Genomic DNA, 144,179 nt, shown 5'->3' on the forward strand with positions numbered 1-144,179 from the left:
AAACATTTTTTCATCTCGGCTTCTTCGGTCCGATCATTTTGCCCTAAACACCGTACATGTAATGATTCCATTCTCAACAGCCGAGTACCGGTCATTATTAAGGCGTCTTCTGTCCCGGTGTACAATAACCTCACTGCTTTATCGATGGCAACGGACGTCAAACATGGACAAGTGAGCCTAATCATCAAGGTTACGGCGGACTATAGGTGGTATCACCACTTTCTAACGGAGTTGAATGCTACTTGTAATGATGTTAAGATTGGTGTTACGGCTGGGGTTATGTTGGGTGATTCTAGGCCTTGCCATGTCTTTTGGAGCATCATATACCTTAAAAAGGATTTGTTGTATTTTTTGTTTCCAATTTTGGTTCTTAATGCATTGATAGTCTTGTATTGGTGGCTAGGTTAAATTATTGTTACAACTATAGTGGTGCTAATGCACGGTATATGTTATTTATGAAAGAAAACAACACAAATTGAAATGTCGGTAGTTATTGAATTCTCTTGAGAAAATCTTATATATAATTTAAGAGTTCTTTTGCAATATTTAACCAGAACACTCCAAAAAAAAAAAAAAAAAAAAAAAAAAAAAAAATTCTCAATTCTTTTTTTATTTTTTGAAACCAAACAACTCTCAATTCTCATGCATTATTTATTTAATTTTTTTATTTATTATTTATTTTTTTTTTGGAAAATAACTTCCAAATAATTCCTACAAGGACTACAACTACAAAGAATTAACTAAACAAATAAACATATCTTCCTTTAAAAAAATAAATCTATAACTTCCATTTATACTAATTTTTTTCGTAAACAGAAAAAAATTAGGAGTTTAGTGGATAGGTAGTTACTAGTAACTAAAAAAAATGTATTTGTTGTGTTTTTTTTTTGTCCCATTTTTGGTTTTTATTTAATGCATTGATATACTCTTGTGTTGGTGGCTAGGTTGGATTATTATTATAAATATAGTGTACTCATGCTAATGTACGGGATATGTTATTTATAGTAAATAAAATCAAACAAAGTGAAATGTTGTTAGGTATTGGAATCTCTTAAAAGATAAAGAAATTAGTGGGATAAGTGGTTATTGTTATTGGTTAGAAAAAATACTCTTCCTATTGTCATATGATTTATAGATGAAATCTCTTGGACATAAGTAGACTCTCGGTCTCTTTATCACGGGCACATCTCAAGCCTGTATTTAACATGGTATTAGAGTCATCAGGTCCACCGTTAGGGACCTTAAATGGCTTGAGTAATGAGTACATGGTCCAACTTATCCTATTATTTCAAAGGGAAAGCTAGTGAAAAAATGCAGGCTAAGGAGCCTACTTCTCTTATTGTATGTCATATGATTATAAGATGAAATCCCCATAAACTTGTAAGGTGAATTTTCTCTCTCTCTTGATGAAAAATGCAACTTAGGCTTATAGTTAACACATCATCTCTTAAGATTTTAAGATAAAGGGAATATATTAATAACTTGAATGGCTTACAGAAGTATTTCTAAACATTCCAATTGTGAAAAAGAATACTATTTTATTCTTTAATTCATATCGCTACATTTACTTTATCATATTCTTATTTATGTTGCTTGAACATTACTTTTGATTGTAAGTGTAAAACAATATTGTCAAGATGAAGCTGCTAGCAGTATTAAAAGAAAACCAGTCCAAGGCAAAGATTTACACATAAAACTTACTTCATATTTTTCATTCAAAGTTTATATTATTTATTTCACTTTCTTCGGGGGGTACCTTGCAAGGCGTGGTGTACGTCGTGCTCAATCCAATTGTTGCAACTTCTTTGCGGTTTACCGTAAGTCCCTACATTTGTTTTTCATATAGCTTAGATATGGAGTATTTTAATATGTTGTCTTCCTTTTTATTAAGAAATTAATATGAACGTAAGATAAGCTTTCAATTTCATATGCTTTAATTTACTTTTTAGTTTGTCATATTTAGTTTTTTTCCCCATAATATACTCCCTATAATTGAAAGAGCTGAGAATCCCTCTAATATCTCCCTTATATTGGTCCTGTTTTCTTTATCAGGTATTAATTTAACTTAATTACTAAAATTATTTTAGTTGAACTGTTGAAATTATAAATAGATGAGAGGGGAGATTATAATACTACCTTTACATTAATTTGTATTTAATTCATTGCAAAACATATAATCGTACTATATATCCAATATAGGCATATAGCAAGTTAGCAACATATGTGTATATAGAGCAAAACTAAGCAAAAAGTTAGGAACATATAGGCATGATCCCATGATCATTAATCCAGTACTACTTTTTGACTGTACTTATACAAACTTATAACTTAGGATATATAACATATTCCTTTATATTAGGAGTTAACTAACCACTAATAATTTAAAGAAAATATTCCAACACATAGTACCCTTAATAATTTAAGGCATGCTCTCAATGAAGTTAAATTATTTTCATCGATTAAAAATTATTGTCATCAATTCATTATTATTTAGTTTATTATTGTTCTTTAAAGTATTTATTTTACTAAATTGAAATTTTTTTAAAAAATAAATCTAACTTTTTTTTGTTGAAGTAACTATTTTACTAATTTAATTATATTTTTATTTTTATTAAATACTCTCCATGTTTCATAATTTTCTTGTTTTGATTGTGTACATTATCAATGCAATACTTTATTAATTAGTTGCATATTAGTAAAAAATATATGACAATTAAATATTGATAAGCTATTAATTTAAACGAATTAAGTAAAACCCAATATGGTTACATTATGCTCTTATATTGAGAGCAATATAAAAGACTTTCTCATCTTATTATAAAATAATAAGCTTTTAAATGGAAAGCAAAAGACGAAAGTCGGACTATAATTTTTTATTTGGGAAAAAATATGGCCTTAGTCCCACCAATTTATTTATTTTAAAAAAAAAAAAATTAACCCCCAAACTTAAAACTAGGGCTTGTTTGTAATTTTTTTTTTCAGTAACCAATTTTTATTTTTAAAATAAAAAATCAAAAATAGAAAACAAGAAAGAGGTTTTTTTTTTCACTTTTCTATTGTCAGTTTTAAAAATTATCATAAATTTTATAATTTTGACTTATTTTTTATTCATTAGATGACATATATTATATGATTTTAAAAAAAAAATGTCAAACAAACCCTAAAGTTTTTTTTAATGCCAAAAAAAAAAAAAAAAAAAAAACCCTAAAGTTATTAATTTCTAGTTGAGGTAAATTGAATTTGATGAAAGATTGAAAAGTATAAGAACTATAAGGTGAAGCATGTGTTATCATAGCTATGCTTCGTATGTTGGGGATTGGAAAAATCTACTCCATGTATTGATTACGTTCAATACTTATTGATAAGTATATATATATAGTGCTATGGAATAAATTATTTAAATAAAGTAGACATATACTTACATTATATAATTTATACAGATGGAAAACAACACTCTACAAATTGAAATAACAGAGCAGGATGAAAAGAATGAGGTGCTAATTTCAATGCATAAGGAGCTGGACTCCTTGAATATTTCCTTAAACGAGAATTGGTGCATTTATAAAGTTCCTGAAATTATGTTGAAGGGGCATGATTATTTTTATCAGCCTGTAAGGATGTCAATTGGTCCCGTATTCTATAAAGATCCAAAACTGGAAACCATGCAAAAGGTTAAATGGATTTACTTGAATAGCTTCCTTCAACATCCCAACAATAAAGCTCGTCAAAGCTTGAATCCTTACATTGAATATGTAAGGGGTAAGGAAGAGGAAATCCGCAAATGTTATGAGCAAGAGTTTAAGCTCTGTAGCGACGAGTTTGTTAAAATGATAGTGCTTGATGCTGCATTCCTGGTCTACTTTTTCATGGGCGGGTGTAATCCCTTGTTTGGGGATAATTTAAACGCACAACTGTGTTATGTGGTTCAGGATTTATTACGGTTGGAGAACCAAATTCCATATTTTGTTATCAAGGGAATCTATGATATAGCATTTGATAACATCTACGAACCTACTACTCTTATGAATGCTACTCTTACATTCATTTACGATAGTAATTGTATCCCCGGAAGTAAGGCTATTGACAGTATTGTTAAGGGTAATAAAATCACAAATGAAATAAGCATTAAACATTTGGTGGATCTCCAGTGGATGTGTTGTAAATTTTCTTTGAGAACACCATTGCGCAACCAACCAAGGACAAATCCGACAGCTGATTCAGATTCAAACATACACTGCCGATTTGGATGTGCTGTGGTGTCATCATTTTGTAATAAGTTGTGTCAGCGTCATCGCAAGGTGAAAACTAATGACGGTGTTTATTATATTCGTCATCTTTGTTACACTGCCAAGCAACTAATAGAAGCAGGAGTTACGTTTGTGGAAGGTGAACCTGAGAATCCATTTGATGTAACATTTGATAACGGGAAACTCACGATTTCAAACTTAGCACTACATGATAATGCAGAAACTTACCTGCGGAACTTGGTTTATTTTGAACAGTGCCATTATTACCAAGATTCTTACTTATTTGATTATATTGTCTTCATGGATGAATTGATAGACACCGTGGAAGACGTGCAAGTATTAGTTAAAAGCAAGATTTTGAGTAATGGTCTAGGAAGTGATCCAGATGTCGTAAATCTATTCAACAATCTTGGAAAATACTTAGCTTATTTCCCAAGCGAGTATAATTACGCCATAGTTAGCAGAGAAGTGAATCACTATGCTTCAACCCGTAGGCATCGATGGATGGCTATATTGAGGAGAAATTACTTGAATCATCCATGGGTAATTCTATCTGTGATTGCTGCATTCATACTTTTTGTGCTTACTTTATTACAGACTACTGCAGCTTTCATCTACAAGTAGTCCTAGTGCCAATGCTGAATGTTTTGAATATTCTTGCCGATGTTGCCCTGTCAGCTACTGCAACGAAATCAGAGACTTGAATCATATTCACGGTGTTGAGGGTTTTTTTTTCTTTTCTTTTTTTTTTTTTTTTTGTGTGTGTGTTTTTTTTTTATTTCTTTTGAAGATGCAACCTAACTACTTTATGTTAATTTGATATTATATCGTAATTGTAACTTAATGTTGTATTTTGTTGTTGGTAATAATCCATTAATGCAATGTTATAGGCCTTCAATTCCGAGATTAGTGACATAAGATATGTTTACTTAATTTTATTATACTAACATTTTTAGACATATTGAGAGTGAAGGATAGCTCAAGTGGTTAGAGCTCCCTTCCCGATTCCAGGAGATTTGGGATCGATTCTCACCCCTGCCCTTGTGGCTCTCTAAACACCAAAAAAAACAAACATTTTTAGACATATCAAGTTTGATCATTAATACATTATTGGGATTTTTTTAGCAATAACAATCTACCTCCGTACAAACTATCACCTACAGCGTTTTTTTTTTTAATACTTGTAGATAATATCTATAGTTTTCAAAAACATTAAGGGCGTGTTCGGCGCTAGCTTTTGAGTAGCTTTTAGGTAGCTTTTAGTGGTTTGACCAAGTCAAACCACTACTCAACAAAAAATGTGAGTGTTTGGCAAAGTAATGGTTCAAGTAGCTTTTAGTGGTGGAGGTAGCTTTTATTAAAAGCTAGGATTATTAGCTTTTGAAGTTAGAGGTAGCTTTTGAAGTAGCTTTTGAAAATTTAATGTATAGTTTTAAAAATAAAATATTGATTTTTAAATGTAACAGCTAGTCAACCACTACTTTACCGAACAATCATACCTAAATTATTTTTTTTCACAGCGAACAACTTGTTGACAGCTAACAGCTATCTCCACAGCTCACAACTATCTCCATAGCTACAGTTACCTTCACAGCTACATTTTGCCGAACATGCCCTTATTTTTTCCACCAAATTTCCCATGCCGCTCCTATATGACATCATTGTGGACCCTACTAACAATTTGTATCGAGAAGTTTGTACATGTAGTAAATCATCACATTTGCACATTATCAAAACAAATAGTTTAGGGTTCGTTTGACATCACTATGGTATTCTCTTTTTTGGTTTTTTGTTTGTTAAAATCATATGATGATATGTCATATAATGAATCAAAAATGAGTCAAACTTATTAAAATCATGATAATTTTGAAAGCAGATAACAGAAAAGTGAAAATATCTTTTTCTTGTGATCTGTTTTTGGTTTTTTGTTTTATATATATATATATATAAATTGAAAACTAAAAATACAATACAATGCCAGACAAGCCCTTAAGGATTTGTACTATTTTGTACTTGTGTTGTAAATGACTTATTTATTAAAATTAAACTTTAATTATAAAATAAATTTTTTGTGAAAAACTACCTTATATACATCAAATTTTGTGAAAAACTACCTTATAAAAACAATTGTTTTAAGAACTAAACTGCCTTTTTTTTTTGAGGTATTGTAAGAAACTACCTTATAAAAACTAAATGTTTTAAGTAAGTAGGAATAAATGTTTGTTAACGTCTTCCAAGGAAATGTCACAATACTTGCAACGCACTATAAAAGGAAAGTTACTTTAGGAAAAAACTATACTATTTCCCTTATTTAAAGCACATGACCCACTAAATTACACTCCTAACAACCACTCATCCTATTTTAAAGTTTATTATATCATGTAAACCCCACCTTTCTTAATTACTGCGCTAAAGGGTGTGTTGCATCTAAAAGAAAACAGAGGAAGTACTAAAATAAAGCATGTTGACATCATTAGAGGACACATGTCAATTTTTTATTAAAAATTTTCCCGCCTATACTATTTCTGGCATCTTTTTTTTTTCCTCACCTATTCCAAACTAAATAAAAACAATACTTCTTTCAAAATAATTAATGAATTATGATTACACTTTTTTCAATATAAAATTGACAACTATTTAAATAAATAATAGCTACCTAACTCGGACAACGTATGGGGACTAAACTAGTATCTAAATATGACATAAAACTTTTATAGATATCATAAAAATTTACTCATACATGCGGCCATGCCAATTTGATTGGGATTGGGCTACTTCAAAATTTGAAACCCAAAAGGCCCACGTCACCAAAGCATAGCAAGTCCAATTTGTAGTAAGCAGTGAGCACATGCAGCCATGCAGGTGCTTATAAGAGTTTTCAGAAACTACATAGCTCAAGTTTTCCTCCAAAAATCTCTAATATGCTTCGCGTCAAAATCATACTCAACGTGATCTTCAATTCTTCTTTCACATTCATTTATTAGTTCATCACAATTGTCACCTTCCATTATAAGGTCTGGCAAATGAGTCAATTGGACCGAATTGGGTTAATTTGGGTATATGTCATACTTTCATGTAAGTTTGAATCATTCAGGCTTGGTTAAATCAGATTCGGGTTCAAATGGAGTCGATTTTAATTTGGTTAGTTTCATATTCGATCAAATTTTAGGTTGGGGCATTTCTTTTATAGGATTTATTATTTTAGTTGGGTCAATTTGATCTAATAAATGTTTAGATCTTTGGTTTATAATAAGATTGAGCCATGTTAATGAATGAAAAAAACGCACGTTTTCCTAAAACATGACTAAGATGAATGACTACTTATATAAGCTTGGCCAGAATATTTACCATTTTAGGTTTAAGATAATGACATTTGGTTAGGCTTATATGTGTCAACCTCTTCTTCACTAAGGGTTTAATGGTTTATAGATAGACTTTGAAAATTTATCATAGTATACTATTGTTACTATCGAATACCCATCCGTCCTTATTTCAATTTTGGTCAATCTGATTTAACATAACATTACATGCAATAGATATTAATATACCATTACAACAGATAATAAGCAACACATAGAATTGTAAACTTCAGCTAGATTGCTTGATTGTACGTGCCAACAAAATCAAAGTAAGTTTTTCTCCCCTATGTTGCTATGCAAGTCTATCGAAATACATACATTTTTTAACTACTCCGTATTATCAAGTGTTCTAACATGCTTTCTTCTAAATATAATGTTAAAGGATCAGCTCAAAAAAAAAAATAATAAAAAAAAAACGTCAAATTGGTAACAATTTTTTTTTTTTTTCAATTTAATACCAATAAGAATCGAACGATATCACCTATTTGACAGCTCTAGTATATGCAAAAACTAAAGTGAACTTAGAAAGAAGTAATAATTGGCTTTTGAGAAAGCTCAAAAGCAAAAGCCCTCAAGTAAGCAAAGCATTAACTCATTAAGCATATGGCATTGCTAGCAACAACAAACAACGCATAAATGCATAATATTATCATAAAATTGGGTCAAATAGGGACCAGAACAGCCCAAATTCAGTCGACGCAAAATATCTTCTCATAATTGAAATTTCAATAATTTGTGACATTCCTCTAATCCATAGGTTTTTGTTGGCCCACATAGGCCACATTAGTACCCTTAACTCACATACATCACGCAAATCTTATCCCTTCTTCACTCTCAACTTACAAAGTTTCACATTTTTTTTAGCAACTTACTCATTTAAAAATTAATCATCTCTCCTCTCTTAGAGGCTTAGAGCATGTTCCGATTTAATGAAAACAATTGAACTGAACTGAACTAAACTGGTCTGAATTGATTGGGGCTAAATTAAACTAAACTGATTGGGGCTAAACTAAACTGAGTTGAACTGAATAGAGCTTATATTAATTGTTTATGAGAGGAGTAAAGTAGCAACTGAACAAAATTGATTGTAGATGAACTGAATTGAACTAAATTGATTAGAGATGAACTTAACTGAACTGAAATGAAATTAAGATTAACATAACAGGCCATATAGTCCCTTATTTAAATTTACTACTCCCGCTGTCCTTATATTATATCTCTTTATTTCTTTTTGGGGTCATCAAAATTAAGTGTATCTCTATTTACAGATTGTACTTTTTGACAATATGATTCTCTTTTTGATGATTTGTCATCCTTTGCCTTTTTTCTTTTGTACTTTTGATATCAATTTTTAATACTTTTTCTCTTCCTTTCATTAATAATTCCCAACCACTTTTTCTTTCTTTCTATCTCTCCTTAACCCCACATGCATATTTGTACTCTTATTTATTAATTTTAAGAAATCTTCCCATACCTTAACAGGATTAATTTCCGTGAAAAATGAAAAATAGGCATATGATAAAAAGACCAAAGGAGTATTATTTTTATTTATTTATTTCCCTTTTAGGCTCGCATATTTCTTACTTTGCAATATAAAATATTAAAATCATTATCTTTTATAATAATTTTTTTTAAAAATACTCTATTGTTTTAATTAAAGTCTATTAATTTTTCAAAAATTATACACCGATCAAAGTGTAATGTTTAATCTAAGGGTGAGCATGGGACGGGAACCCGTACGTTAGTACTAACGGTTCGGATACTCGATATCCAATATCACTAGAAATGATATTCATAAACCGAACCGATAAGTTCGGATATCCGGATTTCGAGTACCTGTATTTTTGGATCGGTTATTGGAACCGACCCAATAAGGTATATATCCAAGCAATAGTGATAATTAAACTTAATAAATTAGTTATATTATGATATTTTTTAGAGTTAAGTATAAAACAGGGGACTTAATTGTTGCAAAATATGGGGAAAGGGGACTCAATTTATTTTAGGAAATTTTGTCAAAAACTACCTATTATACTCAAGAGTTTGCGAGAAACTACCTATTAAAAAAAATGTTGTAATTTACTACCTAAAATTTGAAAAATGTTGTAATTTACTACCTGTTGCCGGATTTTGTAGTTTGACCATTTTACTTCGGCGTTGACTTAGTCACGTGCTACTCACGTGAGACTTAATGAATCTTTCTTTCCCAAAGTTTCCCCAAATTGCTTCCCACTAATCCTAATTCCACGACTTTTTCCCAGAAAGCCCCAATTTCAGTTTGAAGGCGATTTTTTTTGAGCCAATCTCCTCCTCTGTTGTGCGCGATTGACGTAATTGTTGTTTAATTTAGTTTTGTTTAATGGATTTCGATTGAAACCCTCTATTAATTGTTGGTTTTGTTCTCAAAGATTCGTTCCCATGAATTTAGGGTTTATTTAAAACGAAAATTGTGAATTGCAGGTGTGCGAATGTCTTCTTCGTCCAAAGCCAAGTGCAAGAGTGGAATTCCCATTGCTAGGGTGACGTCGTGGACTCATGAAAACCCAAGGAGGAAGTTTAATTGGATTAGAAGAAGAAAGGAAATTTTGTCAGCAGATGAAGAAGATGAACAGTGCGAATTTCAAATTTTGGGGGAAATTTGGGAAAAAAAATGAACATTACAAGCATAATAGGTAGTTTGGGGGAAATTTGGGAAAAAAATGAACATTAAGTCTCACGTGAGTAGCAAGTGCCTAAGTCAACGCCGGAGAAATATGGTCAAACTTCAAAATCCGGCAACAGGTAGTAAATTACAACATTTTTCAAAAAATAGGTAGTAAATTACAACATTTTTTTTTAATAGGTAGTTTCTCGCAAATTCTTGAGTATAATAGGTAGTTTTTGACAAAATTTCCTTTATTTTATAGAGGAAAAGAGGACTCCTTGAATGTTTCTTTTAACAGCGCAAGATGAAAACAAAGGGGTGCTAACTTCAATGCATAAACTTCAATGCATAACAAGCTGTACTCCTTGAATGTTTCTTTTAACAAGAATTGGTGCATTTATAAAGTTCCTGAATATATGTTAAAAGGGCATGAATACTTTTATCAGCCTTTAGTGATGTCAATTGGTCCCGTATTCTATAAAGATCCAAAACTAGAACCCATGCAACAGGTTAAATGGATTTACTTGAAAAGCTTCCTTCAACATCCCAACAATAATAATGCTCGTCAAAGCTTGAATCCTTATATTGAATATGTAAGGGGTAAGGAAGAGGAAATCCGCAAATGTTATCAGCAAGTATTTAAGCTCTCTAACGACTGACGAGTTTGTTGAAATGGTAGTGCTTGATGCTGCATTCCTGGTCTACTTATTCTTGAGAAAAACTTTTCCCAATGAGTTTGATGAACCTTTAGTTGGGAATAATTTAAAAGCAAAAATGATTTATGTGAATCATGATTTATTTCGGTTGGAAAACCAAATTCCATATTTTGTTCTCAAGGAATTCTTTGATATAGCATTTGGTAACACCTGCACACCTAATCGTCTTATTATTGTTACTATTGTATTCATATTTAGTGTTGGTATTAAAATCCCTGGAGAAAAGGCCATTATTAGTATTATTGAAGATGATAAAATTACAAAATTACAGATGAAACAAGCGTTGAACATTTGTTAGATCTCCGAAGGATGTGTTGTTGCCTTTCTTTGAGCATACCATTGCGCAACAAACTAAATACAAATCCAACAACCGATTCAGATTCATTATATAGTAGGCTGCGTAAGCGTCATCTCAAGACGGAAACTGTTGATTATCATTCTATTGGTCGTCTTTGTTACACTGCCAAGCAACTATATGACGCAGGAGTCACATTTGTGGCAGGTGAAACTGACAATCCACTTGATGTTTCATTTGCTAACGGGATACTCACGATTTCGAAATTAATTATATATGATTTCACAGAATCTCACCTGCGGAACTTGGTTTATTTTGAACAATGCCGTTATTTAAAAGATACTTACTTCATTGATTATATTATCTTCCTTGATGACTTGATAGACACCGTGGAAGACGTGCAAGTGTTTGTGTTTGTGCTTGAAATCTCAAAGCTCTACCCACATTAAATAGGTAAATTAGCTTGAAATCTCAAAGCTCTACCCACATTAAGAATGTGTTTGTGCTTTCTCTCAACCCTCCCATTTTGTTGTGGAGTTCCGACACAACACTAGTAGAAAATTAAATAGCAATAGGCAGCCCCCATATGGCACCGGTTCAGGCCAAACCGGTGGCCAAAACCGGTCTAGAAATGGGCGGGATTTTAGAACATGAGAAAAGGCACCGGTTTGGCCTAAACCGGTGCCAAAAATAAAAAAGGCACCGATTTGAACCGGTGCCCTTGTTAGATTTAAAAAAAAAAACCGGTCAAGCTTCTTTATATTCCTAACCCTAAATGAGAACTTAACTTCATTCTCCTTATTATTAGCTGCCTCTCTCTTCTCTCTCCTCTCTTCTCTATCATCCTTCCTTCTCGATCTCTCCGACCACAACAAAACCTCAGATCTCTTCTCTATTGTCCTCCTTCTCTGTTCGATCTCGCTCTCCTCTTCTTTCCCCCCTCTTCTCCGACCTTTCTTCTCCCTTCTGTCTTTTGCCCACCACCGCTACTAACCACCGCCGCCACCTACATGTTTCTGGGTTTATTATTCGAGGTAAGGGTTTACTAACCACCGCCGCCACCTGCATGTTTCTGGGTTTAATATTCGAGGTAAGGGTTTCTGGGTTTGATTATTTTTGGTAAATGTCTTGATTTTTTTTGGTTTGATTGTTGTAATATTGTTCGAAATTGATGGGTTTAATTGATTTTTGAATTTTCTGGGATGATTTTGAATTTTTTTTGCGTTTAATTGATTTTCGAAATTGATTTTTCTGGGTTCTGAGTTTAATTGATTTCGAAAATTTTGGGAATAATTTTAATTGATTTTTCTGGGTTCTGAGTTTAATTGATTTCGAAAATTTTGTGAATAATTTTAATTGATTTTTCTGGGTTCTGAGTTTAATTGATTTCGAAAATTTTGGGAATAATTTTAATTGATTTTTCTGGGTTCTGAGTTTAATTGATTTCGAAATTGATTTTGAATTATTTTTGCGTTTAATTGATTTTCGAAATTGATTTTCTGGGTTCTGAGTTTAATTGATTTCGAAAATTTTGCATTTAATTGATTTTTCTGGGTTCTGAGTTTAATTGATTTCAAAAATTTTGGGAATAATTGATTTCGAAATTTTTAGGGTTAATTGATCTTCGAAAATCTTGGGGTTTAATTGCTTTTTGAAATTTTGGGGTTAATTGATCTTCGAAAATTTTGGGATCTAAAACACTTTCAAAAATTTTGTGGTTAATTGTGTTTCGATTTTTTTGGGTTTTTTTTGGTTATTTATTTATTAAATTATTTTGATTTTTGAGTTCGTACATGATTCATGAGTTTTCTGGGTTTTTTTTTTGCATTTTTTTTTGTGAGTTTTATTGATTTCTGGGTTTTAATTGATGCAGGTGTTAATTGATGCACAAGGATTCAAGACTTTGATTTTGGAATATTGTTTTTGATGTTGTAATTTTTATTTGTATTTTTCAATATCAATTTAACGTTGAATTTTATTGTATGATTATAATTCATTGTATTTTTTTTTTGTATTGTACAATAACAGTTTAATATATTGATATATTTCATTGTCTTTTGCACTTGTTCTAATTTATATTTTGATGTTCTAATTTATTTTAGTTGATTTAAAGGCAAAAACATATATATATATATATATATATATATATATATATATATATATATATATATATTGGGCAGTTTTGGCACCGGTTAACCGGTGCCAAAACCAATGAAATAAATATTTTGCTTCATTTTTGGCACCGGTTAACCGGTGCCTAATTGGATATATGGCACCGATTTTGAACCGGTGCTAAAAAGGGGGTATTTGGCACCCCCCACATAGGCAGCGGTTCAAACCGGTGCCTTAGACCGGGTTTGAACCGCTGCCAAAGCACTTTTTTCACCTAGTGCAAAAGGTTTGAAATATAATACCAGAAGCAACAAAATAGTCATGCAAGCAATTAAACTCAGTACCATTATCACTTTGCACAATTTTTATGGTTTGTGAAAATTGTCGATCAACCATTGCAACAAAGGCCAAAAACATTCTAAAAACCTCGGTTTTATCAACCAATAAATAAATCCAAACTGCTCTCGAATAATCATCAACAATAGTAAAAAAAATTACGAGCTCCACACGACGAAATGTGTCGATATGGACCCCATAAATCACAATGTATTTTCTCAAAAACTCTAGACGCTCTACTTTCACTTAAAGGAAACTTGTCTATAGGATGTTTAGCACGCATACATACTTCACACCCCTTGTCTAGACAATCTTTATTACTACTAACATGAGGAAGCAACTTAACTACTTTTTCGGAAGGATGCCCCATTCGACGATGCCACAACTCCAAATTTGAGGTCGCTTCACCGATGCCGACATGATGCACCGAATCCGAATTGCTAAAATAATATAATCCGTCTCTCCTAGCTCCTGTTCCAATCGGCTCCTTCGTTTGGTCCTGTATAACACACATATAAGGGTTAAATTGGACGATGTAATTAAGCTCATCAATAAGTTGAGACACAGAAATCAAATTACAACTCAATTGAGGAACAAAAAGAACCCCTGTAAGAGTGATTTTGTTCAACAATCGAACCGAACCAACCAAAGAAGTTACCACAGTTTGAACATTAGGCAAACCTATGGGACATTCAAAACTCTTAGTATCAAATAACCAAGATTTTTCACCGGTGACATGATGCGTTGCTCCTGTGTCTATTATCCATGAGGTAGTATCAAACTTACCATTCAATCGGGTTTCGGAAATCTTTGCATTACCGAACAATCCCATAATAGATTTCCATTGTTCGCTAGAAAATACTTGACCAGGAGAAGAAGAGCCTTCATTAGATGTAACAGCATTGGCACGCACTATGCCTTGACCACGGCCAGCCGAGGATTTCCCCCCTGACTGCCATCCCTCGGAGGTGGTCTCCCATGAAGGTCAATACATTTAGCCTCAACGTGACCTTTCTTTTTGCAATAATTGCAAGTTTTATCCGACCAACAATTCGAGGTTTCATGACCCAGCTTTTTGCACTTAGCACGGATAGTTCCATACCCCTCACGACCACGATCAGTCCCCTCATACCCACGTGATATGTCTAGTTTATATAGTGTTTTATCCCCGTCCCTTGGTCGTTATTAGTAGTATTTTTGGCTCTTTCGGGCCACTTTTATTACTAATTTGTGTGTTCTAGTGTTTTCGTAGTTTTAGTTGTATTTTACAGGAAATTGCACTCTTGGAGCATTTTCCCGGGCCTTATTAGATCGACTACGGAAGCTAGAAGGACACGACCACTTTTGGAGCCCAGGATCGGTGAGAGCCGGTGATTAAGGGCTCGGTAATTGGGATCACGAGGCATTTGGACCAAGTATTCGAGACCCGAGAGGAAATCCGGATTGGGCCGAGAAATCTAGCCCAATCGAAGTTCAAGCCTCGAAGAAGAAGACCGGGCCCGATCGGGCAAGCATACGCCCGATCGGGCGGCTGCGCGCATAAGGACCCTCAAGGAAGAGGCGTGCCCGATCGGGTGCGGCACATCAGTAAAGGGCGTTGTAAAAAAGGCGGGCCCGATCGGGCGGTGCCTCGCCCGATCGGGCTCGTGTTTTCTTAGTAGACGATTAACGTAGTTTTAATTTGTTTTAGTTTAGGACTTTTGTACGGAGTATAAATACTCCTCCGTAATACGTTTTTATCACCTCTCATCTATCTCTACTTCTTCTCTTAGATCTTCTCTTTCCTTTAGACTTTCTCTCTCTACTTAGTTCTCTCTCTCTTAATCTCTCTCTAAAATTTTGTTCTTAATTCTTTCATTAATTCCAGATTTATTTTTGTAACGATTTCTCTTCCCTTAATCTTAGTTATTTATTTTATTCCTTTCATCATGATTTATTTTATTACTTTGATTAGTTTAATTCTTAATATGTGTGAGTAGTTTAATTTCTAGGGTTTATGGGGATCTAATAAATAATATGAAGGGGTAATTTATTGTTGTTGATTATCAATGCTAGATTAATTTCCTATTGATTGGATTAATGCTCTGTGACTAGATTAGGCCTATCTTTTATGCATGAGTTTGACAATATTGATTCAAGAATCGAGAGATGAGAATTAATGTTTAGGTCTAGTTTCAATAGGCAAGTTAATTTATAAATGGTTAAGTCAAGATTCGAGAGATGAGATTTAATATCGGTAAATTAATTGTGTGATTGTAATAAATAGCGAGAGCCCTTTACAATCTGGTTAATTGATGCACTGATGATTGACTATTATTGATTATTGGTATTGCATGATAATTTCTTATTGGATTGTTTTAATGTTTTACAATTGCGGCTTGTAAAAGTATAGCAATATTAAATTGATGAATCGAGCAGATGTTAATTTGATATTAAAGGCTATTTTCAATAAGAACTTAGATCTAATAAATTGCGAGAGCCTGTTAGATCTATGTTGATTAATAAATTGCGAGAGCCTGTTAATCATGTTATTTATGCAATGTCAATGATTGATTACTATGTTTTACCCTAGAGTATTATTTATTGGTGAACCTATGCCCTAGATCCTTTTATATATTGTTTTCTTCCTATTCTCAACCTTAGTAGTTTAGTTTCTTACTCATTCATAAATATTGGCTACTTAAATAATTTAGAGTATAATAATTAATTAGGAATAAAAAGACTAGTTTCCCTGTGGAGATCGACCCTACTTCCCTATCTACCTTAGTTAGTGATTTAGGTAATTATTTTTGATTAGGGGATACGACTTTACCCTGTCACCATGCCCTGCTGTTGTTCGGACAGCAAACCCAAGAGCCTCAGCAGGCTTTGAGTCGGCTTCCTGCTTTGCCGTACGGACCCTTTTGTCTTGCACTACCAATTGATAGGCACGGTCTAGGTTGGGAGGAGGATCTTGAGACAAAATATTAGTGCGTAACGAGGCATAGAAATCAGAATATAAGCCCATCAAAAAATCATGCAATTTGGATTGTTCTCGCCTAGCTTCATGCAATTGACCCGCAATACACTTCGAACAACAAGAACAAGAAATAAGAGGCTCATGGTGATCTAATTCTTGCCACAAAGCATGTAATTTCCCATAATAAACCGAGACAGACATAGAGCGAGTTTGTTCACACTTAGCAATAGAAGATTTTAATTGTTGAATTCTAGGACCATTAGTTTGTGCAAACCTCTGTTTTAGATGCTGCCATAAGGGCCTAGCTTCACGAAATTTAGAAAGGGACGACCTTACCTCTGGATCAACGGTGTTGGTAATCCACGAGATCAACATTGCGTCGATGGCTGTCCAGTCGAAAGAAGTACAGGGAAGAATAGGAGCCGTGATTGAATCATCCAAGAATCCAAATTTACGCCTCGCCTCCAATGCAGTCTGCATATCCGAGGCCCAATCATCGTAGTTGTCAGATTTTAGTCGTGTAGGTGTTATGAAATCCCTAGGTCTGTCTTGCGACCCAAGGTAAAAAGGGGGAATTGGGTTTAATTTCAGTCGGCGGGGGTGGCGGAGGAATATCATCTCCGGCCATATTTGAGGAATTGAAAAAAACGAAAGAAATTCAACCTGCTCTTGATACCATTCTAAATTGAATTAAACATCAAAGCTTGAATTTCATTGATTACTCCCATGACAAATATATAATAATACAAGCAATCCCTAATTTGATAGAATTAGGAAACTGCCTAAAAGATATTCATGAGATATTCTAGGCATCAAATAGGTAGCAAAATATATCCTAAAATATGGCAAAATATTCCCACAATAAAGTGTTAGTTAAAAACAAAATTTTTAGTAACCATCTAGGAAGTGATGATGATGTCGTAAAGCTTTTCAACAATATTGGAAAAAATGTGCTTGCATCATACGAGGTTTACTCCAATGTCAACAATGCTCTGAATCGCTACGCTTCAAAACGTCGGAATCAATGGATGGCTATTTTGAGGAGCAAATACTTTAATCATCCATGGACAATTTTGTCAGTGATTTCTGCAAACACACTTTTTGTGCTTACTCTTTTACAGACTATTGTAGCTTTCATCTACAAGTAGTCCGAGTGCCAATGCTGAATGTTTTGAAGATTCTTGCTGATGTTGCCATGTCAGCTACTGCTATGAAATCAGACACATGAATCATATTCACGGTGTTGAGGTTTTTCTTTTTTTTTTTTTTCAAGATGCAACCTAGCTACTTTATGTAAATTTGATATTATATCGTAATTGTAACTTAATGTTGTATTTTGTTGTTGGTAATAATCCATTAATGCAATGTTAAATGCCTTCAATTCAGAGATTAGTGACATATGATATTGTTTACGTAATTTTATTATATTAACACGTTTCGAGTCTTTAAACATATAAATGTTGACCTTAAGTTTTGATGATGACTCAAGGAACCTAAGCAAACCCATAGGTGTTTTAACCTTTGTCTATTAGCTTTGACTTATTGACAGGTTTATGTATTCAACGAAGTTCTAGAGTCAGAATGGAGCATGGAACAAGGTCTAAGGATGAGCCATGGATGAGCATAGAAGACAATCAGAAGCCAAGTTCCTTGAGTGAGGAACTAAAGCTTTAGAGTCGAAGCTTCACAGTGTGTCAAGGAGTCTAATGTATCTTTATCTTTATTTTAGGCTTCTTGTATCTATGTTAAGTACATTGTTAATTGATAGGGTTTAAGTGGATTTAATTTAATTTGATAAAGATTTTATTTTCCATATTTTAACTTGGTTTAATCTTATTTCGAAAAATATCTTTTAGTTAAAATATCTTGATGGTTAAAAGATTTTCTGTTTTGATTATATCCTATTATTTTGGAAAAACTGACTTTGAAAATATTCTTTTGAAAACGGTTCTTTTACCTGGTCAAGGAAGTTGAGAGAATAAAGGAAGCAGCAAACCACTTCCTTGTAATGTGCTTCAGCTTGCTGCCCAAGCATCCACGAACTACACTTCCTAATTTCATGGAAGTTGTGGCTTAGTGGGAGTTAAGGCAAACGGAAATATTTCAACTTCTTTCCTCTAGTATAAATAGGATTGGTTTTCTGTTTTGAACGAAACACTTGAGCATTACAGTCTTTTAGCTTTTAAAAAGAGTCATGATCCACTTAAGTCCTTGAGTGTCTTTGTACTTAGCAATTTAGAGTTTAATCTTTGAGTTGTATAGGGATAGAGTTTGGGGAAACTCTAAGAGTGTTTTTATTGCTTTGAGTGAAGCAAGGAGAAAGAGAGAGTGTTTGAGAGTTCGACTGATTGAGGGATCAGTTGAAGGGAGCTTAAGTTCATAGAGGAACTTGAATTTAGAGTCTTAATTTGTAATAGGTTGTTTTCCCTATTATTATTAAGAATTGAGTTTAAAATCCCTTGTGGTCGTGGTTTTTCTTCTTGATTAGGGCCAAGAAGTTTTCCACGTAAAATCTCTCTTTGCACTTTTAGTTTTTATTCGAGTTTCTTTATAAATTCCGCAAAAATTACCCTAGTTCCTCTACAATACAATTCACCCCCCTCTTGTATTGTTCATTCGAGTCAACAATCAGGTTGCAATCTTTCTATCTTGAAACACAATATCTAAAGAAGTTCTACTTGAAGTTTTACATGATTTTTCTTTTCTTGCACTGGATCTAAAAACCTTACTTTTAGTTAGGGTGCAATTTGTTGCTGTTTGAAAGAATTATGAAACTTAATTTTGTGATTTGAGATCCACATCAAACCAAATCGAACCAGAAACAGCCGAAATTTCAGTCTACACAAAATGTATATCTTCCCATGATTGAAATTGTTATAAACCACGAGTGACTTTCTTTTCATTCTCCGTGCTTGGAGAGTTTTTGGAACCTTGTAAGGCCTCCCATTTGTTTGATTCAAATTAATTTGATGCGACATTCCTCCAATCCGTAAGTTTTTATTAGCCCACATTTGTATTCTCAACTCACAACCACCTTTGTAAGGACTCCAATTTAATTATTTGATTCAAATTAATTTGATATGACATTCCTTGTTAAATCAGAGGAAATTATGTAAATATACTCTGTATTCTTCTCATTCATATTCACGGCCAATACAAATATATATACTACTAGGGTAACAAACCCAATATTCTACCATATCTTTTGCATAAGATATGTTTCCTAAATTATATCACAATAATATCCTAGAATATCTAGAATATCTCTAATACCCCCCCTCAAGTTGGAGCATACGGGTCATAGATGCCCAACTTGCGGAGTAAAAAATCAAACTTGACCTTTCCTAAGGCCTTTGTGAAAATGTCTGCCAACTGAAGCGTAGTAGGAACATAGGACGGAGTTATGAGACCCTCCGTAATTGCATCCCGTACAAAATGACAATCTGCTTCGGAATGTTTCGTTCGCTCATGAAACACCGGATTCTTCGCAATGTATAACGCCGACTGACTGTCACAATAGAGGTGCATGCCACTCTCATGTCGCACACCTAAATCTTGCAGAATCCGCTTTAGCCACTTCAATTCACGAGTGCAAGCGGACATAGACCTGTACTCTGCTTCGGCAGAGCTCATAGCTACCGTAGGTTGTTTCTTGGTTTTCCAAGATACGGGAGATAAACCGAGAAACACAAACCAACCTGTCAACGAGCGCCTGGGAAATGGACAACTGGCCCAATCCGAATCACACCATCCTTCCAACTGTAAAGCACTATCAGACCTCAGCAGAATTCCTTGACCTGGACTCTTCTTCAGATATCTCACAACTCGCAGGGAAGCCTCCCAGTGCTCTACCCTCGGGCTCTGCATAAATTGAGATAAGATATGCACAGAATAAGCCAAGTCAGGTCTATTGACAGCTAAATAAATCAAACGCCCTATAAGACGTCGATATCGCTCCACATCACCAAAAAATTCCCCATCTGCTAGAGCTAGCCTGTGGTTTTGTTCCATGGGAAAATCTGCAGGCTTCGCATCAAGTAACCCTGCTTCAGTAATGATATCCATTGCATACTTTCTCTGACACATGAAAATCCCCTGTTTGCTTCGGGCTATCTCTAGCCCCAAAAAATATTTCAGAACTCCCAAGTCCTTCATTTTGAAACAATTCCCTAAATATGATTTAAATTGCAACAATGCAGACATATCATTTCCTGCATCTATTAAATCATCAACATACACAAGTACATTCAGCTGCATTTTTCCTCTCGTTAGAGTAAAAAGGGAATAATCATAATATGACTGTTTAAAGCCATAATTTTTCAAAGCCGTTGTTAATTTTGCAAACCAACAACGAGGAGCCTGCTTCAACCCATATAATGACTTCTTCATCCTGCACACTTTACCAGAATTATTTTTGTCAAAACCAGGGGGAATTTTCATGTATACCTCTTCCTACAAGTCACCATGTAAGAAGGCGTTGTGAACGTCCATCTGATGTACTTCCCAATTCTTCACTGCCGCAACTGCAAGAAAAGTACGGACCGTCACCATCTTTGCCACCGGAGCAAATGTCTCATTATAATCTAGACCTTCAACTTGATGATTGCCGAAAATTACTAGTCTAGCCTTCAATCATTGAAGAGTCCCATGCTCATCGTATTTTTCTTTATAAACCCATTTGCTCCCAAGTGCCTTCTTACCTCGAGGTAGGTCTACTAGCTCCCATGTGCCTTGTTCCTCTAGAGCGTGAATCTCATCGGCCATGGCTTTCGGCCATTCCTCATGCCGCATAGCCTCTTTGAAATTTTTTGGCTCATTTCCACCTGTAATTGCTGCAATATAGATTCTATGTTTTGTAGAAAAGCGATGAAAATCAACAAAATGTGTTATTGGATAAACAGTACCTGAGGAAGTTGTCGCAGATGAACGATTTGATGTGAGTGGACTATTATTCCGAATGGTATGAGTCACAAAATCCTTGAACTTGACCGAAGGAAACTTCACTCGTTTGCCTTTTCCCATTTCTGAAGAAACTTCCCTTTGCTCAAAATTATCAACGTGGGGCTGAGCATGGTGCTGCTGCTCGGAGTGTGAGGGGGCGGAGCTACTGTCTTCGTGTTGTGGCTGATCGAGAGCTAGCTGCTCCCCCCTGCCAGCGCGCACAGATGACCCAGCACACTCTGCAGCGCTGCTGGCAGTCCCTGCCGCAGCTTGGTTGTGGCTGGGAGGGTCATGCTGCGGCATACCCGCGGAGTATTCTGCCTCGGTGTGAATTGCAGCACCCTCATCAATAAATGCAATGTCATCATCAATAATCTCACGGCCCCCAGCTCCCTCATCACCCCACTACCCATGTCATCATCACTTACACACATATCATCACAATGCACACTTGGAACACTTCGAATTCCATCAATAGAGGACATAATAAACGGAAATTCATGTTCGAAAAATTGTACATCTCGGGAAATAAAAATCTCTTTCGTCTCCAAGTCAAACAATCTCCACCCCTTTTTACCAAAAGGATACCCCAAAAACACACATTTGCGACTCCTACTAGCAAACTTGTCTCCTTTGCTACATTGATTATGAGCATAACACAAACACCCAAAAACTTTAATACACTCATACAATGGTTGTTTATCAAACAAAATCTCATACGGAGTCTTAAAATCAAGTAGTCTAGATGGAGTACGGTTTATCAAGTGACAGTCCGCTTGCACACACTCCCCCCAAAACCGTATAGGTAAATTTGCTTGAAATCTCAAAGCCCGAGCCCCATTAAGAATATGTTGATGTTTACGCTCAACCCGACCATTTTGTTGAGGCGTCCCCACACAAGAAGTTTCAAATATGATCCCATTAGCCATAAAATAAGGTTTTAAGGAATTAAATTCCGTTCCATTATCACTACGAACAATGTTAATATCAAGTTGAAATGGACGTCTAATCAAAGCAACGAAATTCAGAAACATCAATTCAACCTCAGTTTTATTACGTAATAAATACGTCCACACTCCTCTTGAAAAATCATCAACAATTGTTAAAAAATAATGTGAACCACAAGATGATGGAGTCTTGTATGGTCCCCATAAATCAACATGAACAAGTTCAAAGGAGCGACTTGCTCTATTTATGCTAACAGGAAAACTACTTCTATGTTATGTTTCCCTAGGGCATACATCACATGATTTATTCTTAAGACTCTTAGAACTACTCATAAAAGGGAGATGTTGTAGAACCTTTCCCGAAGGATGCCCCAAACGTTGATGCCACAGCTCTGTCGTTCGACCATTGTCTAGCTTCAAAGCCTTCACTTTTGGAACACCTCGGAAATAATATAGTCCATCCACTCGTTCACCCTCTCCAATCACCTTCCTTGTCGTTAGGTCCTGTATAACACAAAGTTTGTTAGTAAATTGCAGAGTGCAATTAGATTCATCACATAATTGTGTTGCAGAAATTAAGTTGCAATTTAATTGAGGCACATAAAGAACATTATTGATCTTCAAACCCCCTTGCAAAATCACGGAGCCAATTTTAGATGCATTAGCACTTTTCCCATCCGGCAATCCTACCGGACAATGTTGTACATTACAAACATTCTTCAAAAGGGACAAATCACAAGTCACATGATTGGATGCGCCGGTGTCAACAATCCAACCTATTTGATCCTTACCATGAAGCTTAGGTTTTATAGAGGAAAGATGATCTAAGAGTTGCTGTAATTGAGTCGGTGTGACCCCCGCAAGCGCAGCCCCATCAGCTGCCGTAGCACCACTCGGCTGCACGGTGGATTGTGTTGCTGCTTTGTTAGCACGCACAGGGGCAGCAGGCCCACTGCCACGCTCACCCCCGCGTCCACCACTATTGCTCCCTCCGGAATCTCCACGACCCCTTCCTCGACCTCCACGCCCACAATTGCCCCACCATGAGGGATAACCATGAATTTGAAAGCATCCTGTCTCATCATGCCCAACCCGATTACAGTGATTGCAAAATTTCTCCGAATTATCACTTGATCGTTGCGGCTTGGAGGCAGGTTCATGTTGCAACTTGAAGGCCATTGGGTTCTCACGAGCCACTGCCGAATCACCACTGCCACCACGGAGGCGTTCTGCCTGGACTAGTTGCTGGTATGCTTTATCCACCGAAGGCAGGGGATCTTGGGCTAGAAGTTGGCCCCTAAGAGAAGCATATGCATCGTCGAGACCAATCAAGAAGTGGTGAATTAAATCCTCCTGACGCAACCGTTCGACCTGTGCCACGATATTACATGTACACGCACCACAAGAACAATGAGGCACGGTAATGTAAGTATGCAATTCATCAAAAATCTTTGTAATTCTGCCAAAATATGCCGCAATACTCTCGGATGCAGTTTGTTTGCACTCACCCAGAGACAATTTGAGTTGGCATATGCGAGTCCCACTAACAACGCAGAAACGATTTTTAAGGTTCGTCCACAACAATTGCGCATCATCATACTCACCAATCGTAGCTCTCACCGATGAGTCCAAGGTATTTGTAATCCAAGCCACCAACATCGCATGAACAGCCACCCAATCATCCAGTTTGTCAGCAGTCGTCGGTTTCTTGACGGATCCATCAATAAATCCGTACTTGCGTTTGGCCTTCAACGAGGTTCTAATTGCCCTCGCCCACTCATCATAATTCTCACCCCGAAGTTGAACCAGAGTAATTATGTTTCCAGGTCCATCGCTTAAACCTATGTAATAAGTCATGTCCACATTAGCTTTGCCTCCATCACCACTTTTGCCTCCATCGCCACCTGAGCCTTCACCACCAGACATCGCTCACAACTTCTTAACAACGCAATGGAGAAAAAAAAATAATTTGGCAAAGCAACAGATGCACACAACCAGAAACAATCGTGTGTCAATTATGAAAATTGAACACAATTAAAAAAAAATTAGACCTTTACAAGGCTCTTGATACCATGTTAAATCAGAGGAAATTATGTAAATATACTCTGTATTCTTCTCATTCATATTCACGGCCAATACAAATATATATACTACTAGGGTAACAAACCCAATATTCTACCATATCTTTTGCATAAGATATGTTTCCTAAATTATATCACAATAATATCCTAGAATATCTAGAATATCTCTAATATTCCTCCAATTCAAAACTACCCACAATAACTGTATTTTCATAATTACCCACAATAATAATAATTAATTTTACCAAAACTTACCTCAACATACAAATAACACTTTAAAAATTTACTGTTCTCTCTGATCTAGTAAAATTAAAAAGAAAAGATAGAATTTTTTTTTAAAAAAACAAATAAGGTAATTTTTTTTTTGGAAAGCTAAACGACATCCTCATTTCACCGGATAACGCCCACATTTAAACATGAATGGATAAACATATCATCGCATATATACCATGTTTTTCTTCTCTCTAACTCAATATTGTAACATTCTATGATCCTAATTTAACAAACCACCTACAACCATCATTGACCGAGGGCGAGGTTATCGTCGGAGTTTAAGTCGTGTTTTTTTTTTATTAAAAAAATTTTTGAATGGAATTCAATCACCTAGTTTTTTAAAAAAATCCTAGGAGAAAACGCCTAGAATTTTTGAAATTTCTAGGGAGAAACTAAAATTCTAGGTGTTTCTCCCCATGGAATTTTGAAAATTTTAGGCGTTTTTCCTAGTTTTTTTTTTGTGATGTTTGTTTTTATCATAACTTTTGATTTCAAAGTCGAATTAAGAGAAATAATATATTGTTGGAAAACTCTGGATGTCTACTTTCTAACACAATTAGAATCAAGTTAATATCATCTTTAGATTCTAAGATATGGCTAAAGTACTAAACTCGATCCAAAACCGATACCTTGCACTATTTCGGAAATATCTTAAGATATAAAAATGATACTGACATAATTTTAAATGGGTTGGAAAGTAGACATCCAGAGCTTTCCAACAGTATATTATTTGTCTTTATACGAGTTCAGAATCAAAAGTTGTGATAAAAACAAAAACCACACAAAAACTGGAAAAAAAACACCTTAAATTTTAAAACTCCACGGGAAGAAACGCGTAGAATTTTATTTTCTTCCTAGGACTTTTGAAAATTCTAGGCGTTTTCTCCTAGGATTTTTGAAAAAACTAGGTGTTTGGCCTACACCCAAAAATTAAAAAAATAAAATAAAAATAAGACACGGCATAAATTTTTGACGATGACCTTAGCTCGCCCTTAGTCGGTGGTGGCCTGGTTTGTTAGGACGAGAGAATGTTTCATTGAGTTAGAGAGAAGAAAAACATGGAATATTGGTGAGGGTACGTTCGTCCATTATAAAATGAGGACGTCGTTTGTTTTTTTTAATAAAAAAAAGAATAATAAGGGTATTTTTTAAAAAAAATAAAATTTATCAACCAAAACCACCTCACACTTTATATATAGAGGAAAAATTACAAACCAAAAACAAAGTTTACAAACCGCATCACAGTAATCCGTACTTGACGGTGCAGTTTGTAATAATTACGAGGAAATTTTGACAATTACCACCTTCGTTCTGTTATGTCCATTTTAGCAATTACCACCTTCTATTTTTTTTTTTTTTTGAAAATTACCACCTTCTATTTTCAAAAACATCAAAAGTTACCACCTTCTTGCCCCCCAACTACCACGTGACGACATTTTGGGCCCATTCTTTCCCTTCTCTCCCTATTTCCCTCACATTTCTCATTCCTATGTGGATTCTCATCTCCCCTTTCACTTTTTTTCCCCCAAACCACCAATAATTGTTCGTCAATTTTGATTTGGAGGAGTGAATTGAAGTGTTTTTGATTGTTTGGGGGAAAAAAAAGTGAAAGGGGGGATAATAATCGAGTTAGGAATGAGAAATGTGAGGGAAATAGGGAGGAAAGGGAAAGAATGAGCCCAAAATGACGTCATGTGGTAGTTGGGAGGCAAGAAGGTAATAACTTTTGATGTTTTTGAAAATAGAAGGTGGTGATTTTCAAAAAAAAATAGAAGGTGGTAATTGCTAAAATGGACATAACAGAAGGTGGTAATTGTCAAAATTTCCTAATTACGAACCTTGATTTTGTGATTTGAGGTCCAAATCAAACCAAATCCGACAATGAACAGTTCAAATTTCAGTCTATATATGCAAAATATCTTCCCAGTCCATGCAAAATATCTTTCCCATAATTGAACTTGCTACAATAATGCTTCTTTATAAACCACGACTGACTTTGTTCTTCATTCTCCGTACTTGAAGACATTTTGGACCTTGCAAGTTGCAACTTTGGAAGGCCTCCAATTTATTTGATTCAAATTAATTTAATGTGACATTCAATTCCTCAGATTCATAGGTTTTTGTTGGCCCGCATTAGTACTCTCAACTCACAACCATCACTCAAACCTTATTCCTTCTTCACTCACAACTTACAAAGTTACAAATCTACATTATTATTGTTTCATCTGTTTTGGTACTACTCTCTCCTCAGTCACTTTTCTACATTTACGGCATGCTCGGATGAAGAGTAATGTGTATGTGTATCTAGAGTAATAAATGTTAAACTAAATAAAATAAATATAAGGGAGGAGGAGATAGTGATGGAGTAATTGTAAGGAGTTTTATGTAATGGTGATATGGTGAACCGGTAAATCGGTAATAGGTGAAGATAGGGGAACTATTATTATTTATTAGGTATATTACCCTCATTGTGGGGGTAATGGTTACACTAGGAGATGGCGGATAACTATTATCTTATTTATGAAAATAATGATTCTTCCACCCCTCTCTTTTCCTCATGTCATAAATACCTTATTTCATTTACTATACAAACACCTTATCTACAACATCACCTATATTCTTTGATGTTACAACATCACCTATATTCACTTGTGTTTTTGCTACCATGACTTTTATTACCCTCCTTTATTTATTACTCCAACCCTAATACCCATAACTTTTTACTCCGTTGTTGAGAAAAATTCTTTGGAAGAATTTATTTCTTGAGAGTGGTAAATATTTTTGCTAATGGAAATATTTTCTTTGAGTAGTAAATAAAAAAAGTTGCTTTGGAAATATATAATTACTTTCTTACATGGGAATAGTCATATTGGAGCCAAATAGTATGATAATAAGCCCTCTTCATTCCACCTTATTTTTGCTGGACAAGAATTATTTTTATTCAACTGATATTCCGTATTATTTTTATTGAAATTAAATTATTTTTACTGAACAGAAATTATAATTGTTGTTTCTCTATTATATTTATTCTTAAAATTTACTAATTTTTACTAAACTAGAATTATTTATACTGAATTGAATTTATTTTTACTAAACTAAAATTATTTTTACTGAACTAAAATTATTTTTACTTAATATTATTTTTTTAAGGTGAAGTGAACAGGGTTTAAGTATATTATGATTGTGAAAATATGGAGGAAATATGTAAAATTATTATTCTATTTTTAAAAAGTTTAGAAATTTAATCACGTAAAATAAACGCCAAAAATAGAATACTTAGCTTTAATTTATTAAAGTAGTATTTTTTTTTAATTTTTTATTGAGGAAAAGAATACTAATTAAGGTCTTGTTCACTTCACATTAAAAAATAATATTTAGTACAAATATTTTTATTTCAGTAAAAATTAGTAACTTGATAGAAGAAATTAATACAAAATCTGTAAAAATAAATTCAGTTCACTAAAATTGTTTTCATTTCAGTAAAGTAATTTCAGTTCACTAAAATTATTTTCATTTCAGTAAAATTATTTAAGTTTGGAAAAAATACCAGCTTAGGCCCTGTTCTATTCACCTTAAAAAAATAATATTAAGTAAAAATAATTTCAACTCAATAAAAATAAGTTCAGTTCAGTAAAATTAATTTCAGTTCAGTAAAAATAATTTCAGTCAGTAAAAATAATTTTAGTTCAGTAAAATTCATTTTTCTTAAAGAAGAATTATAATAGAAAATCAGTAAAAAATAATTTCAGTTCAGCAAAAATAATTTCAGTTTAGTAAGATTAATTTAAGTTCAGTAAAAATAATTTAAGTTCAGCAAAAATAATTTTAGTTCAGTAAAAATAATTTCAATTCAGCAAAATTAAGGTGAAGAGAACGGGGCCTTAAGTAAAAATATTTTCAAATCGGCAAAAAATAAGGTGAAGTGAACAAGGCATCACGTATTTTTTTCATTATTAATATTGTCGCATTTACTTTGTAATTCTTATTTTCTTTGTTAAAGAACATTACTCATTTCGTAATTTTAAATTTTTTTTTTGTTACTCCCTCTATTCCTAGATAATTGGCACAATCGAAATTTACACACATGTCAATGTACTAGTTTGACCTTAGATTAGTAATTCATGTGTGTAGCCACACGTAATTATTATGTATTTGAATGAGTAACCTCATTTATTCATAAGAATAACTCTATTTGTTTATAAAAGTAATTCAAATATTTTATACGAGTAATAAGTACCCGTAAAAAAAAAAAGTAACCCTATTTATTCTTTCGAGTAACCCCTATTCTTTCAAAAAAAAATTTGTTATGACTAATAAAAGTGAATCAACTTTTTTGTTTATGAGAGTAACCCTATTTTCCTATTGAAGTAATCTCTTATACATTAAGGTAACCTCGCTTACTCATTATTAAATTGTTTTTTTTTTTTTTTTTTTTTTTTATGCAAACTCATCATTAAAAAGTAACCCTGTGTAATTAATTACCTTATACGTGAAGTGGCCACATCATGTGATTAGCCACATATAAAATATAAGAGTTTATGTTCAATAAAATATTAACCTCGTTGTCTATTATAATATTTTTTTTTTTTTTTGTCAAATTCTTATGTATGGTTGGCCACGCCGTGTGGCTAGCCATTATAGGGGTTACTTTTTTTAGTGTTATAGGGTTACTTTGCTAATGTTATAGGGTTACGCGGTTATAGTGTTATAGGGTTACTTTGCTAATGTTATAGGGTTACGCGGTTAGTGTTATTAGGGTTACTCGTTTAGTGTTATAAGGTTACTTAGTTAGTGTTATAGGGGTTACTTGGAAAGTGTAATAGGGGTTATTTTGTTCTTTTATAAATGGCCACACGGTGTGGCCAGCCACACACAAAACGGACATTTTTTTTTTTTTTACGTATTCAATTCTTTATATTATTTTAGGTTAAAGCCCATTAATTTTCCAAAAAATATATAGCGATCAAAGTGTAACACTTAAATAATAAAGGGAGTACTTTTGATTATAGGTGTAAAACAATAATGTCAAGCAGAAGTTGAAAAGCTGTATAAAACGTAAACCAGTCCAAGGCAAAGAATTACACATACATTTTACTAATAGTTTTAAAACTTACAAAATATTTTTCATTCACAGTTTATTTTTATTTCACTCTCTTGGGGTACCTTGCGAGGCGCAGTGTACGTGTTGAATCAAATTGTTGCTACAGCTTTGCAATTAGCCGTAAGTCCCCGCAATTGTTTTTCATATAATTTAAATATTAAGTATTTTAATATGTTGTCTTACATTTTATTAAGAAATTATTATGAATAACAAGCTTTCAAATTTATTTCTTTATTTTGCTTTTTTAGTTTGTCTCATTTAGTTTTCCCCATATAATATACTCCTTATAATTGAAGGAGAATCGCTCTGATATCCCTTACATTGGTCCCATTTTCTAAACCTGGTATAGTGGTATTTATTTAACTTTCTTAAAATATATTCGTTAAGCTTAAATTACTATTGAACTTTATTACGAAGTATATGAGTTTTTTTTTTAAAGTCATTGTTTTTTAAAGTTATTGACTTTACAAAATCTATTTGTTTCGCTAAATATAATTTATTTTTGCTGAAGTAACCATTTTACGATAATTTTTTTAGCAGCTACTCCCCTGTTTCATAATGTTATTTGCATTTTGATTATGTACTTTTGTCAATGTATGTATTATTTTTATCATAATTAACTTAATTAATTGAATTTTAATATAGAAATTAGTGTTTTTTTTGTTTTTTTTTTTTTTGAAAAGATATATGGAGTAGAAAAAAAAAAGTTAATGGCTTCTTTATGTGTTTACATATTGAGAGTATATTGAAGATTGACTACAAAAGATATGCACAATATTTATCATATATTTAACAAAGATTTTCTCATCTTATAGATATGACAATAATTTAAATAAATGAAAACAAAAAACGAAAGGAATATTAATTTTTAGTGGGAGAATTAAATGGCCTTGATCCTACCAAATTTTTTTTACATCAACCATCAAACATAAAATTAAAATTATAGTTCCAGTTGGTGGTGAATTGAACTTGCTGAAAGGTATAAAGTTGAAGCATTGATAGGAATTTGAAAAGTGTACTCTATCTATTGATTACATTCTATACTTACTGTCTCATTAATATATTAAGAAAATTATTTGAATAAATCAAACATATACTTACATTCTACGATTAATACAGATGGAAAACAACACTCTACAAATTGAAATAACAGAGCAAGATGAAAAGAATGAGGTGCTAACTTCAATGCATAAGGAGCTGGACTCCTTGAATATTTCCTTTAACGAGAATTGGTGCATTTATAAAGTTCCTGAATATATGTTGAAGGGGCATGATTATTTTTATCAGCCTTTATTGATGTCAATTGGTCCCGTATTCTATAAAGATCCAAAACTGGAAACCATGCAAAAGGTTAAATGGATTTACTTGAATTGCTTCCTTCAACATCCTGATAATGCTCGTCAAAGCTTGAATACTTACATTGAATATGTAAGGGGTAAGGAAGAGGAAATCCGCAAATGTTATGAGCAAGAGTTTAAGCTATCTAGCGATGAGTTTGTTAAAATGATAGTGCTTGATGCTTCATTCCTGATCTACCGTTTCATGAGCAAAACTTTTTCCGAGTTTGATGTACCTTTAGTTGGGAATAATTTAAGAGCAAAAACCAAATTCCTTATTTTGTTCTCAGAGGTATCTATGATTTAGCATTTGGTGATATCATCTACACACCTAATACTCTTATTAAGGCTACTCTTAGATTAATTGATATCCCTGGAAGCAAGGCTATCAAGAGTATTATTGATGGTAATAAAATCATAGATGAAACAAGCATTCAACACTTGGTGGATCTCCAATGGATGTGTTGTAAATTTTCTTTGAGCACATCATTCTGCAACCAACAAAATACAAATCCAATAACAGCTGGTTCAGTGTCATACATACATAAGGTGGTGTCTTTGATCTGCCCGTCATCATTCTGTAATAGGCTGTGTAAGCGTCATCTCAAGACGAAAACTAATGATTATCATTCTACTGGTCGTCTTTGTTACACTGCCAAACAACTATTTGACGCAGGAGTCACATTTGTGGCAGGTGAAACTGACAATCCACTTGATGTTTCATTTGCTAACGGGATACTCACCATTTCGAAATTAATTATATATGATTCCACAGAAATTATCCTGCGGAACTTGGTTTATTTTGAACAGTGCCATTATTTGCAAGATACTTACTTCACTGATTATATTCTCTTCCTTGATCATTTGATAGACACCGTGGAAGACGTGCAAGTGTTAGTTAAAAACAAAATTTTTAGTAACAGTCTAGGAAGTGCTGATGATGTCGTAAAGCTTTTCAACAATATTGGAAAAAATGTGCTTGAATCATACAAGGTTTACTCCAATGTCAGCAATGCTCTGAATCGCTACGCTTCAAAACGTCGGAATCGATGGGTGGCTATTTTAAAGAGCAAATACTTCAATCATCCATGGACAATTTTGTCAGTGATCGCTGCAATCATACTTTTTGTGCTTACTCTTTTACAGACTATTGCAGTTTTCACCTACAAGTAGTCCAACTGCCATTGCCAATGCTCAACAATTTGAAGATTCTTGCCGATGCGGCGGCCATGTCAGCTACTGCAATGAAATCAGAGACTTGAATCATATTCATGGTGTTGAGGTTTTTTTTTGTTCTTTTTTTTTTTTTTTGTGTGTGTGTTTTTTTTTACTTCTTTTCAAGATGCAACCTAGCTAGCTATTTTATGTAAATTTGATATTAGATCGTAATTGTAATAATTTAATGTTGTATAAGGTAATATAATAATACATTAGTGCAATGTTATATGCCTTCAATTCCGAGATTAGTAACATAAGATATCATTTACGTAATTTTATTATACTAACATGTTTAGACATGCCAAGTTTGATTATTAATACATTATTGGGATATTTTTAGCATTAACAATCTACTATTGTTGTCGTTTAAGAAACTATCACCAACAACTTTTTTTTATCTTGTATATATTATTATCTATAGTTTCAAAAAACATTACGGAGTAAATTTTTCCACCAAATTGCCCATGCCCCTCCTATCTGACATCATTGTGGACCCTACTAACGATTTGTATCGAGAAGTTTGTTCATGTGTCATGCACATGCAGTATATCATCACATTTTCACATTATTAAAACAAAGTTGAGCTGTCAAAAACTGACCTGACCGAGATTTGAACCCAACCTGTACCCGGACAATGGGGTGAAACTAGTGACCTGTAACCCGTCCTGAACCTGACTATATGTTAAGCGACAACAAATTTGATCCAATATTTTTTGACTTGAACCCGAACCTGCTCCCGACCTGACAGTACCCGTCAACCGATTTAATCCGACCCAAAAGCAATCTGTACCCGAACTAGTACCCGACCCAATTAGAATTGTACCCGAGTATTACTGGAGGTTTATTAAAATTTATATGCCTTTTGTTCAACTTATATACTAGTACAAATCTGTAAACCCACAATCCGATTAAGCTTGTATACATTTTGTTCTCTATTACTTATATATAGGTTTAATAAAATTTGGATAAAACTGAACAAATTATGGAAGGCGTAATTATATAGGTTCAACTTACACTACTAAAATTCGACCAAATTGCGACCACCTCAAACGGTCGCAGAAAATAGCAAAAACGGTCGCAAAACATAACTGCGACCGTCAACGGTCGTAACATGGCGGTCGTTATTCTCTTGGTCGCAAAAAAAACAAAAAAAACAAAAAAGAAAAGAAAACCCATCACCCACCCACCCTTGACCCAGATCCATCGAAACTAGATCCCACCCAAACCACCACCACTGCCCACCCTAAACAACCACTAGCCGCCGCCCTCTACACACCATCACCTTTGCCCACCTTCAACCACCAATACCCACCACCACCCACCAACCCTTAACCCAGAAAAACATAAATTTATCAAAAAAAATTATCCCAGAAATTTAACCAACAAAAACATTCGATTTAACAAAAAAAAAACCATATAATTTTGAACAAATTTACAAAAATCAAACAAAAAATCGAAAAAAAAGCAACATAAATTAATCAAAAGAATTTAAAACACAAATAAAATGCACAAAAATTAAATAAAAAAAAATATGAACACAAATCAAACCCACAAACACTAAGCGAATTTTGAACAAAAATTCAACTCACAAAAACCCACAAAAATTCGAACAACAATCACACAATTTCGACAAAAATCGAACCACTATTCGAACAAAATCAACAAAAATTCGAACCAACTCAAACAAAAACACACAAAAATCGAACCAAAACTCAAACAAAAACACAAACAAAAATCCAAAAAAAATTGAACAATCATAGAAATTAGAGAACAAAATAAATCAACAAAAAGTGAAAATAAACAAAAATATAATAAAAATTCAGAGAAGAACACACATACCTTTCACAAAAATTCTTCCTCTTTAGGTTTATATGGTCAAATTCGACCATAAAAACTCCAGATCTGGAATTTTTATGGTCGAATTTGACCATTAATACCAAACTTTGACGAAAATACAACACCACAATTCCTAAGAAAAAAATAAAATGAAGAAGAAACAAAGAAACGGAAATGGAGCGAAAATCCTAAGGAATAAGAACGAGAAGGAGAAGAGGAAAGAGTACGGGAGGGAGAGTAGGAGGAAATTTAGAGAAAGAGAATTCAGAAAATAGGAGATGAGAGTGAAAGAGGAGAATGAATTAGAGAGAGGATCAATGTGAGAAGGAAGGGGGAAGGAAAGAGAGGAGATAAGGAAAATGAAGGAAGAGTAGCGGCTGTGTAAAAAAAATAGGGTTAGTGTAAGTTGGAATCCGTTTTATACCCTATTTTAAAAATTAAAAAAAAATTGCGACTGCTAAAATGGTCGCAAAATTAGAAATCTGCGACTGTTTTAGAGGCGGTCGCAGATTATGACATTTACGACCATCAAAGACGGTCGCAGATTATGATATTTACGACCGTCTTTTTTACGGTCGCAGATTATGTTTCACGGTCGCGGATTATGACATTTACGACCGTTTATGACGGTCGCAAACGATTTAATTTAATTTAGAATTATTTTTAATTGTTCTAACATCCTAGCGACCGTCTAAAAGGCTAAACACGGTCGCAAAACGGTCGCAAATTTGCGACCGTTGTCAAAGCAGTCGTAATATTGCGACCACATAAAAAGCGATCGCAAATTTTATAATTTGTGACCGTTTTCCAGACGGTCGTAGAAAAACGGTCGCAATTTAGCCGGATTTTAGTAGTGTTAATTGAGCACATTGATATTTATTGGAAATGAACTTGAACCCAAACCCAACTCAACACTAACTCGAACCCGAATGTACCATCTATTAACCCACGTCACTCAAACCTGACTCACACACAACCCGAACCTGAAATTGGATCCGATCTGAATTTGGATCGAATTGAACCCCAAATAAATCTGAAAAGGTGAACGACCCAGAATAAACTAAACTGAAATTGACCCGACCCGAACTTGAACCTGATATGAGGCTAGATTGACCCGACATAACCAGATCCTAATTAAACCCAAGACATGATTTGACCCAACCCAAATCCGACTTGAACACCCGAATCGACAACTCTACTATAATAGACGAAATCAAAGCGATTTAGGAGGTGTCAGGAGCTGGTGTTGGAATTTCACGGAACACAACGAGATGAATCCTGGGATCATATAATATTGTGTGGACCCATATATGACCATTATCCGACAACGTAAAGGCCCCGTGAGAGCTTATAACCCATACAAGAGGCGTGTATATGAAAACGGGTAAAATGACCATTTAAAAGAGAATTGAATGGAATCATCCAATATGCCCTTAAACGATCATTTTACCCATTCACCACTTGCATTGATTTCGTAAACTCAAGCCTACCACGGACGTTTATGACAATATATAATGATCATATATGGTTTCAAACGGCATTATATGACCCCGAGATGTATCCCTTAATATTTCAAGGCTTCTCGCCACCGGGCCCCGAAACCTCAAAATTCTTCAAAAAAATGTGGATTATAGCCTTCAATTTTGTAATTTTTTGTCCTTTTCGCCCGGAAATAAAAATTCCGAGATGTTTACCATGGTCCAATACCCTCCAAGAGTCCAATTGGGTCGGTGAAACCATCCAATATGCCATTAAACGGTCATTTTACCCGTTCACAACTTGAAGGGATTTCGTAAAATCAAACCTACCACGGACGTTTATGACAACATATAATGATCATATGTGGTTTCAAATAGAATTATATGACCCCGAGATGTATCCCTTAGGGTCTCAAGACTTTTTTCCATCAAGCCCCAAAACCTCAAAATTTCCTCAAAAAGCGTGGATTATAGCCTTCCATTTTGTAATTTTTTTACCTTCTTTCGCCCGGAGCTAAAAATTTCCATGATGTTAACCAGGGTCCCTAATACTCTCCGGGAGTAAAATTGGGTCGGTGCAACCATCCAATATGCCCTTAAACGATCATTTTACCCATTCACCACTTGCATTGATTTCGTAAACTCAAGCCTACCACGGACGTTTATGACAATATATAATGATCATATATGGTTTTCAACGGTATTATATGACCCCGTGATGTATCCCTTAAGAATTAAAGGCTTCTCGCCACCGGGCCCCGAAACCTCAAAATTGTTCAAAAAACGTGGATTATAGCCTTCAATTTTGTAATTTTTTAACCTTTTTTCGCCCAGAAATAAAAATTCCAAGATGTTTACCATGGTCCCTAATACCCTTCAAGAGTCCAATTGGGTCGGTGGAACCATCCAATATGCCATTAAACGGTCATTTTACCCGTTCACAACTTGAAGGGATTTCGTAAAATAAAGCCTACCACGGACGTTTATGACAACATATAATGATCATATGTGGTTTCAAACGGAATTATATGACCCCGAAATGTATCCCTCAAGGTCTCAAGACTTTTCGCCACCGTGCCCCGAAACCTTAAAATTTCCTCAAAAAGCATGAATTATAGCCTTCAATTTTATAAGTTTTTTTACCTTTTTTAGCCCGAAAATAAAAATAGACGAGATGTTTACCATGGTCCCTAATATCCTGTGGGAGTCAAATTGAGTCGGTGGAACCATCCAATATGCCCTGAAACGATCATTTTACCCATTCACAACTTGAAGTGATTTTGTAAACTCAAGCTTACCACGTACGTTTATGACAACATATAATGATCATATATGGTTTCAAATGGCATTATATAACCCCAAGATGTATCCCTTAGGGTTTAAAGGCTTTTTGCCACCGTGCCCCGAGACCTCAAAATTTCTCAAAAAGCGTGCATTATAGCCTTCAATTTGTAAATTTTTTACCTTTTTTCGCTCTTAAAGAAAAATTGACGAGATGTTTACCATGGTCCCTTATATCCCTCGGGAGTCAAATTAGGTCAGTGGAACCATCCAATATGCCCTTAAACGGTCATTTTACCCGTTCACAACTTGCAGTGATTTCGTAAACACAAGCCTACCACGGACGTTTATGACAACATATAATGATCATATATGGTTTCAAACGGCATTATATAACCCCGAGATGTATCCCTTAGGGTATCAAGGCTTTTCGCCACTGGCACCCGAAACCTCAAAATTCTTCAAAAAACGTGGTTATAACCTTCAATTTCGTAATTTTTTGACCTTTTTTTCGCTCGAAAATAAAAATTGGCAAGATGTTTACCATGGTCCCTAATATCCTCCGGGAGTAAAATTGGGTCGGTGGAATGAACCATCCAATATGCCCTTACACAATCATTTTACCCGTTCACCACTTGGAGTGATTTCGTAAACTAAAGTCTACCACGGACGTTTATGACAACATATAATGATCATATATGGTATCAGACGGCATTATATGACACCGAGATGTATCTATTAGGTTTTCAAGGCTTTTCTCCAGTGCCCTGAAACCTCATAATTTCCTCAAAAAGCGTGGATTATAGCCTTCAATTATGTAATTTTTTGAACTTTTTTAGCCCGGAAATAAAAATTGCCGAGATGTTAACCATGGTCCCTTATATCCTCCGGGAGTCAAATTGGATCGGTGAAACCATCCAATATGCCCTTAAACGATCAACCCGATCACAACTTAAAGTGATTTCGTAAACTCAATCTTACCACGTACGTTTATGACAACATATGATGATCATATATGGTTTCAAATGGCAATATATAACCCAAAGATGTATCCCTTAGGGTTTAAAGGCTTTTCGCCACCGTGCCCTGAAACCTCAAAATTTCTCAAAAAGCGTGGATTGTAGCCTTCTATTTTGTAAATTTTTGACCTTTTTTCACCCGGAAAAAAAATTGACGAGATGTTTACCATGGTCGCTAATATCGTCCAGGAGTCAAATTGGGTCGGTGGAAACATCAAATATGCCCTTAAAAGATCATTTTACCCGTTCACACACTAGTAGAAAAATAGTCATTGGCACCGATCAATGGCCACCGGTTTTTTAAAACCGGTGGGAAAAAAAGGAGAAAATTATGCGGGATTTTGAGGGAAGATTATTGCCCCCAACCGAACCGGTGGGGAAAATGTTAATCCCACTGGTTCAAAACCGGTGGCAATAGTAAAAAATAAAAACAAAAAACACCCCTCTATTTTCTCTCTCTTTCTGCATTATCTTTCTCTTTCCTCGACCCTCGATTCTCTCTCTTCTTTCTCCTCTCTCCTCAACTAGATCTCCCTCTTCTCTCTCTCTTTCCTCTCCGGCCGTGCCGCCGTCCAATCCACCTCGCCGGCGCACTCTCCTCTCAGCTCTCTGTCTATCTATCCATCCCACCTTGCATTCACTCTCCTCTCAGCTCTTTATTTCTCTCTTTCATTTACCCTCGCACAACCACCAACGCCGCCGCCAATTAGAACCATGCAAGCATCAATTGGCCACAACCACCATCGATGTCGTCTTCAATTTGAACCAAATACAAAAACAACAAACTTGAATCAATTATCGATTCAAAAATCAGAAATTTGATGTTAGGGTTTCCGGGTTCTTTGGCTTTGCGTTTTGGTCCAATTATTCAGGTTAAATGCCTTGATTTTTTTGCGTTTTGGGTTTAATTTATTTGGTAGAATAATTGATTGAATTCAGGAAAGAAATATTCTTGATTGTGTATGAAGTATGAAATTATCTGTTTTCTGAATGATAATTAAGATAAATGAGGAGTTGTTCCATTGTTCTGTATGAATTTAGTTGGTTAAGGTGGGTTCAGGTTAGGGTTAGGGTGGGTTGAGGTGGTGGATCAGGTGGGTTAGGGTGGTCAGTCTGGTGTGTGGGTTTGGGTTAGGGACTTAGGGTGGGTTATGGTGGTCGGTCTGGTGTGTGGGTTCGGATAGGGGTGGGTTGAGGTTGTGTGTTTGGGTTTAGGTGGTGCATGTGGTGGGTTATGTGGTTGGTTAGGCGTGGTGGCTGTGGGGGCTGCCAGCGGTCAACTTTATATTGACTGTAATTTGTTTGGACGATTAGGTTATTTACTTGTTGAAATTGGCTTCGTAAACATTGATTGATTAAGCTATATGAATGTGTTAAATTGACTGTGGGTATATTAATTAATGTCTTCATTTGGTTGATTTTTTTTTTATCTATTTTTCCTGTTAATCAAAATCTCCATTCCTTGCCCTGTTCTGCCGCGACCTTGAATATCTAAATCGTGGTATGAATCACATAATTTAGTTTTTTTAGGGATTTGGATAATCAGATTAATTGTATTAATGGGAGAGCATTTGTTTAGTTTTTGTTTCAGAGGTATTGTCACACTGTCCTTGAAAAGGGTCCAGAAGTTGAGTTTTTTGAAGAGCTGGGTCCTAAAGCAATGGTTGCTTCTGGTAATTATCCGAGTTTAGCTCTATCTTTCAGCATTTGAATTTATGTACTCCGTATATGTTTATTTCTCAAGCTTCATAGATGCATCATTTTTGCTCAAATTATAGGCTATTTCACATCTTAGTTATATGTACTCCGTATATGTTTCCCCATTTTCCTAACGTCTCTAGCACGTGTTTTCTTAATTATACATATATGTAGCCTGTGATTTGGTGTTTCTTCTTGTAATGGTTTTGTGAGTATAGTAGTATCTAATGTGATTTTGTTAATAATTTTGGATATAAATTCATATGATTACGGGGGCTACAACGCACTTACATGTGAATTGTTTTTTGCACTCCAAGATTTGGGTTTTAACGTTTTAAGTATGGCAGTGAGCCTGTACTATTTGTTTCAATTCTGTCCCCATGCATGCTCCGTGTGAGTATTGCTTTTTGCACTCCAAAATTTTGGTTTGTATGCCTTTGGAGAGAGCCAATTTATCAAGTCGTGCCTAGATTTTCATTTTTATAAATTAAAATTATAATCCAACAATTCATTTTATCTCTCTTTTTTCATTTATTCTCTCTAGAATCTTCTCCTGCTGATTATTATTGATGAGAATATCATAAATGGGTGAAATAATGGATATTGAAGAATCAGAAATTGAAAAGCTTCCAACTGATCTTTTGTCTCATATATTCCTCCTTTTCTCTTCTTTCACTAATTTAGCTCAGTAAGTATTTTTTATTTTTATTGTCACGTCAATTGTGTAATTTAAATTTAAGATACGCACTAGTAACTGTTGGAAATAGAAGTGGAAGTAGTACGTGATGGGTTGCAAGGATGAGAGTATTATTGCATGAAGTGAATTACATTACATTGCATGGCTACTCCTACTCCTACTCTTATTTATAGTAGGTGTAAGTCGGTTCTTTCCACCGACATACTACTATACCTTTACTCTAGATCTTTCTAGGTGACTTAACATTATCTAGGACTTCCCTCTAGGCTAGATTTTTTCTTAGATTTTTCCTAGATATTTTCTTAAGCCTATTCTAGAATATTGTAAAATAGCTTTAACTAGAAATTACAAGATTTTTCTAGATTAGCTATTAGCTTATTTTTAACACTCCCCCTTAATCTGAAAAAATCTTGTACACCAAACTGTATGTCGTCTTCTCAAAATATTCTTTCGATTGTTTGTTGATGCTATTGTCACCAACGGCCTCTGATATTGTTTCTTTTTTCCTTGTCACCGACAAGTTCTTATCTTGACTTTTCTTCATGTCTTTGTGTTGGTACTCATGTTACCAACCTTAATTTTGTTGTTGAATTTTGGTACTCGTGTTACCATCTTTCTAACTAATCTGATGCTCGTGTCACCATATCTCCCAAATTCTCCTTTCAAATATATCTCCTTTATTTTTCCTTTTAATTTTGGTGCTCATGTCACCAAATATTTCTGCTTTTCATTATCAACCTCCTTATTTTCAAAACAAGCTTTCTTCATTATCTTCCTTGCCAAAATTAGCAATTTTCACATCAGCTTCTTGAACCTGCAATTCTTTCCAACATGGCCAACTTTTTGCATGTCCAACATTGTGCTTTCCCTTTAAAGTAGCAATCTGCACTATCATGGTTAGTTCTCTTACAAATTTTACAAAATAATTTATTCTCCATACCTTTGTATTTTGGTGAATCTTCTTCATCTTCACCCTCGGCCTTCTTCATGGACCCATTTCTCTTGATTTCTCCTGGTTTAAGGGAAAATTTTGCTGCAAGCGCGGTCTCCATCATGTCTTCATCAATACTTTGACGATTTTTTCTTTGTTCATGGGACTCCAGAGATCCCATAAGTTGTTCAACAGTTATGTTGGATAAATCTTTTGTTTCTTCAATTATTGTAACTATATTATCAAATTTGTCATTTAATGATACTAGAATTTTCTTTACAATTTTTTCATCCGAAATTTCTTTTCCATATGATTTCATTTGATTAACAATCTCAATAATTTTTGAAAAATAATCTTTAACCAACTCATTATTATTCATCCTTAAATTTTCAAAATCTCTTCTTAAAGATTGAAGTTTAATACTTCTCACCTTGCTATCTCCCTGGAACTCTTGTTGTAGAATCTCCCATGACTCCTTTGCTGTATTAGCCCTCATAATTCTTGGAAAAATGGTATCTTTCACCGCGTTTTGTATGAGATATAATGCCTTTGCATCTTTCATCCTTTCCTCCTAAAGTCTCTTCCTTTGAGCATCACTTAGGCTGCTTTCATCTTCAGGTTCATTATAACCTTTGTCGGCATAGCTCCATAGTCCATATGACCTTAGCATCGTCTTCACTTTAATTTTCCAAAAATCATAACTTTCTCCCCCAAAAGTTGGAATGGGAAAACTCACATTGTTATTGGCCATTATATATTATGTTGTGTTTGGGATAATATGTGTATGATATTATAGGAAGGCTATGGGTATTTGTGGCTCTTGATACCAAATGTTGGAAATAGAAGTGAAAGTAGTACGTGATGGGTTGCAAGGATGAGAGTATTATTGCATGAAGTGAATTACATTACATTGCATGGCTACTCCTACTCCTACTCTTATTTATAGTAGGTGTAAGTCGGTTCTTTCCACTGACATACTACTATACCTTTACTCTAGATCTTTCTAGGAGACTTAACATTATCTAGGACTTCCCTCTGGGCTAGATTTTTTATAAGTTTTTTCTAGATATTTTCTTAAGCCTATTCTAGAATATTGTAAAATAGCTTTAACTAGAAATTACAAGATTTTTCTAGATTAGCTATTAGCTTATTTTTAACAGTAACTAGTAACTTGACAATTAAATCCTGGTTGTTGTCGGCAGAGGAATTAATTTCCACTTACGACTTTTGAATATTTTTTATTTTCTAACATGTTTATGTATGTAAATGAAGGGCAAGTTGTGTGTGTAAGAAATGGAGGGAAGGGGTGAAGCAATCAATGAGAAGGAGGCGAAGTTTGAGCTTTTCTGGATGTAAAATGGATGATGCCTCTATTTCTTGCCTTGTTCATCTTGCCTTCTCTCTCAAGGAACTTGACATGTATGACCAGTTTTTAATTTCTTTATTATTTCATGCTTAAAATTCGTATTATTTTATTTATCTAATCCTTTGTTTTGGACAATAATTGAATCTTTCAAACAGAGTTTGATTTTTTTTCTTCTTTAAATATACTTGTATGTTTTTGTGTTGTTGGGTTTACTCTAAACTCATATGATTGGATGGAGTAACAAAATAAATCTGATTATTTTACTGTTAAAATTGCATGATCCTTCTTGACTGAGCTTAATATAAAGTTTAGTTTATATAAAGCTAAACTCAATGAATACTGAAAGAAGGCTCTGATCTGCAACAGTGTACTTAGTTTGCTTGAACAATGTTCTAACAGTGTACTTAGTTTGTATAAAGCCAAACCCAATGAATGCATTTGGTTACAGGTCTCAAGAGCTACTTCTTTGCAGCACCTCAACATTGGCGGAACATTTATCACCGATGAATCTCTATTTGCCATTGGAAACAATTGTCTACATTTGAAGGTTTTTTGTAATATAAACTGGGTTATTGTAAGTATTAAAGTAGTTAATTAAGGATAGTTTTTTGGTAGTATGTTGGTCTGATAAATTTGCATTTGTTCATATCATGCAGACTATAGTGTTATTTTAATTTTTTAGACAAAAATTGTAATATCACAGCATTTTTTGTGAAAATATGTAAGTTTATACATATGTTAGTGTTTATTTATCAATTTAAGTGAAAAAAATGCAAAAAAAAAAAAAAAAAAAAAAATTATTTTTTTTGGCCATTATTGGCACCGGTTTTGAACAAGAACCGGTGCCAATAACCCTTTTAAAAAAAGCGGGAAAGTTATATTGCCACCGGTTACTTGTTTTTGCCACCGGTTTTGAACCGGTGGCTTTGTATCTGACTATTGCCACCCCCCAAATGACCACCGGTTCAAAACCGGTGGCACAAGGGGGTTTTGAACCGGTGCCCAAATGGTTTTTTCGCCTAGTGACAACTTGCAGTGATTTCGTAAACTAAAGTCTACCACGGACGTTTATGACAACATATAATGATCATATATGTTTCTAAAGGCATTATATGACCCTGTGATGTATCCCTTAATTAGGGTCTCTAGGCTTTTCTCCACAGTCCCCTAAATCTCAAAATTTCCTTAAAAAGCGCGGATTATAGCCTTCAATTCTGTATTTTTTTTACCTTTTATTCCCGAAAATAAAAATTACCAAGATGTTTACCATGGTCCCTAATATCCTTTAGGAGTCCAATTGGGTCGGTGGAACCATCCAATCTGCCTTTCAACGGTCATTTTACCCGTTCACAACTTGTAGTGATTTCGTATACTCAAGCCTACCACATACGTTTATCACAACATATAATTATCATATATGGTGTCAAAAGACATTATATAACCCCGAGATGTATCCCTTAGGGTATCAAGACTTTTCGCCACCGGGACCCGAAACCTCAAAATTCTTCAAAAAACATGGTTATAGCCTTCAATTTCGTAATTTTTTTGACCATTTTTCGCTCAGAAATAAAAATTTCCAAGATGTTTACCATGATCCCTAATATCCTCCGGGAGTAAAATTGGGTCGGTGGAATGAACCATCCAATATGCCCTTACACGATCATTTTACCCGTTCACCACTTAGAGTGATTTCGTAAACTAAAGCATACCACGGATGTTTATGATAACATATAATGATCATATATGGTATCAAACGACATTATATGTGACAGGGTAAAGTCGTATTCCCTAATAAAAAATAATTACCTAATTCGCTAACTAAAGTAGATAGGGAAGTAGGGTCGATCTCCACAGGGAAACAAGTCTTTTTACTCCTAATTAAATATTATACTCTAAATTATTTAAGTAACCAATATCAAAAGTTGAATATGAAACTAAACTAAAAAGAGTAGGAAAAGGGAGAAAATAATATATAAAAGGATCTAGGGCATAGGTTCACCAATAAATAATATTCCGAGGTAAAAGAGGGTAATCAATCATTGACATTGCATAAATAACATGATTAACAGGCTCTCGCAATTTATTAACCAACATAGACCTAACAGGCTCTCGCAATTTACTAGATCTAAGTTCTTATCGAAAATAGCCTTTAATATCAAATTAACATCTGCTCGATTCATCAATTTAATATTGCTATACTTTTACAAGCCGCAATTGTAAAACATTAAAACAATCCAATAAGAAATCATCATGCAAAACCAACAATCAATAATAGTCAATCATCAATGCATCAATTAACCAGATTGTAAAGGGCTCGCGCTACTTATTACAATCACACAATTAATTTACCGGCATTAAATCTCATCTCTCGAATCTTGACTTAACCATTTATAAATTAACTTGCCTATTGAAACTAGACCTAAACATTAATTCTCATCTCTCGATTCTTGAATCAATATTGTTAAACTCATGCATAAAAGATAGGCCTAATCTAGTCACAGAGCATTAAATCAATCAATAGGAAATTAATCTAGCATTGATAATCAACAACAATAATTTACCCCTTCATATTTTATTAGATCCCCATAAACCCTAGAAATTAAACTACTCACGCATAATTAAATATAAACTAAGCAAAGCAATAAAATAAATCATGATCAAAGGAAAAAAATAAATAACTAAGATTAAGGGAAGAGAAATCGTCACCAAAACAAATATGGAATTAATCAAAGAAATAATAACAAAGGTTTAGAGAGAGAGTTTAGAGAGAGAAAACTAAGTAGAGAGAGAAAGTCTAAGAGAAAGGATTAAGAGAAGAAGAAGAGGTTCCTAAAATCGTATTACGGAGGAGTATTTATACTCCGTACAAAAATCCTAAACTAAAACAAATTAAAACGACTCTAATTGTCTCCTAAATAAACACGCGCCCGATCGGGCGAGGCACCGCCCGATCGGGCGCGCCTTTTTATCTCTAATAGCTAATCTCGCGCCCGGCCGGGCGCGTCACCGGGCGCTTCTCCCGCCCGGCCGGGCGCGCCTCCGGGCGCCAGCCTTTTTGGCCGGGCGGATCAATTGGGCCAATATTTGGACTTCGATTGGGCTCCAATTCTTCGGGCCAATCTGGGTTTCCTCTTTGGGTCTTGAATACTCGGTCCAAACGCCCCGGTATCACATCTACCGAGCCCTTAATCACCGGTTCGATGTCTCTAATCGGCCCTGGGCTATAAACTCTGGTCGTGCTTTTCCAATGCTCGCGATTGCTCCTAAATATCCCGGGAAAATACTCCAAAAGCATAAATCCCTACAAAAGTCAACCAAATCTACGAAAACACTAGAAAACACCAATTAGTAATAAAAGTGGCTCTAAAGAGCCAAAAACACTACTAATTATGACCAAGGGACGGGGGTAAAATACTATATAAAATGGATACATCAAACTCCCCCAAGCCAAACCTTTGCTTGTCCCTAAGCAAAGATCTCATCAATGAATCAATAAATATGCTTCACCCCAATAAGTAAAAATCAAGCACAAACGATCCAGGGTAAATCAAATAAACACGCTTCAGAGTCAACCAATCAAATCCATCCAATTACCTTTCTTCCCTAACAATTGTCAAACAGAGCAAACCACAAGAGCATATAGAATTCAAGACTAGTGCTCACACACTCGACTCTCATTTATGTGGCGAGTAAAAGATGTACTCGATCGCTCTCCAACCACCCCTTTAATGTGAACAATGCCCTCCCAACTCACACTCTCGTGTGTATAAAAACAATGAACACTCAATCCTACTAGTCGACTCGAAATATGCCAAATCATAACTTGCATTGATAAGCAACACTTTCACATTCATACAATTCTATGCACAAAGGTCGGAAGGTCTTTAAAGCTGGTAATGTAAGGCTAGGGTAAAGGGTAGGATAAATTTGGAAATACGTGAGAGAAAAGCTATGCTTAAAGGAGCCAATCCTAATAAAACCCATGATCAAAAATAAATAATGATCAACATCTCCTACATAACCAACTCTAACATCAACCAAATAAACTCCAATCATAATAAATAATCCCAACACTTACAATTTCACTCATAAGATATAATAATAGAGTAATAGAGTGAATAAACAAACTTTATTTTCCAAACTTGAAATTTTTCCATTGAGGCTCAAAATTATTCTTTACAAACCTCCAACTAAAACATTTGAACATTTTTTTTCTTTTTTTTTTCTTTTGAAGTTCGCTTATTTTTTCACATTTTTTTTTCTTTGAACTTCTCTTTTTTTTTTTCATAATATCATGCTTTATTTTTTTCAAGAAAATATAACTCTCAAACTCATCAAAAATAAACATGAACAATCAACAAAACTACTTCTCAAAATCCCACCCAAATTATGCAAATAAATAGCACACTACAAACTCCCTCACCTCACTCATTAATAGCTTCCCCAAGCCAAGCTTGGGACTAGTAACCAATGGGGCAAAATAGGCTTGTAATATGGCTAATAAACAACAAAAAGTCAAGGCAACAACATGGGTAGCAAGAAGGGAACAAATGTATCTACAATATCTGGAGGCTACCTAAAAGAACAAATGCCTTCGTCCTCCACAATGTGCATAATAATGAATCATATAAACATTACTTATAGTTGCAAACCAATACTCAAATTCATTGACATACCAGGAAAAATGGAACTATCACACATTCCTTACCAAATCAACTAGTCAAGCACTATATTCACAAGTAGTTGGACAAAATTGACGCATGTAAAGGTTTCAAGGCAATCAAACATCATATCATGATCAACTAATCCACAATGCCTATCATCAATTACCAAGGATCAAAACAAATTTCTAAAGTAAGGGGCACAGGGAAGCATAATTTATAATTCATTGGAACGTATTTTTGGATTTTTTTTATTTTTCAAATTTTTTTGTATTTTTATATATAAATAAAGCAATAAAGCTAACCTAGAAAGCGAAAAATCTAACCTAAGAAAACAAACCAAAAATAAAAGAAAAGAGAAAAGAGAAAAATACCAAACCAAAATCTCCCCCAAGCCAGAATCAGACAATGTCCTCATTGGCTCGGAAACTAGCCCAGCATAGCTAGTCCTCATCATCCTCGTCCATCGAGCCGAAGCCCGCACCTCCTGCACCACCTGCACCAGAAGAGCTACCAACAAAATAGTCAGCGTGAAAACTCCCCCCCCCCGCCGGTCCTCCGAAAGGAATGTCCTGCCCGTACCCGAAAAAGGAAGAATAGTCAGAGTAAATACCACGGGCAGTGGGATCCCTACCGTATCCCTGGGGTGGAGGCTGAAACCAGTCAGGGTGGATAGCGTCGTCGGGAATGTTGCCCCGACGAGCATAATCATCGTACATAGGGTAGAGAGCTCTACCCTGGTTCCTCTCTAAGTACCCTAACCTGTGGTCAATAGAGCCCACCATCCTCCTAAGGTCAGTCTGTGCATGCTCAATACGTCCTAGGGCCTGACCTATACTCTGAAAATCCCAAACTGGGTCAGAGTCAACATGAGGGACGGAATGAGACATACGAGGTGGAGAGAAGGCCATCTCGGGCTGGGGCTGAGGTGGTGGAACTGGTGGTGGTGGTGCCTGTCCCCTAGCGTTGGCAACTAAAGCATCATAGGTGTAAGAAAGTTTCCCTGGGGGAAAGGCGGTCAAGTCTGGACTGGGAAGAGGAAAAATGGGCAAAGGTTGCTCGTTCCCAGTCCGAATACACCAAAAGGGTGTCTGCTCACTATCCGGCCTAACCCACCCCACATCCTCAAAATACCTAGCAGTCATGTAGGTATCTGGTCCACAGTTAGTCAGCTGGTGGGGTCCGTCTACTACAAAACCGGCCTTTTTCACCGCTAATCGAGTGATAAGGCCACCTAAACGGATAGGGGACTTGGAAGTGGTGCTGGCTGTGGCATGCCGACTCAGGTGATGAACTATGAACCTGCCTATGTTCAATTTCCCGAACCCGTATACATAATGTCCTATTATAGCTAGTTCGTTGGTTTGAGCGTTATGAGGCTCGGCCCTACCCAAGAAACACAATCCCGCAAACCTTTGCCAGATTTTCGGGACAGAGTGGTGAATGGGTTTGGTACTAGCATGTTGGGGGTCGGGGGCAGGTAAACCAGTCAAAGAAAAATATAAATCACCCATTTTATAATCTTCATGCCACTGGTGAGATAATTCAGAATTTAATTCAAAAATTTTACAAAATTCAACAAAAGTTAAACTAATATTTCTATTGTTTAACCTGAAAAATAAATTAGGTCCATTCCTACTACTAACAACATGAAAAGTGGACAAAAATTCACATGTAAGTTCTCGGTATGTAGGATAATGCATGTCAACGAATTTTCTCATGCCAATATCATTCAAAAATCGTTTAACATAATCAAACAAACCATATGATTCTAAGGTAGGGCGGTGTAACCACCGAGAAGGGATTACCTCACGACCGACCAAATGCTCCAATCGTTCTTTCTGTTCCCGACTCACGATCCGGATCGTCGGCCAATACGGGAGTTGTAAGTCTGGTTTGTACTCCTCCCTCGAGCTGGAGCTCCTACCAAAAATTGATCTTGCCCTCTTTGAAGCCATGTAGAGAAATGGGTCGAAAATATTTTGAATTAAAATTGAAAAATTTTTGTATGAGAGTGAAGAGGATGAAGAGAGGATTACAAATATATAAAAAGTTTTGAATTTGGATTGGTAATGGAGGAGAAATCTTAGAGAGAAGTTAGGGAAAATTTGAGTTTTAGAGAGAGAAAGTAATGGAGGAAAGAAGAAATGAAGAAAGAAAGAAGAAGAGACGCGGAAGCTCGCGCCCGGTTGGGCGGTGGGTCGCCCGATCGGGCGATCTGGCCAAAATTTTCCATCTTGTTCTCGCGCCCGGTCGGGCGCCATTCGCCCGATCGGGCGAAATTTTGCCCAGAAATTCTTCACTTCTCGCGCCCGATCGGGCGAGGCTTGCCCGATCGGGCGGACAAATTAGTCCGTAAAAGTCAAAATTCGCGCCCGGTCGGGCGCCTCTCGCCCGGTCGGGCGAAATTTCCTATTTTTGAAAACTGCTCTCGCGCCCGATCAGGCGAGCTTCGCCCGGTCGGGCCCGAGACTAATTCGAGGAGAGCTAATTTCCTTCTGTTCTCAAAAAGATGTCTAACTCTTTTCCTTCAAACCTGTACAAATACTAAAAAAAACTCATTAAATTCCCTCATCTCTCCTCACCTAAGAAAACTAAAAGAAAAACTGGTCTAAAAAACATTAAAAATACGGGTTGCCTCCCGCAAAGCGCTGGTTTATCTAGGTCCCGCACGACCTTCTTACCAAGTATAATTCCTAAGACCCTTGGCCTAACGCTTGATCGGGTGGTTTCTCACCCGGTCTAGCGATGTTTAGGCTGCGATGCGGCTTCCTGACATAACCTGTGGGACGCCAAGTCGCCTTATCTGGTGGATCCTCCATGACTTGGACTGGGGGATCTTCAATGCTACGCACTAAAAACCCTTCTTCGATCGAATGTTGCTTCAAATTGTCATTGTGTTCAACACTTGCAACTCGATCTGGCGGAACACTTACCGTAGGCTCGATTCGCACAACTTGCTCTATCGGTTCCACTTGTTCATCCTCGAAACTAAGACCAACATTGTAGAATGCTCTTTCTATTGCATCGACTTCCTTCTGCCATTTGTCTATCTCATCTGAAAGGGATGCAACACAAGATACCGCCTCCAAGGGATCTTTTTCAAGAGCTTGGGGCTTATTAGAATACTTTACAACCACATTAACACTGAAACATTTCTCCTCAGTCATGGAGCTTTTGAGGGTATTATTCAGATTAAAAACCACTTTATCGTCCCCTACAGATAGTGTTAGCTTACCACTTCTAACATCTATGACTGCTCCTGCAGTGTTAAGGAATGGTCTACCCAAAATAATTGGGGTTTTCATATCCTCAGCCATATCAAGAACAAAAAAGTCTACAGGTATATAAAATTTACCTACTCTAACGGGGACGTCCTCTAAAACACCGAGGGGGTATTTGAAAGAACGGTCGGCCATTTGCAGAGTTATATTGGTAGCTTTTAATTTACCCATATTCAACTTAGAACACATAGATAATGGCATGACGCTAACACTAGCACCCAAATCACATAATGCATTATCAATCAGTATATTACCAATATGACAAGGGATAGAAAAACTACCCGGATCTTTCAATTTAGGTGGAGACTTATTTTGAAGTACGGCACTACACTCTGCAGTGAAAGCTACTGTCTCTACCTCACTAATAGACCTTTTTCTCGTCAAAATTTCTTTCATAAATTTTGCATATGAGGGGATTTGTGTGATCAATTCAGTAAAGGGAACTGTTACCTTCAAATCTTTAACCACCTCCGGGAACTTACCAAACTGCTTATCCAAATTTGTCTTCAATTGACGATTGGGGAAAGGAAGTTTGATAATTGGCTTTTGAGCATTCTTCTCTTTGTCTGGAGTAGCCACCTTCTCCCGAGTTTTACCCTGCAATGTAGAATTAGATGTGTTAGTATTATCCTCTAGCCCTGTAGGGCTAGCAACTACATTGTTTGGTTTAATGGAATCAAGATTAGCATTATTTAATAAAATAGGTTCATCAACTCTGGGCATAGAGGGCCCTTCATAGTTTGAACCACTCCTTAGAGTAATTGCAAATGCTTGATCCGTAGGCCTAGTCGGCTGTGCCGGCAAGGCTCCCTGTTGGCGTGCTTGTAGAGTAGCGGAGAGTTGCGCAATTTGATTATCTACAATTTTGTTATGCGCTAGAATTTGATCAATTGTCGCATCTCTGCTCTCCATGTGCTTTTGCATATTGACCAACATTACTCTAATTTCCCCCAAAGAAGGGTCTGAAGATGAGGGGGGTTGTTGTGGTTGATTCTTTTGGCCAGCATTGGGATGATAGTATTTCTGCTGCTGTTGCTGTGGCACCTGTGGTTCTTGTGGTGGTGGATTTTGAACTTTAGTGCTCCGGTAGGAAAGGTATGGATGATTCCGATACCCAGGATTGTAAGTGTTGGAGTATGGGTTATTCTGCCTATAAGCTTGGAAGGCATTAACTTGCTCCACGGAACTCCTGCAATCCTGCTCCCAATGACCTATAATACCACAATTTTCACAGAAAGCCTCATTAGAATTATTATTAATCGTAGAAACATTAGCTACATTAGCAGTGCTCAGATTATCTAATTTTTGACAAATAGAGGTCAGTTGAGCTTGCAAAAAGGATACAGAGTCGACGCTATGTTTCCCCTTGTTAGCAAATCCTCTGGGATTCCCATATTGGGAATTATGTATCGCCATATCTTCAATAACCTGACCTGCATCATCAACATTAAGATTCATAAATCTCCCACTAGCTGCAGAGTCTAAAATTATTCTAGAAGAATTTCCAATGCCGTTATAAAAGGCTTGGATTAACTGCCATTGTGCTAAATTGTGGTGAGGGCATTCTCTTTGTAGGTCCTTGAACCTCTCCCAAGCCTCATATAAAGACTCATCGGCTTCTTGGGCGAAGTTCTGAATCGCACTCCGTAGTACTGCTGTTCTCTCTACAGGATAATATTTGTTATAAAAATTCAAAACAAGAGTTTCCCAGTCAGTTATACCAAGTGTAGTCCTATTTAAACCATTAAACCACAATTTAGCTTTTCCAGTTAAAGAAAAGGGAAAGAGAATCTCCCTGATTTGGTCTTGAGTGACCCCGGCTTGCCTTATGGTGTTGCAATATTGACAATAGTCGGCAATGTGAAGATTCGGGTCTTCACCCTTGGCTCCACTGAATTGCTTCCTCTCTATCATCGTTATAAATTGAGGCTTGATTTCAAATTGAACCCCATCAAGAGCCGGAGTAGGGGTGAGATGTGGAAAATCTGTAAGCTTTGGTTGTGAATAATCACTAAGCTTCTTTGGAACCGCCATCTCTGATTCTGTGTCTGATGATGCCTCTGAATTGCTAGAACCAGTTGGAGAATCTCGGTGATTATTGTTATTATCACTAGAATCCGCCAGGATTTGCTTGTAGAAGTTTTTCTGTCTATGGAAGGAACGTTCGATCTCAGGATCGAATGGGATGTAACCTGATCTGGAACACCTGGGCATAAACAAAAACTAGAAGCAAATATGAGATTTGTCTCAGAGAACTAACGCTCTCTGAGACAAAAGGAAAATAATCTAGACTACAAAAATAATCAGAAATAAAAATAAAATCGTTTCCCCGGCAACGGCGCCAAATTTTGACAGGGTAAAGTCGTATTCCCTAATCAAAAATAATTACCTAATTCACTAACTAAAGTAGATAGGGAAGTAGGGTCGATCTCCACAGGGAAACAAGTCTTTTTACTCCTAATTAAATATTATACTCTAAATTATTTAAGTAACCAATATCAAAAGTTGAATATGAAACTAAACTAAAAAGAGTAGGAAAAGGGAGAAAATAATATATAAAAGGATCTAGGGCATAGGTTCACCAATAAATAATATTCCGGGGTAAAATAGGGTAATAAATCATTGACATTGCATAAATAACATGATTAACAGGCTCTCGCAATTTATTAACCAACATAGACCTAACAGGCTCTCGCAATTTACTAGATCTAAGTTCTTATCGAAAATAGCCTTTAATATCAAATTAACATCTGCTCGATTCATCAATTTAATATTGTTATACTTTTACAAGCCGCAATTGTAAAACATTAAAACAATCCAATAAGAAATCATCATGCAATACCAACAATCAATAATAGTCAATCATCAATGCATCAATTAACCAGATTGTAAAGGGCTCGCGCTACTTATTACAATCACACAATTAATTTACCGGTATTAAATCTCATCTCTCGAATCTTGACTTAACCATTTATAAATTAACTTGCCTATTGAAACTAGACCTAAACATTAATTCTCATCTCTCGATTCTTGAATCAATATTGTTAAACTCATGCATAAAAGATAGGCCTAATCTAGTCACAGAGCATTAAATCAATCAATAGGAAATTAATCTAGCATTGATAATCAACAACAATAATTTACCCCTTCATATTTTATTAGATCCCCATAAACCCTAGAAATTAAACTACTCACGCATAATTAAATATAAACTAAGCAAAGCAATAAAATAAATCATGATCAAAGGAATAAAATAAATAACTAAGATTAAGGGAAGAGAAATCGTCACCAAAATAAATCTGGAATTAATCAAAGAAATAATAACAAAGGTTTAGAGAGAGAGTTTAGAGAGAGAAAACTAAGTAGAGAGAGAAAGTCTAAGAGAAAGGATTAAGAGAAGAAGAAGAGGTTCCTAAAATCGTATTACGGAGGAGTATTTATACTCCGTACAAAAATCCTAAACTAAAACAAATTAAAACGACTCTAATTGTCTCCTAAATAAACACGCGCCCGATCGGGCGAGGCACCGCCCGATCGGGCGCGCCTTTTTATCTCTAATAGCTAATCTCGCGCCCGGCCGGGCGCGTCACCGGGCGCTTCTCCCGCCCGGCCGGGCGCGCCTCCGGGCGCCAGCCTTTTTGGCCGGGCGGATCATTTGGGCCAATATTTGGACTTCGATTGGGCTCCAATTCTTCGGGCCAATCTGGGTTTCCTCTTTGGGTCTTGAATACTCGGTCCAAACGCCCCGGTATCACATCTACCGAGCCCTTAATCACCGGTTCGATGTCTCTAATCGGCCCTGGGCTATAAACTCTGGTCGTGCTTTTCCAATGCTCGCGATTGCTCCTAAATATCCCGGGAAAATACTCCAAAAGCATAAATCCCTGCAAAAGTCAACCAAATCTACGAAAACACTAGAAAACACCAATTAGTAATAAAAGTGGCTCTAAAGAGCCAAAAACACTACTAATTATGACCAAGGGACGGGGGTAAAATACTATATAAAATGGATACATCAATATGACCCCGAGATGTATCTCTTAGGTTTTCAAGGCTTTTCTCCACCATGCCCCAAAACCTCAAAATTTCCTCAAAAAGCGTGGATTATAGCCTTCAATTATGTAATTTTTTTAACTTTTTAGCGCGGAAATAAAAATTGCCGAGATGTTAACCATGGTCTCTTATATCTTCCGGGATTCAAATTGGATCAGTGGAACTAAATATCCAATATGCCCTTAAACGATCATTTTACCCGATCACAACTTGAAGTGATTTCGTAATCTCAAGCTTACCACGTACGTTTATGACAACATATGATGATCAAATATGGTTTCAAATGGCAATATATAACCCCGAGATGTATCCCTTAGGATTTAAAGGTTTTTCACCACCGTGCCCTGAAACCTCAAAATTTCTCAAAAAGCGTGGATTATAGCCTTCTATTTTGTAAATTTTTGACCTTTTTTCACCCGGAAAAAAAATTGACGAGATGTTTACCATGATCCCTAATATCCTTCGGGAGTCAAATTGGGTCGGTGGAACCATCCAATATGCTCTTAAAAGATCATTTTACCCGTTCACAACTTGCAGTGATTTCGTAAACTAAAGCCTACCACGGACGTTTATGACAACATATAATGATCATATATGGTTTCCAACGGCATTATATGATCCCGTGATGTATCCCTTAGGGTCTCAAGGCTTTTCTCCACAGTCCCCTAAATCTCAAAATTTCCTTAAAAAGCGCGGATTATAGCCTTCATTTTTGTAATTTTTTTACCTTTTATTCCCGAAAATAAAAATTACCAAGATGTTTACCATGGTCCCTAATATCTTCCGGGAGTCCAGTTGGTCGGTGGAACCATCCAGTCTGCCCTTCAACGGTCATTTTACCCGTTCACAACTTGTAGTGATTTCGTATACTCAAGCCTACCACATACGTTTATGACAACATATAATGATCGTATATAGTTTTAAATGACATTATATCACCCCGAGATGTATCCCTTAGGGTTTCAAGGCTTTTCGCCACCATGCCCCGAGACATCAAAATTTCCTCAAAAGGCATGGATTATTATAGCCTTCAATTTTGTTATTATTTTTGACCAATTTTCGTCCAGAAATAAAAATTGTCGAGATGTTTTCCATGGTCTTTAATACCCTCCAAGAGTCCAATTGGGTCGGTGGAACCGTCCAATATGCGCTTAAACGGTCATTTTACCCGTTCACAACTTGAAGTGATTTCGTAAACTCAAGCCTACCACGGACGTTTATGACAACATATGATGATCATATATGGTTTCAAACGACATTATATGACCCCGATATGTACCCTTAGGGACTCAAGGCTTTTCACCACCGGGCCCCGAAACTTCAAAATTTCATCAAAAAGCGTTGATTATAGCCTTCATTTTTGTGATTTATTGACCTTTTTTCACCCGAAAATAAAAATTGCCGAGATGTTTACCATGATCCCTAATATCCTCCAGGTGTCCAATTGGGTCAGTGGAACCATCCAATATGCCCTTAAACGACGGTCATTTTACCCGTTCACAACTTGCATTGATTTCGTAAACTCAAGCCTACCACGTACGTTTATGACAACATATAATGATCATATATATGGTTTCAAATGGCATTATATGACCCCCGAGATATATCCCCTAGGGTCTCAATACTTTTTGCCACCGGGCCCCGAAACCTCAAAATTTTCTCAAAAAGTGTGGATTATAGCTAGAGCTGTCAAAAAGTGACCCGACCTTAACCGACAAAGATCTGAACCCAGCCTGTACTCGAACAATGGGGTGAAACTAGTGACTTGTAACCTGACTTGAACCTTACCTGATCTTAACCGAAAACTCATTTATTTGATCCAATACTTTATGACCTGAACCCGAACCTGCCCCGACCTAATAGTAACCGTCAACTGATTTAATCTAACCCGAAAACAATCCGAACCTGAACTAGTATCCAAATCAACTAAAACATGAACCCGTGTCATGGAAGGTTTAATAAATTTTATATACATTTTATTCAGCTTATATATTGGTATAATTCTGTAAACCTTCAATCCGATTTAATAAATTCTTTTGTTCAGTTTATATAACTTTTGTTCTCTATTACGCGTATATATGTTTAACTTGGCCACATCGATATTTATTAGAATTGAACTTGAACCAGAACCCGACTCAACACTAACCCAAACCCGAATGTACCATGCATCTTGTTAACCCATTCAAACCCGACTCAACACAACACAACCCGAACCTGAAATTGAACCCGATTTGATTTTAACTCGAATTGAACCCGACCTATATTCGAAAAGGTGAACGAACCGTTATAACTTGAACTGAAATTGACCCGACCTGAATCTGAACCTGAACCTGAACCTGATTTGAAGCTAGATTGACCCGACATAACCCGATCCTGATTTTACCCGAGACCTAATTTAACTCGACCCAAACCCGACTTGAATACCCGAATTGACAGCTCTAAAACAAAGAGTTTAAGGTTTTGTAATTGTGCTATAAACGACTTATTTATGAAACTTTAATTACAAAATTTATTACAGTGGGTGTAGGACTACAGGATGCACGTACTGCATAAATTTTTATTAAATTATTAGAGTTAATTAATTGATAAGTAGTACATAACTATAAGATTTTAAACATTATTTACAAGTGATATGATTCACCCATCCCATAGACCATAACAAAAATGTATTTCATTTTGTTAACTCATTCAACTTTACATATGTTGAAGCATAATGGTTTTGATGATGAGGAACTTGAACTAAAATCAAACTCAACTAATAAAGATTCTCTAGTGTGTGATTAGTCAAGGTGCAGATTGATCTTGGTGATTGAAGAACCATCTGAAACTAAGAAGACTTGAAGAAGATCTTTATTGAAGAAGTTAAACAAATCAGAGGAAGAGTTCTCTAACAAGAACTAAGTTCTCTAACAGGAACTTGAAGACAAGCAGTTTAAGTTCTTTGGTGGAACTTGATATGCTTGGAGCTCAAGTAATTTACCTGATCAAAAGTGCGGCGCAGCAATAATAGTTAAGGTTTTATCTTAGAAATTATTGTTAATATGGTAAGTAGGTTAGTGCACGAAATTTATTAGAAACGTGATAAGTTTACTTGGTAAATAAAGTAAATATGGAAAATAATAAAAGATAGATTTTAGGAAAAGATTTTCTAAAAAGATTATTTTCTCTAAATTTGATTTGTTAAATAAGTCTTCTTAATAAAAATATTTTTAAACTTATTTTCGGAAAAGATTTTATTCCACTTGGTTTGCTAAAACCGTGTTTAAAAGATAAGTTAAGTTAACATATTTATCTTTTTAGAAAACCTACTTTCTATACGAGTGTTACTTGTATAAATAGTAGAGAGCAAAATGATTTAGGTTCTTCTGAGTTTATGCGTGGAGAAATCACAGTGCTTTAATTGAGTAAGTTTACCAAGCTTCTAATTTGTCATATTAGTTTCGGATTTCGTGCATTGCTTACCTATCATACTAGGTGTCTTATATTTGTATTGGTTGGGTTATTTGGGTGAATTTATAATTTGTGTTACATACAGTTTTGTGTTAGCTTCTAGGTGAGGCTGTGAGTTTTGTACTGGGGTGGTACAAGTAGTTGTGCTTTGGTAGTACGTGTAGTACTTTGGTGGTACGAGTGAATCTAAGTGTGGTGCTTAGATTGGGTAGGATAGGGTCCTATCAAGTAGCAAGTCCAGTGAGGAACTTGTGAAATAAAGGTCCGTGTCTAATAGGTTGTAACTTGGTGTTTGCCCTATTATAGTGAAGTGTTATGTGTTTGAAATCCCTAAGGTAGAGTCGAGGTTTTACTTCCAGTTGGGCCCTGGAAGGTTTCCTCGTAAAATCTGTGTGTTTTATTAAGTTCCTATACGCATTGTTTATTTATCCGCAAAAAGTAGTCATTAGGAACTCTATACAATTCACCCCCCTCTTGTATTAATCGTCTCAACTAACAACATACTTATACTCTTATACGTGTATTCCCTGTGTTTTAATATTTTGTATATTTATAATATACTCTCTCCTTTTCAAAGTAATGTTTCTGTTAGAATTTTTCAATGTCAAAAATTAAATATTTGACAAAAAAAGTTGGGAATATCCAAATATGACATAAAACTTTTATAGATCTCATAAAAATTTCGTGCGGCCATGCCCATTTGATTAGGATTGGGCTGCTTCAAATTTTGAAACCCAAAAGGCCCACGTCACCAAAGCATAGCAAGCCCAATTTGTAGCCATGCACGTGCTTATAAGAGTTTTCAGAAACTACATAGCTCAAAATTTCCTCCAAAAATCTCTAATATGCTTCGCGTCAAAATCATACTCAATGTGATCTTCAATTCTTCGCATTCATTTCTTAGTTTATCACGACTGTCACCTTCCATTATATTATGTATCAAACAAGGTATGACAAATGAGTCATTTGGATCAGATTGGATCGATTAATTTGGATATATGTCATACGTACTTTTATGTAAGTTTTAATCATTCATATTTAGTTAGGTCGGAATCGGGTTCAAATGGAGTCGATTTTAGTTTGGTTAGTTTCATATTGGATCAAATTTTAGGTTAGGGCATTTCTTTTATAGGATTTATTTTTTTAGTTGGGTCAATTTTGATCTAATAAATGTTTAGATATTTGGTTTATATGATTGAGCCAACATGTTAATGAACGAAAAAAAATGAAAGTTTTTCTAAAACATGACTAAGAAGAATGGCTACGTATATAAGCTTGGCAAGAATATTTACCATTTTAGGTTTAAGATAATGACGTTAGGCTTATATGTGTCAACCTCTTCTTCACTAAGGGTTTATACATAGAATTTGAAAATTTATCATAGTGTACTATTGTTACAATCGAATACCCATCCGTCCTTATAGTTCATGTTCCATTTTGGTCAATCTGATTTAACATACCATTACATGCAACAGATATTAATTAAGCAATACAGAATTTTAAATGTCAACCAGATTGCTTGATTGTATGTATCAACTTAAGTTTTTCAAGAGCTAATTAAAGTGAGCTCAGACCGCTAGCCCAGCCCGGCCCGACCTGATTTTGGGTAGATTTTCCTGGACCATAACTAGGCCCATTCCGTTTTTAAATTTCTTGGGTGGACTTGAAAATGCGATTTTATGCAATTTTAGTTTATTTTTTTATCTGGTTCAAAAAGCTCGCCTGACCCAGCTAATTTGGACGGGTTTGGGCACGTAATTTATGGCCTGAATATTGGCCCGACTTGAGACATGGGCTGAAATAGAAAATTTGGGTGAAAAGGTGATTTTTGGGGGAATTAGTGAGGATTAATGGGGAAAAAATAAATAAATAAAAATTTAACCAACTTAAGAAAAAAGGAAAATGAAATTCGTGAGTGTTACCAACACAAAATAAGTCTTTCTAGTGATGAATTCATTGAAATGATATTGCTCGATGCTGCATTCATTATTTACTCTTTCACGGAGTGTTATTATCATTATAACATAACACCTCCTCTCGAGCAATGGCAAAAGTTTCTACGTGTTTTGTCGACCAGGGATTCTGGGGATCCCCCTTTATTTCTCATGGAAAATCAGCTTCCGTTTTTCATACTCGAAGATCTGTATCTAAAAGCATTTGGAACGAATAATGTTTCCTTTCGGGATGTTACTCATAAATACATGGCCAATTTTGATATGATCTTTGGAGACGGCATTGTCAATACTAGGGAAGTTGTTGACAGAATGAAAAAAAAAAACAGTTCGTTATTCATCAACAATCTTATTAACTTCGTACTGATCTGTTACTCGCCTTCAGATGAACTTAGCAAAAATAAGTGGGGTAATTTTCATTCTAATTTGCCAAAATCTACGATTACAGTCGAGGACTTGCACGCAGCAGGGGTCAAATTTGTGGCAAGTGATGATCATGAGAGTAAGAATCCACTGGAAATCAAATTTAACAAGAATAATGGGGTGTTACTATTTCCCAAAATTGAGTTCAATAATTACACAGAATCTTTCCTTCGTCACGTCTTATATTATGACCAATGTCACAATAAGGGTTATGATGACTTCAATGATTATATCTACTTCCTTAAAACATTGATATACACCGTAGAAGACGCTGAAATATTAGTGCAAAGTGGTGTTATCATTGATAAGGAACTCAATAATAAAAGTGTGGTTGATGTCCTCAACAAAATCGACCCAACTTACTACAGCACGAAATTTAATTACGGGGCTATACAAAGAGATTTGGTTGAATATGCTAACATACCCAGGAATCGATGGAAGGCGATTTTGAAGAGGGATTATTTCCAACATCCATGGGCTATAATATCTGTTATTTTTGCAGGCATAATGTTTATTCTTACTGTGTTACAGACTATTTCTGGTTTCATCAACTAGTTGCACGTACTTGTAATATTATTCAACTTCACATATATAGACACATACTCTTAAACGATTAAGACAATACTTTTCAATTTTTTTTTTTTTTTTTTTCCTTAAGGCATCCATTTATTTGACTTTTCATATGCTAGCTTTGACTTTTTTTTCTAAAATATGAAAATATAAATGTATTCATGTTGTATGGTTCGTTTTTTTTACACGTATGTTATATGTTATTTATTTCATTAATCGAGAGGCAAGTTTTTATAATATAAGCTTTTGTATTTTGTTTACTAATACACTTTACCCACACCGAAATTATGTTTCTATTTTAACTTATCATCATTGTCGAAAACAAAAATAATTACTCATCAAATTAATATACTTCGTATATTGGACAAAAGTATTGGGGAAATCGGAACATGACATAAAGCTCTATAAATCTCATAAAAGTTTAGCCATACATTCGGGCCATTCCCATTATGATTTGATTAATTGGGATTGCAAGTTTGCAACAATTTAACTTTTACACTATAATATATACAATTGCTTTAGCTACACTAACATTAATAATAAGTCTTAATTTGTACTGTACACATTTTAAGTGCAAATTTACTCTCATTTACTTACAGATTTAGAGGTTTAAAGTGCATATTTACATTAATTATTTGTTTAGGTTATGCTATACTACTCTCCGTTTTTTTGTGTTTTGATGAATTTCAGGTAATAAGTTAGATGCAAATTGATTATGGTTGGCTAATCTTGAGATAATAATTGATAAGTGTTTTATTTGTCCACTTATCATGGCTTTTTAAAACACAATTTTGTACTCTTTCCCCTACTTCAATCCCTTTTTCTAACTCTTTCTGTGCATACTTGCATCTTTTGGGTTTCCCGTTTCTTTTTATGTGTGTGCTCGTGTTTGTAGGTTCAATGAGATTATGGTTAAGTAGCGTGAGCATGAAGACTTTCTCGAGGGAGCAATATCAGGCAGGAGCGGGCGTGCACCCTTAGAGGAGCGGCCGCTCCTCATCCCAGCACCACATTCTGCCTCCCCCTGCACATATAGGAGCGGGCGTGCAGCCTCCAAGGAGCGGGCGCTCCTCCCCGATCCTCTACAAACTGCCTCAAACTGGTGCAAGAGGAGAGGGCGTGCAGAGAGCCCAGGAGCGGGCGCTCCACACCCAGGAGCGGGCGCTCCTACTTACTGGAGCGGGCGCTCCTCCTGTTCTGAAGACTAATTTTGACGGATTTTACGATGTAATTTCTGGGCATATAAATAGGACGACTTAGCTTCAGTTTTGCATCTTCTTCCTTGGAGAAGATCACCTTCTTCCCTTTAGTCTTCTTAGGCCCTTAACTCTCTAAACTCTTATTAATTAGCTTAGTTTCTCTCAAACTCTATCATTGAAGTAGATTAATTGAAGTTTGTATTCTTCCTTTCAACATTTTCTCAACCTTGAAGTTTATTAAGTAATCTCTTTCCTCTATCTCTTGCTCTTAATTTTTAATTTTAATTGCTTTGAGTTGATAATTTCTCCCTTAATCTTGTTTATTTGTTCTTGCATGTTTAATCCATCCTTGTTTCATCTCTTTCCTAGCTTATTTGAATTCATGAAAACCCTAGATTTAATTGTTAGAGTAATTTCCACCATGTTTAGTGAGTAGTCTATTAGTTAGGGGTTGGGTGAAGACCCAACCAAGCTATGGTTAATTGACTTGGAATTATTCATGTGCTACCTTGGATTGATAGTTGCTTATGCTTGAATTGATAATTGCATGTGTATTTTGTTGGCCACATTATGCCCATGTGTTCATCCCTTTTCTCACATCGAAAGATGGGGCTTCGGAGTGAGTCTTTTCTTGTGTAATTAGATTATGCTACTTTCATGATTTTGGATGGAATTTGAACCCCAAAAGGTAGTAATTGATCCCATATTGTTCCCAAAAGTGAGGTTGTAATATTTTCAAGCCTACTACATTTTGAATGAGTGGCAAGGAATAATTCCAAGGTAGCACATGAATAATTCCAAGGTAGCACATGGTTTCATTGACTAGGTTGCTTTAGTATGGTAATTAGGTGAGAAATCCCAATTATCCGAGCTTCATGCTAGTTCGGAGCGATCGAGAGACAAACTCGAGCTAGAAACCCACTTCCTATCCTTGAGACTTAATCCTTATCGTGTTAGTGCAATAAAAGGGATTACTTATGAAGTCACATTGCCTTCTTTCGAAGTCACAACATAAGTACTCCCTAGATTAAGCACTAACACGATAAGGATTAAGTCTCAAGGATAGGAAGTGGGTTTCTAGCTCGAGTTTGTCTCTCGATCGCTCCGAACTAGCATGAAGCTCGGATAATTGGGATTTCTCACCTAATTACCATACTAAAGCAACCTAGTCAATGAAACCATGTGCTACCTTGGAATTATTCATGTGCTACCTTGGAATTATTCCTTGCCACTCATTCAAAATGTAGTAGGCTTGAAAATATTACAACCTCACTTTTGGGAACAATATGGGATCAATTACTACCTTTTGGGGTTCAAATTCCTTTGATATGGGCGACAACCTTCTTACCACAATCCTAGACTTTAGGTCTCGTACATTCGGTAAGGTTATTGTCACACTAGCCTAAACTAGCCAATTCTATGTTCAACCAAGGGCATCTAAACCATGCTCGAAATTTTAATACCAAAAGAAAGCAAATATCCATCACATGCAATCCAATATCCTCATTGAGGACTATTCTAAAAGCAAATTTTTTTTTCAACGCCATTCCCCGGCAACGGCGCCATTTTGGTAGAGGGATATTCGGTCGTTGGACGATCACCCTCAAGCCAAACACTATTTCTACCTAAACTAACCTAAGACAAGTCTAGGGCAAGTAGAGGATCGTATCCACAGGGAATGGGTATGAGTACACCGAGAGTATGAAACGGTTGCAATCTAGTTCGGTCACAAATTGGAGGTTTGATTAAATAACTACTATGGAGACAAACACTAGGGGGGAATAGGGATCGACTCCAACCAAACCAACGGATCAAATCAATAGGCAAGCACGAACACAAATTGGGTGATAGAGGGGGCACTCAATTTTACCTTCTTTCGAAGCCACAACACTAAGCATTCCTAAGCCAAACTCAACTAACAAGATAGGCCAACCAAGTCTTAACAATGAGAAGTAGACTACTAACTCGGGTTTGTCTTTCGATCGGTCCAAGAAAGCATTAAAGCACAAGCAATTGAGATTTCTCACCTAATTGTTGCAACTAAGACTACTACATCATTCAAACAAGGAACCATAATCAAGAGGAGATTAGCATAACCATAATAAGAAAAGGCTCACAACTAGACTTCATCTCTCAATGCAAGCATAGAAGTGAATACATGAGCAATAAGTGGCCATCCAATTACACATGCAATTAACCATCTCTTTAACAATCAATCATCAATCCAAAATGAACATGCAAGCACAAACATCAATCAACCCATGGCTTGGTTGGGTCTTCACCCAACCCCTAGCTAATTAACTACTCACTAAACATGGTGAGGGACATCAAAACAACAAGTTCTAATCCAAGCATTAAGTTAACAAGTTGAGAGGAGTAGTAGGAATAAGGTAGATCGGACATGCAACAACAATTAAGCAAGATCAAGAGAGAAATTAACAATTCAAAGTAAATAAAAACTGAAATTAAAGAGTAAGGGATAGAGGAAAGAGATTACTAATGAAGCTTCAAGGTTGAGAAAATGTTGAAAGGAAGAATACAAACTTCAATTAATCTACTTCAATGATAGAGTTTGAGAGAAACTAAGCTAATTAATAAGAGTTTAGAGAGTTAAGGGCCTAAGAAGACTAAAGGGAAGAAGGTGATCTTCTCCAAGGAAGAAGATGCAGAAAACTGAAGCCAAGGGTCGTATTTATACACCCCGAAATAACATTGTAAAATCCGCCCAAAAAGTCGGGTCTGCATGTAGGAGCGCCCGCTCCTACATAGAGGAGCGCCCGCTCCTCAGGCTGGAGCGCCCTCTCCTGGATCTTGCGCGCCCTCTCCTCCTGCAGCAATTTGAGGCAGTTTGTAGGAAAACAGGGAGGAGCGCCCGCTCCTATATAGGTGCACGCCCGCTCCTAAAAGTGCAGGGGAGGCAGAATGTGGCAGTTCAGGCAGGAGCGCCCGCTCCTAACAGGCTGCACGCCCTCTCCTCTTGTGCTTTGCTTCCAATATAGTTCTTCATGTTCATGCTATGTGACCAATTTCTCCTTGCATCTACAAACACGAACACACACATAAAAAGGAACGGGGAAGCCAAAAGTTGTAATCATACACAAAAAGGAGTCGGAAAGGGGGATAAAGAGGGGAAAATGACAACAAAATTGTGCTAAAAATACCATGATAAGTGGACAAATAAAACACTTATCACTATGTTTGAATGATGTAGTAGTCTTAGTTGCAACAATTAGGTGAGAAATCTCAATTGCTTGTGCTTTAATGCTTTCTTGGACCGATCGAAAGACAAACCCGAGTTAGTAGTCTACTTCTCATTGTTAAGACTTGGTTGGCCTATCTTGTTAGTTGAGTTTGGCTTAGGAATGCTTAGTGTTGTGGCTTCGAAAGAAGGTAACATTGAGTGCCCCCTCTATCACCCAATTTGTGTTCGTGCTTGCCTATTGATTTGATCCGTTGGTTTGGTTGGAGTCGATCCCTATTCCCCCCTAGTGTTTGTCTCCATAGTAGTTATTTAATCAAACCTCCAATTTGTGACCGAACTAGATTGCAACCGTTTCATACTCTCGGTGTACTCATACCCATTCCCTGTGGATACGATCCTCTACTTGCCCTAGACTTGTCTTAGGTTAGTTTAGGTAGAAATAGTGTTTGGCTTGAGGGTGATCGTCCAACGACCGATTATTCCCTCTACCAAAATGGCGCCGTTGCCATTTTGGTAGAGGGATATTCGGTCGTTGGACGATCACCCTCAAGCCAAACACTATTTCTACCTAAACTAACCTAAGACAAGTCTAGGGCAAGTAGAGGATCGTATCCACAGGGAATGGGTATGAGTACACCGAGAGTATGAAACGGTTGCAATCTAGTTCGGTCACAAATTGGAGGTTTGATTAAATAACTACTATATGGAGACAAACACTAGGGGGGAAATGGGGATAGACACCAACCAAACCAATGGATCAAAACAATAGGTAAGCATGTACACAAATTGGATGATAGAGAGGGCACTCAACATTGTCTTCTTTTGAAGTCACCACACTAAGCATTCTTAAACCAAACTCAACTAGCAAGATAGGCCAACCAAGTCTTAACAATAGGAAGTAGACTACTAACTCGGGTTTGTCTTTCGATCGGTTCGAGATAGTACTAAGGCACAAATAATTGGGATTTCTCACCTAATTACCGCAACTAAGACTACTACATCATCCAAACGAGGTACCGTAATCAAGATAGAAATTCGGTCTAATCATACAAGAAAAGGTTCACTTCTCTCGAAACTACAACACTAAGCATTCCTAAACTAAACTCGACTAACAAGATAGGCCAACCAAGTTTTAACGATGGGAAGTAGACTACTAACTCGGGTTTGTCTTTCGATCGGTTCGAGATAGCTTAGTACTAAGGCACAAATAATTGGGATTTCTCTCCTAATTACCGCAACTAAGACTACTACATCATCCAAACGAGGTACCGTAATCAAGAGGAATTTAGCATAATCATACAAGAAATGGCTCACAACTAGACCTCATCTTTCAATGCAAGCATAGAAGTGAATACATGAGCAATAAGTGGCCATCCAATTACACATGCAATTAACCAATTCTTTAACAATCAATCATCAACCCAAAATGAACATGCAAACACAAACATCAATTAACCCATGGCTTGGTTGGGTCTTCATCCAACCCCTAGTTAAGAAACTACTCACTAAACATGGCGAGGGACATCAAAACAACAAGTTCCAATTCAAACATTAAGTTAACAAGTTGAGAGGAGTAGTAGGAATAAGGTAGATCGGACATGCAACAACAATTAAGCAAGATCAAGAGAGAAATTAACAATTCAAAGTAAATAAAAACTGAAATTAAAGAGTAAGGGATAGAGGAAAGAGATTACTAATGAAGCTTCAAGGTTGAGAAAATGTTGAAAGGAAGAATACAAACTTCAATTAATCTACTTCAATGATAGAGTTTGAGAGAAACTAAGCTAATTAATAAGAGTTTAGAGAGTTAAGGGCCTAAGAAGACTAAAGGGAAGAAGGTGATCTTCTCCAAGGAAGAAGATGCAGAAAACTGAAGCCAAGGGTCGTATTTATACACCCCGAAATAACATTGTAAAATCCGCCCAAAAAGTCGGGTCTGCATGTAGGAGCGCCCGCTCCTACATAGAGGAGCGCCCGCTCCTCAGGCTGGAGCGCCCTCTCCTGGATCTTGCGCGCCCTCTCCTCCTGCAGCAATTTGAGGCAGTTTGTAGGAAAACAGGGAGGAGCGCCCGCTCCTATATAGGTGCACGCCCGCTCCTAAAAGTGCAGGGGAGGCAGAATGTGGCAGTTCAGGCAGGAGCGCCCGCTCCTAACAGGCTGCACGCCCTCTCCTCTTGTGCTTTGCTTCCAATATAGTTCTTCATGTTCATGCTATGTGACCAATTTCTCCTTGCATCTACAAACACGAACACACACATAAAAAGGAACGGGGAAGCCAAAAGTTGTAATCATACACAAAAAGGAGTCGGAAAGGGGGATAAAGAGGGGAAAATGACAACAAAATTGTGCTAAAAATACCATGATAAGTGGACAAATAAAACACTTATCAAATTCCCCCAAACTAGCCAATTGCTTGTCCCTAAGCAATTCACTTGGCGCAAAAGAAACCAATAGATTAATCCGCTCAAAGAAAAGCACATGTAAAGATAAAAGAATCCTTAAGCAATAAAACTCGAGCATGAGGTATATGCCTAAGATCAACCACGGTCATGACTAGCCAAGGCCTAGCTAACCTTCCCGAATGTACTCAACTTTGGTCCATTCAACCAATCTTACCGCGTCCCCAACACAAAGTTCAAATTCCCCCTAATGGTAGTGTCTCATGACTCCTCGAAGGAGCCGGAAGAAAAATAGACAAAAGAAGGTTTAGAACACTCGACATCTCAATGATAAGTACCCTCTCCATATGCTTGTGAACCAACTCCCTCCACCGACTATGGCTTCAACTACTCTACTAACATTACAAAACTCAAGGATTACGACACAAGTTAAGGCATAGAGAAAACTAGAAGTGCTTTGCAATTAAAGTCAAGCTAAGGTAAATAGCACTAAGAGCAAACCTAAAGAGGTTTCTAACTTTGACCCAAATTACAAAATATGAATAAACTTGAAATAAAAACGCACCCCCAAGCTTGTTTAATTGCTAGGGTGATGGCTATTCATCACTTCTTTTCTTTCCCTTCTTTTTTTCTTTTTTTTTTTTTTTCTTTCTTTCTTTCTTTCTTTTTTTTTTTTTTTTTTTTTTTTTTTTCAAACTTGAACATTTACATCACTAACTACTAATTACAATAAATTAAAAAATTGAACTAAGAAAACAAGAATGATATGCCTTAATTTTTTGTGAATAAACAATACATAACAACCTTCATCAGTCACTAAGAGTAGTTTAGGCCGCGATCTTGGGAGTTGGGACTCAAGTTGTCGATCTAGGTACTAAATCAAAGAGGATCCTTGCCACTCATTCAAAATGTAGTAGGCTTGAAAATATTACAACCTCACTTTTGGGAACAATATGGGATCAATTACTACCTTTTGGGGTTCAAATTCCTTTGATATGGGCGACAACCTTCTTACCACAATCCTAGACTTTAGGTCTCGTACATTCAGTAAGGTTATTGTCACACTAGCCTAAACTAGCCAATTCTATGTTCAACCAAGGGCATCTAAACCATGCTCGAAATTTTATTACCAAAAGAAAGCAAATATCCATCACATGCAATCCAATATCCTCATTGAGGACTATTCTAAAAGCAAATTTTTTTTTTTATTTTTTTTAGAGGAAAAGCAAAAATACTCGGGTTGCCTCCCGGGAGCGCTTCTTTAACGTCACTAGCTTGACGAAAATTCGAAGATTGGTTTCTTCACTAACACCTACAACAAAAAGTTAGTCAAAGAAATCAAAGAAAAACAAATCTATACAAATGAACTAGTCTCACATGTTTCACAAGTAACTCAATGCTCAACGCCATTCCCCGGCAACGGCGCCATTTTGGTAGAGGGATATTCGGTCGTTGGACGATCACCCTCAAGCCAAACACTATTTCTACCTAAACTAACCTAAGACAAGTCTAGGGCAAGTAGAGGATCGTATCCACAGGGAATGGGTATGAGTACACCGAGAGTATGAAACGGTTGCAATCTAGTTCGGTCACAAATTGGAGGTTTGATTAAATAACTACTATATGGAGACAAACACTAGGGGGGAAATGGGGATAGACACCAACCAAACCAATGGATCAAAACAATAGGCAAGCATGTACACAAATTGGATGATAGAGAGGGCACTCAACATTGTCTTCTTTTGAAGTCACCACACTAAGCATTCTTAAACCAAACTCAACTAGCAAGATAGGCCAACCAAGTCTTAACAATAGGAAGTAGACTACTAACTCGGGTTTGTCTTTCGATCGGTTCGAGATAGTACTAAGGCACAAATAATTGGGATTTCTCACCTAATTACCGCAACTAAGACTACTACATCATCCAAACGAGGTACCGTAATCAAGATAGAAATTCGGTCTAATCATACAAGAAAAGGTTCACTTCTCTCGAAACTACAACACTAAGCATTCCTAAACTAAACTCGACTAACAAGATAGGCCAACCAAGTTTTAACGATGGGAAGTAGACTACTAACTCGGGTTTGTCTTTCGATCGGTTCGAGATAGCTTAGTACTAAGGCACAAATAATTGGGATTTCTCTCCTAATTACCGCAACTAAGACTACTACATCATCCAAACGAGGTACCGTAATCAAGAGGAATTTAGCATAATCATACAAGAAATGGCTCACAACTAGACCTCATCTTTCAATGCAAGCATAGAAGTGAATACATGAGCAATAAGTGGCCATCCAATTACACATGCAATTAACCAATTCTTTAACAATCAATCATCAACCCAAAATGAACATGCAAACACAAACATCAATTAACCCATGGCTTGGTTGGGTCTTCATCCAACCCCTAGTTAAGAAACTACTCACTAAACATGGCGAGGGACATCAAAACAACAAGTTCCAATTCAAACATTAAGTTAACAAGTTGAGAGGAGTAGTAGGAATAAGGTAGATCGGACATGCAACAACAATTAAGCAAGATCAAGAGAGAAATTAACAATTCAAAGTAAATAAAAACTGAAATTAAAGAGTAAGGGATAGAGGAAAGAGATTACTAATGAAGCTTCAAGGTTGAGAAAATGTTGAAAGGAAGAATACAAACTTCAATTAATCTACTTCAATGATAGAGTTTGAGAGAAACTAAGCTAATTAATAAGAGTTTAGAGAGTTAAGGGCCTAAGAAGACTAAAGGGAAGAAGGTGATCTTCTCCAAGGAAGAAGATGCAGAAAACTGAAGCCAAGGGTCGTATTTATACACCCCGAAATAACATTGTAAAATCCGCCCAAAAAGTCGGGTCTGCATGTAGGAGCGCCCGCTCCTACATAGAGGAGCGCCCGCTCCTCAGGCTGGAGCGCCCTCTCCTGGATCTTGCGCGCCCTCTCCTCCTGCAGCAATTTGAGGCAGTTTGTAGGAAAACAGGGAGGAGCGCCCGCTCCTATATAGGTGCACGCCCGCTCCTAAAAGTGCAGGGGAGGCAGAATGTGGCAGTTCAGGCAGGAGCGCCCGCTCCTAACAGGCTGCACGCCCTCTCCTCTTGTGCTTTGCTTCCAATATAGTTCTTCATGTTCATGCTATGTGACCAATTTCTCCTTGCATCTACAAACACGAACACACACATAAAAAGGAACGGGGAAGCCAAAAGTTGTAATCATACACAAAAAGGAGTCGGAAAGGGGGATAAAGAGGGGAAAATGACAACAAAATTGTGCTAAAAATACCATGATAAGTGGACAAATAAAACACTTATCAACCAAGAAAGAAAGAAAGAAAGAAAAAAAAAAAAAAGAAAAAAAGAAGGGAAAGAAAAGAAGTGATGAATAGCCATCACCCTAGCAATTAAACAAGCTTGGGGGTGCGTTTTTATTTCAAGTTTATTCATATTTTGTAATTTGGGTCAAAGTTAGAAACCTCTTTAGGTTTGCTCTTAGTGCTATTTACCTTAGCTTGACTTTAATTGCAAAGCACTTCTAGTTTTCTCTATGCCTTAACTTGTGTCGTAATCCTTGAGTTTTGTAATGTTAGTAGAGTAGTTGAAGCCATAGTCGGTGGAGGGAGTTGGTTCACAAGCATATGGAGAGGGTACTTATCATTGAGATGTCGAGTGTTCTAAACCTTCTTTTGTTTATTTTTCTTCCGGCTCCTTCGAGGAGTCATGAGACACTACCATTAGGGGGAATTTGAACTTTGTGTTGGGGACGCGGTAAGATTGGTTGAATGGACCAAAGTTGAGTACATTCGGGAAGGTTAGCTAGGCCTTGGCTAGTCATGACCGTGGTTGATCTTAGGCATATACCTCATACTCGAGTTTTTATTGCTTAAGGATTCTTTTATCTGTACATGTGCTTTTCTTTGAGCGGACTAATCTATTGGTTTCTTTTGCGCCAAGTGAATTGCTTAGGGACAAGCAATTGGCTAGCTTGGGGGAATTTGATAAGTGTTTTATTTGTCCACTTATCATGGCTTTTTAAAACACAATTTTGTACTCTTTCCCCTACTTCAATCCCTTTTTCTAACTCTTTCTGTGCATACTTGCATCTTTTGGGTTTCCCGTTTCTTTTTATGTGTGTGCTCGTGTTTGTAGGTTCAATGAGATTATGGTTAAGTAGCGTGAGCATGAAGACTTTCTCGAGGGAGCAATATCAGGCAGGAGCGGGCGTGCACCCTTAGAGGAGCGGCCGCTCCTCATCCCAGCACCACATTCTGCCTCCCCCTGCACATATAGGAGCGGGCGTGCAGCCTCCAAGGAGCGGGCGCTCCTCCCCGATCCTCTACAAACTGCCTCAAACTGGTGCAAGAGGAGAGGGCGTGCAGAGAGCCCAGGAGCGGGCGCTCCACACCCAGGAGCGGGCGCTCCTACTTACTGGAGCGGGCGCTCCTCCTGTTCTGAAGACTAATTTTGACGGATTTTACGATGTAATTTCTGGGCATATAAATAGGACGACTTAGCTTCAGTTTTGCATCTTCTTCCTTGGAGAAGATCACCTTCTTCCCTTTAGTCTTCTTAGGCCCTTAACTCTCTAAACTCTTATTAATTAGCTTAGTTTCTCTCAAACTCTATCATTGAAGTAGATTAATTGAAGTTTGTATTCTTCCTTTCAACATTTTCTCAACCTTGAAGCTTCATTAGTAATCTCTTTCCTCTATCCCTTACTCTTTAATTTCAGTTTTTATTTACTTTGAATTGTTAATTTCTCTCTTGATCTTGCTTAATTGTTGTTGCATGTCCGATCTACCTTATTCCTACTACTCCTCTCAACTTGTTAACTTAATGTTTGAATTGGAACTTGTTGTTTTGATGTCCCTCGCCATGTTTAGTGAGTAGTTTCTTAACTAGGGGTTGGATGAAGACCCAACCAAGCCATGGGTTAATTGATGTTTGTGTTTGCATGTTCATTTTGGGTTGATGATTGATTGTTAAAGAATTGGTTAATTGCATGTGTAATTGGATGGCCACTTATTGCTCATGTATTCACTTCTATGCTTGCATTGAAAGATGAGGTCTAGTTGTGAGCCATTTCTTGTATGATTATGCTAAATTCCTCTTGATTACGGTACCTCGTTTGGATGATGTAGTAGTCTTAGTTGCGGTAATTAGGAGAGAAATCCCAATTATTTGTGCCTTAGTACTAAGCTATCTCGAACCGATCGAAAGACAAACCCGAGTTAGTAGTCTACTTCCCATCGTTAAAACTTGGTTGGCCTATCTTGTTAGTCGAGTTTAGTTTAGGAATGCTTAGTGTTGTAGTTTCGAGAGAAGTGAACCTTTTCTTGTATGATTAGACCGAATTTCTATCTTGATTACGGTACCTCGTTTGGATGATGTAGTAGTCTTAGTTGCGGTAATTAGGTGAGAAATCCCAATTATTTGTGCCTTAGTACTATCTCGAACCGATCGAAAGACAAACCCGAGTTAGTAGTCTACTTCCTATTGTTAAGACTTGGTTGGCCTATCTTGCTAGTTGAGTTTGGTTTAAGAATGCTTAGTGTGGTGACTTCAAAAGAAGACAATGTTGAGTGCCCTCTCTATCATCCAATTTGTGTACATGCTTGCCTATTGTTTTGATCCATTGGTTTGGTTGGTGTCTATCCCCATTTCCCCCCTAGTGTTTGTCTCCATATAGTAGTTATTTAATCAAACCTCCAATTTGTGACCGAACTAGATTGCAACCGTTTCATACTCTCGGTGTACTCATACCCATTCCCTGTGGATACGATCCTCTACTTGCCCTAGACTTGTCTTAGGTTAGTTTAGGTAGAAATAGTGTTTGGCTTGAGGGTGATCGTCCAACGACCGAATATCCCTCTACCAATAATCAACGAGCATGAAGGTATCTCGCTCAAGGATCTCAACTCGTGTCTTTAAGGCAAAATTGAGATAGAATGAAGCAAACCGTTGATATATAAAAGACTTGACGAATATGAGTCTCGTACACTTTTTATTATAATTTTGATTTACAAATGATATTGTTGTATTGTATTGAAAAGAATACTTCAAGAGCTTTCCAACGATATATTACACTCCTCAAATAAAACTCTTAATCTCGAATTATGGCCGATTTTGACAAGTTATGCACGCAGTAGAGCGGTCACGTCAGCAAAGGAAATTGGCACATTTCTGCCTCATGGAGGCACGTTTGTGCTTGAACGATTTAGCCCATTTTGATTTTCTTATTTATCCTAAACTCCTAGCTTTATAACTTTATTATAAAAACTCCTTGGTGAATTATTTTTCATTGTAATTCAAGATTCGGCATTTTCTTATTCTCTTTAATTAATTTTTCAATTAATGTTTTGTAATTATTGTTATTGTTCTTGTTAATATGCGTGAGTAGTTCCCAAATTCTTGATTTAGGTTGAATCCTAGCCATGATTGTTATTTGATTTTTTTCATTCAAATTCTCAATAAATTATTTATATGTTCATTCTTAATTGATGGTGCATGTTATGTTAATACTATATTAGAGATTATGAGTATTGTTATTATTCCTTTGTCTTGACCACATCAAGGTACCTTTGGTATTATTAGACCGTACCTTTTCTTATGAACATGTAATTGATTGGTTGGAGTAAGAATTAAAGGACATGTTCACATTTATTAAACTAAGCTGAACCGAACTGAACTGATTGGAGCTGAACTAAACTGAACTGAACTAAACTGAAATGAATATTTTGTGAGAGAGGGAAATTAGGAGCTGAACTGAACTGATTGGAGCTGAACTTAACTGATTGGAGTTGAACTGAAATTAAGTATATATGAACGAGCCCTTTGTCTTGTATTAATTATGCTAACTGTGATACTTAATTTAGATGTTTTTATTATTTAACTTTTTTTTGCTTTATTTTTTTATATCAACCCTATATTTGATTGACTCAACTAGTTATAATCCATCCCAATATTACTAAGAACCTTAATTTTGTGATTTGAGATCCAAATCAAACCAAATCGGACATGAACAGCCTAAATTTCAGCCTACATACATAGAATATCTTCCCAGCTAACAGTCTACCCAAAATATCTTCCCATAATTATTGAACAATTGCTATAAACCACGAGTGGCTTTCTTCTTCATTCTCCGTACTGGAAGACTTTTCGGACCCTGCTAGGCCTCCAATTAAATTTGACATTTCAAATTAATTTGATAAAAATTCCTCCGATTCGAAGGTTTTTGTTAGCCTTATCCCTCAAACCTTATCCCTTCTTCACTCTCAACTTACAGCCATCACTCAAAGCTTATCCCTTCTTCACCCTCAACTCCTAAACGAACATCACTCAAGCCTTATCCCTTCACTCACAACTTACAAAATTACAAATCTACATTATTATTATTGCTAATTATGATAACAAGATTTATTAATAATGATATCAATTGAAATGGAATTGATTGAAATTAAATGACTTAGCTTAGGCAACACTTGAAATTTAAATGTGTTTAATATCTACACGTAAAATCCTTAATTATGTGCATATAATTTCATATTTTTAATTGAATTTAATAAATAAAAAAAAATAACATTTTGGAAGGAAAATTTATCACAAATAAAATTATTACTCCCTTCGTATGTTATTTTTTGTTACTCCTTCTGTTTCTAGAACCGACACGGCCAAGCTAGCAAATGTCAATGCACTAATTTGACTACATGATCAATATTAGTAAACAATATTAAAACTTATATTAATATCTGTTTAACAATATATTTTATGTTACAATTTATTTTTATATTACTAAAAATGATAGTCAGAGTAAGTATTTAATAGTAAAATGACAAAGTTAAACGTATTAATTAATTAGAAACAAAGGAATACACTTTCATTTTGTTGTCGTTTATATAAAGTGTTACACTTTCATTTTATGGTTTTTTTTTTTAGTATTTCACATCTTTTTTTAGCAACTTACTCATTTAAATATTAGTTGTCTCTCCCCTCTTATGGTCCCTACTTAAACACACTATTATTATTATTATTATTATTTTTATTTTTATTTTTATTATAACAAATGAAAGAATAACGGACTTTTTTGTGAGAGTAATCCTATTTTTCCATTGAAATAATCTCTTATACATCAAGTAACCCCGTTTCTTCATCATTTAACCCTTAATATGTAATTAAATACGTTATTTGTGAAGTAGCCACACTAGCCACATATCTATAAGTATTTATGTTTAATAAAATATTAATCTCATTATCTTTTATAATAATTTTTTAAGATACTCCTTACAATCTAATATATATATATATATATATATATAAAGGGGAGTTTTTTCCCGAGTTTTTAGAGAGCCACGTAGGATCTAATTTTCTCAGCGCGCCATGTAGGATTATAAATCTTAGTAGTAGCCAATTAAATAAGAGATTATTAATTTCTTTTAGAATTAAATAATTTAAATGCCATGTAAGCAAAATTGGCGAATGAGATTTTTAAGTTTAAATTAATTAAATATTATATATTATCTTTTAATATTAGGAATTTTATCTAAATATATAACAAATTTTAGGCTCATAAATACAAAAAAAAAAAAAAAAAAAAAAAAAAAAAAAAAACATTATTTAAAAAAAATCAAACAAACCGTGCATCGCACGGGCTTCATCTAGTGTCTTATATTAAAGTCTATTGATTTTTCAAAAATTATATATCGATAGGAGTACTTTGGATTTAGGTGAAACAAAAATGCCAAGCAGAAGCTGAAAAGATCGCTGTATAAAAAGTAAACCAGCCCGAGGCAAAGAATACACACACATTTTAATAGTACTCCGTAATAGTTTTAAAACCTACGAAATATTTTTCATTCAAAGTTTTTTTTATTTTATTTTATTTTATTTTATTTTTATTTTTAAATCTCACTCTCTTCGGGGTACCTTGCGAGGCGCAGTGCACGTGTTGAATCAATTGGTGCTACAGCTTTGCAATTTGCCGTAAGTCCCCGCAATTGTTTTTATATAATTTAAAGGAAAATTTGTCAGAAACAACCTTTTAAAGTGTCCACTTTATTTAAAACAACCTTTTAAAATTTTTTTTGCAATTTCAGACCACATTATAAAATTTTTTTATCAAAGACAACCAAATGTTACTTTTCGGCGTTGACTCTATTTTTCCCGATGTTGACCACGAGTGTGCGAGTCATGTGACCTCCTATATTGCTTAATACACCCCTTTTCCCCTCCAATTAACTCCTATTAAAACCCCTGCTTCTCTTTCATCCCTCTTTTTGTACGAGTGAATTGGAGGGAAAATTGGTGTATTAAGCAATATACGAGGTCATGTGCGTTGCACACTAATGGTCAACATCGGGAAAAATAGAGTCAACGCCGGAAAGTAGCATTTGGTTGTCTTTGATAAAAAAAATTTATAATGTGGTCTGAAGTTGCAAAAAAAAATTTAAAAGGTTGTTTTTAGTAAAGTGGACACTTTAAAAGGTTGTTTCTGACAAATTTTCCTAATTTAAATATTGAGTATTTAATACTTTATGTTGTCCTACTTTTTATTAAGAAATTACTACCTCCATTTCTTCTTATGTGCGCAATAAAGGATATTATTTGTGAGATATAAAATATTTCTTTGTTGCACACAATAAGAAACAGAGGTAGTATTATGAATGTAAAACAAGCTTTCAATTTAGTATGCTTCGTTTTACTTTTTTAATATTGTCTAATTTAGTTTTCCCCATATATATTATACTCCCTATAATTGATGAAAAATCGCTCTTATATCTCTTATAAGGTAATAATTCACAAAAAGTCCAAAATATTAACATCATTATAATGTCTTTTTTGTTATGAAATATTTGTGGATATCCATTATCCTCCTTTGTATCATACCGGAACAATCTAGATATAGGGTTTATATTCTTATTCATTCAAACCCTAATGTATTGTATTTATATATACCCCATTATATGAAATAGAAATACACTGATATATTCTCTATCAATCTCTCTTATATTTCTCCTTATTTTATAACACGTTATCAGCACCAAAGCTCTACGCAAATTGTTTAATTTAGATCCGAATTAAAGAACTCCATTGCCAAAGCTGACCTGTTGTCATCACCACTTTTGGCGGCACCATTCTTGTTTTGCTCGTTACCAGCATCTCAAGCATTCTCACTTTTCAACAACGTGAAATTGAGCCTGGTACTATTAATCCTACTGATCAGGTTTTGTTTACTCGCAGTCTTCTCGATACTTCTCTCATGGGTATGATCTCTTCAATTTTTTTTTTTTGATATTTTATTTTTTCGTAAAATGATGAATATGGTTATTTGTTCTGTATTTTGGTATCTAATTGAATTGTTCGATTTTATTTTTGGTAATTGAATGATGAGAGATCTTATTGAAGGAATTATATGATGTTGTTAATTTTTAGGATTATTCGATTGATTCATTCACCTAAATAAATATATTGAATTTGTTCTATTAGTTTAATAGTTTAATTAATTTGTGTTCATTAGTAACTAGATTTAGATGGGGAGATTTGGGCTTTCTATTTGATGCGTTATATGTTCTTGCTTTGGTATTTAGGTTCCGTTTATAAGTTTCGTGTCCATATTCGATTATTGAACTCGCATTATCTCTTTGTTTTGTGTTGTAGTTAAATGTTAAGTTATCATTATTTTTCTCTATAATTAACGTTACATATTCTAAGTTCAGGTGTATGTGGTTACATAATTGTTGGTTTACATAATGTCTCATGATATTTTACTACCTTAAATTTTAAGAATTTTGGTGGTTTTTGATGTGTGAATAGTAATAAAGGTACACATACATTATATACTATTTATATTAATTCATTATCAAATTGCTTTATGTAAAGAGTATGAGTATTTGGGTTCATTAGCTACCAATGATTCAAAGTAGGATGTACCAATATGAGGTCTATGACTACACTATATTATGACGCAAATTAATAATGTCCAAGTAATTAAGTGGATTAGTGGGTTTTATATTTTGTTGGAGATTGATATTGTTCAAGCAAGTGGGGTATTGATCAAACTGGTTAATTCAATGTTTTATGAGTTTCATTTGTTGAATATGTTTTAATTTTGATACCGTTGTCGAGCAGTAATTACTCTCTACATGCTTATAATATTAATTGCATATAGGCCTTCACTTTTGTTTTGGTAATTTGCTATGGAATCAGTAGATATGTAACCAGTTTCAACAAAAGGCTAGGAATTAGAATTCTTATCTTTGGAGCTATACAAGATTGATATACATGCTTAACAATATTAATAAGATAATCGTTAAGCAACAGTCTATGGCTTGAATAATAGTAATAACCTTATCAGTATTATCATTTATTTGAATTATATATATGTATACACTTTTGGTTCACTAAATAACAGTTGTATTTGTAATGGATTATAAGATAAATCAAGTAACAATATCTTGAGGAGTCTAGACATTAATTAATTATATCAAGTTATTATATCATATTAATTTTTTTGGTAGTATATACTCAAGAAATAAAAGGTATTATCAAATATATCTTTATAAGAGTCATAATTACATATGACTTGCACATATGGAGTTGGTTTTTTTTGAAGTGATCAATTTGCAAATTATATCTTCTGCACTAGTAAAGGTACGTCCAAATGTCCAATAATATAATTACGGACTCAATAGTAATGCCAAATTATTATTTTCTATAATTAATAATAGATTTGAGATTTATCATGTGAATTTCTTTCAAACAAAGCATTAAGTTAATTGTTTATTGTATCTGACAATTGTTTGACCTTGAATCCCACTTGGTCACTTGGCTTTAGTGAGTATAGTATGTAGTAGGCACTCCATAACAATCATGAAAGCAATTCTATATTTGTTTGATAAATTACCTTTCTTATACATCATATTTGGTTTTATGATTAAGGTTGTTTATATTTTATTGATTAGCCAAGGGCAATTTTGTTTCAAGTACATAACATATATATTGCTTTAAAGTGCTAAACCGCTAGGATACAACTGTCAATGAACGTAATTGGGCATGAGGAACATGATAAGTGTTCTATAAGTATAATTTTATATAAGCATGTTTTTGCTAAAAGGAACATATTACTTGATACATGACATTGCCAAAAGAATTTATGGCTTAAAAGTTGCAAGGATTTTAAAGGTTGTTGGACCCGTATGCAAGGATTAGGGGGAGATTGTATGTAACCCTTGCATATAAATAATAAAATATATTGATGGTCAGTTTGATACATACAATAACTTAAATATCAACGATTTATTTAATAAAAGTGACCATATGTTCATTAAATATTTTGAAATGATACCATCCTGAAGATGGATATAAACAAATGACATTTATCATATACTAGTTGTAAATGCTCTAATTTAAAATTGATGTCCTAAGAGTACAACATCAATTGTTGATGAACCTATAGCATGCCTGAAGCGTGATAAATCAATAGGTTCTAAAGATAATTAAGTATCTTTGAAAAGGAAAGGAGTCACTATTGACAATGACAAATTTGAGGAAGTGGTAAATATCATTACATTTCTAGAGAAATCACTTTTAGTAAAGTTCATATGTTTCATGATTATATAAAAGACTCCAGAAGAGTATGAAATATCCAACAAGATTAACATGTATCAAGTTTATAGTATAAACTCCAGTAGAGTATGAGTAATTATTGGATAAAATATTAATTGATTGTCTTGCCAATTGTATAAAGAAACACTTGTTGGTGTTCTAAAATCACATCACATTCATGGCCATCCATATAGTAAGTTAAATAAAGTGATCACTAGTGTTGAAAACTGACCAGAGTTCAAATTTAGAGAAGTGATTGGATGTGATAATTAAATTAGGCCATCCAGGTTTAATAATAATTACCTGTAATGGAAACCTGAAGTTTCATTTGATAATGTGCTGACGCTTTCTCAATGTTAAATATATAAAATGAATTGAATGGCAAGACGTAATATTGAGATTGAGTTATATTTGGATTGTGAGTTATAATAATTTGTATTGATGAAAATTTCAAGATTTAATATGTTTTGATTTTTTTTTATATAAAGGAGTAATGGCTGATAAAGGAGTAATTGCTGACCAGAAGTTCACCAAAATAACTTATATATTATTGTCAACTATCAAGTGATCAGAAGTTCACCAAATACACTATTTAAGTCTTTAACGATCCAGAAGATCATCACCTACTAGAATTACGAGCAAGTGATTTATGTTTGTATAACAATTCTTTTGATTGGGGCTATTATATGTCAGCACATATTAAACTGGAGAAGAAAGAAAAACGTACAACTGCACAACATATGTCTCCCCATTGACATTGATATCCAGAAGAGAAAATATTATTGAATATTTAATAATAAATACACATGAAATATAAAGTTAATGAATAAATGATTCTTCATCGAAATTGTTCTCCAGAAGAGATAAATTTTGATTGTGATCCTCCCATTGAAATGAATTTTAATGCAAATTTATATACTAAGTTGGTATAGAATCAGACGCCCCTATAAAAGAGATATATTACCAACTTAGGGGGAGAAGAAATAGCAAAAGTTGGGAAAATCGAAATAAATAAATAAAGAATATATATGATCCCTATAATGGTAGTTTGAAAAGTTATATATATGCCAACTTTTGTATATATATTATCAAGATATGTTGCACATTTATGATTTGATTTGTATTCAGTTATGACTCATGTTGCATAGCGTTGAAGATACATTTTGGTCATATTAATTATGTGTATACATTGAGATAAAATCTTGCCAATTGTACTTGAATCACTACACCTGAAGTGTAGGTTGTGTATGATCGGTTCCAAAATAAAGATATGTTTAATAGATATGATGTTTGGCAAGATAGTGCAGTTGACACTAATAGTGTAATAGTATATAAATATCATAGTGTATGAAATACCCTAAAGTGGTATAGATATCTGAATATAATAGATGGCCTATGATGTTAGAAAAGTTATGATGGTACCAATGAGAAATGTATTAAGATATCATAGTAAAATAGCATGCGGAATGTAAGTTAAAGGAATTTTATGATACCGGTACATAATGGAACCGATGAATAATATGCATATGCATAATGGAATGAAATATGGATTTTTAAATCCACAAGTAAGGGATCTGAAATACATGTACATTTTGATGTCGACATAATGATAATGATCATAAGTTTATCATAGACCCGAAGTCCAATGAAATATGGATTTTTAAATCCACGCTGTACAGTGTCTTGCATCATTTTGAGTCTTATATTCATGTACATGTGAGTCATAGGTTAATGGTTTATTGCATATGTAGGAAGTTAGATGCATTACTCATTATATAATTTGTTTAATATGTTATCATGTTTTATATATCTCATATTGCATGGACTAATTTCTTACAATGGCTGTGGTGTATGTGAATGTTCTTTCAAAATATAGCAAGACATATTTACAACTTTGATGAAAAATTAGAAAGAGATATTTATATTCCAATAGGCTTATAATTGTAATGAAATTATTGATGACACTTATATAATAACATGTTATGAATCATGTAAAAGGAGTTCCTGAAGAACTTATATATGACGTATTAAATGCCCAACTCTACAAATTTTTATGTCTTGAATATTGCAATTATTATCAAACTCTTGAAAAGTCTTTGTGACTACATTATTGACATCTCAGCCTAAAGTTTGAGCATATGAGAGTTAGTAGGATTTACTATTTGTATTTATAAGAGAGCTATCATGTCAATCATGAAACATCTAAATAATATCAATGGAATACTTATGCGCGAGAATGTTTTCTCATGGTCTAGAAGAACCATGATTAGCGTACATAATTACATATTTTATATTATAATTCATATGAGATTGAAGAATGACATTAATAATATCAAGTTTTTCATCAAATTATCATTAATGAATGTTAAATCAAATAATGATCACCAATATTTATTATTAACGACTTCCAGAAGAAGTCATAACCGCATGAGTTTAACCTTTTTAATCAACTATTAAATAGAGATTTGGAATGGTGATATTAGAGATAAACACATATATGGTGAAATGAAGACACTTCACATGTTCACGTGAAGACTTGAAGAATTGAAGATGCAACTTCAGCTTAGGAGAGTCGAAGATCAACAAGTGATATTTTACCAACTTATTAGAAGATATCCAACATATTGGATTCATTGTTGCGACACTAGAAGATCTCAAGTTATGTATTTATCAGGGGGAGAAAATACGCGCTGCACTCTTTTTCCCTTGACCATGGTTTTGTCCCAAATTGGGTTTTCCTGGTAAGGTTTTTAATGAGGCAGCATCTCGAGCGTATTACGAAGAATGATGTACTCTTTTTCCTTCACTATGTTTTTATCCACAGGGTTTTTCGTAGTAAGGTTTTAATGAGGCACAATCTTCGATAATGGACATCCAAGGGGGAGTGTTATGAAATATTTGTGGATATCCATTATCCTCCTTTGTATCATACCGGAACAATCTAGATCTAGGGTTTATATTCTTATCCATTCAAACCCTAATGTATCGTATTTATATATACCCCATTATATGGAATAGAAATACACTGATATATTCTCTATCAATCTCTCTTATATTTCTCCTTATTTTATAACATTTTTTATTTTTTTTTATTTATTTTATTTTTTTTAATGTACTCCTTACAGTGTTTTAAATTGAAGTCCATTAATTTTTCTAAAAACACAAACTTTTAAAAAAAATCGGATGTAATTATTGTACATCCATTATAAATATAGGCCAAAGTGATCAAAAGTTCCCCTGAAATGAATAAAAGTTACCCCAATATGCATAAAAGTAACCCAATACAAATAAAAATTATCTACGTTTTATTAGTAAAGAACCATATTTTAAATGACTAAAAATCTATTATTAGTTATTGAATGTAATTAAATTATCATTACAAAACTTTTCTTGCTGTCTATTTATATAAAAATTGTATGATGTTAAAAGTTACTCAAAAAAAGGCAAAAAGTTACCCTTATACTACTCGATGTATAGTAATATTAGTGTATATTGGGTGTATACAAAAGTTTACATATGAATTAAAGTGTAGCATTTAAAAAATAAAGGGAGTACTTTTAATTATAGATGTAAAGCAATAATGTCAAGCAGAAGCTGAAAAGCTATATAAAAACTAAAACAGTACAAGGCAAAGATCTACTCGTACATTTTACTAACAGTTTTAAAACGTACGAAATATTTTTCATTCAAAGTTTATTTTTATTCCACTCTCTTCGGGGTACCTTGCGAGGCACAGTGTACGTGTTGAATCCAATTGTTGCTACAGCTTTGCAATTAGCTGTAAGTCCCCGCAATTGTTTTTCATATAATTTAATGTTAGAGCAAATGGTTGATAATTGAAGTAATTAGAAAGAATAATTAAGAAATTTGATAGTAAAAGAGACAAGAAATTGGAAGATGGGAAAATCCTTCAAGCAATTACTTGAAGACTATAAAACCCACCCAAGAACAAGGAGAATGTTTGTATTAATTATAATTAGTGTTTACAAGAGTAATCTCTCACTAATTTCCACTCTAAAGCACAAGGGTTTCAAGAACAAGAACCCTAACTCTAATTGTGTTTTACGCAATTTGGGGATAATAAACAAAATAACCCCAAATGGGTATTTATACCCACGACAAATCGGGACAGAGCATCAGGTAGGCACGAGCGTGCCAAGAATGGCATGGACGCGCTAGCCCAGATAAATCAGACTAGAAGCTACTGGTCGTCTGGAATTGGAGCTGCACGAACGTGCCAAGTTTGGCACGGACGTGCATTCCCTGTTCGGGTCAGCACAGATAGCTCGTACTAAAACAGTTGTAACTTCCTCGTTTCTCATCGGAATTAAGCTTATGACCTATCATTGGAAAGATCTTGAAACAAGCTTTCACCTACAACTTGAATCACCTCAAAAATATAAGTAGTTTGAGAGATATGCCCAGTTGAAGTTGACCCATCCAATGCTTCCTTGCTTAACACAAGTAATTCATCCCCTTAGCTTATATGCCAAGCCTCGATTGATTCTCGAGTCACATTCCAACATTTAAATATTGAATATTTTAATATGGTGTCTTACTTTTTATTTAGAAATTATTATGAATGTAAAACAAGTTTGTAATTTAGGTCCCGTTTACTTCGCCTTATTTTTTCTGATTTGAAATTATTTTTTCTGATCTTAAATTAATTTTACTAATTAAAACCATTTTTTTTTTTTTTTTTACTGATTTTCAGTTATATTTCATCTTTTAAGGTTACAGATTTTATTGAACTAAACTTATTTTTATTGAACTAGACTTATTTTTACTAAAATGAAATTATTTTTACTAAACTGAGATTATTTTTTTAAGATAAAGTGAACATGGGCCTATATATGCTTTATTTTACTTTTTTAGTTTGTCTAATTTAGTTTTTTTCCATATATATTATACTCCCTATAATTGATGGAGAATCTGACAAATTTAGAGAAAGAGAGAATAGAATTGCATGTATTGCTTCATTATTATTCATCAATAGGTTGAGTATTTATACAAAACCTAAGATCATAAGATAGGAAACAATATTCCTAAAAGATATACCATATATTCACTAAATATTATCTTAACATAAATAAACCTGAATATATTATTCTCATAATAAGATACATACGGAAAATATATCACACATATGTTTTCCAATATATCATATCTCTAACACCCTCCCACAATCGAAACGGCAATAACACGAACGTTGCGATTGGAAATTCCTCACTTTGTTGAAGTCGAGCGAGTTGCAATACTCTGCTAATGTCGCCTTCAATTTTCACTTTGTTGAAGTCGATTGAGGTGCACTACTTTGTTGATGTCGCCTTAATTTTTTTTTTTTCAATGATGAGAACGTTCATCTTTTTTGAACTCATCGGTCATCAATTACGCAGGAACGTCACTCTTTTTGAACATGCAAAGATATCAGTTTTTTGGTTTTTCAGAGCAAACCCGAGCTCCAATTAAATATTGGTTTTTCAGAGTAAACCACACTCAAATCTTTTAATGATCTTTCGGAGTAAACCACACTCAAATCTCTTAACGGTCTTTTAGAGTAAACCACACTCAAATCTCTTATTGGTTTTTCAAAGTAAACCACACTTAAATCTCTTATTGATTTTATTTTAGAGCAAAACCAAACTCATATCCAAAGGAGCAAAATCATGCTCGAATCAACTCACAAAAAAGAAAAAAAAATTGCATAGCGGAATTTTTGGGTGAAATTTATGATTCCCGCCGGTGAGTTCAATTTTCTAATTAACCCACCGGTAGGGGGAAAATTTTTGTCAACGACCCCAATATTTAACCTGCTCTTGATACCATGATAAACGGGCTTGGGCCACACCCACACAACTGCCCACTTTATACGACCAAGGAGGTTCCACCTCAAAGCATATAGTAATAAGGGGAGTAGCCCCTTAGCCTTATAAAGTGGACACAACTTTCTTATTTGTTCAATGAGGGATACACTTTCCAACACTTCTACACTCTTCAATGTGGGACAACACACCACTCACATGTGGGATTTCTCATGGGCTCAACACTCCCCCTCACATGTGAGTTGTCCATATTGGCCCATATCACAACACAACTTAACCTAGCTCTGATGCCATGACAAATTGAGAGAAAGAGATAAAAGAATTGTTTGTATTGTTTCATTATTATTCATCAATAGGTTAAGTATTTATACAAAACCTAAAATCATAAAATAGGAAACAATATTCTTAAAAGATTTACCATATATCCTAACGATATATTCACTAAATATTATTGTAGGGAATAAATTTCAAGCTTTAAATCCCACTAGCTTGAACCCCACTGTGATCATACACTAAAGTACGGTGGCTTCCAAAAGGGAAGAAGATAGAGCAAAAGAGTTGCCAACAAGTTTTAGGAACTTGTAAACCGTTCACGAGGTGAAGGTTACACCCCTTAACGATCCAAGAGATCGTCAACTCCATAAGGTCTAGAACCAAATAAGGGTTCGGGGATGAAGGTACAAATCCAATCTAAAAGAGATTGAACCTGCCATAATACTAGGCCTCTACTTTATTCTGATCGTATTCATGTGCGCTTTCTGACTAACTTGCAATCAATAGGATTAACCCTAAACCTGTTTATCTATGTTGGTTGAATATAATGCACAAATAAACTATTATTGGCGATCACTTGAATTATAATCATAATTAACCCTAACAAGATTATTAAATATCTTATTAAGCGTGATTACAAGTACAAATTCCCTTTAAACATGCAATAAAGGTGTGATCAAGCAATAAATAAATATCAAGCAACATAATAATAATCAATCATGAACAATAATATTATAATAATCATAAATAAAATAATCATCATCAAAATAATAATAATAATAATAATAATAATAATAATAATAATAATAATAATAATCATCATCATCATCATAAATTATAACAATTATAATCATAATCATATTCATGTTAATATTAAAGCATAATAATAGCAATATCCTAGGCATGATACTAACAAGATTAATTAATAACAAACCCTAGCATGTCACTAAGCAATAAAAATCAAATCTTTAACCCTAACATGATACTAACAATCATAAATATTAGGAAGAGAATAGAAAGCATCGTAACAATCATATTTAATATTAAAGTTACCCTAGACATGATACTAGGAATATCATAATAACAATGTAAACATGTTTTCTACATCATAATATCAATTAAAACCATTAAAGCCCTTACTTTGATGCCTCGTACCTCTTTCTAATAACCAAATACACACGTTAGTAACTTCAAGGAAAATAATAATCAAACAATTAAATTAAATAATTGAAATAGAGATTTGGGACCAAACCCTCAGAAATTAAACCTTTCACGTCTAGGGCGAAGACAACTTCGAATATGGCTAGCTGTATCTAAGTCTTGCGAATGCGGAATTTTGTATGTAAAAGCAAAGTTAGAATTAAGGAAAGAGAGAGAGATGAGAGAATTAGAAAACTGATTGTAGATGAATGATCGTGAGAATTGGTGAATGATGAATGTATATGAGAATCGGTGAAAATTGGTGAATGAAAACGGAGTTTTTAATACGTTATTTATAGAGAAAATCAACCAAAAAGATAAAATAAACAAAACAGAGTTTGACGCTCAAAAAACAGAGCTGGCGCAAACCCTAGCTAACTGGCGCCAGGCACCAACACTAGCGCCAGGCGCCAATGGCTGGCGCCAGGCCTGGTTCCAGGCGCCAAAGCTTGGGGTCAGGCGCCAAGCCTAATTTTAACGCGTTTTCGAAAATCAGATAAGTTTGCCGTACTGGAGGATAAAATCATATAATTTCCTTGAAAATGCTATTTGATTTTGATTAAAACTCTGAAAAGTCAACAAAAGTCAATTTATCAATACTAATTGAATTAGGAATGAAAAGAACCTTCGAGAAGAATCTAGAAGACTAAAACCATTCCTAATTGCATTAGGAATGATAAATCATATTAGGCCCTCCCCTAGATCATTGGGCCGTACATAAAGCTCAAACCGGGCCCAACTTAGTAAATCGGCCATAACTTCCTCAATATTCATCGGAATTGGGCTTATAATATATCGTTGGAAAGGTCTTTACAAGCCCCATCCAACTACACTATTATTGGACCCATATCATGGACCAACCAAACTGGATTGGTTGTTTTCTTAAAATAAGTTTTCAAAAACAGAGAGAAGAGTAAAGAAATTAAAACTATCCGCAACACTAGACTTTCCACATTTTCGCTTCATTCGATTATGATTCGATGTGAAAGATACTCATCACTGGGTTTGGTTTTGGGGAGACACAAATGGGTGTCTACAATTATCTTAACATAAATAAACTTGGATATATTATTCTCGTAATAAGATACATACGGAAAATATATCATACATATATTTTCCAATACCTCATATCTTTAACGAAATCGCTCTTATATCCCTTACATTTGTTATTTTTTCCAAACATGGTATATTTAACTTAATTACTTAAAATATTTTCGTTGAGCTTAAATTATTTTTACAACCTCTTTATTATATGAGTTTTTAAAAAGAGTTATTGATTTTTAACGATTAAAATTTTTTTATTGATATTTTTATATGAGTTTTTTGAAGTTATTGCGCTTTAAAGTTTTTGATTTTACAAAATCTAAATATTTTTTTTGCTGAATATAATTTATTCTTGCATAATTAACCATCTTTTAATTTAGTTATTTTTAGCAAATACTCCCCTTGTTTTATATGTTATTTCCATTTCTGTGTTCGTTTGTCAATGTATTATTTTGACCATAAATAACTTAATTAGTTGAATATTTATAGAAAAGCTAGTTAAACATTAATAAATTATTGATTGAACAAAATCAAGTTAAATCCAATATGGCTAGTTTACGTGTTTTATATATTGAGAGTAATATAGAAGATTTCTCATCTTATAAATAATGATAAGATTTTAAATGAAAAGAAAAAAAAGGGGGGAAATTCTCAATGGTAATTTTGCTACGCACCAATGGTGACCTCCTTTTTTTTTATTATACAAAATGACCTTAGTTAAAAATTTCATCTCACTCATAACCTTATTTCATTAAATATTAACCCCAACCACCAAAAACCAGCCACCCCCACCTTCCAGCCACCATCACCCTTTCCGGCGACTCTACCCTAGGTTTCTCTGACCGCCACCGATGCTACTCAAGCTATCCCGGACCTCCGGTGATGCTGCGCCAGTTCTACATCGACCACCGCCAAGGTTCGATTCTTAAATCCTCGCCCACGACCCTCACTCTCTCTCCTCCTTCTCACCGTCACCACCTCTAAATCGCCTGAATTCCAGAACTCCGATCATCCACATACCATCAATTTACGTACCTAGGTTCGACCACCGATCGATCTCTATCTCATTCTTCTCTGCCTTCTCCTTCACCGATCTCTCTTCGATCCCCGCCCAAACTAGAAACCTCAAACCCTAAACCCACCACCCCTCCTCGACCAAAACCAACCCCACAGCGATAATCAAAGGTCAGAGGATAAAAAGTTTTGAGGTTAGGGTTTAGTTCTAGGTGGTGGAAAAGGTGGGGGCGATAGTTCGGCGGTTTGGTGGGAGGTCGGCGTTTTAGATGAGGGGTTTGGTGGCTCCGGTTAGGGTAGAGGTGTTGCTGGCCTAGCTACGTGGTGGGGATGAGGGTGGAGGTGGTGGCTAGGTTAGTGGTTTTTCTTTTTAGGTTTTTTTCTTTTTTTTTTTTTTCAAAATTAACCATAGTTAGTTTATTTTTTTTAACTAAATGATAAATATTAATGTCATAAGTGAGATAAATTTCATAATAAAGGTCATTTTGTATAATAAAAAAATAGGGAAGTCCCCATTGGTGCGTAGCAAAAGTTAGGGGGTCACCGTTGAGAATTTACCAAAAAAAAAAAAAGAGTATTATTTTTAAAATGACCTTGGTTATACCGTATCATTATTTTTCTTTCATCAACCCCAAACATAAAATTTAAATCATAGTTCTAGTTAAATATCAGATGTCTCCGAAGAGACTAGTTCTAGTTAAATATAGTTGATGTTGATTTGAATTTGATGAAAGAAGATATAATAATAAGGTGAAGCATATGCTATCATTTGTTGGGAATTTGAAAAGTCGATTCCGTCTATTGATTAGTTTCTATACTTTACTGTCTCGTTAACATATTGAGAAATTTGAAAAATGAGACATATACTTACATTCTACGATTAATACAGATGGAAAACAACACTCCACGAAATGAAAATAATGGGGTGCTAACTTCAATGCGTAACAAGCTGGACTCCTTGAATGTTTCTTTTAATAAGCATTGGTGCATTTATAAAGTTCCTGAATATATGTTGAAGGGGCATGAATATTTTTATCAGCCTTTATTCATGTCAATTGGTCCCATATACTATAAGGATCCAAAACTAGCACTCATGCAAGAGGTTAAATGGATTTTCTTGAATTGCTTCCTTCAACATCCCAATAATGCTTGTCAAAGCTTAAATCCTTACATTGATTATGTAAAAGATAAAGAAGGAAAAATCCGCAAATGTTATCAGCAAGAAAGTAGACTCTCTAGTGATGAGTTTGTTGAAATGATAGTGCTTGATGCTGCAATCCTGATCTACTACTTCTTCAACGGCAAAACAAATTTGCCCGGGTTTCATGTAGATTTAGATGGGAATAATTTATTAGCACCACTGTCTTGCGCGGCATTAAATGATTTATTTCGGTTGGAAAACCAAATTCCATATTTTGTTCTCAAGGGAATCTTTGATTTAGCGTTCGGTCACATCTACAGACCTATTACTCTTATTAATGCTACTCTTGAATTCTTAGGCATTGCTAGTAGTGATTGCCCTGGAACAAAGGCTATTAAGAGTATTATTGAAGGTAATAAAATTACAGATGAAACAAACATTGAACATTTGTTAGATCTCCAAAGGATGTGTTGTTGCCTTTCTTTGAGCACACCATTGCGCAACCAACCAAATACAAATCCAACAACCGATTCAGATTCATACATACACAAGCTGCTGTCTTTGATCTGTCCGCCATCATTATGTCATCTCAAGACGGAAACTGATGATGAGCATTCTATTCGTCGTCTTTGTTACACTGCCAAGCAACTATTTGACGCAGGAGTCACATTTGTGGCAGGTGAAACTGAGAATCCACTTGATGTAACATTTGCTAACGGGATACTCACGATTTCGAAATTAAAAATATATGATAACACAGAATCTCACCTGCGGAACTTGGTTTATTTTGAACAGTGCCATTATTTGAAAGATAATACTTACTTCATTAATTATATTTTCTTCCTTGATGACTTGATAGACAGCGTGGAAGATGTGCAAGTGTTGGTTAAAAATAAAATATTTAGTAATCATCTAGGAAGTGATGATGATGTTGTAAAGTTTATCAACAATATTGGCAAAAATGTGATTGCATCATACGAGGTTTACTCGAATGTCAGCAATGCTCTGAATTGCTACGCTTCAAAACGTCGGAATCGATGGATGGCTATTTTGAGGAGCAAATACTTTAATAATCCATGGACAATTTTGTCAGTGATCGCTGCATTCATGCCTTTTGTGCTTACTCTTTTACAGACTATTGCAGCTTACATCTACAAGTTGTCCAACTGCCAATGCTGAATGCTTTGAAGATTGTTGCCGATGTTTCCATGTCAGCTGCTATGAAATCAGACACTTGAATCGTGCATATTCACGGTGTTGAGGTTTTTTTTTTTTCTTTTTTCTTTTTTTTTTTTTTTTGTGTGTGAATTTTTTTTTTTTTTTTTTCAAGTTGCAACCTAGCTACTTTATGTAAATTGAATATTAGATCGTAATTGTAATAACTTAATGTTGTATTTTGTTGTTGGTAATATAATAATCCATTAATACAATGTTATATACTTATATGCCTTCAATTCGGAGATTAGTGACATATGATATTGTTTACGTAATTTTATTATACTAGCATGTTTGTTTTTTTTTGTTTTTTTTGTTTTTTTTTTTTTTTTTGGACAAAGGGAACTACAAACAAAATAAAAAAACAAAAGAAATAATGTGACGACGACGCGCAGCACCAGCCAACCGATGAGCCTCAACAACTGAAGATCTAGGAACCTTTTGAATGTGACAAAGAGACAAGGAAGGGATCAAACTGCAAATATCATCCCGAATCCACGACATAACTGAAACGACCTTAAAACCCATCTCCACAATAAGCCGTGGGATTAAAATGCAGTCTGTACAGATCAACAACTTGGAAATACCCCGCTGAATAGCATGACGCTCCCCCAGCAACTAAAGTAGAAGAGTCCATACGGCGAAAACACCAACCCGGCCGCTCCAGCAGCAAAAGAAGTAGAGTCCCACGAACCGTCAACATATAGAATCTCCTCATAATCCTGGTGCATAGGCCCTAAAACAAAAAAGATCGTAGACCGAAAAGGAAAACCCGGAGGAGCACTACACGTACCAGGATCCCAAACTCGGGCATCCCTACTCCGGGCATGCCAAGAAGAGGCCAAATCAAGAACTAACTGAGGGGAATAGACTTCAGATCTAAATCGAGCATTATTCCTGACTATCCATATTGGCCAACATAAACTAAAGAAAGCATCCAACTGATTCCAGTCCTTATCATGAGCCAGAAGAGAGACGATATTTTCAAACCAACCAAGAAATGGAGAAGCAGAAGAAGTGTTTGAACAACAAGGCAAAGCCAACCGACCCCAAAGCTGACTAGAAAACTGACAATCACGAAATAAATGTTCAACTGACTCAGACGCAGAACGGCAAAAGATGCAAGCTGGATCAATAGGCATACTAGCATGTTTAGACAAAGCAAGTTGCAACTTTTTTTTTTTGAGACACGATATGAAGAAGTTCTACTTGGAGTTTTACATGATATTTTTTTTTTCTTGCACTGAACCTAAAACCTTGCATTTAGTATTTTAGTTCACAATGGTGTGGTGGTGGGACGGTGGTGAGGAAGGTGGCACTACTGGTGGGGCATAGAAGAAAAAGAAAGAAAGAAAAAAAAAATTAAAAAGTCATGTGATCAGCATGTGGACGATCAATGTTAGAGAACTGAGTCAATGGTGGAAATCCGACATATGGTCTTTTGCAAAAAAAAAAAAATAAATAAATAAAATAAAATAAAATAAAAAAATATTAAAAGGTAATTATGTACAATTTTTTTTATTAAATAATTTCTCACAAAATCAAAATTATAGTAAGTAATTTCTAACAAAAATTCTTAGATTACTTATAGATTTTTGGTGCAAGAGTAATTACTCCTTAATACATTTATTATATTTATAAGTACGGGGGTCTCAAAAATAATATTTATACATACGTGATATATGTTTTAAACATTGAGTATGTGTAATATGTATAAAAAACATTAAAAAAAATGCATAGGACATACATAAAGCAAGAACATTTGAAATTCTTTAATTGAACATTAAATCCTTCAAAAATTGACTTCATTCTTCCGTTTCAAATTAATTGTTAAAAAAAAAAAATCAATTTTAAATCACTTAAAATGGCTCTTTTGTACATGTCTATATTATTATCTATTGTTTAAAAAAAAAAAAAAAAATTTTCCACCAAATTGCCCGAGCCTCCTATATGGCATCATTGTGAACCCATTAATGGGTTTTTTCAACTTTTATCAAGAAGTTTCGTGTGTCACGAACATGTAGTACGTATTTCACATTATCAAAATAAAAAGTTACAGGTTTTAAATTGTACTAATTTCATAATTTGTAGCAAATGTGAACAAATTATTTATCTATAAAATATTAAAATTTATTATAGTGGGTGCAGGGTTTAGCCGTGTAGGTAGTGCTTGATTTGTACAAATATTTATTAGTGTTAATTAATAGATAAGTACATAACTATAAGAATTTAAACACTTTTTAATCTATCAGCCTTAACACATCTCAATTGGTCCTGTCTACTATAATAAGGATCCAAAACTTGAAGATATGCAAGAGGTAAAATGGATTCACTGGAAATTTTGAAATACTTTCTAGAATATTACTAGTATAACACTAATAACAGCTTCGGGTTTTATATAAGAACTGTAAGAAAGAAAGAAAAAAATCATGAGTGTTACAAACACAAAATAAGTCTTCCTAGTGATGATTTCATTGAAATGATACTGCTCGATGCTGCATTTATTATTTACTATTTCATGTAGTCTTAAAGTCCTCACATAAAATTACCTCCATTGGAGGATTGGCAAAGGTTACTGATAGAGTATAAAACTTATTACTGACAAAAGTTTAAGCTTATTTGTTGAGTTGGTCCTCTAACATGGTATCAGAGCTACCGTGACATAAGGTTTGAATCTCATCCACCCCTCTTTCAAAGTGGAATTAATTCGCGTCAGGTATGGGAGGGCTTGGTTGCATCCACATTTCAAGCCCAAAGGGCTTTTCATGTGAGGGGGAGCGATAGAGTATAAAACATATTCCTGAGCTTCAATCATAAGCTTAAGTTTTTGGTTAAGTTGGTCCTCTAACAGTTACAATGTGGTTTCTGTTGAATAATGGACCTCTCAAGTATTACCACATGTAAATGTCCCACATTTGTTGAACAAAAGAGAATTAAATACTTTATAAGACTAAAGGATTAAATAAAGGCTAATTGTAGTTTTGAATATTGCATAGCTAAATAATAAATCTACAATTCTAGAGAGACTTAAACACCTTATCTTTTTAGGTTTTACTTTTTTAAGCATCTAAAGCTACTTTTAAGCTGTTTCTTCAAAAAAATAAAAATAAATTTTTTTTTTTTAAAAAAAAGCTACTTTAATTAGCTGACTTAAATATTAAAGATTCTAGTCAACATTGGCTGTCTGGTTGATAATGGGGGTAGGTGATACATTGTACTAGTACCTACTACGGTACTACCTAGGACTTACTATATATATACTCCGCAATCCGTATATATTTGTAAGTGTAACTTGCAATATACTTCGCACTTCATAAATGTGATAGGGAGGATAATAGTTATTCAAAGCCTATATTTGCTTTGCTTTCAAAACTCGAGTACTCTTGAATTTCAAGTTTCAACCTCTCTGTTTAGTCGTCTACCTTTCGCCTCGTTGCAACAACGAACTCTTGCAATTTGAGGTACATATCTACTTGTTTCTTATACATTTTTATACTTTATGACAAGCTTCATAAATGCATAATGTTAAGATTTTTCATGTGTGTACAAGGAAATACTGTTCTACCTACAAAAATTGATTGGTTGATATTGAGTTATTAAATTATATACTTCGTATTATAAATGTAATTTTACATATTTAACTATTTATGTGAAAAATGTTAATAGAGGATTATAAGGGATTCTAGTAATTGTTCTATCGTACATAAGAGCCCGGGACCTATATTAGGGTAAGTCTTATCATTATATGCCAACAATACTGCCTTTGATTGTCGTCCTGCTACAACCATTCTCACTTATCGGCAAAAAAACAAAAAAAAAAAAAAAAAATTCTCTACCCACTTTCTCACTCCTCTTTTCCACTTTATATCATGGGTATTTTTTTTTACAACTTCTCACACATTCATGGGCTAAAAAAAACCTCACACCACTCTCTCTATTCCTAAACATTACTATTATCACATTATTCTTTTTTTTTTATTAAAGAAGTCCCAAAGGACACTTAATTTCATTAATTAAAGTCATACGGCATCTACAATTGACAATAATGAAAACGAACTTAACAAAATCAAACAAGAATTAATTAGGGAAGGGCTAAGAATCCAAATACATGAATATAACAATTCGGCACATTCTCGATTCGTTGTCTCATACACTTGTTGAGTGGATTTGTCGTCGCTTCGCAATTTTGGGAGGAAGTATATTCTTGTGCTGATTCCGTAACCCAAATCCGAGCTATAATCAATCTTAGCCCCGTACAACCGGAGACCAAATTAAACACAAATAAAACCTTGTCTTTAAAGGAGTCCGAAAAACCTTGTCTTTTAAAGGAGATCGAAAAAACCTTGTCTTTCGAAGGAAACATTATTGTAACCTAAGAAACAAAAAACTTAAATCAAAAGAAAATAAAGATTGGGGCTTTCTACCGGTGATATCCGATGGAAGCCCCTTCAAAATTAAAAAATGAAGGCTAGAGTTTATGAGAGAGGCGAGATAGAAGACTAGGGTAGAATATAGCGTCCGGGTTTTTTTTTGTGTTTTTTCCTAACTTACCTTAATTTTACTTTTATCACATTATTCTTTAATATGAAGTATAGATGCGATTTTTTTTTTTTTTTGCTAATTTGGTTACATGGCCCATGCACGCTACTATAGCAATAAATTTTTGCTATTGTTGTGGCCATTTGAGGATTTCCTCATGGATATTTTTGTAAATACTCATGAGTCGAAAGACAAAATTCCATTTTTTTCATAAAGTTCTCCTCATGGAGTCATTGTTAGGAAATTAGGGTGTAATTATGTTTGATTAATGCGGAACAAGTCAATGAATTTAAGAACAAGAAAAACAATAAAGAAGATAAACAAGCAACACAAGGATTTACGTGGTTCGGTCAAAATAGACCTACATCCACGGGTGGGGGATTCGAGAGCTTCTTCACTATAATGGAGAATGAACGAGAGAATAATACAAGGAGTCTTAAATCTAATGGCTCAATAAGGTATGGTCTAATTGATAAACTAAAGGGTCCTTTTATAACACAAGGAAACCCTAATAAAACCCTAAGATTGTTCCCCAAGTATACTCAAATAGCCGTCATAGAAAAGATATAATTTTAGGAAATATTCCATAAATTATCCTAGAATAACCTAACTACCGAGCTATAGCTCGGCAGCTAGCTCATGCCTGCCTCAAGTCTTCATAGGGCCGAGCTATAGCTCACTCGCATAGAGCTATAGCTCGCAGCCTCGTTGCAAATTTCCAACTTCGTCATGTTTTTGTAAAACGGTCATAACTTTCTTGTTTCTTATCGAAATTGGGCATATGACCTATCATTGGAAAGCTCTTGAACCAAGCTATCACCTCCAACTTGAATCACCTCAAAATCAGTTGTAGTTTGAGAGATATAAGCGTTCAAAGTCAGCCCTACTAGATTTCGAGTCACAATTTAACAATCTCCACCTTGACTTGAAATCGACCAAAAACAAGGTAACTCCACCTTGAACCAAGAACCAAGAAGTAATGCTCATAATAAAACATAAAACCTCCACCTTAAACAAAAATCCATAAGCCTACTCACATTAGGCTATCACCAAACGGACATCATCCATAACTTATGAACCGGTGCGTCTCCGAACACAAAATTCTGTACACAAAACCATCACATGGCCTAGATTGAGAGTATAATGTCCCGACGCCAAGCATGCTTATCAAAATTGACCAAACTCTCTTCAAACACTTCTTCATCTCAAAAAAATCAAAAACTTAAGCAATTCTAGAAAAATAAAAATTACATCAAGAATTTCTAAATTGCAATTGTACTTAGTAAATCACAAAAGTACCAAAATTGAGATAAGAAATAGCATAACTAGAACAAAATCTAATGCATAACCAAGTTTGCTACTTAATCACAAACGAAAATCTAGAACAATCTATCATAGACTCCATACCAAAAATCCACACGGTTTCTCGTTTTTCCAAGAGATCTTAAAGGGAAACTTATCATGAAGAGATCGTAGAAACCGCAACCCCGACCCAAAGCTCGTAACCCTAAAGTGTATAATCATCATCATCGTCGGTATTGGCAATATTTGCGGATTTGTCCTCATTGGACTTCTCCACATTCTTCTTCTTAAATTTCCAACACTCGGCTTTGATATGACCCTTCACATGACAATAGTTACAAACTTTTCCTTTACCAAAATTCTTATTACCACCATGAGCAACTAAAGCATTGTTTTGAGTAGGATTATTAGATTTATTAACCAACTTATTGTCAATTAAATCTCTCTGGGTTAAGGCATCCTTAACATCCTCCAAACTCAAATCATCTCTACCATACAATAGAGTATCTAGAAAATGCTTATACGTAGGCGGTAAAGAACACAACAACCTTATAGCCATATCCTCATCATCGATCTCAACATCAATGTTTTGCAAATCCATAATAATAGAGAAGAATTCATCTAAATAAGACTTAAGCGGTTTACCTTCTTCTAGACGAAGATCATGAAGTCTAGATTTGAATAGTAGACGGTTGGTAACGCTCTTTGTCATATAAAGTGACTCCAACTTCAACCACAAACCCGCAGAAGTCGTCTCCTTGGCAACCTCTCTCAAAACATCATCAGAGAGACGTAATTGAATTGCCGAAAGAGCCTTCAAATCGATCTCCTCCCACGTATCCACCGTCATGCCCGAAGGCTTTTTGGATACACCTTCAAGAGCCTTGTGATAGCCACTTTGAACCAAGATGGATTTCATCTTCAATTGCCATAGGCCAAAAATTCACTTGCCTATCAAATTTCTCAATATCAAATTTCATTGGCATAATCTAATCAAACTAACCTATAAACACCTAAACCTTAAGACCTTAAAACCTTGGCTCTGATACCACTTGTTAGGAAATTAGGGTGTAATTATGTTTGATTAATGCGGAACAAGTCAATGAAATTAAGAACGAGAAAAACAATAAAGAAGATAAACAAACAACACAAGGATTTACGTGGTTCGATCAAAATAGACCTACATCCACGGGTGGGGGATTCGAGAGCTTCTTCACTATAATGGAGAAAGAACGAGAGAATAATACAAGGAGTCTTAAATCTAATGGCTCAATAAGGTATGATCTAATTGATCAACTAAAGGGTCCTTTTATAACACAAGGAAACCCTAATAAAACCCTAAGATTGTTCCCCCAAGTATACTCAAATAGCCGTCATAGAAAATATATAATTTTAGGAAATATTCCTTAAATTATCCTAGAATAACCTAACTACCGAGCTATAGCTCTGCAGCTAGCTCATGCCTGCCGCATGTCCTCATAGGGCCGAGCTATAGCTCACTCGCGTAGAGCTATAGCTCGCAGCCTCGTTGCAAATTTCCAGATTCGTCAGGTTTTTGTAAAACGGTCATAACTTTCTCGGTTCTTATCGGAATTGGGCATATGACCTATCGCTGGAAAGCTCTTGAACCAAACTATCACCTCTAACTTGAATCACCTCAAAATCAGTTGTAGTTTGAGAGATATAAGCGTTAAAAGTCATCCCTACTAGATTTCGAGTCACAATTTAACGGTCATGGGCAAGCCGATGAGTGAGAGTGTTGTATTAAAGATAGCCTCACTTAGTGCCATATCTTTGTTTTAGATGGGAGAAGCTAGGTAGACATGAAGGCTTGAAATTTGGACAAAACAATAAGCTCACACTAGAACAGTTCCCATAGTTTAATCAACACTGATTATTTCGGAAACTCATACATAAATTAATTTTTTATAAAGGAAAAATACACTTTAATAATCCCAACTGTGGGCGATTTACCTACAATAATCCCAACTAACGTTTATTCTACAATAATCCCAACTATTGGGTCAGTTTTCCTCCAGCAGTCCCAAGCCGGTCATCAACCTATTATTGTAGGTTGTTTGACACGTGTTAGCGTGTGAGTGGTTCCAAAAAAAATTTTTAAAAAAAAACCAAAAAAAATCTGGCAACCAACCCTAACCACCACGTCCACCTCTTGCCGCCCAACCACCACCTCCACCTCCTGCCGCCCAACCCTAAATACCACCTTCTCTAGCCACCCAAGCCGGAAACATCTCCCACGACCAGCCGCACCCCCGAAACCGGCCAAACCACCCAAATCGCACCACAGCACCCCCGAAACCCTTGCCCGTGAAACCTTCTACCACTCATCTAACCCACCTCCGACCACCGAAAACACCAACCTAGCTCACGCCAACCCCGAAAACCACCAACCTAAGCTACAACAACCCTCGAAACCTGCCCCCTACTTGAATTCGCCGCTATAACTGACCCTCCTCCCTTCTCTCACCATCGAAACGGACGAATTTGAGAGTGGGGAAACGGAGAAGGGTCGTCGTTTTTGGTGGCGGAGGAATGGGCGGTGTTTTGTGTTTATTTTTGTTTGAATCGATTTTTCGGCGAAGCGGAGGGAAGGGAGGAGAGTGGTTTAGGGGGTTGGGGTCGATCGGGGGTGTGTGTTTCGAGGAAAAGGAGAGCCAGCCAGCCATTTTCGGTAGGTTAGGGAGGTGGTTGGCCGGTGTCGATAAGCTGTGGGTGGCTAGGAACGTCAGCGGTTGGCGGCGGTTGGCTGGGTTGGTTGAATCTGGGGATCGATTTCTTTTTTTTTAAAATTAAGCCAATCATGTGTTGACATGTGGCATTTAAAAAAAAAGTTTACCTTTTCAGCAGGTAACCGGTTTTTTGGACTGCTGATGGAAAACTTGTCTAATAGTTAGGATTATTGTAGAATAAACGTTAGTTGGGATTATTGTAGGTAAATCGTCCATAGTTGGGATTATTAAAGTGTATTTTTCCTTTAATAAAACTAGTTTATCAAATAAATCTAAGAGTAAAGGATAGCTTATAAGTAGTTAGAGCTTTCCTCCAGGTATCTAGAGATTTTGGGATCGATTCTCACCCCCGCTCTTTGTGGCTCAAAAAAAAATTAAAACTACAAATCTGACAAGAAAATACTCTTTTCGTTTTTAAATACTTTCTATTTCAGGCCATTTTTAATATTTAATTCATTTCTCTCAACTAGTAGACCAAACAAAATATTTTACTAATTTCATTTTTTTTTTCTCCTCCAATTCTCTCAATTATTTTTGCTTTTTAATTTTTTTATGCTTTCACCTACCCCACTACCTTCATATTTTATTACTTTCTCCATTTTTTTCTAAAATTTCGCACATGAAAAAATAGATCGAGCAAGTATTTAAAAACGTAGGGAGTACTTTTTAATTTTTTTTTTTGCATGAAGATACCAGTTGCACTTACAAACCTATCGTACTATTTCCACCAACAATCAAACAAAAAAACAAAATCAAATTACCAATGGAAAAGGTATCGATAAACGAAATACTGACGGTTTTAACCTACTCATACCCCCTACTGCCCACATCCCTAACTAATCACAACCACAACCCCTCACCTAACACCACCATTCGCAACCTTAATCCACTAACCACCACTGCCGTAAACACTAGTAGAAAAAACTAAATGGGAAGCCCCAATTGGCAAGCGGTTTTTCAAATCCGCTTCAAAAGACCCTATTTTTTAAAAAAAAAAAACTCTTTTTTAGAATGGCAAGCGGTTTTGGCGTGAACCGCTTCCCATTACATGTATTGGCAAGCGGTTCGGGGTTGAACCGCTTGCCAATTCAAAAAAAAAAAAATTGCGGGAATTGAAACTCAGCAGTCAGCGGCACTTAGTCGAATTTTTCCCCAAAAATTCGAACAGTACTCTCTAATTCACTTCCCCTCTCTTTCTCACTCCTTGCTTCCAACTCCACTCTCAAGCATACTCCACCACCACCGCCGCCGCCACCACCACAACTCCTTTCACTCCCTTTTCTCTCTTTTTTTTTTTTTAATTTTCGTGGGTTTGTTTGTAGCTGCTCCTGTGCGAAAATTTGCAGCGTTCGTGGGGAGGTGTTGCTCAAGGTCGCTGGTGGTGTTCGTGGCTGCATGCTGCTGTTTTCGTGGGGGTGCGGCTGCCAATTCATGGGTGGCTGGTGGTGTGTGTTCTGATTTTTTGCCCCACCACCACACCTCTCTCTCTCCCTGCCCTAATTGAAGCTACTACTTCTTTCAAAGCCACCACAAGTCTAACTCTCACCCCACAATATCAATCCTTCTCTTTCACACTCTCAAATTAGGGTGAGCTCTTGCTAAACTTTACTTAAATATGTATTAATTGTTTGTTTATTCCAAACTTTAAAGTTAGGGTTTCAAATTTAATTGGTGAACACATTTATCTTAATTGTTTTATTAATTGTTTGTTTATTCCATAATGTTAATTGTTACTTTAATTGTTTAAATGTTATATATATATATATGTTGTTTGAATATGAGTAGCTTTAAAGTTAATTTTTTGAAGAAAATAGTTATTAGTTAACATGTTAGTTTGTTAAATTTGGTTAGTAAATTATAATGTTTGAATGGATTGCTATGAATGAATGAATGGATTGTTAACCTTAGTTTGATTTTAGGTAATTTAATTAGCAATATATGAATGAATGAACTTGTGTATTGTTAGTTGAATGTCATATAAATGCAAATTATTGAATGCTTGCATCATCATTTGCCTAGATACCCGTTCGAGTCTTTCTCATTAGGAGAAAGTCTTGAATAGTCCCCGGTTGGGACTGTTCTTGGACGTTTGATCTCACTTAGGTAGTGAATGTATGTCTCTTCTTCGATTTTAAGTATATATGTTGACGTCTAACACTGATGGATTATTATTTGGTGAAAATATATATGCAGTGCTCATTGGAGCCTTATGGTGGTATGTGTTTCTAATAACACAATCTACTACTTTGATTCGGCTAGTACTTGGCCACCACGTAAGTTGCTAGTGCAGAACCTACTGAATGGGTAAATATTGATTCCTGTTGTTAAATATCCTCACCTAAGTTATTGAGTAGTTATGTTTCTTACTTTGAACTTATTTTCCTAAAGTGTTATGAAGAAGCTAAATTGCCGTTCTGTTGCGGGTCCAACGTGGAAATATGCAAAGGTAATGCTTTGAACAGTGCTTTGTTTAATAAACTTGGCTTCGATTATGGCTATGCATGACTAGATTACCTTTGTGTCATGTAAGTGTGCGCAACAAGACAACGGAGTTGATTGTGCCCTATACGTGATGAGGTTTATGTTTGCCATAGTCAATTGTTGCACGGAAGCTCAACACGTTGCGGAGGTATGGGTTTTTTTTTTTCCCTATCAATAATTGCCCAGGCAGCCCAGCAGCAGCACAGGCAGGTGCCCAGGCAGCTGCTGCAGCCATGGCAGCAGACCAAGCAGCAGCAGCAGCCACGGCAGCAGCAGCCCAGGCAGCTGCAGCAGCCATATGGCAGCAGCCTTGGTAGCAGCCCGGGGAATGTGGTAGTATTTTATGAACTTGGTGCGTAATTGAAAGTGAATTTGGCCATTGTGGTAAAATTTTTTGAACTTGTTGAGTAATTGATAGGGAATTTGGTAATGAAGTCATACATGTCATATTTAGGCCATTTTTGGTAAATTGCGTCCTAAAACTTAGTAAATTGTTATTTTGATGTGATTTCGAACCTTATACACCTAAGATTATGTAATAGTGACATGTTATGAGAAAGAAATAGTCCATTTGATAAGAAATGTAGAAATTGGGCAAAGTAGTAGTTAACTAGGCCTTATTTGGGCCATTTTGGATAAAATCCGTCCTAAAACTTAGTAAAATGCATTTTAATGTGATTCCAAGCCTTAAACACCTAAGACTAGGTAATAGTGATATGTTATGAGAAAGAATTAGTGAATTTGATACAAAATGTAGAAAATGGGCAAAGTGGAAGTCATATAGGCCTTATTTGGGCCATCCATGTATAAAATGTGTCCTAAAACATAGTAAAATGTTCTTTTGATGTGATTTCAAGTCTTAGACACCAAAAACTAGGTAATATTGACATGTTATGATAAAGAATTAGTGCATTTGATAAATAATGTAGAAAATAGGCAAAGTAGAAGTCATATAGGCCTTATTTGGGGCATCTTGTATAAAATGTGTCCTAAAACTTAGTAAAATGTTCTTTTGATATGGTTTCAAGCCTTAGACACCTAATACTAGGTAATATTGACATGTTATGAGAAAGAATTAGTGCATTTGATACAAAATGTAGAAAATGGGCAAAGTGGAAGTCATATAGGCCTTATTTGGGCCATCCATGTATAAAATGTGTCCTAAAACTTAGTAAAATGTTCTTTTGATGTGATTTCAAGTCTTAGACACCAAAAACTAGGTAATATTGACATGTTATGATAAAGAATTAGTGCATTTGATAAATAATGTAGAAAATGGGCAAAGTAGAAGTCATATAGGCCTTATTTGGGGCATCTTGTATAAAATGCGTCCTAAAACTTAGTAAAATGTTCTTTTGATGTGATTTCAAACCTGATACACCTAAGACTAGGTAATATTGACATGTTATGAGAAAGAATTAGTGCATTTGACTAGAATAGTAGAAAATGGGCAAAGTAGAAGTCCAATAGGCCTTATTTGGGGCATCCTTGGATAAAATAGGCCCTAAAACTTAGTAAAATGCTTTTTTTTATGTGATTTCAAGTCTTAGACACCAAGTACTAGGTAATATTGACATGTTATGATAAATAATTAGTGCATTTGATAAATAATGTAGAAAATAAGCAAAGTAGAAGTCATATAGGCCTTATTTGGGGCATCTTGTATAAAATGTGTCCTAAAACTTAGTAAAATGTTCTTTTGATATGGTTTCAAGCCTTAGACACCTAATACTAGGTAATATTGACATGTTATGAGAAAGAATTAGTGCATTTGATACAAAATGTAGAAAATGGGCAAAGTGGAAGTCATATAGGTCTTTTTTGGGGCATCTTGTATAGAATGCGTCCTAAAACTTAGTAAAATGTTCTTTTGATGTGATTTCAAACCTGAGACACCTAAGATTAGGTAATATTGATATGCTATGAGAAAGAATTAGTGCATTTGACTAGAATAGTAGAAAATGGGCAAAGTAGAAGTCCAATAGGCCTTATTTGGGGCATCCTTGGATAAAATTGGCCTTAAAACTTAGTAAAATGTTTTTTTGATGTGATTTCAAGTCTTAGACACCAAGTAATAGGTAATATTGACATGTTATGAAAAATAATTAGTGCATTTGATAAAAAATGTAGAAAATGGGCAAATTAGAAGTCATATAGGCCTTATTTGGGGCATCTTGTATAAAATGCGTCCTAAAACTTAGTAAAATGTTCTTTTGATATGATTTCAAGTCTTAGACACCAAATACTAGGTAATATTGACATGTTATGATAAAGAATTAGTTCATTTGATAAAAAATGTAGAAAATGGGCAAAGTAGAAGTCATATGGGCCTTATTTGGGGCATTTGTATAAAATGCGTCCTAAAACTTAGTAAAATGTTCTTTTGATGTGATTTCAAGCCTTAGACACCTAAGATTAGGTAATATTGACTTGTTTTGAATGAGAATTAGTGCATATGATATGAAATGTAGAAAATGGGAAAAGTACAAGTCATATAGGAGTTATGTGGGGCATCAATGGGTAAAATGCTTAATGCTCTTTTGATGTGATTTGTAAATGGCATAATGCTCTTTTGATGTGATTTGTAAATGGCATCAATTAGTCCTAGCTAGCTAATTATTTGAATTTTTTTTATAATAGTCAAGTGTTATATATATAATGTTTGTTTTTTTTTTCCTAAAGGTTTGCGCGATTCAAAGGGAAGGCCCGTTAACAAGCAAAGAAATCGATGAAATTCGCGACATTTGGGCTTATTTCGTGACATTTGATGGCATCTATTAGTATTGTCGGAGTGGGTGCACACACACCAAATTAATTAGTGAGCTTGAGTTTAGTTATTAGTATGATGAACATTATTTTAGTTAGTATATGTTTTTTTTTATATTAATATTAATTATGATTAGTACGTAGCTATTGATGGTGTTATATATCTTTACACATTTTGGTGTACTTACATATTATTGTTAATTCAATATTACAATGATGTTACTTTTGATATGATATATATATGTAATTTTTATTTCATGTTATTATTGTATTATTATTAATAATATTAATATCATTGTGACAGGTCCCTATTATAATTAAGACATGACTATTTATATTAAAACAGGTCATTAATTATATTATTACAAATTAATTATAATTTTGGAAAAAAAAAGGAATGGCAAGCGGTTTAGGTTCAGAACCGCTTCCCATTTGAAGAGAATGGCAAGCGGTTTGGCGCCAAAACCGCTTGCCATTACAATTGACATAAGAGTATGTCAAGTGTAATGGCAAGCGGTTTTGGCGCTAAACCGCTTGCCATTCTCATCAAAAGGCAAGCGGTTCTGAACCGCTTGCCATTTGAATGGCCATTGGCAAGCCCCCCATTAGGGAGCGGTTCAAAACCGCTTGCCATTGGGGGGTTTGAACCGCTTGCCAATTTGTTTTTTCTACTAGTGAAACCACTCAGTACCACCAACCACCACCAGAAACACCCCAAAAAATCAACCTGAAATCAACCACAAAAATAAACAAATACGTTATGTGTTTTATATATTGAGAGTTATATATATATAATATATTTTCTCATCTTATGAATGATGATAATTAAGATTAAAAAAAAATTATTTTTTTAAGGGAAGGGGATATATATAAATCTAATTATCCAACGTCCCCGGGACTTTCGTTAGCTTTTGCCTATATATTGTCTTGGTCCCACCAATTTTTTCTTACATCAACCCTCAAACATAAAATTAAAATTAAATTTGATGGTTTATTGAATTTGATGAAACGTATAAGGTAAAGCATATGCTATCATTGCTGCTATACTTCGTATATTGAGAATTTGAAAAGTCGATATACTCCATATATATTGATTACATTCTATATATTTATTGCCTTATAGACATATTGAGAAAATTATTTGAAAGAATCAGGCATATACTTACACTATACGATTAATACATACAGTACAGATGGAAAACAACGCTCAACAAAATGAAATAACAGAGCAAGATGAAAATAATGGGGTGCTAACTTCAATGCATAACAAGCTGAACACCTTGAATGTTTCTTTTAACGAGAATTGGTGCATTTATAAAGTTCCTGAATATATGTTGAAGGGGCATGAATATTTTTATCAGCCTTTATTGAATATTTTTATCAGCCTTTATTGATGTCAATTGGTCCCGTATTCTATAAAGATCCAAAACTGGAAACCATGCAAAAGGTTAAATGGATTTACTTGAATTGCTTCCTTCAACATCCCAAGAATAATGCTCGTCAAAGCTTGAAACCTTTCATTGATTATGTAAGGGATAAGGAAGAGGAAATCCGCAAATGTTATCAGCAAGAATTTAATTTCTCTGATGACAAGGAGTTTGTTGAAATGATAGTGCTTGATGCTGCATTCCTGGTCTACTTATTCTTGAGCGCTATGTTTGCGAAATCAATTGATATACCTTTAGCTGGGAATAATTTAAGCGCACAACTGTCTTATGCGCGAGATGATTTATTTCGGTTGGAGAATCAAATTCCATATTTTGTTCTCAAGGGATTCTATGATTTAGCATTTGGTGGAAAGTACAGAACTAATACTCTTATTAATGCTACTCTTACATTTATATGCAATAATAGTGATATCCCTGGAAGAAAGGCTATGAAGAGTATAATTGATGATAAAAAAATCACAGATGAAACAAGCATTCAACATTTGGTGGATCTCCAATGGATATGTTGTAAATTTTCTTTGAGCACAAATAATACAAATCCAATAGCTGATTCAGATTCATACATACACCAAGTGGTGTCTTTGATCTGCCCGTCATCATTATATAATAGGCTTCACCAGCATCATTATATAATAGGATTCTCATAATCTTTATTACACTGCCAAGCAACTAAAAGACGCAGGAGTCACATTTGTGGCAGGTGAAACTGACAATCCATTTAATGTTACATTTGCTAACGGGAAACTTACTATTTCAAAATTAGTTATAGAAGATTCCACAGAAATTATCCTGCGGAACTTGGTTTATTTTGAACAATGCCATTATTACCGAACATATTCTCACTTCATTTTTTATATTCTCTTCCTTGATCAATTGATTGACACCGTGGAAGACGTTCAAGTGTTGGTTAAAAACAAAATTTTGAGTAATCGTCTAGGAAGTGATGATGATGTTGTAAATCTTTTCACCAACATTTGCAAAAATCGGGCAATTATGTCAGTGATTGCTGCATTCATACTTTTTGTTCTTACTCTTTTGCAGACTATTGCAGCTTTCATCTACAATTAGTTCAACTGCCAATGCTGAATGTTTTAAAGATTGTTGCCGATATTGCCATGTCAGCTACTGCAAAGAAATCAGCGACTTGGATTGTAACCTAGCTACTTCATGTGTTAAACTCAAGAATATTGTGGAGAAAACGGCTTACCCTTTTGTATTGATAATAATAACATATATATACACAATACATAACTTGCCTAAAACTCCTAACAAGATAAACTAACCAAATATACAATATTAACATAAATATAACAACCAAACTCTAATACTCCCCCTCAAGTTGGAGCATGTAAATCACGAATGCCCAACTTGCGTAAAAGAAAACCAAACTGTTGTCGTCCAAGAGCCTTGGTAAGAATGTCTGCCAACTGATTACCCGTCGAAACATATGAGGTAGAAATATTACCGTTTAACAACTCATCACGAACAAAATGACAGTCTACCTCTATATGTTTCGTACGTTCATGAAACACCGGATTCTTTGCGATATGCAAAGCCGACTGATTATCACAAAATAACTGCATAGGCTTTGAATGCTTAACTCCAAGAACAAACAACAACATTTTCAACCATTTTAACTCACGGGAAGAAAGAGCCATAGACCTGTATTCAGCTTCAGAAGAGGATGTGGCTACAGTAGGCTGTTTCTTAGTCTTCCAAGAAACAGGGGAACGGCCAAGGAAAACAAAATAACCTGACAAGGAACGCCGGCTCAAGGGGCATGCCGCCCAATCACTATCACAAAACGCCGTCAATTGTAAATCCGTCGTAGGTCGCAACAAAATACCTTGTCCCGGACTACCCTTAAGATAGCGCAGAACACGAATGGCTGCATCCCAATGAGAAACCTGTGGAACACTCAAAAACTGTGCCAAAACATGAACTGAATAACTCAACTCCGGTCTAGTGACCGACAAATAGACCAAACGACCAACCAAACGACGATACTGTTCCGGATGAGCAAACGGCTCACCGGAAGCATGTGCAAGACGATGATTCTGCTCCATCGGAGTATCAATGGGTTTACAACCCAACATACCTGCCTCAGTCAAAATATCTAGAGCATACTTTCGTTGGGAAAGAAAGATGCCCTCGGGACTCCGAGCAACCTCAATGCCTAAGAAATACTTAAGCAAACCCAAATCCTTCATATAAAAGCATTTGCTCAAATAGGCTTTGAATCGAACAATAGCACCATGAGAGGAGCCTGCAATAATCAAGTCATCGACATATACAAGAACGTGCAAAGAAACACTGCCCTGTACATAGCTAAATAGAGAGTAATCAGCATGGGAATTTTTAAAACCAAAACCTCGCAGAGCACTTGACAGTTTAGAAAACCACTGTCTCGGGGCTTGTTTCAAGCCATATAGAGATTTCTCCAACCTGCAAACTTTGTCAGGAGTCGGAGTACCGTACCCTGGAGGAAACTGCATATATACTTCTTCATCCAAATCACCATGAAGAAACGCATTATGAACATCCATCTGATGTAACTCCCAATTTAAAGACACAGCAACAGCTAACAGGATACGTACCGTAGTCATCTTTGCAACTGGAGCGAACGTCTCATTATAATCAACACCTTCAACCTGACGGTTGCCATAAACAACCAAACGAGCCTTGAGACGTTCCACCTTGGATTTGTCGGTGTACTTGATTTTATACACCCAACCATTACCAATAGCCCTCTTGCCTGGAGGAAGATCCACAACGGTCCATGTGCCATTGCGTTCTAGAGCATCAATCTCATCTTGCATAGCCTTACGCCAACCGACATCTTTAACCGCCTCTTTGAAAGAAGACGGTTCCTTTCCCTTAGTGATCATCGCCAGAAAACACCTGTGTCTGTTAGAAAAACGATTATATTCAACATGACAAGCTATAGGGAAAGGTTTACCCGAGGAATGTGATTGAGGAGGGACGACAGTTGATGTAGAGGGGTCTATATTTTCAGTGATGATAGTATGAGTGACATAATTTCGATGCCACGAAGGAGGCCGCTTTTCACGGTGACCACGACCTAAATTGTCGGACGAACTCCCCCTCAAAAAATCTGGATTTATAACAATATTTTCGTCATTTAATTCTTGCTCCAAAATTATTCCCGAATTAAAACCATGACCATCCACCGTACCAGGGGTTGCCGGAACATTTTCCGGCAAGAATGGCGGCTGGTCCGTGGAGGCAGCCACCTGCGGTGACTGTGCAGATGGCGGAGCAGTCTGCCGCAGGTGCTGCTGCTGCTGGGCAGAGGGTAGCAGTGCAGCCAGCTCGCTGCTGCTGCCCTGCTGCTGAACACGGGGTGGCAGTGCAGCCTGCTTGCTGCTGCTGCCCTGCTGCTGGCCAGTGGGTGCTGGCATTCCAGCGGGCTGACTAGTAGCTCGAGCTGGAATGCCAGCCCTTGAGTGCTCGGCCGCTGGCTGGGCGATGGCAGCAGACTCCACAGTCCGGTTGTGGTGTGGCTGCTGCTGCCACAACCGGGTTGTGGGGTGGACTGTTTCGGGTGTCTCATCCCCCGCATTTGCCCCATTAGCACCAAAATTAACATCTTGATAATCATCCCACAATGGCGGAGTCGAAAAATATGCTTCCCACAACAATCTTCTATCATCGGGAAGAGATGCAAGGTATGGAAATTGATCCTCGAAAAATTGAACATCACGACTTACGAAAAACTCGTTAGTATCCAAATCATAAAGGCGCCACCCCTTTTTTCCATGAGGATAACCAACAAAAATGCATTTGCGACTCCGTGAATCAAACTTGTCCTTAACCCGAGGACGATTAGCAGCATAGGCAAGGCAACCAAAGACACGCAAACTATCATATGAGGGTATTTGACCAAATAAACACTCATGAGGCGTTTTTCCTTTGAGAACCGGAGTAGGTGTGCGATTAATGAGATGCACCGCCGTCATAACACACTCACCCCAAAAATATTTCGGCAACTTAGCCTGAAACCGAAGAGCACGAGCCACATTCAAAATGTGACGATGTTTCCGTTCAACCCGACCATTCTGCTGAGCCGTGTCAACGCACGACGTCTGATGTAAAATACCTTTCTTAGCAAAGAAAGATCCCAAACTGAGAAACTCTTGGCCGTTGTCACTACGGACCACCTTCACCTTACGACCAAATTGAGTCTTAGCCATAGCACAAAACACACGAACCAACTGTGAAGCTTCATATTTACCAACCATCAAAAACACCCATGTAGCACGAGAAAAATCATCCACAATGGTTAAAAAATAACGAGCACCACAACTAGATACAATCTTATTAGGACCCCAAATATCACAATGAATCAAATCAAATATACCAGATGCTCTGTTTGTACTCAATGGAAAAGAATTACGGGGTTGTTTCCCCATAAAGCAAATATCACAATCAAACGAACAACCAGAAGAACTACTACAAGAAACTCCCGGAAGAGAACTAACCACTTGCATAGACGGATGACCAAGACGTTTGTGCCATAACAAACTCGCATCTGAAATCACCACTTTGTTTGCCTGAGGATTCCGAGCACGAACCGAACGAAAAATATAGACCCCATCACACTGCTCCCCCGCTCCAATCAGGTTCCTCAAACTGCGGTCCTGAATAATGCATAGCTTGTTAGTGAACATAACAAAATAGGATTGTTTTTCTAATAACTGAGACACAGACAACAAGTTGCATTTAAGAGCAGGAACATAAAGAACATTATCAAGAGTTAAATTATCAGACAAAATAACTCTCCCTTCTTTTGTAGCAGTAGTGCTCTTCCCATTAGGCAAACCAACAGGCGACGAAATATCAGATAAATGTGTAAATAAATCAATATTACCAGACATATGATTTGAAGCTCCAGTGTCAATGAGCCAATCGCCTGAATTATAGGTGCGAATAGACGAAGAACTCGAGGACTGAACGACAGATAGAAGTTCTTTCCATTGCTCATCAGTGATAGTAGGAACACTCCTACGATCTGCGTCAGTAACACGCTCAAATGTACGGTTAGATTGAGCCCCCATTGAAAAAGAACACCAAACTAGCTCAATAGCACACTACCTCAAACGATAGCCAAAGATAAACCAAGGACCACAATGGAGCACCAACCACACGCACCAACAAGTAAAACACCAAACTTCACCAGAATACACCAAAATACACAAAACCAGCTCAACAATAAACGAAGAGACGGGCTATAGAACCACAGATACCTTGTGTAACACAAAGACCACCAAATTGCAGAGAAACCACCACAATTGCACAAACAAACCAAAAATACCCAACTTGCTCCCACAAGAGATTCAACAGCAAGTAAAATAAAAATAAGAGCCACCAACTGAATATCCTCTAATAAAAAGAATACCACAATAATGCACTAACTATGTATTCCTTTAATTAATAGGAAAACAAATAAGAAGTGCCAACCTTAACAATGCAATAAATAAACCAAAATATTGCACCACACGACAAACAAAACACCCCAATGTAAGACAACAATGAGAATGAAGAGCCAAGCCACAAAAACCAACCTATTTTTTCTGTTAAAAAAAATAGCAAAAACCATAAACCAACCTCAAGAAAGAGAATGAAGAGGATAACCACAAGAAAGGCACCCTGCCACAAGACACGTATAGCACCACACTCGCAGCACCACACGCACAAGGATAAAAAGAAATCGCAGCACCACGATACCGCAGCACCACAACACAAACCACCAAACCAAGCACCTACTGCTCACACGAGCAGCAACAATGCAAAACACCCAACAACGCACTGCAGCACACCTTAAATAATGCACCGCAAACGACCACGCACCACGCTAGCAATAGGCGCAGCACACTCACGAACACACCCACGGCCTTGCAACAACAAGACAACAGCAAACCAACAACGTACCACAATAGTAGCACGCACAAACCAACGAAATTAGGGTATGAAATCCCTAATTTCGACCAAAATAATATGTGTAAAAAAAATGAAGCCCTAATCTCACAATTAAACAAGAAAATTTGCGGAATTAAATCAAGAATTGTATGCGGAAATAAATTGCGGAAGAACAAACCAAGATCGAAAAAAAATTTCTCTAAAAATTAGAGAGGCCTGATACCATGTTAAACTCAAGAATATTGTGGAGAAAACGGCTTACCCTTTTGTATTGATAATAATAACATATATATACACAATACATAACTTGCCTAAAACTCCTAACAAGATAAACTAACCAAATATACAATATTAACATAAATATAACAACCAAACTCTAATATCATGCATGTTTGATATTCACGGTGTTGAGTTTTTTTTTTTTTTTTTTTTTTTTTTTTTTTTTCAAGATGCAACCTAGCTACTTTATGCATGTTTGAATGTTTGATATTCGATCGTAATTGTAACTTAATATTGTACTCCGTATTCTGTAGTTGATATAATCCATTAATGGATTTTATATGCCTTCAATTCTGAGATTAGTGACGTATTATATTGTTTACGAAATTTTATCATACCATACAAAGCCGCAATCTTTCTTTATTGAGACACTATTAGTTCTACTTGGAGTTTTACGTGATTTTTTTACTACAAGTATTTTAAAAGGTAAATTCACAGACATTTTTTTTACTAGGTACTTTCTCAAAAAAAAAAAAAAAAAAAAAAAAAAAAGTAATCCTAAAATTACTTAGGCAAAATTAGAACCATTGACATCAACTTTGATAAGTTTTGTCATTATTGACACCAACTTATATCACTTGCTAAATTGTCACCATACTCACCAACTTGCTCCCAAATTGACATAAATAGCACTCAACAACTAACTTTACGTAACTATTAACACTTATACAAGTATATAAAATTCCTTTTCAACAATCACTTGTTTTAAAAAGTTCTTAGGGGGCATTTGGTATAAATTCCGTAAATGGAATGGAAAGGATTTATATAAGTAAGGGAAAGAGTAATGATACACGTTACCTTTAATATATATGTTTGGTATCTTTATAAAATGGAAACAAATTGAGGAGTTTATGATTGAGGAGAAAAACACATTTTGTTTCCACTAGTTGGATAAGGGTAACAATTTGGGGGATTTTGTTACCCTTTGGAAACGGTATTTGTTACTTATAGCTCATACCAAACTAATAGAAACGGAAACACTTATTTGTTTACGTTTCCTATGTTACAAATTTTCATACCAAACTCCCCCTTAATGTGTTGGAAAGATAAGACTATATAGATGCCATATGTAGAGTATTATTGAATTTTTAGTACCTTTAATGTCAATTTTATTCTTTTTTGAGCAAGTTGGTGTCAATTTTACTAGTGACACTAGTTCGTGTCAATATTTGACACATACTCTTAAGTTGGTGTCAATGAGTGTAATTTTACCAATTACTTATAAATTTTTGGTGCAATATAATAGTAACTACTCCATAGTATTATTTATATTTGTGCGGTATGTTAATTTTTAATATTAAGTACGAGTGAAATGTATGACAAACATTTCAAAAAATACATAGAACATAAAGCAAGTACATTTGAAATTCTTTAAGTGAACACTAAACCCCTCAAAAATTGACTTCTTCTATTTCAAAGCAATTGTTAATAATTTAATCGATACATGTATCAATGCACAAGCTAAGTTTGATCATTAATACATTATTGAGATTTTTTAGTAATAACAATCAACTATTATTAAAAATTCTAGCAGTGTCGTCGACTACGGACGACTATGGACGACTACGGTAAGAGATTAAATTTCATCCATTTATTTTTTAATTGACTAATTCTAGCCGTCGAATTCAATACCTCAACAAAACAGTCATCAAGTCTAGTCATCACGTCATTAACACAGTCATCAAGTCTAGTCATCAAGTCTCGTCATCAAATCATTACACAGTCATCAAGTCTAGTCATCAAGTCATTAACTCTAGTTTGGTTAAATTTATTTGTTTAAAAGCTTTTTTTTTCTTCTTTTAGACAATTGTATAAAAATATCTTATATCATCTTCAACCTATATTATCTAAAAGCTTTATGTTCAACCTACAACATTCATTCTTCTGGTTCAAATTAATTAATTTCTTATATTTTATTTAATTTCATAATTAAATTGATCAATATGTAATCAAAATTTTGGCTTCATATAATCGTTTTTCCCTTTATTCATGGAGTACAAAATCAATGGAAAATTTCGTTCAAGTTAAAGTAATTTAACGAATTGAATTGAACTTAATTATAATTGTTTATAGGAGAAAGAAATTAGGAACTAGACTGAACTGAACTGAAATTAAGCTGAAGAGAACGGGTCCTTAGTGAAAAAATTATGCACAATTCATCCTTCTCTTTCTAAGAAACTTCTCATTAGATTGATCCCAACCCAATATATACATCGGATCAAATGAGAAGTTCCTTAAAATAAGAATAATGAGAAGGATTTTTTGTGCATAATTTTTATACTAAATGTGCATTTTTTTTTAGCTAAATGTGCAAACAAAAAAAAACCACAAATTTGATGCGCATAATTTTTGAAAAAATGTGCATAATTTTTGTTTTTCTAAAAAATTTAGGAAAAATTGTAAATAATAATCCCAACTTTAGGGGTTGTTTACTTTCTTTAATCTCAGTTACCAGTTACCTGTTAAACAAGTTAGTTTCTTTTTTTTTAATAAATGTCACATGTCAAGAGTTAATTAGCCAAAAATATAAAAAAAAAAATTAAAAAAAATTCAGTAAACCCCCTTCCCTTCCCTGGCCACCCCAGCCACACTGTCCACCGGAACCCCAGCCCCATCGCCCACCGGGAAACTCACAGCCTTCATCCCGCCGGTCAACCGCCCTATTCCACACATGCCACAATGCAACCACAAATAACAACAACAAACACTAGCAGCTCAGCCCAAACAACCGCCCACCCCGCAAACACCAAACAACCACCATCACCACCAGCCTAAACTATCAGCCGCAACACCCATCTCCACCTCAACACCAATTTACCACCTGCAATTAGCAATTCAATACCTAATTTAATCAATTTCAGCCTCCAATAGCATCAACAACTTCGAATTATGCTCATGAAGACAATGCTTGAATTCATTTTCCAATGTCTTTGATATGAAAATGTCTTTGATAAGAACATGTCTCAGATTGCGTCTCTTATCGACTGCTCGGTACCGAGCCTGAGAAACATGAATTCCAAGTGAGTGATAAACCGCATGATCGGGATTGCCCACACTTATAAAAATAAAATAAATGATAAAGCAAAAAAAAAAAAAAAAAAAGAGAAAAAAGAGCTAAAAAAGAGTAGAAAGTCTCAAGCATAAATATACAAAGATTCAAAAGCAAGGTTGCACACCTTGGGGGCTTATCGAGGGTCTTAAGCCTTTGTCCTTTTCTTCTTCAACCTTTAGCCTAACCACGTTACAACCCTTAAAAAAACTTTTTTGAGGTATACACACACTTGTGCGAGGTTCGGCTAGAGCTACGTTCGGCCCGATTCCTAACGGATACGTAGGCAACCTCACATCGAGGTGCGGCCGTAATAAAAATGCATTCATATTCATATTCACATTCACACACTTACACCGTGATCATATCAAGGGATTCCCTGTGTTCATCCCTATTCATTTAGAGCTAGACTTGGGGGCTTGATCCCTATATCATTAGATTACCTAGCTTAAGAGTCACCATCATTTGACTCTTCTTGAAATAATATTTTCTCACACACTCACTACAAGAAAACAGCAAAATTGCGACGGAAAAAGTTCGTCGGAACTTATTCAAAATCCGTCGAAAATGAGGTTTCCGACGGAATTCCGTCAGAAACGTCCATCGGAAAACCCTTTGTAGGAAATTGGTCATGTAAACCTCATTTCCGACGGAAATTACGACGGAAATAACTTTGTCGGAATTTAAATTGACTTTAACTGAAGGTCCGTCGCAATCTTCCGACGGAAAAACGTCCGTCGCAAGCTTAATATTCCGACGGAATTTTACGTTGGAAAATATAATTTCCGTCGGAATATTAAGCTTGCGAGGAAAAATTCCATCGGAAAATTATATTTGCGAGGAAAAATTCCGTCAGAAATTTATATTTTCGAGGAAAAATTCCATCGAAATATTATATTTGCGAGGAAAAATTCCGTCAGAATTTTAAATTTGCGAGGAAAAATTCCGTCGGAATTTTTTATTTGCGAGGAAAAATTCCGTCGGAAGTTTATATTTGCGACGGAACTAATCCGTCGGAACGACCTTCCTACCCGCCAGAAATTTTTGATAAAAAATGCATTTCCAAACCTGAATTTTTTTTATAATAAATCAACAAAAAAAAAATGCATTTCAAAACCTGAAGTTGTTGTTTAAAAAAAATTAATTACTAACCTACGAAATTATATATATATAAGTCCTAGTACAAAAGATTGTCCATAATTTGGTATCCATACCAAACAAAAGCTATGTTAGAGTGAATCTTTGCTAGACTAAAGCTAAGCTACGCAATCGCCTGGGTACCCTGGCCTGCTCCACCACTACCCGGGTCGTCCCTTGGGTCTCGATGCTGAGGATGAATGGTGGAACATGAGTCGTTGTTGGTGAAACGAATCATCATCTCATCCATACTCTCCTTGTATCTCCTCTCTATTTCAGCCATTCGGGAGTCAATTCGGCTTTGCATCTCGACTTCCATTTGAGTTTGGAGAGCTTGCACCCTATGTTCCATCTGATCTTACATCTGAGAAATGATAGACGACGTGTATTGTTGTGAAGAACGGGAAACTCGACCCATCCGGTTGCCATAGTAGAGCTCTGCACTTTGGCCAAGTCCCTTCACACGACCCTTCTTATTGCGCCCACCCACCGTCTCCCAGTACAACTCAATAGGACTCTTCTGAATCCCCTGACTCCTTGTTTCTTCGAGCTTCTTCTGGTAGGTCTCCTACAAAATATTGAAGATAAAAAAAATTGATAAAAAAACAACCAACAATATAAGGTAAGGTTTTTTATTCTTGATTATTCAAGCTAATTTGGCCTATATGGCTGAAATTTTAGGTGTTTTCAATCAAATGGACTAGTTCTTTCTTCTAACATTCTAATATCAAATAATTTTAGGTGCCTATGGATAGAAATCAAGAAAAATAAGCACATAAGTCACTTTATGACCCTTATTCATCCAAATTCAAGCAAAGTTCACTACTAGAAATAGGCCTATTTCCGACGGATTGGTTCCGACGGATATGTAATTCCGTCGAAAAACTCAGAAATTCCGACGGATTTTTATTCCTTCGGAAATTTCCGACGGAATAAAAATCCGTAGGAATATATGGGCTTTCCGACGGAATATTCGGTCGGAAATTACATTTTCCGACGGAAATTTCGGTCGCAACATATTTTAAAAAAACAAAACAAACAACCTCCTTAAAAACTAAAAACCCTAAATCCCCCACTTCACTTTTCCGCCCCTAATCTCTCTTTCCCCCTTCTCCTTCTATCTCTTCTTTCATTCTCTCGGTCCTCTTCTCTCTCCTCTTTCCTTTCACCTTCTCATTCCTCTTCTCTCTCCTCTTTCAACCACCGTCCCCCTTCTCCTTCTGCCCCCCTTCTCCTTCTTTTTCTTTCTCCTTCTATTTCCCTTTCGACCTCCTTCTGTCTCCTTTTCGATCCCCTTCTGTCCCCCTTATTAATTTTCGTTCATCTTCTCTCATCTCTTTCACCCACCTTACTACCATTGTTCCGCCGCAACAACACCAACAACATCGATATCAACTAAAACGGCACCAACAATGACATCAACAACGAAGGTTTTGGGTCAAATTCGACCATGAAAACTTTAGATCTAGAGTTTTCATGGTCGAATTTGGCTTATAAACCCAATTTCGAGGTTATTTTTGGTCAAATTAAGGTATTTATCTTTTTTTTTCTTAATTTTGATTTTATTTTTTTAAGTTTGTTTTGGGGTTTTTTTTTTGAAATATATGGTGGTGGTGGTGGTGGTTGGAGTTTCGATTTTGGGGGTTGGGTTGGTGATGTGTGGTCAGATTTTTTTTTCATTTTTTTTTGGATTGTGGTGTCGTGGTCGGCAGATCTAGGTACGTGGGGTTTAAATTGGTGCTGAAGGGAGGGAGGTGGTGGTGGGTAGATCTGGGTTTTGGGTAGGGATTTTTTTTTATGTTTGTTTTTTTGTTGCAGTGGGGACTAGTGGGGATATAGGTCTGTTGGTGGGTAAGTTAGGGGTTGGAGGTGGTTAAACGCCGTGCCGATGGTGGTGCGGTGTTTTTAAGTTATTTCGGTTGAAATTGTTTCCGACGGAATCTCCGTCGGAAATTTACGACGGAATGTAAAATCTGTCGGAAATTTACGACGGATTTTCCCAGTGCCGAAAATTGTCTTCAGACGGAAAATTCCGTCGGAAATTCCGTCGGAAAAGTGTTTCCGACGGAATTTACGACGGAAAATGTCATTTTTCCTACGATGCCTTTTCCGACGGACCAACGCCGACGGAATTCCGTCGGAAACCCGCTTTCCGACGGAGAATAGGTTGTTTCCAAGGAAAAAAGTCCGTTGGAAAACGGTCTTTTTCTTGTAGTGTTTGGCCTATATGGCTTAAACCATGCCTATTTTCTATGTTTTCAATCAAATGAACTCGTTCTTTCTTCTAGCATTCCAATATCAAATAATTTTAGAATCCTATGGATAGTAATGAAGAGAAATGAGCACATAAGTCACTTTACGACCCTTATTCATCCAAATTCAAGCAAATTTGGCCTATATGGCTTAAACCATGCCTATTTTCTATGTTTTCAATTAAATGAACTCGTTCTTTCTTCTAGCATTCCAATATCAAATAATTTTAGGTGCCTATGGATCGTAATGAAGAGAAATGAGCACATAAGTCACTTTATGACCCTTATTCATCCGAATTCAAGCAAATTTGGCCTATATGGCTTAAACCATGCCTGTTTCCTATGTTTTCAATCAAATGAACTCGTTCTTTCTTGTAGCATTCCAATATCAATTACTTTTAGGTGCCTATGGATAGAAATTAAGAAAAATAAGCACATAAGTCACTTTACGACCCTTATTCATCCAAATTCAAGCAAATTTGGCCTATGGCTTAAACCATGCCTATTTTCTATGTTTTCAATCAAATGAACTCGTTCTTTCTTCTAGCATTCCAATATCAATTACTTTTAGGTTCCTATGGATAGAAATCAAGAAAAATAAACACATAAGTCACTTTATGATCCTCATTCATTCATATTCATTCAAATAAGCATATAATGAGTTCTACTTTGCTAATTTGCCATATATCAAGTCATATAATAAGTTTTTACCGCAATCCTTTTGGCTTTCGTGTTGGCAGCCACTTGGCCTTTTCCAGGCACTTCCTTGAAGTGTGTCTTCAAGAAAAGATCATGGGCATTTGGTAATTGGCCTTGGTTTTGTGCCGCCTTTAAATATACATGCAGAAAATCAATGAAAACATGATACAGACAAATACTTTGGTAATTGGCCTTGGTTTTGTGCCGCCTTTAATTGGAAAAAATGTGCTTGAATCATACAAGGTTTACTCCAATGTCAGCAATGCTCTGAATCGCTACGCTTCAAAACGTCGGAATCGATGGATGGCTATTTTGAGGAGCAAATACTTTAATCATCCATGGACAATTTTATCAGTGATTGCTGCAATCACACTTTTTGTACTTACTCTTTTACAGACTATTGCAGCTTTCATCTACAAGTAGTCCGAGTGCCAATGCTGAATGTTTTGAAGATTCTTGCTGATGTTGTCATGTCAGCTACTGCTATGAAATTAGACACATGAATCATATTCACGGTGTTGCGGTTTTTTTTTTTTTTTTTTTCAAGATGCAACCTAGCTACTTTATGTAAATTTGATATTAGATCGTAATTGTAACTTAATGTTGTATTTTTGTTTTTGGTAATAATCCATTAATGCAATGTTAAATGCCTTCAATTCAGAGATTAGTGACATATTATATTGTTTACGTAATTTTATTATACTAACACGTTTCGAGTCTTTAGACATATCAAGTTGCAATCTTTCTATCTTGAAACACAATATCTAAAGAAGTTCTACTTGAAGTTTTACGTGATTTTTCTTTTCTTGCACTGGATCTAAAAACCTTACTTTTAGTTAAGGTGCAATTTGTTGCTGTTTGAAAGAATTATGAACCTTAATTTTGTGATTTGAGATCCATATCAAACCAAATCGAACCAGAAACAGCCCAAATTTCAGTCTACACAAAATGTATATCTTCCCATAATTGAAATTGCTATGAACCACAAGTGACTTTCTTTTCATTCTCCGTACTTGAAGAGTTTTTGGAACCTTGTAAGGCCTCCCGTTTGTTTGATTCAAATTAATTTGATGCGAAATTCCTCCAATCCGTAAGTTTTTGTTAGCCCACATTAGTATTCTCAACTCACAACCACCTTTGTAAGGACTCCAATTTAATTATTTGATTCAAATTAATTTGATATGACATTCCTCCAATTCAAAACTACCCACAATAACTGTATTTTCATAACTACCCACAATAATAATAATTAATTTTACCAAAACTTACCTCAACATACAAATAACACTTTAAAAATTTACTGTTCTCTCTAGTAAAATTAAAAAGAAAAGATTGAATTTTTTTTAAAAAACAAATATGGTAATTTTTTTTTTGTGGAAAGCTAAACGACGTCCTCATTTCACCGGATAACGCCCACATGTAAACATGAATGGATAAACATATCATCGCATATATACCATGTCTTTCTTCTCTCTAACTCAATATTGTAACATTCTCTGATCCTAATTTAACAAACCACCTACAATTATCATTGACCGAGGGCGAGGTTATCATCGGAGTTTAAGTCGTGTTTTTTTTTATTAAATTTTTTTTTTTGAATGGAATTCAAACGCCTAGTTTTTTAAAAAATCTTTGGAGAAAACGCCTAGAATTTTTGAAATTTCTAGGGAGAAACTAAAATTCTAGGTGTTTCTCCCCATGGAGTTTCGAAAATTTTAGGCGTTTTTCCTAGTTTTTTTTTTGATGTTTGTTTTTATCATAACTTTTGATTTTAAAGTCGAATTAAGAGAAATAATACATCGTTGAAAAACTCTGGATGTCTACTTTCTAACACAATTATAATCAAGTTAATATCATCTTTAGATTCTAAGATATGGCTAAAATATTAAACTCGATCCAAAACCGATTCCTTGCACTATTTCGGAAATATCTTAAGATATAAAAATGATACTGACATAATTTTAAATGGGTTGGAAAGTAGACGTCCAGAGCTTTCCAACAGTATATTATTTGTCTTAATATGAGTTCAGAATCAAAACTTGTGATAAAAACAAAAACCACACAAAAACTGGAAAAGAAACACCTTAAATTTCAAAACTCCACGGGAAGAAACGCGTAGAATTTTATTTTCTTCCTAGGACTTTCGAAAATTCTAGGCGTTTTCTCCTAGGATTTTTGAAAAAACTAGGTGTTTGGCCTACACACAAAAAATAAAAAAATAAAAATAAAAATAAGACACGACATAAATTTTCGACGATGACCTCGGCTCGCCCTTAGTCGGTGGTGGTTTGTTAGGACGAGAGAATGTTTCATTGAGTTAGAGAGAAGAAAAACATGGAATATTGGTGAGGGTATGTTCGTCCATTCATATTTAAATGCAGGTGTAACCTGATAAAATGAGGACGTCGTTTGTTTTTTTTAATAAAAAAAAAATAATAATAAGGGTATTTTTAAAAAAGTACAATTTATCATGCAAAACCACCTCACACTTTATATATAGAGGAAAAATTACAAACCAAAAACAAAGTTTACAAACCGCATCACAGTAATCCGTACTTGACGGTGCAGTTTGTAATAATTACGAACCTTGATTTCGTGATTTGGGGTCCAAATCAAACCAAATCCGACAATGAACAGTTCAAATTTCAGTCTATATATGCAAAATATCTTTCCCATAATGAAATTGCTACAATGCTACTGTATAAACCACGACTGACTTTGTTCTTCATTCTCCGTACTTGAAGACAATTTGGACCTTGCAACTTTGGAAGGCCTCCAATTTATTTGATTCAAATTATTTAATGTGACATTCAATTCCTCAGATTCATAGGTTTTTGTTGGCCCGCATTAGTACTCTCAACTCACAACCATCACTCAAACCTTATCCCTTCTTCACTCACAACTTACTAAGTTACAAACCTACATCATTATTGTTTCATCTGTTTTGGTACTACTCTCTCCTCAGTCACTTTTCTACATTTACGGCATGCTCGGATGGAGTAATTGTAAGGAGTTTTATGTAATGGTGGTATGGTAAACCGGTAAATCGGTAATAGGTGAAGATAGGGGAACTATTATTATTTATTAGGTATATTACCCTCATTGTGGGGGTAATGGTTACACTAGGAGATGGCGGATAACTATTATCTTATTTATGAAAATAATTATTCTTCCACCCCTCTCTTTTCCTCATGTCATAAATACCTTATTTCATTTACTATACAAACACCTTATCAACAACATCACCTATATTCACTTGTGTTTTTGCTACCATGACTTTTATTACCCTCCTTTATTTATTACTCCAACCTAATACCCATAACTTTTCACTCTGGTGTTGAGAAAAAATCTTTGGAAGAATTTATTTTTAGAGAGTGGTAAATATTTTACTAATGGAAATATTTGCTTTGAGATTATGTGAATATTTTGTAAATAAAAACAGTTGCTTTGAAAAAAAGTAAATATTTTTTCACATGGGAATAGTCGTGTTGGAAGCTTGGAACCAAATAGTACGATGATAAGGTCAGGTTCATTTCATGTTATATTTGTTAAACTATTTTTATTTTTATAAAATCGATACTCTGTATTATTTTTGTTGAAATGAAATTATTTTTACTGAACATAAACTATGTTTGATGATTCTCTATTATATTTATTCTTAAAAGATACTATTTTTTACTAAACTAGAATTATTTATAATGAACAAAGTTTATTTTTGCTAAACGTACTAAAATTATTTTTACTGAATTAAAATTATTTTACCTAATACTCCCTCCGTTTTTAAATATTTGTTCCATTTCTATTTTTGCACTATTCATTTGTCATACTTTAACTAACGTTTGTGATTTATACATAAGAAAAAATATAGTTTTATGGGTACTTGTCGGAATCATCTCAATGAATAGATTATTAATTTTCAACTGTTAGAATTTATACTTATTGATAATTAAATATATTAGTGATCAAAGATTAGCATTGGCATGCGTGTTCAAGAGAAATGGAGCAAGTATTTAAAAACGGATGGAGTATTATTTTGTAAGAAATACCCCTAACGCTTTTTTTTTTTTCAAAAAAAAAAAAGAGCTGAAGTGAACTAGTTTGACCTTAGATTAGTAATTCTTGTGTGTAGCTAGTCACACGATGTGACCCCATTGGTTTATAATTAAGAGTAATTATTATGTATTTGAATGAGTAACCACATTTATTCATCAGAATAAGGGTCTGTTCTCTTACGTTGAAATTCAGTTCAGTTGAGTTCAGTTCAATTCAGTTCAGCTCAGCTCAGTTCAGTTCAGTTCAGTTCAGTTCAGCTCCTAATTTCCTTCTCTTATAAAATATTCAGTTCAGTTCAGTTCAGCTGAGTTCAATCAATGAGAACAGACCCTTAACTCTATTTGTTTATAAAAGTAATTCAAATATATTATACGAGTAATATCAAATAGTAAAAATTAGTACCCGTAAAAAAAGAAAAAAAAAAGTTACTCCATTTGTTCTTCCAAGTAACCCCTATTCTTTCATTTATTTATTATTTATTTTTATTATGACTAATGAAAGAATGACTCTCTTTTTTTTTTTTTTTTTTTTTTTTTTTTTTTTTTTTTTTTTTTTTTTTTATGAGAGTAACCCTATTTTCATATTGTCTTTTGTTATATTTTTTTGTCAAATTCTTATATGTGGTTGGTCACGCCGTGTGGCTAGCCATTATAGGTGTTACTTCGTTAGTGTAATAGGAGTTACCTAGTTAGTGTTATAGGGGTTACTTTGCTAATGTTATAAGTTACTTGGTTAGTGTTATATGGGTTACTTGGTGAGTATAATAGTGGTTACTTGGAAAGTGTAATAGGGGTTATTTTGTTCTTTATAAAAGGTCACACGGTGTGGTCATCTACACACAAATCGGACTGTATTTTTTTTACACAATTTTTACATTGATTTAGGTTGAAGTCCATTAATTTTCCAAAAAATTTATACCAATCAAAATGTAACACTTAAAAACCAAAGGTAGTACTTTTGATTATAGGTGTGAAACAATAATGTCAAGCAGAAGTTGAAAAGCTGTATAAAACGTAAACCAGTACAAGGCAAAGAATTACACATACATTTTACTAATAGTTCTAAAAATTAGAAAATATTTTTTTTATCCAAAGTTTATTTTAATTTCACTCTCTTCGGGGTACCTTGCGAGGCGCAGTGTACGTGTTCAATCTTCAATCCAATTGTTGCTACAGCTTTGCAATTAGCCGTAAGTCCCGCACTTGTTTTTCATATAATTTTAACATGTTGCTCACATTTTATTAAGAAATTATTATGAATAGCAAGCTTTCAAATTTAGTTCTTTATTTTGCTTTTTCAGTTTGTCTCATTTAGTTTTCCCCATGTATAATATACTCCCTATAATTGAAGCCTTGAAGGAGAATCACTCTACATTGGTCCCGTTTTCTAAATCTGGTATTTATTTACCTTATTTAAAATATTTTCGTTGAGCTTAAATTTTTATTGAACTTTTTTTTTTTGAGGCAATTTTTATTGAACTTTATTATAAAGTATATGAGTTTTTTTTTAAAAGTTATTGCTCTTTAAAGTTATTGACTCAACAAAATCTAACTATTGCATTTGTTTTGCTAAATATAATTTATTCTTGCTGAAGTAATCACTTTTACGAATTTTTTTAGCAACTACTTCCCTGTTTCATAATTTGCTGAAGTAATCACTTTTACGAATTTTTTTAGCAACTACTCCCCTGTTTCATAATATTATTTGCTTTATCAATGCATTATTTTCTCATAAATAACTTAATTAGTTGAATATTAATAGGAAAAATTCACGAGAATAATATAAACTTTTATTGACTTTCTCTAATAAGATAAACTTTAGATTATACTTTATCAATACAAAGTTTAATGTACATTTTCTTTAAACAAGAAAAATGATCAGTAACTTGTCAAATAGGTCACCATTTGATTTGATTTTTTTTTTTTTTAAATCTGTATGTAATTTTTTATACTCCTTGTGATCTTGTATGTAATTTTATTCTTAGTTAACTCGGAATTTCTAAATCCAGGTAAATAAATTAATAAATCACCCCAAAAAAATCATCCCACCATCTCCCACCCACAAGGGCCACGAACCCCACCGCTGCAATCCCCCACCCCCTTAAACCGCCTATAACCCACTAAAACCACCGGCAACCACCCGCATACCCCACCCGCAAAACTCCCACTCAGAAAGCCCCACACTACCAAAACACCACAAACCCATCACCGACCATCGTAATTGGCATCGCCATACGCCTCGCCGAAGTATTGTTGTTGGGTTGAGGGTGGTTTCGGGTGTGTTGGAAGGTTGGTTGCTGAGATTTCGCAGTTGGGTTCATTCGAATGGGTTGATCGGCATTGATGATGACGGGGTTGAGGTTGAGGTTGGTGTCGGTGATGGGAAAAAAAAAATTATCGGGGAGGAAAATACACATCGAAGTTTAGATTGCTAAATAATAATCCATAGTTGGAATTATTCAAAGTAAATATGTTCGATATGAGGGAAAAATTAATCGTATTTTTAACATTGTATTATCCCATTCATTCTTTTCAGCCACATTACAATATACATATAGACATAGGAATAACAAGCCTTAATATTCTTAAATACCTTAACATCCTAAGTTACCATAAATGTTCACCGGCTAACAGGTCCCTGCCTAGGGTAAAAGTTTCTCTCGTCCCTGCTTAGGGTTTAGCGGTTCCGTTCTGTTCGTTCGTTTGGCTTCAAATATCTATTTTCCGGCCGAATTTTCTCCCTGATCCCGTTCCCGATGGCTGAAGACCTTATTGAAGAGTGGGAGAAGCTGCGTTTGACTGAAGATAGAAGAAAACTCTGTTATCGGATCCCTCGGCGCTAGAGAAGATGATGATACTAAGACTTGAATTTCACTCACTCTTGTGGGGAAATTGTTGACGGTATGGCATTATAATATAGAGGCAATGAAAAGAACTTTGTTGAATGTTTGGAATTGTAAGAACAATGTGGCAATTCGAATGGTGGAAACAAATTTATTTGTTTTTTAGTTTTTCGATGAGGAGGATAAGGCTAGGGTAATTGAAGGTAGTCCTTGGTTTTTTGACAAAAAATTGCTACTTCTGAATGAGATTATGGGTGATGAATAATCCTCTGAAGTCAGATTTTCCTACACACCTTTCTGGATTCGATCCGAATCAAAGACGTTCCCTTTAACAGGAGGATTTTGCTCATGACATTGTTGAACATCTGGGTGGATTTATTGACTATGATGACTCTGACCCTCTTGGTTGGAACGAGTTTCTTCGTGTTAAAGTACGAATTGATACAAATAAACCCTTGCGAAGAGGAGTTAAACTTGCGACAGGCCATTCGAGCTCGAAATGGTGTGGAATTCAATATGAGCGTCTGACTGAATTTTTCTATTATTGTTGGAGGATAGACCACACTAAAAATGAATGTCAATTCTTTGAAGCTTCGACCATAAGCAAGGAAGTGGTCTATGAATATGGACCTTGGCTTAAAGCTTCTCCGAAGAAGCAAACTAGACTCACTATGCTTGATCGTGAAAAGGAGAAGGCTTGGCTGTCAAAACTCAAGCATCCGAGTGCTCCTATGCTACCAGGCTATCACAGCCTTGGTGTGATAAGAAAGGGCCCACCTGGGGTGGTACACAAACTGTCCTTTGCTGGCCTCGAAAGGGAGACACCTAAGGGTGTTCATGGAACTCTGACTATGGGGAAGGAAAGCCAATTAATTAGATAAGTTGGGAATTCTCAGACATCCCTTGAGACTAACAAGCAGCAATCACAGAATGAGCAGCAGCCTCAGACCAACTCTTTGACTCAAGCAAGCCTATCTTCCGGCCAAGAAACCCCCAGCACTTTGGAACCAGCTCAAGGGGACAATGATAAGTCAAGTAATCAGGGACTGCATGGCTCACAAAGAAAGACTTGGAAGAGAATAGACAAGAACATAGACAACTCAATGGGCAAGTGGGCGAGGAAGCTGTTCTGATGGGCAAAAGGAAGCACTCTGAATTTTCTGAAGTTGCGGAATTAGATGAGACATCTTCTGGGAAACGTTCCAAATCAATCCCTGGGGTGACAATCCCTTCTACTAGTCCGGTGGAGGTTGACATGGCTCAACCCCGCCACTCACAATGAGTAATTTATGCTGGAACTGCCGGGGGTTAGCTAGCCCTCGTGCAGTTAGAGCACTACGTAAGTGGTGCACTTCTTTGGTTCCTGATATTGTGTTTTTGTCTGAAACAAAAATAAATAATAAGATTGCTGAAAATAAAAAATCTCTGTTTGGTTTTTCTTATGCATTTGGTGTTAGTAGTATTGGTAGAGCTGGCGGTTTATGTATTTACTGGAATAATACCATTGAGTTTTCTCTTTTGTTTCCTTCTCACAAACCATATTTGTGGTGACATAAAAAATGATAAGGGGACTTGTTGGAGATTTGTGGGTTTACACAGTTGGCCTGAGATGGGAAATAAAAGCAAGACTTGGACTTTAATTAGGAGCTTGTGTGAAAACTTTGATGGTCCTATCGTTTTTGGGGGAGATTTCAACGAGATCTTGACGTGTGAGGAAAGGGTGGGAGGGGAGGACAATGAAAGAAGAGCTATGGCAGGCTTTCGGGAGGTACTTCAAGATTGCGAGCTTCATGATTTGGGGTTCGAGGGTCATTGGTTTACCTGGGAACGGTGCCGGCTGACTATGCAAACTCTCGTCAGAGAGAGACTTGATCGGTTTTTTGCGAATGATAAGTGGCTCAACCTCTCCCTCAATCCGACTGTGGAAAATCTTGCTCCCGATAAGTCAGACCACTCCCCGATTTTTCTGAGGTTCGGGATACAAAGGCGAAAGAAAAAGAAAAAAAAGAAAAAGAGGTTCCGGTTTGAAACTTGCTGGCTCCTTTCGTGAAGCATGGGGAGCAATATAGGGAAGGTGGAAGATTGTATGGGAGGCGTAGCAAAGGACATTAGGCTTTGGAGTGGCACCAAGTTTAATGAGCTTGAAAAACAGATTGCAGAGCTGGAAACCCACTTGAAAGAAGCAAAGAACGAACCTCTGTCAAATGAGTCTTTATCAAAGTGTGTTGACCTTGAAAAGAGACTTGATGAGCTACTTGATAGACAAGAAGCGTACTGGCATTTGCGGTCAAGGGCTTCGGAGATTAAAGATGGAGATAGGAACACCTCCTATTTTCATCACAAAGCATCTCAACGTCTGAGTAAAAATGAAATCAAGGGTCAGCTCAACTCGGATGACATTTGGTATGAGGATGACGCTGACATTGAGAGGATTGTTGAGAATTTCTATCAAGACTTGTTTTCGGCAGGGACACACTATGAGACAGTTTGTGAGAAAGTGCTTGAGTCGATTGATAAAATGGTCACTCCAGAAATAAATTCTGAGCTTCTTCGCCCTTACACCAAGGAGGAGATACATGCCGCTTTGAAACAAATGCATTCTTGCAAAGCTCCAGGGCCCGACGGTATACATGCTATATTTTTTCAAAAATTTTGGCATATGGTTGGTGACGATGTTTCGAAGCGAGTTAGTTGTATTTTACAAGGTAATGAGTCTTTTGGCGTTGTAAATAATACTAACATTGTTCTTATTCTGAAAGTTAAATCTCCTACCTTGATGTCTGAGTTTAGGCCTATTGCTCTATGTAATGTGTTGTACAAAATTGCTTCGAAAGCCATTGTAATGAGGCTAAAATCGATTCTTCCAGGAATTGTTTCGGAAAATCAGAGTGTCTTTGTTCCGGGAAGGTTAATTACAGATAATGCTCTCATCGCTTTGGAACTGTTTCATTCGACAAAAAGGAGATGTAATGGTAAGAAAGGGGAAATTTCGATGAAGTTGGATATGAGTAAGGCCTACGATAAGGTTGAATGGAATTTTCTGGAAAAATTGCTTCTCAAAATGGGGTTTGAAAGTAGATGGGTGGGGACGATAATGGAGTGTGTAATAACGTCGGTAAAAAATTCTTTTATTGTCAATGGTGATGTGTGTGGGTCAGTTTCTCCTTCTAGGGGTCTGCGTCAAGGAGACCCGCTTTCCCCGTATCTTTTTATCCTTGTGGCGGATGCTTTCTAGGGCTCCTACGGAAAGCTGTTTCTGATGGTGACATCCACGGGGTCAGAGCTAGTCGAAGAGGGCCGGAAATTTCCCATCTCCTCTTTGCCGATGATAGTCTTCTCTTTACAAGAACCAACCGAAGGGAGTGTTTAAAAATTGTTGATATTCTCAACATATATGAATAAGCTTCCGGACAGAAAATTAACTATGACAAATCGGAGGCCTCTTTTAGCAACGGAATTGACATCGCGAAGCAAGAGGAATTATTAGAAATTTTGATGATGCGGTGGGTGGAAAAACATGAGAAGTATCTTGGGATCCCGACCATTATTGGAAAATAAAAAAAGATGGTTTTTTCGGCACTTAAAGATAGGATATGGAAGAAGCTTACAGGGTGGAAGGAGAAATTATTATCAAGAGCAGGGAAGGAAATTCTCATCAAATCTGTCATTCAAGCAATCCCGACATACATCATGGAGGTGTATAAAATTCCGGCAGGGATTATTGATGATATTCATTCCATAATTGCATGTTTCTGGTGGGGGCAAGAGAAGGATCAGAAAAGGGTTCACTGGAAAAGTTGGAAGGATCTTTGCACCCCTAAGTGTCTTGGGAGCATGGGTTTTCAAGATTTGAAGGTCTTTAATGATGCACTTCTTGGCCGTCAAGCTTGGCATTTAATGAGCTACCCGAACTCACTTTTGAATAGGGTGTTAAGCGCCATGTATTATGCAGGGAAGAGTATTCTCGAGGCTAATTTAGGGGTAGGAGGCAGCTTCTCGTGGCGTAGAATTTGGTCTTCAAAAGCTCTTTTCAAAGAAGGAAGTATTTGGAGAATTGGGAATGGGACAACAGTCAATATCTGGAAAGATCCTAGGGTTGACGACGGAGAAAGCAGATTTATCACCTCTCCTAGCAATGAAGAGGTATCAAGTGTCAGTGACTTGAACCATTTTGAGGTCCGAGACTGGAATGTGCAGCGAATTGAAAGCATCTTTAATGAAGTTGATACTCGCAGCATCTTAGCTGTTCCATTGAGCTCTACAGCCGGGCCTAACTCTCTAATGTGGGCTTTCTCAATGGATGGCTGCTATTCCGTCAATTCTGCTTATATGCTTGGAAAATCATGCAACCTTGATCTCTTCCATAAAGCTTGGGTCGATATCTGGAATTTAGAGGTCAAACCTAAAGTTCGCCATTTCTTATGGCGCATATGTACAGGTATGTTACCTGTAAGAGCCTACCTCAAGTTCAGACACATGACGGATGTCTCGGATTGCCCATGGTGTGTGGGATGCCCAGAAACGCTGCAGCATGCGCTATTTGACTACCCTTCTATTCGTGACCTGTGGGTAGATTGTGAGTGCATGGAGATGTCCCTTTTGCCCACTGGTATGTCCTTCTTAGAATTAATTGAATCTTGATGCAAATTAGAGAACAAGAAGCTCTGCAGGGGTGCCATCCTTCTATGGAACATTTAGAATATAAGGAATAACATGATTTTTAATGGAAAAGACACTTGCCATCCTGTGATAATTGAGCGAGTATTCAGACGACTTGCCTCTGATTGTGGCCTCTATGCTCGAAAGATTTAAGGTGGTGCCAAGAAATCTACTTGTAGAATCTCGAAGAAATGGGTTCCCCCACCCGAGGGAACGATCAAACTCAACTGTGATGCCTCGCTAAACGTTGTGGGGTGGGTGGGGCTTGGCGTTGTTGCAAGGGACTGGCAGGGGGAGGTGTTGTTCGCTGCTACCAGGCGCACCAGAGCTTACTGGCCACCTGTTGTGGCAGAAAGCAAAGCTGCTGCTATGGCAGTCAGGCTAGCCAAACGCTTTGGCTTGAAGGATATTATCTTAGAAGCTGACTGTCAAGTTCTCATCTCCAGATTATCGAAGACCTCGGTTTACTTCACTGATCTTGATGCTATTTTAGATGATATATTGTCTTCTTGTGTTGATTTTAATTCTGTTTTGTGGTGCCATGTAAGGCGAGATGGGAATACAATTGCCCATAACTTAGCTCCTGTTTTGCCTTACGGTTTTGAACAAGTTTGGGAGAACCTTTGTCCTTTTGAAGTGTCTCCTTATGTTTTGATGGATAAGTTATCAATATAAGGCACCCATTACGGGTTTTCAAAAACAAAAAAAAAAACCTTAACATCCTAAGTATTCCTAGATATCCTAACTTCAGAAATCTATTCACCATATCTCTCTCTCTCTCTCTCTCTCACACACACACACACACACACACACACACATATATATATATAGGGGAGGGATCCGGTGAGAATATGTCCGTATGTGAGAATTATTCATACTTATATGAGAACAGATTTAAAATTTAGAACATGTGAGTAAAAATTTAGAACACGCGAGTTAAAATTTAGAACATGTGACTCATATTAAAATTTTGAACATATGAGTAATAGTTTAGAACATTTGTGTGAGTAATATATTTAGAACATCTGATTTAAGAATTAGCACAAGTGATTAAAAATTTATAAAATTTGCTTTATGAAATTTTAAACATATGAGTAGAATTTAGAACATCTGATTTAAGATTATGAACATGTGAATAAAAATTTAGAACAAACTGATATAGAATATAGAAAGTGTGAGTAAAGAATTTAGAACATACGAGTAAAAAAAGTAGAACATACGCTTTAAAATCTGGAACATATAATTAAAAATTTTAGAACACACGTTTTAAAATTTAGAACATATAAGTTAAAATTTTAGAACAAGTTATTTAAAATATATGACATCAAACTTAAATAATTTATGGTTTAGAACATGTGAGTACTAAATTAGAACATTTGATTTAATTTAAAACACCTAAGGAAAAGTTTAGAATATCAGATTTAAAATTTAGAACATAAAAAGTGTTCTCACATAAGAAAAATTCTAACATAAAAAAAATTCTCACGAGAGCCTTCCTATATATATATATATATATATATATATATATATATATATATATATATATATATATATATATATATATATATATATATATATATATATATATATATATATATATATATATATATATATATTCGCACAACTTTGAATTATTAAAGTGAATTCACCTTATTATAATGTCTTATTGATGCGATCTTATTAGAACTTATTTCAGTATTTGAATTCAGTAAAACTTATTTGTCTTAAGAGTGCATTTGTATAATTCATAATTACAGGTCTGGGTTGTACAAATATATATAATGATGTCGAGTGATGATGAGATAGCAATGTCAGATCAAAAGTGTGAAGATGAGATAGCAATTTATATGGAAGAAACATTGCGACGCAAAGATGTTTGCTCCGGCGGCAAGTATTTAATTAATAAAATTCCTGCCTTTATTCGAAAGGGAAAGGAAGAATTTTATCGACCTTCAGTTGTGTCGATTGGTCCCATGTACTACGATGATGAAACTCTAAAGGCTATGCAAGAGCTAAAATGGACTTCCTTGAAATACTTCCTACAACATCCCTTGAATGATAATCCTAGCTTGAAGCATTACATCAAATTTGTGAAAAATAAGGAAACAATAATCGGTGATTGCTATGAAGAAAGAATTAATATCCCTAGCCAACTATTTATCCAAATGATAGTGCTTGATGCTGCATTCATCATTTACTTATTCTTAAACAATACTGATTTTTTTGAGATACACAAAATAAAAAACAAGAGCAATAAATTTTTCTTAAATAACATGCCCGTTCCAGAAAAGCAACAGGGGCTAGCCCCTTACGTATCCAAAGATTTATTATTACTAGAAAACCAACTTCCTTATTTTGTTCTCCAGGGTTTCTTTGACTTAGCATTTGGCTGGCTGGTCGAGAAACCTAATTATGAATTTGAATGTATAGCTCTTCTAAACATTATGGACGTTAGTTTCCCTGGGTTTGAGGCAACCATGGCTTCCGTTATCAAAGTTACGGGTCGCATGGCTTCCGTTACCGATGTTGAGGATAGCATGGCTTCCGTTACCGATGTTGAGGATAGCATGGCTTCCGTTATCAATGTTGAGGATTTTTCTTGTCCTGATGATCCAACAGCCATTAAGCATCTGTTGCATTTATTGAGGATGTGTTGCTTCAGACATGCAGATATTAGAAAGAAACGTTTGTCACTGCAAACACATCAAGACGATCGAGTCTGCAGCTATCCAAACACTGCAAAAAAACTAAGCGACAATGGAGTCAAATTTGAGGTAATTGTCACTGAGAGTCCATTGGATATCACATTTGAGAAAGGAAAGTTTAAGATTCCAGAGTTAGTTTTAGATACTGACACTGAACCCTATTTGCGAAACCTCCTATACTTTGAACAATGTCATTATCCTAAGAATTCTTACATCAATGATTATATGTTATTCTTCGATAAATTAATTGACACTGTGGAAGATGTGCAAGTACTACAAGAGGCAAGGATTCTCAAAAATCATCTTGGCAGCGATGAAGATGCAATCAAATTTTTCAATAATGTCCCCAGAATTACCGTAGGAGTACGAAACCAATTTTATTACTCGGAAGTTAGTAAAAAAGCGAATAAATACGCTTCAAGTTCTTGGAATAAATCGCTGGCGTTGTTAAAGAGGAGATACTTCAGCCATCCATGGGCAAGTATATCATTGATCGCGGCAACTATTCTCTTTATTCTTACTCTATTACAAACTATTGCTGCTTACAACGAGTAATTATCTCACTCTATCTTTAAGTCCAACCAATGCACCTCGATCTGGCATGAAGTTTGGTTATTAATCTTTTCTGTAATTTTTTTTTTTTTTTAATAGCTGTAGAATGTATTGTAATGGCAACTTCAAGTTTATTTAATATTCAAATTCTATAATTGAGTGCTACATGATGATTTTGTTACTGTACTTCGTAATACAAATAGTTTGACCCTTTCATTTTTCATTATAGTTTTTTTTAGGTAGCTTATAAACGTCTAGTTGGAATTTCAACAAAAGAATTGATCGAGTTACTTCGGGTAGGGCCAAGTTTCTAGTTGAGACTTCAATTCAGGCCAGGCCACGTCATTATTGTGGAAACAATGAACATGTAGTAGTCAGGGTCATTAATTATATAAGCAATCCAAAGGTAGCCCTAGCTTCATGTGCAACAAGGTTGTTTTGATATATAATGGACAGTAAGGTCAATAGAGTCACATAATCTAGAAGGTCATTTGAAAACTTAGGCAAACTTACATACTCTGTCCTCATGCTCAAAACTAATTATTTCCATCGATCTACAAGTAAATAATATATTAATGGCGGATCTTGAAACTTTTTATTTCGGGGCCAATAATTTCTAGAGATTAACTTTAAGCAATTAAGCATACATATGTTAGTGACTAATTTATTTATTATCAATGCATTACAATTCACAAATCGCAAGTATAAATCAAAAGTTAAAAACAACTTGTCAATTGATAGATTAGGGCATGTTCTCTTCAGCTTAAGTTCAATTCAGTTCATTTCAATCCAATTCAGTTCAGCTCTAATAAGTTCAGTTCAGTTCAATTCATATCAGTTTATCTTTATGTCTAATTATATTGCTAATGATAATTTAAGCCAAATTTCATAATAATAATAATAATAATAATGCTAAGCTCATTAGTTCAGTTCAGCTTCTAATTTACTTCTCTAGCTTATAAAATATCCATTTCAGTTCAGTTCAGTTCAGCTCTAATAAGTTTAGTTCAGTTGAGTTCAGCTCATTTCAGTCAATGAGAACAGACCCTTAGTCCCTCATCCACCATTTTGGGTGGTCAAATTGCTGACTATAACAAACATTAGGAACTTGGAATAATGACTGGACCAAACATTAGGGACCTTAATTAATTGCTGACAAGACCAAACATTAAGGACCTTAGCTCATTTTTTGGATTTTATTGTTGAGTAGATCAAACATTAAGAACTTTACATTATTTTTATTCTAATACCCTTAATTACTATAATACTATTATTTTATTACTCATTTTAATCTTTAATAAAATAATTTTTTAATTAATATTTAGCATTTAACTCCACTTTTAACAAAAGAGGGGAAAGGGTTAGGATTGTTAGTACCTAGGATGCTGAACCTACCTTTCACTTCTTCTCTCCTCTAGATCTAACTAACTCTGTTTACACTCAAGAATTAACTCACACCATTGCCCCAACACTGTTCCAAACTGATGATGATGATGATGATGCTACTTGTAGACGCCCAAATGTGTCTCCCCAAAACCAAACCCGGTGATGAGTACCTTTCGCGTCGAATCATAATCGAATGAAGTGAAAGTGTGGAAAGTCTAGTGTTGCGGTTAGTTTTTATTTCTTTTCTTTCTCTCTGTTTTCGAAAACCTATCTTAAGAAAACAGCCAGTTCAGTTTAATTTGGTCCATGGAAAGGGTCCAATAATGGTGTACTTGGGTCGGGTTCGAAAAGAGCTTTCCAACGATATATTATAAGCCCAATTTCGATGAATAGTAAGGAAGTTAGGGCCAAATTACTAAACTGAGCCCGGTTTGATTTTTATATGTGGCCCAATGATCTAGAGGAGGGCCTATTATTGATTTATCATTCCTAATGTAATTATAATTGATTATAGTCTTCTAGAATCCTAATTTAATTAGCATTGATAAATTTACTTTAGTTGACTTTTAAGAGTTTTAATCAAAATAAAAGAAGTGTTTTTAAGGAAAATACGATTTTTCCCTCTCGTACGATTAAATTTTATCAAAATAAGAAAACGCGTGGAAAATTATTTCCCGCGCCATACGACAGCTCTGTTACCTGGCGTCTGGCGACAGGTTTGTCGTTTGGCGAAAGGCGCGTGTTTGGCGCTGCGGTCGTGTTTTATTCTTTTCGAAACTCTGATTTTTCTCTATAAATAGCCTCCTAAAACCTCCGTTTTCCATCATCAACTCTCTAGTTTCCATCAAAAATTCTCATAAAAAATCTCTTGATTACTCTTTCTCTCTCTCTCTTTTCTAAACTAGCCTTTTGCATACAAAATTCCGCATTCACAAGATCTAGAAACACCTAGCCAAGTTCGAAGTTGCCTTCGCCCTAGACGTGAAAGGTTTTAATTTCTGAGGGTTTGGTCCCACATCTCTATTTCAATTCTTTGATTTAATTGTTTGTTTATTTTCCTTGAAGTTACTAACGCGTGTATTTTGTTATTAGAAAGATATACGAGGCATCCAAGTAAGTGCTTTAATTGATTTATTGATATTTTGCTATAGAAATCATGTTTAGGTTGCTATTATGATGTTTAGGGTAATGACTATAATTTCTAATATCAAATATGACAATTGTGATTCCTGCGATGCTTCTTATTGTTTCCTAATATCATGTTGGTATCATGTTAGGGTTAAAGCTTTGATTTTTATTGTTTAGTGACATGCTAGGGTTTATTTGTTATTAATCTTGTTAGTATCATGCCTAGGATCTTGCTATTATTATTATGCTTTAACATGATTATTTTAATTATTATTATGATTATCATGATTGTTTCGTGCATTTTTTGGATAACCCAAAAGGGGGGTATGGATTCCCGCGGGAGACAGATCCGGGATGCAACACTCGTACGGCCCGAACACCTGCAAAACAACGGAACTCCGGTTTACCGGAGATCCGCCTCCGACGATCAAGTTAGTGATCGAAAAACGGAATTTTAGAGAGAGAAAGTAGAGAGAAGTGAGAGCATATTTTGGGTATTGTGCCTTTGGGAATCGTGTGTTGTCTCTCCATCATGAAATGATGGGGTATTTATAGGAAAATGGGAGATCATGCTCCTAGGGTTTCATAACTGTAGACACCTAAAAATGTCTCCCCAAAACCAAACCCGATGATGAACAACCTTTCCCCGCCACTATTGGTCGGGTTTAGTATTTAATCCCGAGAGTGCTTAAAAAATCGTATTTTATTAAATTCATATTTTTGAACAGTCCATGGATTAGTCTTGATGTTTGATAAAAGCATAGTTTTAATTTCAGCCCAAACTTATTAATTAATTTTTAGCCCAAACCTTTTTTTTATTTTATTGTTTTATTATTTATTTTTGGCCCAAACCCTTTATTTATTTTTATTTTATTATTTTCTTATTTTAGTCCGAATAATAAAAAGTCAGAAAAGGCCCGAAATTATCAATCGGCACTTAAAATGCCGAAGGAAATTAGGGTTAAAATTGTATTTAGACGGAAAAACAGGCTGGAATTTCCCGCGCCACGGCAGGTACCTACCGTGTCACGGGAATCCTTCCCGTCTGACGGTGGGATTTCCCGTGACACGGTAGGTCTGTCGTGACACGGGACATTCCGTGTCTTTTCCGCGTAAACCCTTAACGCGTTTTTTTATCCCGTTTTCTGAAAATTTCCCGCGTCACACCAGAAATGTACCGTGTCACGGGAAAGTGTACCGTCTGACGGTGGAGATTCCCGTGTCACGGTACAGTTTGACCGTGTCACGGGATACTTTTTTAGGGTTTTTATCATTTTAGGGTTCCGTGTGCTCCCTCAGCACATTTTCCCTATAAATACCCCCTCATTTCTGATGAACGGGGCACCGAGTAATTCTCTTATTTTATTTTCTCTCTTCTATGCTTTAGCCTAAACACTAGCCTACCCTTTTCACTTCAAAATTCCTTCTTCAAGTACTCAAAGGAGTCCATACTTTACTCGTGGTTCTATCCTTAAGCCAAGGCGTGAAAGGTAGAATTGTTTGAGGGTTTGGCCCCAAAATCAACTATACTTTATTTAATTTAATTTAATTATTGTTTATTTATTTCCTTGAAGTTATTAACTCGTTTATTATTTTGTAGTTGCAAACAAACAGAATCAAAGTAAGAATCATGCTCCTTTTATTTTTATTATTCTTATAACGATTTATATTGTTGGAATTGTGATTAAATTGGTTTTAATATTAATGTTATTTTGTTATTTTTATTGATCACCATATTGCATGTTTAAAGAGAATATGTAATTGAAAATCACGCCTAATAAGATAATTTGGACAACTGGTTTAGGATCCTTTTTAATCTTGTTATTAAATCAAGTGATCACAATATTTTAGAATTATGTGTTGCATTAATATTAAACCAATTTAACTTAATGATAGTTTGGAGCGAATTGAATATTTTTTTTGTATGCCTTTGAGATCGCAGGAATCACTTTTCACTATAAGAATCGAGTAGAGGCCAATACGGGCGAATGTGACTCCATGACTCACTTCGTACCATCATCCTCGATCCTCCTTTCGTGGTTCCGAACCATATGGAGTTAGTAATCTCATGGATTATAAATGGGGTGTAACCTTCACGGGTCAATCGTTGTTGCCAATCGTTGTCCCTTATCGTGGTTGCCTTTTTATGATCCGTGAACGGTTTACAAGTTCCACAAAAAACTTGTTGGCGGCTCTGTACTTTATTTGTCCCTAATCGTTGTCCCTAATCGTAATGTCAATTCCCACTTCCTATTAGTGCCAAGCATATTCACCACATGCTTTAACGTAGGCGCACTTCAAACGACGCCTACAATTTGGCGACTCCATTGGGGAGGATTCTTAATTATTTATCGATTTGAGTGATCGATATTTAATTAAGATGAGTGGATGAGACTTGAAAGATTCTTGAAAAAATATTCTTGTGATTAATTTGGCATTTTTGCATCTGCATCGACGTTTTAACGTCGCATTCAGGTCTGTCCCGTAGGAAAAATTGGATAACTTGGTTGCGCGCGAAGGAAAACAGGGCACCAGTCAGATCTTTTGACTGCCGTGTCACGGTACAGTGCACCGTCTGACGGTGCACAGTACCGTGACACGAGAATTTTTGCCGTGTCACGGCAGTCCTAAAATCAGTCTGGTGGTTTATTTTCTCTTCGCACAATCAACTTCCTTCGATTTTTCTGAAAAAACGAATGTGTTCTACATGCGTCTTAGCTCCGGGGAATTTAAGCTCTATCGACCCAAAAACGCTCATGGAAATAAGGGTTCATCCGAGTTATTAAATTCACCCAAACCATGGAGTCGAGTTCGATTTCATCACGAACTCGCGGAGCCGCCCGTTGGCATACACCCTCAAGGGAGGCTGCCTTGCTAACGCGTCCAAACTCTTAACCATGGTACCCTTTTGACACCCAAAGCTTGACCAATAGTTGAACATAGATCTTGACTCTAGGTTGCGAACTTTTTTCACATCATCGTGCCTAAATGCTATGTGGTTGTTTGGTGCTAACCTTCATGTGTTTACTCTTTTGTTTAACCCATGACCGAGGGTTTTTATTCTCACATAGTAATTAGTACGCACCTAAAATCGGTTAAAATCTGGAAAAAACCATAAAACTAACCTGGAACTGTGCACCGTGTCACGACATGTTCTGCCGCGCCACGGTGAACAGTGCTGTGACACGGGGCTCACTACCGTCTGACGGTAGACTGCACCGTGTCACGACAGTCTGCACCGTGACACGGTGCCCAGGAAAAGTGTCCTGTTAGTCTTTTTTTTAATCTTGTGCGTACGTATGTGGATGTTGTGTCCGGTTTGGTGTCATGTCTAGTTGTACGGTCAAAACACGCGTCCATAACCTCACCTAATCACTCACATATCGTGTCACACACTTTTTTCTTTAGTCGTGCACTACTTTTTGACCGTATTTTAGGGTAGTCTTGTTTTTTGTGTCGTTTTTTTTTCGGAGTAAGTCGGATGGTATCCTCCATTTAAAAATAAACAAGTAGAATTTCAAAATTATGATTTTTTTTTTAAAAAAAAAAATCATGTGCCACGTCAGCATCCACCGTGGCACGGGAATGGGTGCCGCGACACGGGACTGTCCACCGTGTCACGGCACAGTCCACCGTGGCGCGGTGGACTTGCAACAAAAAAAAAATCTCGTGCCACGTCAGCATCCACCGTGGCACGGGAATGGTTGTCGCGACACGGGACTGTCCACCGTGGCACGGTGGACCTGCAAAAAAAAAAAAAAAAAAAAAGTCTGCCGCGCCACGGGAAACTCTACTGTGTCACGGCAAATTTCTACTGCGACACGGTGGATTTTTCTAAAAAAAAAAAAACCGCGTCAGTCAAGTCTTCCGTGTTAATTTGGTCCTCGCGTCAGTCATTTTGGTTATTGTTCACATGTCTAGCCATACGATCATACCACGAGTCTTATAACATCACTTAGTCACTCACGAGTCAAGTATAGTCCACACACTTTCTTTATGTTCCGACTCGAGTCGTGCACCAGGTCGTTTATGATCGTATATTAGGTTCATGCACCCTTTTTTCGTCATAATAAACAAATGAGTGGAGTTTTCTCACATGTTTTCAAATGTCTATTTTTCCTTCCTTTCCTATCTTGAGCAATGAGTCAAACAATTAAGTGAATTATTTTATTTCACAGTACTTGGTCAAGGAACAGGGATAGATTAATACTGTTCGAGTCATTACCGCAACAATCTCTCAGATCTAATAGGTGTTCAAAGAAAACTTTGCCATCTCCATTACTCATCACCTTTCAATGGCCATTAAAGAAGATATTGGAACATCAACAAATCCATCGAGGCACTGTCTGCCATGATGCAAACCCTTACCACTAGGGTCACTACCATGGAACAAAACAAGGTCACTGTTTCCACCCTTGACAAACTGAAGGAACAAATGAGTAAGATTTCTGAGGATTTCACTTATGTGGAACGGCCTCCCACTCCTTTGGATGTGAAGGACAGACTCCCTGAAAAGTTCTCCACTGCTGATATTCCAAAGTTCAAGCCTACTGACAATCCAATATTCCATTTGAAGGCGTTCTCTGCAACCATGGCTCTTAAGGGATTGGACGTAACACTCTTCCCTACGGTGTTCCCTCTATCCTTAGAACATGCTTGCCAACAATGGTTTTATTCCTTAGATGTCAAGCATACTGCGACTTGGCAAGATGTCACCGACAGTTTCATGAATCGTTACAAGTGTAACATTCAAACCAAAACTTCTGAACGTGAACTCTCCATTCTCAAACAGAAAGAGAATGAAGGCTTCACCGCTTACCTGAACAGGTGGAGGGAAACATCTTCACTCTTGGTAGATCCTCCCAAAGAAAGATAGATGGTTCGCCTCTTTATTCAAAATCCGACTCATAAATATAGGGAACATCTCAAATTTCTTCCACTGAACACTTTCAAAGCTGTATACGACATCGGCATCAATATCGAGGATGAGCTAATAAAGACTGCTGGTAGTAACAATAATAACACTTGGAAAAACAAGAAGAACGACCATCCTTCTTCTTCGTCTTCTAAGCACGAAAATACTACCAACAATATAAGCCAAGTTGATCTCAATGAAGTGTTAGCTCTTGATACTCCATTGCCCAAGAAGAAAAGAACTTACAGTCCTTTAGGAATGACTTATGATGCGGCCTTTGATCGCCTTTACAGTCAAGGCTTGATCACACCTATTGGACCATTTCCAGATCCAAAACCTGAAGAAAGGAGCGCCAAATGGAATCCCAATGCCCATTGCAAGTACCATCAAGGAAGGGGACACACTACGGAGCAATGTTGGAATTTGAAGGACATCATTCAAGACTTGGTGGATGCAAACAAACTTCTTGTCCCTCCAGGCGGCAAGAAGTAATGAACACAAGGCGCACAGCAGATCCTTTGTGCAAGATTTCATGATTTCTTTCTTTATCATTCATCTCCATTCCCCATTCATGTCTAGAATAGGTTTTCCATTTTTAATTTTTATATGTTTCATGTGTTTCGTTCACCTTTTCCATTAATAAAATGAGCAAATTTCCTTTACATCTCGATCATAGAATTTTTCATTCATTCATTCATTCATTCTCAATAAAAAAAAAATCAATTACCGAACTAAACCCAAGGTACACCAATGACTTGAGGCACCTTTGCAACCATGTCATTCCCTATTAATCGTTCAATCACATTCCATTTCTTCATCAACCATTTTGAGCCTCGTCTAACGTTTGGCCTTCATTTCTTCAACCCACATTCACTTAACCCTGGGATTGGAAGATGTGTAATTGTATAACATTCAAAAAGCAAGTAAAAAA

The 144,179-nt window shown here is 35.6% G+C and overlaps 8 protein-coding genes, 2 long non-coding RNA genes, 1 other non-coding gene and 1 pseudogene across 12 annotated transcripts; 10 read left to right on the forward strand and 2 right to left on the reverse strand.

Moving 5' to 3' along the window:
- The first annotated feature begins 1,712 nt into the window (after window positions 1–1,712).
- LOC145586137 (UPF0481 protein At3g47200-like) lies at window positions 1,713–5,086 on the forward strand. The gene is made up of 2 exons (XM_081642879.1): window positions 1,713–1,817; window positions 3,441–5,086. The coding sequence occupies exon 2, from the start codon at window positions 3,441–3,443 to the stop codon at window positions 4,869–4,871; it is 1,431 nt and encodes a 476-aa protein (XP_081499005.1). The 5' UTR covers window positions 1,713–1,817; the 3' UTR covers window positions 4,872–5,086.
- A 5,508-nt stretch (window positions 5,087–10,594) lies between these two features.
- LOC145583784 (UPF0481 protein At3g47200-like) lies at window positions 10,595–17,816 on the forward strand (annotated as a pseudogene).
- Window positions 17,817–21,300: 3,484 nt separating this feature from the next.
- On the reverse strand, window positions 21,301–24,482 carry LOC145583786 (uncharacterized). Its single transcript, XM_081640759.1, has 3 exons — window positions 22,851–24,482; window positions 22,059–22,745; window positions 21,301–22,014 (listed from the first exon to the last, which is right to left on the reverse strand). Exons 1-3 carry the CDS (start codon window positions 24,480–24,482, stop codon window positions 21,301–21,303), a joined length of 3,033 nt encoding a protein of 1,010 aa, XP_081496885.1.
- A 6,648-nt stretch (window positions 24,483–31,130) lies between these two features.
- LOC145583787 (UPF0481 protein At3g47200-like) lies at window positions 31,131–39,891 on the forward strand. Its single transcript, XM_081640760.1, has 4 exons — window positions 31,131–31,504; window positions 31,639–32,448; window positions 32,495–32,630; window positions 39,772–39,891. The coding sequence occupies exons 1-4, from the start codon at window positions 31,131–31,133 to the stop codon at window positions 39,889–39,891; spliced, it is 1,440 nt and encodes a 479-aa protein (XP_081496886.1).
- A 12,472-nt stretch (window positions 39,892–52,363) lies between these two features.
- LOC145587100 (small nucleolar RNA R71) lies at window positions 52,364–52,470 on the forward strand. Its single transcript, XR_014101137.1, has one exon. It is a non-coding gene; the product is annotated as a small nucleolar RNA R71 (small nucleolar RNA).
- Window positions 52,471–60,281: 7,811 nt separating this feature from the next.
- On the forward strand, window positions 60,282–61,250 carry LOC145583788 (UPF0481 protein At3g47200-like). Its single transcript, XM_081640762.1, has one exon. It carries the CDS (start codon window positions 60,282–60,284, stop codon window positions 61,248–61,250), a length of 969 nt encoding a protein of 322 aa, XP_081496888.1.
- Window positions 61,251–76,698: 15,448 nt separating this feature from the next.
- On the forward strand, window positions 76,699–83,701 carry LOC145586141 (uncharacterized). Its single transcript, XR_014100805.1, has 2 exons — window positions 76,699–77,036; window positions 78,092–83,701. It is a non-coding gene; the product is annotated as an uncharacterized LOC145586141 (long non-coding RNA).
- A 7,198-nt stretch (window positions 83,702–90,899) lies between these two features.
- On the forward strand, window positions 90,900–92,330 carry LOC145583789 (UPF0481 protein At3g47200-like). The gene has a single exon (XM_081640763.1). It carries the CDS (start codon window positions 90,900–90,902, stop codon window positions 92,328–92,330), a length of 1,431 nt encoding a protein of 476 aa, XP_081496889.1.
- Window positions 92,331–92,935: 605 nt separating this feature from the next.
- LOC145583790 (uncharacterized) lies at window positions 92,936–93,508 on the reverse strand. The gene has a single exon (XM_081640764.1). The coding sequence runs from the start codon at window positions 93,506–93,508 to the stop codon at window positions 92,936–92,938; it is 573 nt and encodes a 190-aa protein (XP_081496890.1).
- Window positions 93,509–103,175: 9,667 nt separating this feature from the next.
- On the forward strand, window positions 103,176–106,386 carry LOC145584752 (uncharacterized). The gene is made up of 4 exons (XR_014100407.1): window positions 103,176–103,261; window positions 103,346–103,403; window positions 103,488–103,586; window positions 106,121–106,386. It is a non-coding gene; the product is annotated as an uncharacterized LOC145584752 (long non-coding RNA).
- Window positions 106,387–107,642: 1,256 nt separating this feature from the next.
- On the forward strand, window positions 107,643–108,299 carry LOC145583791 (uncharacterized). Its single transcript, XM_081640765.1, has one exon. It carries the CDS (start codon window positions 107,643–107,645, stop codon window positions 108,297–108,299), a length of 657 nt encoding a protein of 218 aa, XP_081496891.1.
- Window positions 108,300–126,113: 17,814 nt separating this feature from the next.
- LOC145584753 (UPF0481 protein At3g47200-like) lies at window positions 126,114–136,027 on the forward strand. 2 transcript variants are annotated; one of them, XM_081641548.1, is made up of 2 exons: window positions 126,114–126,250; window positions 134,320–136,025. In XM_081641548.1, exon 2 carries the CDS (start codon window positions 134,344–134,346, stop codon window positions 135,820–135,822), a length of 1,479 nt encoding a protein of 492 aa, XP_081497674.1. In that variant the 5' UTR covers window positions 126,114–126,250; window positions 134,320–134,343; the 3' UTR covers window positions 135,823–136,025. The 2 variants fall into 2 exon arrangements, with proteins under 2 accessions (XP_081497674.1, XP_081497675.1); XM_081641549.1 differs by having other exon boundaries at window positions 126,116–126,456; window positions 134,320–136,027.
- Window positions 136,028–144,179: the final 8,152 nt, after the last annotated feature.

Source organism: Chenopodium album, chromosome 16, assembly GCF_948465745.1.
Source record: "Chenopodium album chromosome 16, dcCheAlbu1.1, whole genome shotgun sequence".
In the NCBI taxonomy this organism is placed as follows: domain Eukaryota; kingdom Viridiplantae; phylum Streptophyta; class Magnoliopsida; order Caryophyllales; family Amaranthaceae; genus Chenopodium; species Chenopodium album.

Coding starts and splice junctions, on each gene's coding strand:
- LOC145586137 (XM_081642879.1), top strand. CDS start 3,441: ATGGAAAACAACACTCTACAAATTGAAATAACAGAGCAGGATGAAAAG.
- LOC145583786 (XM_081640759.1), bottom strand. CDS start 24,482: ATGTCTGGTGGTGAAGGCTCAGGTGGCGATGGAGGCAAAAGTGGTGAT. Junction 22,746..22,850: donor TTAAGAATAAATCATGTGAT/GTATGCCCTAGG, acceptor GGACCATACAAG/ACTCCATCATCTTGTGGTTC. Junction 22,015..22,058: donor GAATTCGAAGTGTTCCAAGT/GTGCATTGTGAT, acceptor TGACATGGGTAG/TGGGGTGATGAGGGAGCTGG.
- LOC145583787 (XM_081640760.1), top strand. CDS start 31,131: ATGGAAAACAACACTCTACAAATTGAAATAACAGAGCAAGATGAAAAG. Junction 32,449..32,494: donor AATCATCCATGGACAATTTT/GTCAGTGATCGC, acceptor ACTCTTTTACAG/ACTATTGCAGTTTTCACCTA. Junction 32,631..39,771: donor ATCATATTCATGGTGTTGAG/GTTTTTTTTTGT, acceptor TTTTTGTTTCAG/AGGTATTGTCACACTGTCCT.
- LOC145583788 (XM_081640762.1), top strand. CDS start 60,282: ATGATATTGCTCGATGCTGCATTCATTATTTACTCTTTCACGGAGTGT.
- LOC145583789 (XM_081640763.1), top strand. CDS start 90,900: ATGGAAAACAACACTCCACGAAATGAAAATAATGGGGTGCTAACTTCA.
- LOC145583790 (XM_081640764.1), bottom strand. CDS start 93,508: ATGCCTATTGATCCAGCTTGCATCTTTTGCCGTTCTGCGTCTGAGTCA.
- LOC145583791 (XM_081640765.1), top strand. CDS start 107,643: ATGCAAAAGGTTAAATGGATTTACTTGAATTGCTTCCTTCAACATCCC.
- LOC145584753 (XM_081641548.1), top strand. CDS start 134,344: ATGATGTCGAGTGATGATGAGATAGCAATGTCAGATCAAAAGTGTGAA.